Source organism: Electrophorus electricus, chromosome 1, assembly GCF_013358815.1.
Source record: "Electrophorus electricus isolate fEleEle1 chromosome 1, fEleEle1.pri, whole genome shotgun sequence".
Taxonomy (NCBI): domain Eukaryota; kingdom Metazoa; phylum Chordata; class Actinopteri; order Gymnotiformes; family Gymnotidae; genus Electrophorus; species Electrophorus electricus.
Genome location: NC_049535.1, coordinates 29,622,612 through 29,762,498, shown reverse-complemented (window position 1 = coordinate 29,762,498; position 139,887 = coordinate 29,622,612). Strand labels below are relative to the sequence as shown.

General features: G+C 39.4%; 10 protein-coding genes and 2 long non-coding RNA genes across 23 annotated transcripts; 10 read left to right on the top strand and 2 right to left on the bottom strand.

Moving 5' to 3' along the window:
- Positions 1-19,499: 19,499 nt before the first annotated feature.
- hoxb10a (homeobox B10a) lies at positions 19,500-22,111 on the top strand. Its single transcript, XM_026997825.2, has 2 exons — positions 19,500-20,111; positions 21,481-22,111. The coding sequence occupies exons 1-2, from the start codon at positions 19,517-19,519 to the stop codon at positions 21,756-21,758; spliced, it is 873 nt and encodes a 290-aa protein (XP_026853626.2). The 5' UTR covers positions 19,500-19,516; the 3' UTR covers positions 21,759-22,111.
- Positions 22,112-26,722: 4,611 nt separating this feature from the next.
- On the top strand, positions 26,723-32,422 carry hoxb9a (homeobox B9a). Its single transcript, XM_026998038.2, has 2 exons — positions 26,723-27,617; positions 30,249-32,422. The coding sequence occupies exons 1-2, from the start codon at positions 27,104-27,106 to the stop codon at positions 30,482-30,484; spliced, it is 750 nt and encodes a 249-aa protein (XP_026853839.1). The 5' UTR covers positions 26,723-27,103; the 3' UTR covers positions 30,485-32,422.
- A 4,936-nt stretch (positions 32,423-37,358) lies between these two features.
- On the top strand, positions 37,359-40,158 carry hoxb8a (homeobox B8a). 2 transcript variants are annotated; one of them, XM_026998057.2, is made up of 2 exons: positions 37,359-38,252; positions 39,074-40,158. In XM_026998057.2, the coding sequence occupies exons 1-2, from the start codon at positions 37,829-37,831 to the stop codon at positions 39,385-39,387; spliced, it is 738 nt and encodes a 245-aa protein (XP_026853858.2). In that variant the 5' UTR covers positions 37,359-37,828; the 3' UTR covers positions 39,388-40,158. The 2 variants fall into 2 exon arrangements, with proteins under 2 accessions (XP_026853858.2, XP_026853857.2); XM_026998056.2 differs by having other exon boundaries at positions 39,071-40,158.
- A 1,181-nt stretch (positions 40,159-41,339) lies between these two features.
- Positions 41,340-45,912, top strand: hoxb7a (homeobox B7a). Its single transcript, XM_026998059.2, has 2 exons — positions 41,340-41,872; positions 45,209-45,912. The coding sequence occupies exons 1-2, from the start codon at positions 41,440-41,442 to the stop codon at positions 45,481-45,483; spliced, it is 708 nt and encodes a 235-aa protein (XP_026853860.2). The 5' UTR covers positions 41,340-41,439; the 3' UTR covers positions 45,484-45,912.
- Positions 45,913-47,571: 1,659 nt separating this feature from the next.
- Positions 47,572-99,977, top strand: hoxb3a (homeobox B3a). Of its 11 annotated transcripts, none has more exons than XM_035524550.1 (5): positions 47,572-48,005; positions 76,431-76,629; positions 91,378-91,441; positions 97,179-97,776; positions 98,404-99,977. In XM_035524550.1, the coding sequence occupies exons 4-5, from the start codon at positions 97,287-97,289 to the stop codon at positions 99,162-99,164; spliced, it is 1,251 nt and encodes a 416-aa protein (XP_035380443.1). In that variant the 5' UTR covers positions 47,572-48,005; positions 76,431-76,629; positions 91,378-91,441; positions 97,179-97,286; the 3' UTR covers positions 99,165-99,977. The 11 variants fall into 11 exon arrangements, with proteins under 11 accessions (XP_035380443.1, XP_035380430.1, XP_035380459.1 ...); XM_035524537.1 differs by having other exon boundaries at positions 76,428-76,629; XM_035524560.1 differs by lacking the exon at positions 47,572-48,005 and adding an exon at positions 60,958-61,097.
- LOC113569941 lies at positions 51,364-53,329 on the bottom strand. The gene is made up of 2 exons (XR_003409851.2): positions 53,127-53,329; positions 51,364-52,044 (listed from the first exon to the last, which is right to left on the bottom strand). It is a non-coding gene; the product is annotated as an uncharacterized LOC113569941 (long non-coding RNA).
- Positions 53,481-55,896, top strand: hoxb6a (homeobox B6a). Its single transcript, XM_026998060.2, has 2 exons — positions 53,481-53,995; positions 55,093-55,896. Exons 1-2 carry the CDS (start codon positions 53,566-53,568, stop codon positions 55,347-55,349), a joined length of 687 nt encoding a protein of 228 aa, XP_026853861.1. The 5' UTR covers positions 53,481-53,565; the 3' UTR covers positions 55,350-55,896.
- On the top strand, positions 57,211-60,145 carry hoxb5a (homeobox B5a). The gene is made up of 2 exons (XM_026998055.2): positions 57,211-58,366; positions 59,025-60,145. The coding sequence occupies exons 1-2, from the start codon at positions 57,787-57,789 to the stop codon at positions 59,270-59,272; spliced, it is 828 nt and encodes a 275-aa protein (XP_026853856.1). The 5' UTR covers positions 57,211-57,786; the 3' UTR covers positions 59,273-60,145.
- On the top strand, positions 70,895-75,018 carry hoxb4a (homeobox B4a). The gene is made up of 2 exons (XM_026998058.2): positions 70,895-72,391; positions 73,336-75,018. Exons 1-2 carry the CDS (start codon positions 71,968-71,970, stop codon positions 73,650-73,652), a joined length of 741 nt encoding a protein of 246 aa, XP_026853859.1. The 5' UTR covers positions 70,895-71,967; the 3' UTR covers positions 73,653-75,018.
- Positions 91,462-93,267, bottom strand: LOC113569942. Its single transcript, XR_003409852.2, has 3 exons — positions 93,210-93,267; positions 92,965-93,048; positions 91,462-92,107 (listed from the first exon to the last, which is right to left on the bottom strand). It is a non-coding gene; the product is annotated as an uncharacterized LOC113569942 (long non-coding RNA).
- A 3,424-nt stretch (positions 99,978-103,401) lies between the features above and the next one.
- hoxb2a (homeobox B2a) lies at positions 103,402-106,033 on the top strand. Its single transcript, XM_026997826.2, has 2 exons — positions 103,402-103,939; positions 104,805-106,033. The coding sequence occupies exons 1-2, from the start codon at positions 103,492-103,494 to the stop codon at positions 105,485-105,487; spliced, it is 1,131 nt and encodes a 376-aa protein (XP_026853627.2). The 5' UTR covers positions 103,402-103,491; the 3' UTR covers positions 105,488-106,033.
- A 10,636-nt stretch (positions 106,034-116,669) lies between these two features.
- hoxb1a (homeobox B1a) lies at positions 116,670-119,057 on the top strand. Its single transcript, XM_026998009.2, has 2 exons — positions 116,670-117,297; positions 118,110-119,057. The coding sequence occupies exons 1-2, from the start codon at positions 116,670-116,672 to the stop codon at positions 118,424-118,426; spliced, it is 945 nt and encodes a 314-aa protein (XP_026853810.1). The 3' UTR covers positions 118,427-119,057.
- The last annotated feature ends 20,830 nt before the right edge of the window (positions 119,058-139,887 follow it).

Genomic DNA, 139,887 nt, shown 5'->3' with positions numbered 1-139,887 from the left:
TAGAACATTCAACGAAAACAAAGCTACTGTGAGTGGCTTAGAATTTTTAAAAAGATTTTCATGCCCTTAGAATGCACTTCCTTGAAGCTTGAAATAAGGGTATACACATATATAAGATAGTTTTCCTGTTGTTAAGGACATGAAGCATAAATATTTCTGCTCAATCGATGCCACTCCGAATCGACAAAGCTCACTTTTGAAATGAAAGAAAATAATACTGCAAGTGAATTTAAAAAAAATTAAATAAATGCAAAATTGCAACGGACATAATATTTAATATATACTCCTTTTAATGCCGTATAAAATCTACTTACAATTACGTTATAGTTCACGCACGCCCCTTCTACAACTAAAAAACACTGCATTTCTAACATATTCTATATATTGTTTTTGTCTTGATAATTCTAAAACACAAACAATGTTTGTGTATGACCAACAATTCTTTGTATGACCAAATATATATATATATATATATATATATATATATATATATATATATATATATATATAAATATGTGTGTGTATAGTATTCCACACTGCAGTTACTCACACACACACGCACACGCACACACACACACACACACACACACACACACACACACACACACACACACACACAACACACACACGCGTGTGTGTGTGTGTGTGTGTGTGTGTGTTGAGATTGCTATCCAATGACTGTAACGTGTTGGTCCTTGTATTGGTTGATATTGATCTGCTGCATCCAAGGAAGAAAGAATGGAACATATTACTGCTTAAGTACTTATTATTATTTTAGTAATACTCTGACAACATATGCAAGTCCAAATTTGAGTGCTCAAATTCGATTGAACAAAATATTCTTAAGGTTATTCATGTGGCTATTCACACACGCCAATTACAAAATGTTCACTGTTGAATCTGTGGTGTCAACAGAGAACTATTTACAAGCCTCATTTTATATTCTTTCGGCATGAATGTAATATGATGTACATTCAATCAATTAAGGTTAAGAGCATCTTAAACACATTACCTTAGAGCAGCTTGCCTTTGAATTTAATTAAAAGCTATACTTTCAAATGTAGGACAATTTTGTGCATTTGTGCACAGTACATTTTAATCATTCCTAAGATGCTGATTTTCGAGAGAAAATCTAAAATATGGCCGCGTTTTCTATGGCCGTCGTTTTTCTAGTAATTCATATTCCGGTGACAAGAACTAATTGTAAGTGATTTAGAATGCAATTAGATTAAAAGTATGATGTATAGCCTAATTCCATTCTTCTAATTTCATATCCTGGCATAATACTTCAGAAGAAGCATACTTCCGAATTCAGAATGTAATTAAAAAACAAACAATTGCAAATATTTTGATAAAGGGTGGGTTGTAAAATATATAGCAAAAATATGTACTAAAATAGAAACGAAATTAAAGCGATATGTATCAAATTTCTCCCTTTGTCGTACAGGATTGTTTCTCTCTATTACTGTCTGTCAGTGCACTGTATATTTACCATCCACATTATGGACACACTATCAACTCCAACAAAAGTGTTCTTCATTGCTTAGTGTCGTTTATGGTCACTGTAACATGACAAGTGTCAAAAGCTGAACGACAGTCTCAACTCTTGTTTTATTCTCGTGTTACAGTCTGCAGGTATAGACTAACGTATTGAACCGAAGGTGATCAGCACATTTATTGTCTCGGTTGCATAGAAAAACAGCTCAAAACTGACTCGTGAATATAAGTGATAAAAGCCCGTGAGTGATATCACGCAATGACCTTTCTTCCGTTGCAGACTTAATGCAAGCCTGTTTCAAACGAGATCAACATAACTTTAAGGCAATGTAATAAAAACCAAATTCATTGCCATACCGAACACAACTCATGCATGAAATTTTACAGGGCGATACAATTATGCTGACCTTATAAAGACAAGTTGTTTTTGGAATGAATTGGGGTTCTGCGATATGTTGACTCATGTGTTCCTTTATTTCCTGTGTAACTGAGCTCATGTACTCGCTGAAATCAGTAGGGCTAATAATTGTGGATGTTATAATTACGTTTTATAGATGTGTTAATTTTTTCACTGATACACACTTACTGTGGCAGGAGTATGGCGATTGGATCCCCATAGTTGTTTTTTTATTCATTTGGTTTTTCTCACTGAAATGAACTGATGACTGAATTGTTCACTGCAACGGATTCAGTAAACCGGATGACATCAATGTAAGTATTTTACGTTATAACTAAATAAATCAAATAATTAGAAGCTTCGTGTGTCATGAAAGTAGCCAATATTTGGCTATCAAATCTAAAAATGTTGAAAAAAACGCTGCAGAGGTTTAGAGCAGCTGCTCTAACCCGCTCTAGCGCTTGGTGGATTCAGTCCAGATGTGGGCTACTGGATGCACGTTAACGTGCAGAGCTGCTCTCCCCAGTTCTATCGCGGTAAAACGCATTGCCCACGTGATGGCACCTCGATGGCGTACACTGTTACGAAGATACACCTACCCACCTACCAAAGCATAAATAAAGTAAAAAGTAAAAACCCCATGCCAGCAGTAGTTATTAGAATGTATCTTTTGTAAATGTTCGGGAAAGTTGTGAACAGTTACATTTATAATTTGTTTAAAATTATTTCACAAGTGTCGCATATTAAGACACACTACAGTGTGACAAAAATGTTATCTTATTAAAACCACATTGTAAATGACTTAGTGATGTGCTTGTCATTTCATTCACTCTTCCTTTTTATACTGTTGCTATTACTATGATGACTGCTAATAATACTTCTGCTAGTGCTACTACTACTGCTACCTGACTACAGTTCCTGCTGCTACTGCTGTTACTATTACTACTACTCCCACTGCCACTGCCGCTACTGCTACTACTACCACAAGTGCTGGTATTATTGTAACTGCTACTACTATTACTACTACTAATACTACTGCTAGTACCAATACCACTACTGTTACTACTACTAATACTACTGCTACTACCAATACCACTACTGTTACTACTACTAGTGCTAGAGTTACTATACTACTACTATTACTGCAACTGCTGCTACCACCACTGTAACTACTAATACTGCTAGTTACTACTTTTACTGCAACTGCCACTGCCATTACTACCATTTCTACTGCTACTGCAATTGTTACTGCTACGGCTGCTTTTACTACTGTTACTTTGGCCACTGCAGCTCCTACTGCTCCTACTAACACCTCTGCTACTTCTACTATGACTGCAATTACTTCTGCTACTATTACTGCTACTACTTTGACTAGGATACTACTACTACTGCTACTAACACTACTACTATTGTTACTACTATCAGGGTTATTATTGTTAACAACAAATACTTAAGAAGAGAAAATGAGCAGTGGAAAAATTTACTTGTTAACCAAAATGTAAAAAAATGAAAATGTTAAAAAATATATGAAAACTAAATCAAAACTATAGTGTTTAATAAAACAAGAAGGAAACTGAAATAACTGAAAAAACTTTTGTGTTTATATTTTATGTAAGGCCATTATGATGACTTTATAGATGTGGATTCCTTATGTCACAAACAAAAATGCCCAGAAGATGGAAATGTTGATAAGTATCCTTTAGACAGTATGCACTGACATTATTGACATCACTGTCATTACTGTTGGACTGACTGACCATTCTGTAACATTGCTGTGTATATTGGGGGAACCATAGACTATATACACAAGTGGACTGGAAGACAGCAGGTGAAAAGTGTGTTTGATGACTTAACCTTATTGTTTGTAAAGAGGCCTTGGTGGTTGCATATGAATTTCATATTCATTGCCTTTATGGCAGATGTAGTTCAAAAGGCTGGGAGTGTGTGTGGGGATTAGTGTGCTGTCGACTGCACCAACAGTTTCAGGAATGTTTCCAATTACATGAAAACCTATTTTGATTTTGTGCAATGCATTCCTAGTGTGTCAAAATGTTATATATGTTCGTGCATGGCACAGCAGTGCTTTAATGATAGCACGCACATATTAGGATTTAGCAGTTTTGCTTAGCCTGAGCATCCCAAGAGTCTGCAGAAATCCAACACATCCATCCACTAGGTTACATATTTGTGTTTATGATTAATCAGTTAATTTGATTAAGTAATATCAGGCTTAGTAGGCCATTTATTACTCATTTCTTTGCAAAGAATAGGTTACTTTTATTAATTTACTAGCAGCCTACTACTACTGCTACTACTACTATTACTACTACTACTACTACTACTACTACTACTACACTGGAAAATGCATTTAATTTAAATAATTTCATTTAAATGTGTACATCAACAAATACTCTAATGTACTTCAATCATGTTGTATTGTTTCACGTGAATGAAATGATTTATATCCTGGAATACAATGAAACAATATGTATTTATGCTAGAAATGAACTAAAAGACCTTTATAGTGGGAGGTTGTGATGCTATCCACTAAAACACGATACATACAGCCAAACCTAATTTAATACTAGGAATATACTAACATAATTCAAGCTAGCAGCATTAATTTTTGGATGTAGTGTAAGCCATTTACGTTTTCAAAAATTAAAATAAATATTAATTTTCAAGATTTCATGTTTTTATATGTGACATTTCACGGTAAGAAGTACTTAGTGAGTTACTCATGAGATTAACTACTACGTCAGTAATAAAGGTTTCTGGGAAATGCTTGCAAATTTAAGAACGTTCTTAAGAATGTCATGTAGTACTTAGCATAACAAATGTTTTGGGAGACCTTTATTAGTAAAATTGCAGTGACAAGGAAATAAATGGATATCTTGATTGAATAATTGAATAATTGTATTTTATTACTTTCTACTTTAATTAAAAAAAAAAGATAGCTAGGCATAATTTTATTGTTGCTAACACTGCTACTCAGTAAAGAAACACTAAATGATTCATAGCTTATATAGGCTAACAAGCATTTTGATTTTTTATCATAAACTTGCCAGAGATTTCTTATCACAACTTGCATAATAAATATTAAAAACAACAACAACAAAAAAGAACTAGTCTTCCACAGAAAATGAAAGAACAAAACTACACACTTACACTAAAATAAACAACCTAAAAAAACCTAATGAAACTTTCAAATCTAATATTACTAATCAGTAGGCTGCTACTACTCCTCATTAATAACAGCAACAAAGGCAACAATAATAATCTGACCATTTAGGCTTGATGTCATGCATTTACCACTACTTTTACAATATCAAATATTAGTATCTTCTTGGGGTAAATATGATAAACCTAGTTAAAATATTTTAATTAAAATCTTTAGGTTTTCTTATCTTTCTCTTGCCTTTCCTTTATATTGAGATTTATAAGTAATGGAGTTTCTGTACCCTGCTTCATTACTATTCTTGATCTACATAATTTAAAAAGTTATTGTTATAGGCTACTTTCTGTGTGAAGTGCGGAGCAGGATGCGGGGACGAGCCATGTCTAACACAACGAACGTTTATTTTATACAAAAACGACAACGCGGTTAGCGAGCTAGCCTAATTCAAACATCGACAACACCTATACTCAGACACAAGATTTCTATACATGCACACTAACGACGCACAATAAAGAGCAGGTGTGAAACACAGGGAGGGCGTAGCCATACAGACGAACACACACACACACACACACACACACACACACACACACACACACACACACACACACACACACACACACACACACACACACACACACACACACACACACACAGGGAGACGTTTGGGGGGAGGGGTCGTACCGTGACATTCTGAGACTTGATCAATTTATATTTGTATGTCAATGGTGAAAGAAACTTGCAATGTTTGGGATTTAATTACAAACAACTGATATTTTAGCTTTAATATGAATTAGTATAGATTCAGTAAGTGACCACAACAACACTGGAATTATCCTTTTTACTGTATGGAACCACCTTCTGTTCTGCCCATGAACAAAAAACACGCCTCTTAGACCTACTGTTTGGAGCCGAGTTCGATAACAGTTTACCATAAGTGTCATAACTTCACTTTTGAGCAGTGAGGTAGGCTGTTTATTAATATTACCATTAGTTAGCAAGTTGTTAGCAAAAGTGAACTGCATGGTAGCTATTATCTCAGGCTGGGAGTTCTTGTATATATAAATTAGAAGCATTAGCCCCAACAAATAATACATTTACTCTACTTGGCAAATGATGATACTATCACCTTTATTTTTTGAGAGAGTTAATCATGTTACCCAATCCTCCACAAATGTTTTTTTGATATAGCAGTTGTGGGGCTTGATGGTGTTAACATATTACTCTGCTATGTGGTGTTGCCAAATATGAAATTTAACCAAGCTTGTTGATAGCGAAATTATAAACTTAGAAACCCTAATAATTCGGTTCATAATGATTTGCTGCTGTGATAGTCCAAGAGTCGAATGTTTTTGCTGTACAATGTTGCTTAATAATGAGCTCCCATGAGTATTAGTCACTATCTGTTATCTAGTCAGAATCGTTAGACATCAGAGAGTTTGATGCAGTTGAACAGCATTACATTTACTTCTCTGAAGGTGATTCACCCAAAGCATTACTTTACTTTATCTTCTCGATTTGTTATGTATAAATAACATAAATACGTCTGTCACTCAAACATTTCGATGTATTCTACAGATAATGTTTAACATAGTTAGTTACTTTTCCAGGAGGAACATCGCTACCTCTGCATCTAACCCCATCCCTTCACATGTGATAATTCTATTTTTGAAAGGCACATTCAGTGTTAACATATGTTTTATTACACACTTACTCAAACAGACAGAGATGGAGATAGAGTAATGCAGCGTTGAGGAGTGTCTCATAAAGTGACTGACTGGAGTTCAGTGTTAACACAAAACAGGATCCCATCCTGGGACACAGTTTCTAAGACAGGTTTTCTCAACCACCATATATACATGTGCTGATGCAATTGCTAAAATAATATTTTGTTCTACATATTTCTCAGTTTATTTGAATTTGTAAAAACGTCAGTAGAGTACAATTCAATTATTTCTGCTGTTTTCTGAGAGAAGGATTTGGAAGGCTACTCCTTTCTCTTATATGGTAAACATAGATTATAAATGCTGGATCGAAAAAAGGGGATGGATGAGTTTAAAACAAAAAAAGGTTTTCGGTAAACCTCAGTAATGAACCTCACCTAGCTGTGTTCCAGAAAAAGAATGCAATAACCAAATAGCCTACTGATGTTTGTGGCATAGCCTACTGATAGGATTTTAATTGAATGGATCAAGGTGTGAAAAATGTTCAGAATTGTCAGGGCCAGTGCTTTTTTACTTGGTTCCTGCTTTCTTATGACTTGCTTCATATGATGTCTGACCTGGAAGGCACCCTGGAAGATTTGGCCTTTTGCTTTGTTGTCCTTTTCCTGTGATATTTACCAACAAATAAAATGTGGTCTAGATTTACTGCTCAGTGAACATGTATTTCTGCACTTCACACTTTTGTGAACCAGTAAGATTAAAGTTTAATAACACTACTGACTCATACTTTGAATTACACTACATGCTTTAGATGCAGTTAATTTCATCACACAAACCTCTATGTGATCCAGTCCTGTGATTAGAACACTCTTGTGCTGTGCATTTATCACTCATATATTGTTATTTTTTGGTATTTAATTCTGCATGTTCAAAGTAGCAAACTGTAGCAAATAGCAAATATGTAGCAAATATGTAGCAAACTGAGAGGCATTACATGTTATAGTTTAAATAAGGACCCCAGTCCTATGGTGTGAGCTTGTTTCACCGTGCCGTCACTGTATAGAATTTTTGTATGATATCCGAGTATTGGGACAACATTTTCCATTTTACTGTAGAGTGTGTGAATAATTACACTGAACATGAATTGAACATAAACAAGTTTCAATGTAGCCTGTAAGCAGGTCAGCCTTGGCAATAACAATCCACCCTTTGGTAAGACCTTGAGGAATTAGTCATCATTTTAAGTGAAACACGTGTAATATTGCCTACCAGACCTCTCCTTTCTACTTATATTGTTTCTTTGATCTTACAATATTGTTGACTCTTTATCATTAGTGGGATGAAGCTATTCAAGCACTTTGCTTGAAAAAACATAATTTACAACATGATTCTTAACATTTTGTAAGAACCTAGACCTAGTTATTTTAACACAGATGTATGGGTTGAGGAAGAGAAAGCCACAAAAGCATGTTGACCAACCTCAGTACAGTATAAAAGTCCTGGATAAAGGACACAGGCTATGAGCTACATAAAATACTGGGAAATAGAGGGGGGGTACATCAAATATTTTTACATATGCTGCTGTGTTTTCCAATTAGGACTTCAATCATGTTTATAATCATGTGACATGCTTATTAATTGCTAGCCTGTTTTCTAGCTTTAGTGAACAACATTCAGTGCTAGTTAAATTAAACTGTACCTTGATGATCACTTGATCTTCCAAAGGATCAAAGCTCAACAATAGCATAAAAAACAGCTCATTCATATATAGCATTGCAAATTGTTTTCATGAAAAGTAATGTCTGTCTGTAAGGTCACTGATTGATTGATATGATTGACAACAACAGCAATCAATGATAAATCCATTAGACAGTTTGAACTGAAGTATTGTCCTTTAAACTGCTTTTTAAAAACTCAGTAGACAAAAAAAAGTCCAAATCAACACACTAGCTTTAGTAGTGCAATATTAATCTGTTACACACACACACACACACACACACACACACACACACACACACACACACACACACACACACACATCCACACCCACACAAAAATAAATTGAGGTTGGTATATTTTTAAATGTTTATATGCATTATACTTTAAACATTGCAATTAGTTTCTTTGTATCGGTATTTCCCAATATATTTTATACATCAGTTTGTAATTGCAAAATTGTCAACAGCTTTAACACTGTCACATGGGTATTTTGTATGATGTATTGCAGCATTAAAAGTTGTTAACAACAACAACAACATCACTTTACAGTAATGATTTAACAATAATAATTAAAACTGTACAAAAGGAAAAATTATTGAAGAAATATATGCATGCTCAACTATTTCTTTAAAGTAATGATTATAAAAGCAATTAAAAATATTTACTCAGCTTTTATAAATAAGTTGCTTGAGGTATTTAATAGTCCCTGCTCTATTAGACGCGAGATTCTGGAAGCCTTCACGGCTGTGTGTTCCAGCAAGAATTTGATCTAGTCTAGTCTTTCTGCTTCCACAAAGTATCCACTTTCTTGTATGGAACTCACTGAACTAAGTACTACTACACCCACTGCAGGTGATGACATCTAGTCAATGATATGAGTAACCTTTGTCTTCCTCACCTGGGGAGAGAGATACACACAATATTAATTCTTCTTTCAGTTATTGTGATTGTGCAAGCTCTAAATGTTTTAGACTGAGCAACGTAAAAACATGTTCAGTTTAACTGATGAAATTAGCTAATGGAACAGAAATCTGATTTAATATTTTAGTTAAACACAATAAAATGCACAATTATCAAATTACCTTATCTCTGTAACAATGACAACAACTAATAATACATCTTAACATGCTTTGTTAGCCTAACAGGAAAGTGACAAAGGAGTCCAAAGATATTACAAATACAAAAAATATTATAATCAGTATAATTACTGATATTATTCTTTAAAATAGGAATATACTTCCAGTACTCTTTCATGACAAGATGTTAGTGATTACTGCTCTGTGGTCTGTATTAGATATACAAAGATGGAAAAATCTAGTTCTCATCTTATTACAAGTATTTAATTGATCAGGCTTCCTTTTCTGTTGTAAGGCACATAAGTGGTGTTTTCTTTCATCCTGATCCCAAGTCTTCACTGATAGACAACGCAGGTATAAATTAAGTTGTTTTAATTAATCATGATCCAGAGTTTTCACTGATTGACAACACAAGACTAAATCATGTCTGATGGTTAAAACTGCCTGAAGAAGGTGGAAGCACCACAGCAGGTGTAAAAATTAGACCTTTCTGTACAAACCGATTACATTTTTTTTTTTTTTCGCCATCAACTAACACCATCAGTAAACTTAACTCCTCAGAGGTCATGTCCAGACAGCTTCTTAATTAAAAGGAAATAAACTAATATTTCCTCTGTCTTATCAGTTTATACACTTTCCACTGAACTATGGAGCACATGTACAAGTCATAAATCCAGGAAAATTCCACAGAGTCACAAATATATTTGCAAATATAAAATTAACAGCAAGCTTCACCACAAGTAACTGCACACACACACACACACACACACACACACACACACACACACACACACACACACACACACACACACACGCACACACATTTATGCTCCATAAGACACACAAAAAAGAGTAAAGAAAAAAAATACAGATATGCTGGAAACTATAGGCTTGCTGTGTATTGGCTTTTTAAAATGATGACCAACAGTAATTACTTGTTCTTGGTATTCAATCAGACATCTTTTCTTTTGACATTCAGAATTACAGTGGATCATAAATGCTGGAATAGCACTCAAAAGTAAAAAAAAAAAAAAAAAGAAAGAAAAGCAAAGGAGACAATTTTACTTCAAAATCTTTTTTAAGAGTAATAGTTTAATAAGAATGTTAGCTATGAGCAGGAGGCTAGCACTGAAACTATCCGAAGTTGTCTGGACGTGACCTTTGAGAAAGAAACAAGTTTACTGATGATGCTACTCAATGGTGACAACAAACACCCACCAGCGTGGAGCAGGTACATCAGATGGACTGCCTGCCAGTACCAAAAGAAATGACCTATCCCCAGGTTGCTTTGAAGTCAACAACTGGACAGTTCAGATGTTCAAAGAGACCAAAGCCAGGAAAATCAAAATTCTAATATAATATAATATAATGTAATATAATATAATATAATAATGCTCATGGAATGCTGTTGTTAGCATTCCATAATGATATTTTGGACAACATAAGATTATGGAATTGGCTTTATGCATAGTCTGTCCTCACACAATGTGCACCAAATATGTATGTATATGTGGGTGGGGTCTCCTAAGTTGTGCCCTGGGGCCTTGCAAGATCATGCCATGATCCATCCCTTAGACTGAAGTGTACAATCAGCATAGACTCTGATGTAGTTCAGGTTGCACCCTTTTGAGAAGGTTAACCTGTATATGCTTGTTTCTTTGGATGTCATAGACACATTAGATGCAGTACTGACATCAAACAATTATTGATGTGTGGATAAATGAAACCCATCTTTATTTAAGCTTGTAACTTTTCTTAGTTTATGATTTTACTGCTCATATCTATACTAATATAGGTATTTTCCCCAACTCTTTAAAAAAGAGGCTCACATTACTACACTGTTCAACATTAATATTGCATATTATTTAAGTACTAGCCAGTTTCTTGTCTTAATGAAATATTATCATGTGAGATCAATAATTAGCTGCATTGCTAATTGTGCATTTCGGTTTTATTTTAGATCTAGTTACATTAAAATAAGTGCCATGCATCTCATGATAAATGGTATTATGCACAGCCTTGAGAAAAGAATCTACATGAAAGGCTTATCAAAAGGCCCTGATACAGAGGGTAACAGTTAGCAATTCTGACTGTTTATCAGTGCTTGGTTTTGGACACATGTTCATTCAGATCTGATATCTTAGACTTTTATACCATAAATCCATAATCCATAGTTTTAGATTATTGGTGATAGAATTCTAAGACCTCAGTTGTACATTAAAGTGGGCTGGTTATTACTGACCATTAGAAGAACATGGAGTGTTTGGATTTTTATTACAAAGCTTTTTTTTTTTTTTTTTTTTTTTTTTTTTTCCTTCTGAAGCTGCACTTTGTATTATGCATCTTCATAGCTTTACAATATGTAAATAAAAAGTCTATAAATTGGTCTCAGTGGGCTTCTTCCTTATAAATAAATATTAATTAAGATAAAACTAAACCGTTCCCAGATGGATGGGTGTGAAAACTAGATTAGAGCTACATGAAAATAACCGGAGCTAACTCATCTAATACCTAAAACTGGTACAGCAGAAGCAGGGAGATGATGGAACTTAGCTCTGACTATCTACCGTCACATTTTAAAGTTTTGCTTTTCTTTCTAATACAGGCTCATTTTCATTTTCGGACAGAGCTCTGAATAACATTGTTTACTTTATGAAGGTTGTGAAAATTAGCAGACCAGATGAAGGACAGAAGGAAGATGACTAAACTGTGGAGAGCTATGGCTCTGAAGGAAAGGCATTCACTGGATGTACAGTTGTGGCCAAAGGTTTTGAGACTAGCACAAATTTTGGTTTTCACAAAGTTTGCTGCTTCAGTTTTTATGGTGGCAATTTGCATTAACTCTAGATTTTGAAGAGAGATCAGATGAATTGCAATTAATTGCAAAGTCATTCCTTTCCATGAAAATTAACTTAATCACAGAAAGTAATGCATTCCAGCCACTGCATTTCAGACCTGCCACAAAATGGCCTGCTAACATCACGTCAGTGATCTTCTCGTTAGCTTAGGAGAAACTGTTAACAAGGACAAGACAGCTGATTTCACTCTGTCATGCCGATTAGAAGAACAGACTGGTTGCTTTAAAAGGGTCTTGGTGCTTGAAGGGTCTTGGTGCTTCTGTTAACCATGGTTACCTCCAAGGAAACACATGCAGTCATCATTGCATTGCATTGCATTGCATTGCATTGCATTGCATTGCATCAAAAGGGCTTCACATGCAAGCACATTGCTGCTTGTAAAATAGCACCTAAATCAACCATTTATCAAGTCATCAATAACTTCAAGGAGAGAGGGTCAGTTGCAGTGAAGAAGGCTTCAGGGTGCCCAAGAAAGTGCCAAGCCCATATCCTAAAGAGGATGCAGCTATGGGATTGGATCACCACCAGTGCAGAGTTTGCTCAGGAATGGCAGAAGGTAGGTGTGAGTGCATCTGCACACAGTGAGGCGAAGGCTTTTGAAGGATGGCTTGGTGTCAAGAAGGGCAGCAAAGAAGCCACTTCTCTCCAAAAAACCATCAAGGACAGACTGATATTCTGCAGGAAGTATAAGGATTGGACTGCAGAGGACTGGAGTAAAATGATTTTCTCTGGTGAAGCCCCCTTCAGACTGTTTGGGACATCTGGACAAATGATAGTTCTCACCTTTTCTTCTCTGGAAAATCATGAGTCCTGTGTCATGCCAACAGTGAGGCATCCTGAGACCATTCATGTGTGGGGTTGCTTTTCATCCAAGGGAGTGGGTTTGCTCAATTTTACTTAAGAACACTGCCATGAATAAGGAATGGTATCAAAAAATAATCCAAGAGCAACTTCTCCCAACGATCCAGGAGCAATTTGGTGATGAACAATGCTTTTTCCAGCATGACCGAGCACCATGTCACAAGGCAAAAGTGATAGCCAAGTGGCTCGGTGAACAAAACATTGAAATTTTGGGTCCATGGCCAGGAAACTCCCCAGATCTCAATCCCACTGAGAACCTGTGGTCAATTCTCAAAAAAAAGGGGTGGACAAACACAGAAACTGTGATCAGCTCAAGCACTGATTAGGTAAGAATGGGTTGCCATCAGTCAAGATTTTTGTCCAGAAGCTAATATCCAATATGCCAAGACACACTGTAGAAGTCTTAAAAAAAAAAAAAAAAGAAGGGTCAACACTATAAATTAAGTCTGCTTAAACTGGATGTATTTGTCAATAAAACGTATTTAAAAAAACTTATGAAATGCTTATAATTGTACCTCACTATACCATAGACATCTGGCAAAAGGATCTTAAAAAAACAAACAAAAAAAAACAACTGTAGTAAAACAATTTTTGGCCACAACTGTAGACATGTAAGCTACTTGTATGACAGGATAACTATACAATCATTTGGTGCATAGGAATTAAATTGAATATCACACATACCCTGTAACCATATTTCCTTTGAAGGAAAATCGTTATTTGCTTTAGATATAAACAGAGTATCAAGTGAACATTTAAAGTTATCAAAGGTTATTGCATGGTTGCATTCATTTTGAGTGCGTTTCTTTTCTGCCACCTTCTGGCCAAATACTATCATTACAAGACATCAGCAGAGGTCTCGATGGATTTTTTTTTTTCCTTTTGATTGAAGTGAAACTGCTTTTTGAATTGAATGATACGCAACGATAATAGGCATCGGGCATTAAAGCGATCATTTTTTTGTGTTCGTCCTTCACACAAAAACAAGGTCAGATCGGACTTAATTTGTAAATCTCTGATTTGAAGGCTACTTGGAATTTTACGATCCTGAAAAACAATGGTTACCCTCCCTTAGTGTGGACACCGACTGGAAGGTTTACAGGAAGTCTCTTTATTGAATTGTTTTCGCTTTGATAACCACCCGGTACATTGCGCGTTTGACTTAATTGTCTGTTGGCGGCTGTAAAGAGTCACTGAAATACACAATAAAATAATTCCCCCATGTCTAGTGCTAAATGCTGTCTGTCCATTATGCCTAAAATGAAATATAGGTTTGAAGGTATTTTTAAAATTCGTTTTCGTATTATTTCTGACCTCTCTAGTTCGTACTTTGGGCAAGAATCGAGAGACAGTTCTGAGACAGCAAGACGGCCACTGAAGTATGAAACGACAAATTCTATATTTTAAATTGGCTTTTCCCGTGCATATCTCTCTCTCTCTCTCTCTCTCTCTCTCTCTCTCTCTCTCTCTCTCTCTCTCTCTCTCGCGCGCGCGCGCGCGCAAACACTTCCTGACATACACAAAGAAAACGCCTCCCTAAAACCAGAGATTGTGCAATATCGTCATCGTGTGGTCATTTTGATGCATGGCAGTTGAAGAATTATGCACTTTTCATCTCAACAATAACGATTTTACTGGCGTCTGATATTGTAACAACTTTAAATGTAGCTGGTGTTCTCATTTTGCTACAGTTTTCTTGGTTTGTGAGATACAGAAGGTTTCCAAAGAAACGGGACATTTAGGCAGCTGTGCAATCAAAGTGATTTTGAATTTCTAAGAGGAGGAACCAGTTCAGAAGCACTTTGCATACTCAGCTGATGAGGGACCTCTGTCTGAAATGCGCGCGCGCTCTCTCATTCTCATTATAATCTCAGCTACTGTTTTATTTGTAGGATGATAAGTCAGTCCCAAGGGAATTCTCTGTGAAGGTATCAACACATTTCCATGTGTATCTCTTCAGGTGGGCAGCCAGAACTATTAATCTTTGTTTGGAAGTCTTCAAGGCCTCGTCACACCTTTCCGCAGTTCTGATAGCTGACTGACTTAGATGGCTTGATAGTCTGTTTATTTTAGCCATGATCTTCAATCTCAAGTCAGCAGCTCTGGTGCTGAGCTTGGTGCATGGACTCATTGTGCTTGATGCATACTCATACTTCCTAAGTTGATGCATACTCATACTTCCTAAGTATTATACTTAGGGATGATATCTCCCCTCTGAAATGTCCTCCTGGTTTCCTCTTGCTGTAGCATTTGTGTTGCACCTCACTGATCTCTAGTTTTGACAGCAGTAGCCACTTACAGATGTTGGAACATGGAGATACTAGTTGTTTTCAGTGTTAGTCTAGATGATGGATTTTGAAGATGATGATAAAGGTTTATATGGGAAAACTTAATATTACCAGAATTACTAACAGTAAAAACAAAGGTTCAATATTGTGTGACAAAGGATCCTTTATTTCATTTACTCATTATATACTAACAGAATATTACATTTAAAAGTCGTTTACACAGGGACGTGAATTAAATCACAGTTTTGACTCTTGCATAGTATATATAACAGCATGTATATTGGAAAATGAATTTCAAACACACAAAGGACAGATTTCTATATATCCACAACACATTTATAAATGCCCAGATCCCATTCTGGGTTGAGTGCAAGAAACGTCTTATAAAGATTCCTAATAAAATCTTACAAAACTAATTCCACTAATTATTTTTAAGGAATTACAGTTAATATAATTTAAGGAATCATGTCTCAACCAGTTCTTGCCAAATCATTGCTTGATATCTCACACAGGAGAGACAAGGGTCCACGGCTCCTATTGCCTGCGTTGGCATGCGTAATAGGTGCTACCCAGAGCTTGTCTGTATGGGTTACAGATGGTTCTTGAGTAGAGAGGTGGTTAGCAATACCTTAAATAATTTTATTGGAAATCTGGATATATTAGCTTCAATTATTATTTTTTGTCTTAAATCAGACACGTGTTTTAATATCGTTTCTGTTTTTCAGACTCATTTCGTCAAATCCTTATAAAAGCCGATAATGATCAAAATATCCAAATCATCAGTTATTCGACTTATAAAACAACGTGATCTCACAACTGAATTCGTAAAACTTTAAACGATTCAATTCTTATTAAACGTTGCGAGTTTAGGTTGGGATTAGTGTAAACGTTTTTACTACATCTTAATTCAAGTACATCTATTGCTCGTACTAATTTATATGAAATTTTTGTCGTCACATTCGCCAAAATAAATGTGTCTCTTTAAATTTGAGATTGAACATAACCTTACTTAACCTTAGGGCTATACAACCCAGGGCGCTCATAAGTGTTATCACTTACATGAGCTCTATCCTAAAAGTTCACGTTGGTTGTTTGAAACTTCATTTGTATAACAGGGTTGTGCGAATCGCTGACATTATTTCCATTTAATCGGTTCATAGACATATTTTACTTTTAACCAGTCATTAGGGCCAAAGCGCCTGACTTCAGCTTTCTACGTATCATACGCTGAGTTTCCGCTCTAATTTTATAGCCCATTTATTTCATTAGGAATTATGAAGGACAGTTTTAGGAATCCATGCAGATGTTGACTACTTAATACTACTTAATATACTTAATATAAAACTACGTATATGGATTGCAGTTCTTTAAAGGAAACCATTGCCAGTTAGTATTTGTAACCTTGTTTTGCATATGAACACCTACTGTATTCCTTTAAAAACCTACTTGACAGTACGTTTGGGTTGTCTCACGCGTTCATTTAGCAGCTGTCTATGTGCCTTCTGTACACTTTATACGTTTGGTTTGCTTTGTCTTGATCTCTGAACATTATTCACATAGGCCTGATGTGTAATTCAAACGAGGATAATTAGATGCGGTAGCTATTTGGAGATAAGATGCAAGGACATCGTCTATGCATGGATCTGGAGTTCCTTATTTTATGAGATCCTGCAGTCCCATAAACGAGCGCGCATAGTAAGCAAAATCAAATGCACGAGGCTCCTTTCCCGTGCAAATACAAAAGCCCATAGAAGATGGCGTGTCCTTTCAAAAGGAACTGAGCTCATAGGGCTCAAGTGAAAAAAGGAACACAGCCTAAATAACATTGATCTCGTCTCCTGTCCACACCAAGCACATGCTGTTTAGTGTCTGGCAGTAAAACTTTATAGCAAATGGAGGGTTCAGTTGTCATGGTTACAGTTAGCCTGTATGAGTTCGGCCAAGGATTGTCTCGCCATTTGGGTGGGTCTTGGGGTTCTGTTAAGGAATAAAAACTGGAATGTAAAGAATGCAAAAACAGGGCTCCATTTTAATTCATTTTGCTTTCTCTCTATATAAAACAGAAGGTGTCCAAGAGTCGCCATAGGTCACATTCTGGCTAGGTTTACTGCAGCTGGCCAGACAAAAGCTAAACATCCGTTGCACAGCGTCTTGGGTTGTCAACGTCAAAGCTTTTCTTTAGGCTGGGAGACGCAAATAGCGAAGCACACAAGAATCTGGATGTTCCGAACTTTTAGAGTGACGACAGTTTGATTTAAACTAAGAAATATCAAGATTAGAATGTAACTGTTAGACGGCTTTATTTTTTAGGTTTGAGTAATTCGTGGCAAAGGCTTAAACCGGTGCACCGGTGCACCCATAGCGTTTTTTTTTTTTGTTTTGTTTTTTTTTTTAAATTTTAGCCGAAGTTTGTCTAAACGTATGCAAGTTGTATGTGAGTTTAGCAAATACGTGTTAATATCTCATTTATTGGCAATATCCTGTTGCATTCTCTTGGTATTCACCATCATGGCCTCTGTAATTCAATTCAAAAGAAGAGCTAAACCCAAGTCATTTAATCTTTGTTGATTTTACCTACAAGATGATGACTGCAAAAATGTTGCAGAAGACAAGAGTAATTATAATACAGAGAAAATGTCAACGTTAACTAATTTATAAAATATCAGCATGTGTTTGGACAGTCGGTTGGCACAGAAACACTGAATAATTTAAATGTGAACCGGAAGATACCGGTACTTTATTCGCGTTTTGATGAGAATGAACGCAGACCCTGTACATTCAGTATGGACTTAGTTTATGCGATTTTAATGGTATAGCGACCTCTAGAGGTAAAAATGTTTGCCATCGAGCAGGTACCAGAACTAGGTATTTTTTAAAATTAATATTTGGTTTTATTTCTAGAAAACGTAGCCATGAAATAATATATAATAATTTTATTTACTGGACATTTGTCAGCAGAAAACGCTCATGGCCTAGATCATTTGAAACTAGGCTTTTATCTCAACAAATCAAAAATCACATTTGTTTTGAGAAGACATGTAGTTTTCTAATCAGGAATTCAGCAAACAATATCTAGTAATACAGATAATATTTACAATACTATCAGATAATACTGATACATTGACCATAAGATAAATGTTTATTTTGTCAGTTAAAAAAGACTTTGCGGAGTAAGGACGTAGGCCAGGTATGTAGACTGATGTTATATTTAGCAATTTGGGTACTACTACTACTACTAATAATAATAATAATAATAAGTAGTAGTAGTAGTAGTAGTAGTAGTAGTAGCAGTAGCAGCAGTAATCTGTATCTGTACTTTTCTTTAATGATCGTAAACATCGTCCACACAAATCGCATTGTATCTCTTCCTGCTACATTATGTCGGGCAATAACAAATGTGTAAGCCAGAAAAATATTGAAGTCTATGCTTCTGCACTGTTATCACAAAATTCTGATTAATGTATATTTTGATTTGGCAACTGGTGTAAGGCTATGCCTGTTTCTGTGAGTTAGAAAATTTAATTAGGATAAATATTCAGGGTTAGGGTTTGAAAGCGCATAGATTAAGGATACCTTTATGAAATATTTAAAACATGTAACTGTATTAAAGTCAATTAAAGTGCAACCTGGATGGTGAAGCATTTCTGCAAGGGGAGGAGCTTGCCCCTGAACCACAGTCGCGGTTACGCGCAGCGCAAGGGGAAGGTTCTGAGCGCCTGTGACTGAAGAACGAATCGGTAGCGACCCTTGCACCTTTTGAAGAAAACAAAAATCCATAGCAACATCGTGCTCTGAAAGGTCCATTTTCGCGCCCACCTTGGTTAACTCTCTCTTTTAGAAAAAACCCAAAGGAACCCTTTAACGTGGCACAACAAGAATTCTATCTTAATTCGGACTGTCAATTGCAGAATAACTGGACCATCATGTCAGAGATTCCAGACAATAAAACAGCATCATCCGTCAGCAGTTTAGGAAGCTATGGCTCTTTCGCGGGACCAAATTCACCATGGAGGTACCTGGGAAGAGTCGCATTTGAGTTCAGATCGGGTTCCACAAGCCAGTTCATGTCCCTTTAGCGCCGTAGGTCGACAAAACGACAACATATATCTTACCCTGGATTCGCATAGACACATTTTTCAGCCTCCAGACGTCCCAGCTTTCAGTCGAGTCCTGACAGAGATTGGCTCCATGAACGGCATGGTTCCACTTTCGGGCTCTTTTCATCCGGAACCTTCCTGTTACCCCGGACACAAACTGCTCACGACGCGCAGCACTGCAGACGCTCAGCCGCGCGTATCGCCTCCACACTCCCACCAGTTGTGCAACCTGAACCTACCCCGGCTTCCTTGCTCGGAGTTTGTCAGCAAACCTATTAGGCATAAGTTTGCATTAGACTACAAAAAATGTCCAACTCAACGGAGCGAAAACAGTGGCAATAGAAGCACCATCCCCACCACAATGTTACATGTCACTCCAAGCAACGCAGACAGCACAGAGACGCCTTGCTTATCTCAAGAGAAACGTTTTACAGAATTTCCAGAGGATGATAAAACTCCTACAGACAAGACGCGAGGTGGGTAAACAGCACTGAAAACGGTCTTATTGTGAATGTTTCCTATTTAACAAACGATTTTGAAGTTAGTCTAAAAGTAACGGTTGTTAGAGCAAAAAAAAAAAAAAAGAAACTCCACTAAAAACCTACTGCTTGAGACAACCCCAGCCTGACTAAATTGCCCTTTATATAACGCTGCTGAGACATAAAACAGCGGAAGGCTCCACTGTCAACTGGGAGTCGAGTGGGCCAGGTGTGTTATTGCTTTAGGGCACGAGAATGGGAAGGAAGTAGACTGTAATCAACACAGGATTGATCAAAAGACGTTACTTATTCTGGATTTGATTACTATTTTCATGTCAAGTGGGTATTAAGATAAACTTAATTTAAGCGATAACTTTACCACCAAACCAAAAAATGTTAGCAAATCACGTCAACTAAATGTATTTTTAGAAATCCTTTGTGAATAATAAAAATATCTAGATACAGTTGAGGAAAAACCTCTCATTTCATTTAAGTTAAATTTAATTACACACTTTAAGAGCAGAATTTCTTTAGCACATTTTTTTCTGAGTTCAGATTTGAAAGTAGTGCTTACATAAATATATGCGTTGTTAATGTTATTTAAAAAAAGCAAGAGACTAACAAATGTGACATGGGATTGTAAATTTATGGGGAAAATATGTATTTGCTTCCTTAGATTAACTCAATCTTACAGTTTTAAAAATAAATATTCTAATAAATAACTATTTCATAATCTTTCCTGCTCCTCGAGCTAGCTAGCTTTAAAGACAATGACAGTTATTCAAGGCCCATGTTCTGTTTTTCTTTCTATTATAGGGCAAAATATGTATTACGATAAAGTCGAGTGGTAGATATAAAGTTATATCATTGTGATATTTTGAAACTAAACCACGCTATTTAAATTCAGAAATAAATCCTTGTTTTGTCAGTGTATCTGGTTTAGTTTTCAAGTCAGCGGTGATATATAAAACGGGTATGCTGTTAAACCTGTTAGTTTGCTATTTGGGGGAGTTTTGAGAGTTTTTAAATGTAGTAAATAAACATCATACTTATTTTATAAAAGTTTTATAAAAGTTCGAGTTCATGTGTAGTTCAAGACTCCCTTATCGAAGATTCTGTGGGTACCTTTAATTTAACCTGTAATCGTCTGTACGGTTCTGTTCAGTAATAACTACTGTACTCATCTTTTTTTTTTTCATTCTAGCATTATGAGAATCACTGACTCAGCCACACACATATATGTTCAATACTGATAGGCTAATGAATTTACTATACTGTCATAAAATGTCTGTTACAGCCAAATTGCCTTCTGGTGCATATTGCACTTCTCGAAAGAATAAAAAACTGGCTTATTCTCTTGTTTCAGCTAAAGACTTGACCACCGAGAACGCTAAAGGGACCTGGTTATTGACAAAGACAGGGAGGAAGAAGCGATGCCCTTACTCCAAACACCAAATCCTGGAACTGGATAAAGAATTCTTTTTCAATATGTACCTGACTCGAGAGCGCCGCCTGGAGATAAGACGAAGTGTCAGTCTTAGTGACCGCCAAGTTAAAATCTGGTTTAAAAATCAAAGGATGAAACTAAAGAAAATAACTGGGAAATATAGGACGAAGGACATAGTAACTCATATGATTTGTTAGTGAAGGCGATTGAACATGCTACTAAGATTGCGGCCATTATAACAACACCTCTAATGGAATATTGTTAACACTTGTTGGAATACCTTAGAAATGACGGATAAATTGTAAAGCAGTCGCGATGATGAGAGCTTTTTCTCGGTGTGGCCAAAAGAACGCTTGTTCTTAAATATTTGATATTGGCTTTCAGTGCACTCGCATTGTTCGCTTTATTGGTTACACCTTTTCCTCTTTCAGAATTGGCTATTTTAACTTACTCAGCAAAGACTATTGTTTACAGTTTAAGAATGTAGAACAGGAGGAACAAAATGATCAAAACCTATTTATTATGGACATCAAGAGCAACAAAATTTGGATGGGGGGGGGGGGGGAAAGGTAGCACAAAGAATGTATCCCCCTTTTGTAAGAAATAAAAATAAGTTGTATTCAAATAGACACGCTTTACAAATCTGAACGATCATTATAGTCAATTTATCTTTGTCAAGTGGTATGTTTTTATAGTCAAGTGCAACTGGAATTTTAAAAACGTGGCGTTCCGAAATAGTATCCACATCGTTGTTGTCAGTAGGCCACTTTATGGATTTGGATATGAGTTTGCAAGGGATTTGGTCTGTAATTTTGTGTTGATACTGATAAACTGGCCAGATAGTTCAGCTTTCTAATTCTGATTTACCAAAGTGTACTTTAAATAATGTAAGGGATATTTCGTTATCAGGTTTTGAAAAGACTGATAACTGTAATGACATTTAACACTCATGCTTTACATATCTGTTCGTTGCTGTACTTACAAGTTGTTTATGGAGTTTAGCCTACCGGATAACCGAAAAGAGAGGAAGTTGATCTACACTTAAACTGAAAACTGTCATGATCCAGTGCTGTTGATAAAATGGAGATCATAATATAACTTTTTTGGCATAAGTGTGTCGAAGTTGAAAAGTGAAGTTGCAAACAGCATTATGTTTAAGGATCCAGTAATTCTGCTTGTACAACCCAAAGCAATATGTTATATGATTTGATGAATATGGTCGACCAACAGAAACGTTAATGTTATGTTGTGCACTACCCTTTTCTATATTAGACAGGATGAAGAGATTTATCTTGTTCTGCATTTGGAGTTGAATCTATTAGGTTTGCACAGTATGACGTTGTACAATATCACTCCGAGATATTATCGTCTTCAATCTTCTGTTATACCTTACGTTAGGCTACTTTTTGAATCAAATTTGAAATGCGTTCTGTTATTATGCATGTTTTACATTTTTTCTTTGCTGTGGAGTTCGCGTTTAATGTTTCGAGAGTTAAGAAGAAATAATTCAAAACATATGCGGATACTGCACACAAAATACAGCTGCTTTCCTTTTGTCTGAGTGAGAGTCTACGTCGTCTGTGCTTTTGGTAACCGCCATGTTTAGAGGCCATAATGTCCAACGTCATTGGCTAGGCAAGCCCCTTGTTTTAACAGAGGGCCATAGAGTCGATTTTTATTACCAGGCTAGGCGGTTGTAGTCAAAAGACAGGATGTGCTTGTGAACTTAAATTACTTTATGCCGCTTACCTGCTTTGAACAATAGCTCATAATCTAGGCATCGTAAATTAAACACGACAATGTGTACCTTTTAACATCTCCCATATATTTAAAATCATTTTTCGATATAATTCATGTATGTTACTTTGACTCTTCACTTATAACGCGATTCTCTACACTGAAATCTGAGTTGGCAGCTCATTGCCGCTCTCCGTCTGCTGGCATGCGTCCAGGGCTTCAACTTTGAACGCAGAGAAGGTCAAGCTGGTCTGTGATTTAGGTAGTTTCACGTTGTTGGGGCTCGACGTTTAATAACACAGGAACCTGAAACTGCCTGAATTACTCCAGTTGATACACATCAATGCACTGGCATAACGAATGACATTTACAAGTCTTTTCTCTGGTGATGGACTTTTCCAAAGCTATATTTTTATATATAGCTAAGCTGTTGCGCGCAAAGGATTGAGTTGAGTCTCTAGTCCCTTCCTTTGCGATCATTAATTAATGTGCAAGCAAAATACGAATTGGGAGCGTTTCAGCGAGCAGCAGTTGTAAATCTGACCACCTAAAACACGAGATTGGACTTTTCTTCATATTCACACAGGGTTATTTTTACTCCTCGCTGGGGAGTTGGCGAAAATATGTCGAGCAGAATATGTTCAGCAGTTTCAATAAACTTATATATTTCCAGCTATGATATAATTAATTGTCAGTTGAAATATGACAAACTGTTGAACTTTCATATCACATAGTTCAATAAGCCTTTTATACAAAACATTTTGAATTCTGTGACTATTAACAGCATAAATCATATTAAATAAAAACAATAATTTCAATCGCTGAATCCAGTCTGCCACTGATAAGGCACGAACTAATCCTTCTTATTCTTCTTCACTTTATCTTTATCATCTCTAGAACACGTTCATCAGCGTGTGCTGGTTTGTCTATCATTCGCTTATGCGAATAAGCGTCTGTTTTCACCGGCTCTTATAGATTAGCGAAATCTTATAGATCTCGTCACAGTTAAACTGATCCTGCGCAATGTTTCTCTTAGTTAGTTTTAGTCTCTTCTCTTAGTTAGTTTTTTTAAAAAAAAGTAAACATTAAGAAAATTAAATAGGCACGGAATTGTGAAACAACTTCTCCATCAGGGAAGCTGACTCACTTTACCTCCCTTCCCGAATCAATCGGGTTCAGATTCCACAGGTCATTATTAAAATTATTGTGATTATTGTTGTTGCGTCTGCTGTTGTTGTTTTATATTATGTAATTATATTCCTGTGTTCCCACTGAAAATGGCATAATAAGCAGGGCATACATTTGTGGTCACTAATTTCTACCTACAGTCAGTGTTGCACAAAGATGAATAATTCATGCAACTTCTCAGTAATACCAAATCTTAAACATCCCAGCCTTTTGTTAACTACATTTATCTTTACACATACGGATAGTGGACATGTTTGATAATAAAATAAAACACATTTGGCCTGTTCTTATTACCGTTGTCCCAGACGTGACGCAAGCACATTAGTAGGTAGGACAGTATAATGAACGAACGAACCGACAAAAAACAAACAAACTAGCCTTGTTGCTTTTACTGTAGAGCAGTGATAACCCTTCTAACGAGTCGTACAAAAGATTTTACATCGCTACGTTGTAAACTTCACCCTTTCATATCGTTGACAGCTTCTCGGCGAAGCAAGGGTATGATATTCTCGTAGTGGTTAAGGCTTTATAGATGTGAACATGTTGCAGAAAATGGCCCACGGAAGCAATGCATTCTAACATGTATGAAAAAGATGCAGAACAATGGAATGATCGCTGCGGAAGAATATGTGATCACAAAAATGTATTTAAAAAAAACCCCGTACAAATCTAAACACGTCACTGTTGCTGCACCAGGCTTCAAACCTACTGTTCAAGAGAAATCCCCTGCAACGTACTAAAACGCAACTTTACGTTAGGATGCATAAAAAAACTACACGGGTCGGAGTGAAGTCATGAGCTCGCATGCAACTTAAGACGTTCTATGGAAAGATTTGTTTGGGAGACAATTTGGTTTTGTTATGTTACAAGGGTTCGAGTCATCATCGAACTATTCTACTGTAAATCTATAGTTGGCATATATATAATCCACATATTTCTAAGAATGGAAATCTGTTTACCTTAACGGAAAATTATTATGCATTTGACTATCTTTATACAAGGTTTCATACACAACAAAGAGCCAATATATTGATTATCATTCACTTTCACAGGCTTCCAATATTTTCGTTTTCTTCGGACCTTATATGCCTTTAAGATTAGTAAAATGTAAATGTGCAATTGTGCAAATTACTAGACTTAATTTAAGATTAGGTTAAAATTTAATTAGACATTTAAAAAAGTGAGGTATTCATTTGGCCTTAGGTACTTCGTATTTTCTCTCATTAATTAGCCATGCTTGTGGGTTGTTACTGTGTGTGTATAAATTTAGCTCAGTATAAATTGCAAAGCGCTAATTGCAAAGTTATTCCAAAATTGTGTTCAGTTTTTAAATAGAATCATAATTAGTATAATGTTAAACATTCAGAAAATTATCCATTCAATAATAGGTATACCATGGGCAAATAAATCGCCTACTGTTGCCAAGTTATTTGCTCACCTTTATTCTGCGGTCTTTCAAGAAATATTTAGAACTGGAAATACCTGATTAAAGCTGCACGTGTGTGTAGGTAATACTGTATATATGCTCGTCGTCATTTGTCCGTGGAGGCCAAAGCTTTGCTCTGATAAGCCAATTAATTCAGAAAACGTTTGACGATATACTTGACTACAGTGTTTGTACAATTCGATGTACGACGTTCACAAAATGCCTTTAAATGTGTCATAATAAAGTGCGTGAGTCTAAACCGTTCATACGTTTTCTCGCTAGCGCGTGCATGGAATGCTGCGGCAGACTAGTTTAAGGTCCTCGCCACAGGCAGTATATCAGGTCTATAAAAATCAAACCTTCCTGATGTAGTATTTTATTGTGGTATTAAACAACCAAAAAGTTCAAGTAGTTTCTTCCATAAATACAAGAGGACTGTCGCTTGGTACTGTTTAACACACTCGTTAAGAAAAAATACTGTTAATTTCCCAATAAAACTCAATATTATCTCCACACGCCCTGAATTAGACTAGTCTAGTTAAAGAGCGTAGGCAAAGACTATAAACTGTTTCTAAAAATGTTATGACCGAGAAAGCTCTTGTTAAAGGTATATGAACTTGAGAAAATTGTTATTTTGTCTTCGTTTAGGCTCCTTAATGCCTTTTGCCTCTTGATACATTTACAGTATGCAAGTTGAGATTAATAATACAAAACCTCTGTTTAGCATTAGGAATGCTCTTGAACATTCAAATCTGCACCCTTTCAGAAAGAAAAAAAAGCACCGTTTTCTCACTTCTTTGTAGTATACATTTTTATTCATATTGTCAAAACGTTTCAAAATTTAAGTGGGTATTTCCCCGACGGATTGTAGATATCTTAGGATATATGGACACACTCCCATTTTGCATATTACATAAACAAGACAGTTTATTTAGAGAGGAAAATATGTATAGCGCAAGAGGTGGAGAGCTCCGCGCAGCCCCTTGGCGGATTGATTTACGCCCCATTGACTCTTTATCAGCCTCGCGAAAAAAGACTGACCAATCATTTCGCTCGAAGCGCACAACATAGCAGCCCGGCTCTACTTTGTTGGCGAACGCTTAGAGACAGCGTCGTGGAAAGGGGGGGAAAGCCCAGTTCTTTGGTACATGTTTTCCCTTCAATGAACCGTACGTTGTATAATGTCCGAGAATGTCCATTTCTGGAACTCTAAGCAACTACTATGTCGATTCCATCATAAGTCATGAGGGGGAAGATCCGAGCGCTGCCCGATTTTCCAGTGTACAGTATTCCAGTTCTAGGCAGCCGGGAACCGGGGAGCATCCCGAATTCCCCTCGTGTAGCTTTCAGCCCAAGCCTCCTGTGTTTAGTTCATCATGGAGTCCTTTCAGTCCCCACGCGTCCAACGGCTTACCAGCGGTCTACCATCCCTATATTCCAACGCAGCCCGTGCCTTCGTCGGACACCCGGTACCTCCGTACATGGCTCGACTGTGCTCCGAGAGCGGAGTCACTGCCAGGCCAGAGCCAGGTCAAGATGGAGCCACTTCTGGGACACCTCGGGGAACCCCCTAAACTCGGAGGACAACATGAATATGTTTTGGAATCCTCTTCTGCTCGGGAGATGAATTCCAGCCACGGCTCTGGATTTGAAGACAGTAAGGACATTTGCGACGGTAGCGAGGACAAAGAAGGACCAGATCAAAGTAAGTTATAAAACGAGGAAGTGAACCGTCTGTAAACCTTTTAATGCTGTCATAAAATACGAACAAAGCAGCTGAGACACATTGCCTCCACCCAGCCAAGTTTGATCATATGGCCAGCAGTGTTCGACAGCTAGTTTTATGCTAATATCAAATCTTGTATTATTTATTGCATGCCATTGGATTTAAAATCGCTATCCACTGGCATTGTTTCTTTTGTGTTACATGTAATCCACGTACGTAACTGCGACACTATTCTTCCTCGCATTTGGGTCTTGGATTGTGAGTGTGTCGGTCTGTATGTGTGTATGTGAATGTGTGTGTTTTTGTGTGTGACAACGCCTGTTATTCGCGCTTGAGCACACCTCAGCTTTAAGCAGCCTGCACACCAGTATATTGTTCCTTCAAATTCTAAACAGTATCGGAGTTTATTGAAACAGGTTTTTTTTTTTCTCTAAGATGTAAACATAACATTCGAACTTTTAAAATAAGATTATATGCTGCACTTTGTGATCGCTAAAATATATATTTAATCAGCAACCTCCGTCGAGTGTGGATGCTAGTCTTTGGGATTTGATAGGCGATATCTCGGTACCACTCCACAGACAAGCGAGAATAGGCTTGAGTCAGTCAATAAACGACAGCTCTCTATCCCCGAACCAACGGCATAGCATAGTCGTCTCTATTGTATACAGTATAGTTACAGCAGGGCTTATTCTTCAAGATGTGCCATACTGACACTTATTTATAGTAGCTCTCCCACAGGAGGGACAATCGAGAGAAATACATAGTCCCCTGTTCTACTGAGATCCCACACGCCTAAAATTAACTTTAATTCGTAACCGAGTGAGGCATGTATCTTGACAAACGGTTCTTTTCGATTTAGGAGGACTGACGTGGGACGAACATTGATTTTAATTCATGAAGTAGGCTCGATCAACACAAACACGAATGGAACGGTGTGCAACAGAAATCCCTATTGTGCTGCCCTGGGCTGCGTTCCAGTATAAACTGTAGGAAAAAAGCAATGAAGTTGGGAATTACATGCCCCACTTTGTGCTCGCCGCTGCCACGAGAGGCAAAGAAAGTTATTGCCCCCAAGTTTATTAAGTTACAAGAAGAGTCAACATACCCATTAATTGTTGTGTGTGGCCTCTCTGGGACACACGGTGCAAAAAGTTCTAGATGAAATACGACGCAATCAAAACGCAAGGGAATGTAATATCATGATTCGTAATATGAAAACCCCATTTTCTACTAAGACAGTACAACGGTATTGTCAAGAGACACTGCCATAAATGAGGCAGTAAACTTTCAGCGTGTTGTTGCTTTCTCTAATAGACATCGTGAACCTTCTTATTGTTTATTGTTGGAGATCATGTATTTTCTAAATAACAGTGTAGTGCGTTGCACACCTTTAAACGCATACTTCTCTCGAGGCCGTGAGGCCTAACTGATTGACACTTGAATTAATCATTCCTGATAGGGAAATATTCCTTTTCTTATGATGGAATAAACAAAATTGCGCCGCACGATTTAGGATATCCGAGAGAGCTTATGAAGTACTGGATTGTGCGTTTCGAAATGTGAGACGATAGAGTTTACAAGAGTGAAAGAAGAATGACTGAATCCAGGGAAGCTGGTTAGGAATTCCCAACACACTAACGTTCATCGGACAGTGGTCATGACCATTAAGACCGAGTTATGTGCCCGTCGTATGCTAGTTTGTCACGCCAAGACAAGTTCTCTGGTTGTGCGGGATGGATAGCACAAAAGAATTCAGTGTTTGGGAAGAATGAGAATCTCTTTAGCATGGGTCATGTCGCCCTTTAACCTCGCCGTCCCAATTTCGCTGCCATAAATTCCCAGGTGGTATCAATATTCAACGTGTTTTAAACCCCGATAACAGGGAATATCTGTAGCACGAGACGCAGTCTCCAAATATCTAATCCCAAAGGCAATTCAGTGGAAACATTTTTGAACTCCCATCTGCATTCCCGAGAAAGCCACAAAGGAATAAGTCGTCTCATTAGAGAAACTCTTCCGTCTCAATTCTTTCTCCCTAAAAGGAGATATTATAATGTCACAAGCGACAGCGGTTTGGAACGCATTCCGGTATGGTTAAGATGTTATGGGGTGAGGCAAAACGGTGGCTAAGACATAATTGGATCGTCTCGGCAGATCTGAAATTCATAGATTGTATCTTATATGATACTTTGTTCAGTGTCATTGCACAGGTTCGTGACACCAGTCGTGTTCTTGGAATCACCAAGGCCAATCCGATGGGACCTGACACCTTGCCGTGAGGGCACGAGGCTATCTGTGACCTATTACGAATCTTTAGTAAACATGAAATGCTTCCAGGCCCTCTGTGGAATCGCGTGTGTGCATTTCATGCTAGACTGTAATAATACATGGACATATCCAGTCTGTTTTTTTTTCCCAAGTAGGCCCTCTGTTTTGGTATAATGTGATATTTTAGTAGTGCTGGCTGTGAACTCCCAAGACAAATTTCAATACGTAGGTTATATACTTAAATATACATGTTTCGGTAGTTTTGAACTGGATGAGTTCTCGTATTCTCTCTTTAGCAGCATATTTTGTTTTAAACACTGATTGTGTTGTCATTTGCAGACGATCCATCGGCCAACTGGTTACATGCTCGCTCGTCCCGGAAGAAGCGATGTCCTTACACTAAATATCAAACCTTAGAGCTCGAAAAGGAATTTCTCTTCAATATGTACCTCACCCGGGACCGGCGACACGAGGTAGCTCGTCTGCTGAACTTGACAGAGCGGCAAGTGAAAATTTGGTTCCAAAACCGAAGGATGAAAATGAAGAAAATGAATAAGGACCAGTCCAAGGAATAAAGGGGAACAGCTCGGTTCCCAGTCTTTTCCCCCGTGATATCAACACAGTGCTTACCTATGGAGGGTGATACAAGAAGTGTTTTATAGCGTACGTTTAACTTTGCATTAAAAAAGAACTCATTTCGGAGATGCAGATAAACAGAGTACTTAAACATAAGTATTCTTACTATGCTACATAGCGCATGACAAAAACACTAGACATTAACATATTATACAATGACATCATGTAATACATGCCTTCTCATTTTTTTGTTTTTAATTGTGTTACCATCATTCCCTATTCATGGAAATATATCCATAGCTACTTATACGGTTATAAAGTTTGTTAAAATAAATTCAGAGTTACCTAGACCTAATATTATTGCTAGGAAGTGTTTTTTTTTGTGATTGGGTGTTTACAACTTACACCCTTAGAGAAATGGATAGTTATTATTATTATTATTATTATTATTATTATTATTATTATTATTATTATTAACAACAACAACAACAACAACAACAACAACAACAATAATCTTATTCTTAAGAATTGCACATTTTTTGTGCGATTTATTGAACAAATATTCAGGTAGCCAATTGTTACTTTTGACTTTACCTTTTACTTTTTAGCCTTGTTATGGTCTTAATACTGGAAAACGTAAGTCCTCTCCTCCTTAGCATCAATTTGATTATGCTTAAATCCATATAGCAATCTCTTATTTGGTCGAATGCACTAACGTTTCTGTTTTGTTTATTCTTTATGTAATTCTTCCGAGTTCAAGTTTGATATCCATATTCCTACGCAGCTTTACCTCATGAGTTTGACGTGGATATAAAACACACCCTGGAGGATATGAGGGGAAACTGTGCTGCACATCCTGCATAGAAGTACTTGTAGTCTGCATGACACAGTTATAACCCAGATCTCCCGCGTTATGGTTCTCAAGCAAAACGTTGTGTAAAAGCAGGATGCAAAACGTTTAGGTATAAATTGTACAGCCATTTACCCCAGTATATTTTCAATGTTGCCCCAGTTATGAAGTGAAGGAACGAATTAACTTATAGACTATATTTGCTGGATGTGTGTAAATGTGTAGCTAGCTTGTCAGTAACAAAATAATTCGTCCATAAATAAATGGAGCATAACCTCAGCTGAATACAAATTCAGTCGCGTTTATGTGTATAAATGTTTACATACATTAACGCATGCCTTGTATAGATTTAGTTATTCTCTTCTGTGATTTATAAAATTAGATAGTAGAATTCAAAGTTATTTTATGTGTGAAATTGGATTACAATTCTAATTTATTGTAAATACGTTTAATGGATTTCTTTTCAGTGGCATGCCCTTTACATTGTGTGAAAAGAGGCTTTGAAGAGATCTTATACTTGAATAAGCAGGTCGACGTTCTATGTAATTTCAGATATTGTTTACATGTTGTTGTTCAAAATGCGTTGAGATTTGTGTTGTCAAAGGTAACTATTATGTTATAATGTATTTGTTCGCTTGACATTGTATTGCTTTGCTTGTGCTGAAAATTCATGATTAGACCTCCCAACACGTTTGCATTTTCCTACTTTTCTCACCCAAATGCGTGAGTTTTTCTGGAATATCATTCGCGTCTGTCTGCAACTTTCAAGCCTCCTTCCAGTGCAAGACGCCATTAACCTATTCCAAACTGTATCACAGTGACTAACAGACAGACTCACGGACACACAGACAGACGCGTGCACGCGCGCACACACCTAGAGCATCCTTTGGCATACTCTAATTATTCTTTTTTTCCTTCAATGTATTTGATCATTTATAATATAACATAGGAAATTGCCTAGATTTTGAAACGTGCTATGAAACTTTTAGAAACAGAAACTCAAAAGTCGTTTTGTACTGCTCCCTTTTTCCTCCGTGCAACTGCACGGCAGATGCTGGACTCGCATTAAAAGTTTACAGAGAACAGAGTCGGTCTTGTTGTCTATTTATAACTAATGCATAATTTTAGCTTTGGTCAAACTATATATATATATATGTATATATATATATATATATATATATATATATATATATATATATATATATATATATATATATATATATATATATATATAAGTTTTCCCGTGTATTTCTTCCTGGAGATATTCTTTGTTCTTCCAAACGAGGTACATTTTAATAAGCATGCAAGAGCATGCTTATAAACACAAAACACTATTTACAGTGTAAACGTGAAGGCAATGTAAATGTGTTATTGCCCCTATCCTCATATGACCTTATCCAAAGAAAAATGCTCTATCGTTTTCAGTACCACATTTATTTTTGTCTGTAATGAGGGGCACGTGTTGGAAATATGTTATCGTGCGTCGAAACATTTGTCTCGAATTGCGCTGAGGAAACGTGCGAATCATATGTGGACAGCTGAAGGGATCTTGAATGAGTTCTTCCTGACTTTTGCTTAACGGTTTTATTTAATAACGTTGTCAAACTCCGAACGGTGGTGTTTTAGACAAGAACGGGTTATCTTTGTTGGGAAAATGTAATTCGAGATCTATTAGGGAAGAGACGTGTCTGTGTTCGTAAGACCGTAAAAATCTTTTTTTTAATTTTTATTTTATTTGAGCACGATTATAGTTAGTCACACTAAAAGCCACACTAAAAGACACACTTATGCTTATTTTACTACTATGTCGCCTGAAAAATAGTACTTTGTTCTTGTCTGTAAAGCAATTGTAATAGAGAAAAGGACAGATTTTCACATTTATACATGTTTACATTCTATTCGTGAATATTATTTTCAATGTTAACAAAACAAAGTTCTTTTCAGTCTGTATAGCCTACGGGATACTACAGGCGTTATCAAAAACAAAAGTATCAAATAAAGCTCCTAACCAAACATGCTGCACGCTACAACATACTGTTATAATTACATATTTCGTTGAAGAGAGAGCCAATAGTCCTGGTCCACACATGTGTTTTTACTTCAATATTCTTTATCATTTAACTTACTAACCTGTCATATTACGGCCATACATTTTTACTATCGCAAATCGATATTCTGATATTCGGGCGCTCCATCTGAGTATTTTCAAAAGGAAACAAACTGCTAGAAAGGATGCGCACTCGTACATTGGAGGAGGGAATAGGACGTCGACCGTCATAAAGAAAAAGAAAGAAAATTCAATTCAGTGTGCCGCAATAAAAGAATATGACTGCAATAAAACTTTATAGGGTATACATTTCTGAAGGTTAAGAACTAAATGGCTGTAAAGCAAACACTGCGCGGGAAAACGGAGAAAAAAGCTTTCGAATACCCTGTAATGGTTTGGCAGGGCAATTCGAAGAGGCATGGACAGGGAAACCCGTTGCTTGTTTTACTTTTACTCTTTCTTGCATTTGTCGTTTTATTGTTTGCAGCGTTTGTTGTTTAGGCCTCCAGATTCCTCGCGGAGTAGGGGGCCTCGAGCTGTGTGATCTGGACTTCCAGATGAGAGCCCGCAGTCCAGCTCTCTCGACGCCCACCCTTTGTTCCATTTCCGAGCGCGCCACAGCCGCCTTATAGTGAGGGCCATAAAATGACACAAAAAGGATTTCTGGCGAGACGTCTGGGATGACCAGGTTTAATTTGTTTACAGCCCTTGCGACCAAGCTGGACTCCTCCATTTTGTTGCCTCACATCCGATTGTGCCATGGTGGGACCTGATACAATGGACGGTTGCTAAAGAACAGCCTTTCTCTCTCTCAAAATGCACGTCCTATCGAGTTCACGCCGCCTTTGCGCTCCTTGTAGAAACTGAAAGAGATGCAGTTCTGTTTTCAGTAGTATCAGAGACGGTAAAATGAAACTGAATTTTAGGTCTAGGTAAATCATGTATCACGTATTTAACGAAAATTTATCGACACGCATGAAAAGCTACAATTCTGAATTTGTACCCTACATTACACGATAAACCTGATAATAATGACAATTTCGCACAACCTTTTTATGTAAACTAACACTCTAGAACCCAGTTTTACATATATTTTTCTTTTTTTAAAGAAACCGAAGTCACAAGTAAATTTTAGTTATTTTAGTTCATTTATCAAATGTTTGTTTATTTGAATTCTTGCAATTAGAAATCATATGAGAATTAAAGATAATTTATTCAGCTGATTTTATCAATAGTTATCCATAACGTTAGCTGTCAATAGCTGTCCTAGACCTACAGGAAGGAATATGGCCTACTTTCATGCATTATGTAAAAACAAAGGCCTGTGTGGAAAAAAAAGACATGACGGGCAGCGCATTTATTTTTAACAAGTAACTATAGCTGGCCACTGTCCAGATATAGTTGCTTTTGCACATTGTATGTATATCATATAATGCCCATATTCTACGTTATGCAACAGCAATAGCTTGATCTGCAGGTTTTGCATGCTAGGATGTAAATAGGTCTACCGACATCGTTTTTGGGGCTGCTTTTTGGGAACAAGTTTTTGTAAATATAACACATTAAAATTCGAAACTTTACAATTCACAGATTAAGCTGTTTCCAAAATATATATTTTAGAGACTGATTCTTTCATTGACTAGTATGCCTAATTGTTTTAACAGGACCCAGGAAAGATAACCTACAGTTTATATCGAATTCCTTGTTATGGTGAATTAAAAATAATTACTCAGCCCGCTTACATCAGTGAATTTGCACTTCTGGAGCCGTTAATACGCTCATTTCGGGTTTATGCCTGTTGTTTATAGAACCATTAGGTCTCCCACCGAGGCTAAGTTTCCTTTAGTATAACGCGAAATGGCCACATGATGGCAATGTTGTTCTACCAAAAACAGTTAGAAAGCTTTTCTTCCCCCCACAACAGGAATTCACTGAAGCCATAGAAAGTGTGTTTTACACTTGACTAAAATTAGAGCCACAGAAAGACGAATGTCTTCACCTTCTTTTTTCCTTTTTTTCATTTAGAGTAGAAATGTGTAAGCTACGTGGGGCAGAAGTGCCGTTTATGTGAAGTACTACGAAATTAAGTATGTAGGCTAAGGGATGTTGCTACAAATATGGTGAATGTGAATGTGGTAATTGGGTTTTATTTTATATGTGATATATATGTATATATATCAGGGAGTAACTCTGGTTAAAGATATAGAAGTAATAAAAATTGCAGTGATATACACAAGGTTTCCAGAGAAACAGGTCGATTAGTACCGAGTTACTTCATCAGCTGTGCACTTAAATAATAGCAGTAATAATGGGAATGATTAGACTAAAAAAGACTAAAACAAGAAACATTTCATATTTCTTTGTTTTATTGATGTCATAAACAAATGTTCATTGTACAGCAGGTCAATTAACACATTAAAATATTGTCTGCAAATACAAAAAACCTTAACAAAAACAACATTTCAGGATTTGAACAATAGTCCAACGTGGGGAATTTATGCGATATTACAGTCGTCGTGAAATGACTGAAAATGAGTCTTTAGATTAGGCTTTTAACAAGCTGTAACTAACAATACACTATGATCTTTATTATTAATATTAAGACCACGTTTCAGCAACACAGTTTATTCTGATTTTACAGAAGAACGCTGTGAGAAAAACATCCAGCGTCTTAGCTTTTGCCATATCATCATTTTTGAACACTGAGGCTATATTTTTATGACAGTTATAAAATATTGTGTCACATCGTTAACAGTATGGTAATCCACGCAAATTACAAAATACACGATGTATAGGCTACATGAGACTTATACAACAGTGACACTCTAACACTGGAAAGAGTCTTCTTTTTATTCTCTTTTGTCTTGTTTTCTTAATTTATTTTACTTTGTATGGCCAGATATATCTTAAAATATTTCAGAACATATGAATTGTTGCACAAATAGCTACATAAAATCATCTAGTCTGAGAAAGTTCTTCCAAAACGAACGTAAACTTTTCCTCTTTTTTTGAACGATCACTCATTACAAATTACTTTAAAAGAAAAAAAAGCGCAATCATTCTTTTATCTTCATGCATACATCTGACAGGCGCTATATTTTCACTTTCTCTCCTTTTAAAGGTCATCAGCATGTAAACCTGTCCACACTTATGTTATCATTCTGCAGGTCTTTTATTCAGTACAACCTTGTGACTGAATGTAAGGGGTTCTACTGATAGACATAGCTTGAGCGTATGGAACTAAGCAAAAACGACAATTAAAAGCTTTAACATTTCTGTTCTCATGAAATTGCACCGAGAGAAGCATTTACTGCCCTGTTCGTGGGACCTCATAAAACCCTAACAGCTTTTTTGATGCACGATGTAAACAATAAACAGGCGAGGCGTTTATTGCGTTGTATAGTTTGTCCAACCATTTACAGACACATTCTCCATTACGCCTCCTGTGCATTTCATTTTGCCGTCTTAACACATTTGTTTATATATATATATATATATATATATATATATATATATATATATATATATATATATAAAGGATACAAACTAGGTTATCAAAATCTTTCACATGACTACATCGTTTATTTTCAATATGCGCTTCAGCTGTCGGAGATGCTTTGACTAGATATTTAAGAAAGCAGTACTTGTTCAAACCGATACCAATTAAACCGTGTACTTCTATTCGCCGCGAGGCCCTGACATTTTCAAAGGAAGGGACACTACCTCGTTAGAGTCTTGGGTATTAATGATTAAATTTGTAGCCCTTTTGGTTGTCTGTGATCAGCATCCAAAAATCAATCTTTCAATCGGAGCTTTAGAGTGGCTGAGTTGGGTAGGGGAGGGGTGAAGGCTATGTATTTGATCTGATGCAAAGCGGCAGATTTCTCATTAACTTACCCGCTTGAATATATTAATGGGCATATTCTCCCCTCCTCTCTCCCACAGCCCCCCTCCTCCTCTCTCCCTGCTCCCTCTCGCCCCACCGTACCCTTTCTCTTTAACTCTCTTTTTCATTCTCTCGCTCCCTCCATATCAGAAGCTCGCAGAGCTGTGGTCGTGTGGGGACGCAGGAAGCCAATGGGATGAGGACTCGATAATAGATGCAAATTATCATGAAAGGACGCAGCAAAATATGAAACAACTTATTTGCAGCGGAGTAAATCACAGTAAACTGTTTGGGAACTGGCACCCTGCACCGGAATTGTGATGCTGGATCTCCTGAGCGGCGCGTATCAGTGGAAGCTGAATAGCTGTGGCTTTAAAGGGGCTGTTTAAAAAGGTATACAAACACAAGTCATCCACTGCTGGAAATCAACGTCTGTTGTGGCATTTGTGTCTTTTGATTCAAAATAATCGGCTCTGACCAGTGTATCCCTGGCTAACACGTTGACACAATACAATCAAAAGCAACCCCCACATCAAAAACAACATCGACTGCAGCAAAAGATGAGCTCCTATTTTGTCAACTCACTCTTCTCCAAATACAAAAGTGGAGACTCGTTACGCCCTAATTATTATGAGTGCGGTTTTGCGCAGGACTTGGGGACTAGACCCACCGTCGTGTACGGTCCAGGCACCGGGGCAACTTTCCAGCATGCCCCACAGATTCAGGAGTTTTACCATCACGGTGCGTCAACGCTATCTGCTGCTCCTTACCAGCAAAGTCCATGTGCTGTAACTTGTCATGGCGAGCCAGGCAATTTCTATGGTTACGATGCTCTCCAAAGGCAAACTCTCTTCGGTGCCCAGGACGCCGACTTGGTCCAGTATAGTGACTGCAAACTCGCCGCGGGAGGCATCGGCGACGAGACGGACAACACGGAACAGAGTCCGTCCCCTACGCAGCTGTTCCCCTGGATGCGACCGCAAGGTGAGTCTCGGCACACAGACTGCCCTGCCGGCTCTCCTAGCTCGTTTGTTTGTGTTGGTGGGAGTGAGATAAAACTTAGTAAGCCGCTCGAAAAATCTCAGGGCAATTTAGTCTGAGAGCAACATTTCCTGTGTGAGCGCGAGAGAGGAACAATAGCGGGTTTTATTGTTTTATGGTGTCCAAAACTTGTGAATCACTTTACAGTTTAATGACCCTGCTATAGAAAGAGGAGAGAAGGGAAGAAGGAGAGAGAGAGAGGGAGAGACACAGAGAGAGGGAGAGACACAGAGGAAAGTCCCATTCTTTTCCTTCTGTCCTTATGTGTGAGACTGGCCCATAGCTGATCTTTCACTTCTCACTCCAGTCAAAGTTTTACTGCAGCTTCTTTACGACTTACAGTGATGTTGGGTCTTATTTCGCATCGAGGCGGCCATTTCACACAGGTTCGATCTTTTATGACACTGCACATATGAAAAGACCTAAGATCTCTTTTGACAGTTCTGATATAGGCTTTGATGTCCATATTAATTGATAATCGTATGTACTTGTGTGTTTGTGATTTTTTGTGGACCTGTTATTTCAGAACTGCGTTATACGTTGGAGAGGTCTCCGGGGTACACCATAAGGCTAACCATAACTGATAATATGCCTGTACTTCTAGTAGATTAGCAAAATATTTGAATAAAATTTAAACCAAGGAGATTTTTTAAACAAGATTATTATAAATAATCAAGTAAATGTTTCCTCTAATGTTCTAATGTACAGATTTAGTGAACATTTTGAACTCTTTCTAATATGTTTGACCTTGTTTTTGCCAGTAGCTGCTGGACGCAGGCGAGGACGCCAGACCTACAGCCGCTACCAGACACTCGAGCTCGAGAAGGAGTTTCTCTTCAACCCCTACCTGACGCGCAAGCGGCGCATTGAGGTGTCGCACGCCTTGGGACTGACCGAACGGCAGGTCAAAATTTGGTTTCAAAACCGCCGTATGAAATGGAAAAAGGAAAACAACAAGGACAAGTTTCCCAGCAGTAAGTCAGAACAGGAAGCGATTGAGAAGGAGAAGCGGGAGAAGGAACAGGCCGCCGGATCACAGTCGGCAAGTGAAGACTGCCAGAAAGCGAAGCAAATATAGAGGCAGACAGCAATCAGGAGCGCAAAAGTTAAATATATATATACACATATATAAAAAGGACATCGAGACAGCGGAGAGAGAGTAGCGTGAAAGGTTTGTCGAATAGACATTTCAGTCTACGACGGGTCAATACCTATCTCAGTCGATGGGGAAATAGATGACCGATGGTGGCGAAAAAGGACCCCAAATCAATGTGTGACCACCGAACTTTATGATGACGAACGAAAAGAAGCATTTTTACTTTTTTCCCTAATGTTCAGAGAGTAGGCCAAGTAGCGTCTAAACTAGCCTCCTTTCTTCGTGGAATAATTATTGTGAAAACTCGGTTTCTATTGTTAGGATTTTGACATTAACAATTACCTTGGCAGCTGTATAGTTCTTAAGTTAAATGGTGCACTTTTAACTGTTCTCACTTATATGTTATGATGACGTAGCGATTAATGACTTCCAACAACATGAAACTGCCTATTTATGCCGTAGAATGTCTTTTTACACCTCTTTAGTTTTCTCAGATTTGATGGTATTTTGTTGTCTTCCTTTATTGGGTTAAGCATGCGCACAGTGGATAAAATAAATAAAAATAAATTAAAAAGGATGTCATGTGACCCATTGTTTACTGTGAAACAGATTTTTGTACTGTATTCGTGAATTAGTTCTTGGGAACTTGACGATATGCTTTCATTGTTCTTCATCACTTTGTTCTATTGTCTAAACCTGGAAGAAGACGAAAAACTGGGCACAATAAAGTTTACAAGCGAGAATCCATGTCAACACTGATGTTCTCTGCTTCATTTACCTTTAAGGTGTACATATCGTGTCCTATCTCCAACACTGAACAGTACCTCTAGGCCACGAAATATTTTACTGTATTACTTTAAAACACACGTGCGATACTCAGAACTGGGCTACAAAGTTACATTAGTGTTGTTTGATTAATGGTTACGAACATGTGAGTCTCATGCACAAGTCACAAAGTGTGGTTCACATTTGGATTTACAGCGCTATTTATTTAGCGGTGAAATGTCATGTTAAACCACAAATCAAATGTCTCACAAATATTTTGACTGACTAATAATGTAACTCGATAACACTACGAACTGGAATCAGATACGCCTATTCACTACCTAGAATCTACATTTAGTTACCGGCATTAACCCAGATTTGCAGAGAATTGCTTGAGCTTATGTTTTGTGAAGACATGCTGTCTTGAATCAGGTGAACTGGTCTCGTCGACGTTTAGAAACGTGCTGGGAGTACTGTTCATATTTACACAGACACAGGCACGCAGACAACATAAAGACAAAAAGGCCCCCTCCTTCCTCACACACAAACAATTCTGAAGTTGAGGTAAAGGTGTGAGCTGTGAAAAAGGTACTTGCAATGCACCGAGCAATCCGTCGCCGTGGAGATGGCTGGTTGGTGGTGATAGCTCCAGCTATAGGGATGCTTTGAAGCAGAAATATCCTTCAAGTAAAGACCTGAACCATTATGCCTTATAGGGGTTCTTGAACAGACACAGCCGAAAGTACACACATAGCACAGATTTCAGTGATGACGTTCGGAGATTTGCTGAGGAATTTCGGGAGATAGCTACAATGTCTAAAATCGATACTAAAATAAATAGGTTTTTTATTATTTGTATGGTGTCCAACAAGACACGAGACACAGTCCTAAATCTGGGGAGCTAAATGCCATATATTTATGCTGTTCAAGGTAGTTTATCGCTAGACATGGCGTGAGGTGATCACGGAAACCTAGGATACTCCATAGTCCATCGATTTTTATGTTATACACTGCCTTTCTGTTGACTGTGGTTATCCTTGTCCGTAAGTGAATAATTTAACGTACTTTACGTGTATGGTCAGTAGTGTACAGTTTTTTTTCACATCAAACAGAGCTCTGGGAAGTCTGGAGTTCATTGGATGACTCGTCATCACGTGCCCGCCGTCACGTGGTCTCTTTGGAAAAAGGGGTGATTTTTGGTGTAAATCTAAACTGTAATTCCATAATATATCATTGGACCTCGTAAAACAGACACTAAACCCTCAAATTATGAGTTCACTATATTATGCTAACGCGTTTTTTTCCCAATACCAAGCAGCGAATTCGGTCTTTCCTGCGGGCGTGTTTCCCGAGCAAACTTCTTGCGCCTTTGCGTCCACTTCACAGCGGGTCAGCGCCTATGGCTCAGGAGCTACCGGTTCGACGTTCTCTACCTCCACCCCCTCGTCTTCCGCCTCTCTACCGAGCTTGTACGCTAACAGTGCAAGTCTTTCCACCCGGAATCAAGGCATGTATCCCGCAGCATATGGGCTGGGGGCCGGCTCTTTGAACATGCGCTGCACGGCTTCTGAGCACCCGAGTCTGACCATGATGTGCGCCACTGACCCTTCCAAGGCGGTCAGCAGTGGCAAGGCAGACCAGCGAAGCTGTCATCAACACCACGAGGACAACCTCAGGATATATCCATGGATGAGAAGCACAGGTCTGTGAGAACTTCTGTTTCTAAAGGATAGGTTTACGTGTGTCTGCGTCAAAGGGAGGGGGTGAATGATTACAAAGAGCCTTCTTTAACTGTGGCATGGCGAAGTGGCCAGGGGAACGTCCTGGACTCAGTCTAACAGCCAAGCGCGCGCGCGCGCGCGCGCGCGTGTGTGTGTTGGGGCTGTTAAACTGCTGTTTTAGCATTCGGAAATACCATGGCTGACTAACTAGTTCGTGGTGTTTACAATTTAGTCCCTTAAACAGCCAGAGAATTTCCAGAAGAACTAGGCAGTATTTTCTTCACCCACAAATCTAATGCATTATTGTGGCATTAAAACATGTACATTTATAATATAACTTTGTTGCTTCTTAGTTTTTACATTTAATGTATTTTTTAAATGTTGGTAAAAGGTTGATAAATAATAACAGTGTCAGAGACATGTAGGGAGGATCTTATGACTTCGATGTGTACTTAAGTTGGATGAGGCAGACCTGTTATATCTACTACATTTGTTACATTTTGTTAAATTAGCAATATTTGTTTCATGGAAGGTCAGTAGGGCTATATACGTACTGTGTGTATATACTAGTGTGTGTGTGTGTGTGTGTGTGTGTGTGTGTGTGTGTGTATTTGACAAGCATACTCAGATTTGATGCTCAAATCTTTGCCACATAAAATATTGTTCAATTCATATGTATGGCTTTTGGTTACATAGTTTCATTTGTGTGCAATTTCAAATAAATACGGTGGGTGTAGACTGCCTCCATGAAAACTAAAAAAGTGTCTGACATGTTTTCGCCTAATTATTTTTCTAAGTACTCAATACGCACTCAGTGAACACCAAAGTTCGTATCAATCAATTGTCAAACTTAAGCGTTCCTCCTCTTGTCAGCCTCCGGCGTAAAAAGACAACAGCATAAATGATTTTCAGATAGATACTTTCTCTTTAGCAAGTCCCCATGACATTTACTAGCAGGTAGACATGTTCGTTGTTAGATTTAATAACATAAATTCCTCATGTCCTTTAGGTAGTGTCTGAACTGTTAACATGCATGATGTGCATACCTCAAATTGTGTTCTATGCAAAATGAATGCATATTTTACATTGCTTTGCAGATAGGCCGTTTGCAAAGTTGGTAATATAAGCAACTCTTTTACTTCATAAATCGGCATTCAATTTCAAGCATAATTTCGTCTAGACTCTGGTCCATAAAATGGAAGCTCAGATGTGTTAAACTCTGTCGCACACTGAGACAAACAAATATTTGATGGTTCTTTTTTCAGCTAATTAGATTATTCAAGATAAGACAAATGTTTATGTCCCTGTTAAACTGCATCTAGAGTGAACTAGACATATCCATCCATTCAACGACAGACGGTTACAATACAGTGGGGAAGGGGGAGGAGTGGCATTTATGTTAGGCTGCATAGCGTACGGTACATTTGTATTATTTGATTTCAAATATTGCTAATATTGTAGTGATTGCGAGAATTAAAAAGTAAAACCGAAATCTTTCACTTGAAACCTCCAAATGTTACAGATGAAATATTAATGAAGCCGAGTTGCAGTGCTTATATAAATGCAGTTGCTGCACACACTCTCTCTCTCTCTCTCTCTCACACACACACACACACACACACACACACACACACACACACACACACACACACACACACACACACACCGAGAGAGAGAGAGAGAGAGAGACACAGACACGCACACACGCAGTACATTTTGAAGAGTAAATTTTGGTCAGAAATGTGTGGGTATTAATTTCTAATTAATTTCCAACTAATTTCCAAATTATCTTTAAAACTACATGGGATGTGTACAGCCCCTTTTACTTATTATTTATAGTCAAAATCACCATTGTTTAGAATTTTATGTAGCTAGTTACACACCAGTAGGCTAATCACACAGAAAGTGACACGTCGCCAGAGACGGAAATAAGAACCACACTGACCGAGGAGAGCAATAAAAAAAGTTCAAAAAGCACACAAACGTAAAGCAGACTCCATTTGTTGACGGTCTGCTCAAAACGGAAACGGGAGCAAAGCAGTCTGGTTCTAATCGGCTGGGACAATATACCACACCAGGAAGGTTTTTTCTCTCCTCTAATTCTCTCAAAGTAGCGCCTTACCAAGATGGATACTTTAACGCTTCACCGCCTCTGCGTAAAGGGAGAAGACCGTATTGTTGACTTTGGTCTTATTTAGGAGGAAGTCCAAACGCCCGGTTTTGCTGGGGAATGTGGCTTCCATGTGCGTGCAAGACAAAAATGCACTCACGATTCAAGGGTATTTGCAAGCTTTGTCTCTGTATTCCTTTCCCAATTACGATTTAGGTCTACATTTCAAATCACAGTAACTATCCAAATATGTGTCTGTAAGCGTGTCTATAATCTATTGATCTGTGCAACAATTGGCTAATATAATAATGCATCATATTAAAAACCATTAGCCTTACTAATACGCATCATCTAGTATCGCTAGTCGCAATAGTATTTTAACGATTATGTATTCTTGGGCAAGAATATATCATCACACAGTGGCTTGAGCAATGTACATACAAAAATGCAGAAATCAGCGAACATCCATCAAAATTAACTTTTAGATTTAACTTTCGAAGTGTCTAATAGGTTTTATTTCATAATCAGTCTGACCTCTATCTCTCCATTCACGTCTCCTTTAGGCCGCATGTTGAGGTAATGTAGCTCAGAATCAGGAAACTAAAAGGCCAAAATTAATTTGTAGGTCTAAACCCTGATACCGCATATTACAAATACATTACAAAAGGATGGCCATCCATAGTTGTTAAAAATATATTTACGAAACACACACGCACACACCACCACACACAAAGGGAAGAGTACATTTTGGTTAAAAAAGTGTTGGTACTGGATATGAATATTTGTACATCTTGGAAATGAACTAATTTCGAACTCATTTCCAAAATATTTAATTCTACATTATTTAATTTCCAGATTATAATTTCTAAATTATTTAAACATACATGGGCTGTATATTGCACTCTTTTACTTATTATTCAGACAAAATGACCATTCTCTAGTGCCTTCTATTTATTTTATATTTTACCAGGTAAAAAGACAAGTCAGGGCCGAGTTGTATCTCGATATTCCTATATTTGAGCCTATATGAGATACCTTCTTCTTATTTGTTATTGATTAGTTTTTTAACATAGCATAAGATATGATTTATTATTGTATCTGCTTGTCAATCATATTCCCTGATATCCCATATGCATATGATGTGATCTTTTATTCAACGATGATTTTATGTCTATCCCTAACATTTCCTGCCTTGTGTTCCTCACAGGTGTCGACAGAAAGAGAGGCCGTCAGACCTACACGCGCTATCAGACACTGGAACTGGAGAAGGAATTCCATTTCAACCGCTATCTTACCCGGCGGCGGCGCGTGGAGATCGCACACGCCCTTTGCCTAACTGAACGACAGATCAAAATTTGGTTCCAAAACCGACGGATGAAGTGGAAAAAAGAAAACAAGACAACAAGCCCTAATTCTCCTGCTGCGGAAAAAAATGGAGGGGATGAGGAAGAAGAAGAAGAAGATGAGGAGGAGGAGGAGTAGCGCTAGAAGAGAGAGAAAATCCCAGACTCCGAAAGAGACAAAGAAGCAGCGCAATCTTCTTAATCTCGTGATACACTGAGTAAAACAAACTACCTACCAGTTTAAAGCGCTTTAAATGTACCATACCTACCTGTGTATTATCTTAGACTTCTAGAAGCACTAAACAAGTATGCTTTTGTTCTTTAAATCATGCATAATTTCGTTGGTTACAGTATAAATAAATAGATAAGTTGTTATTACTTAAAAAGGGAGATCTTGAACGGCATTTTATTATTTTAGTTATTTTATTACAATATTTGCTTACTGTGTTTTAAGCGTGTATCTTCTTATTTGCACCATATATGCATTTTGAATTACATGAACTTTGGACCATAAAATATATGAATATTCGTGTCACGAGAACGGTGTCAATAAAGACGAAAATATAAAGATTTCAGTGTTATCTTTTTTGCACACTGCACTATTTTTTCATTTTGCTATTCTCTTTCAGTTTTTTAGTTCTTTTTTCGCATACTTTCGTATTCTTCACAAAGGTATCATTAATAATAATAATAATAATAATAATAAGAGTTTCAGCCTATTGATATGTGTTATGGTCAGCACAGGGTAAAAGACGATTGTATGATTGCAAAGCATGTTACGGAATTTAGCGTGAGTAAACCACGATTTCCCTCAGAACAAATAGGCTACTTACTGTTGTCTTCTGTAATAGTTTACCATGAATTTAGATCAATTATAGCGTACTACTATTATATCAATGTCATTTGTGTTTTCTTACTTTAGACGCTCCTTATGTCAGGGCCGGAAGTAACATGTGAGCCTATGTGAGACCAAAAGAGTGAAGTTGCGTTAGGGGCTGTAAACTAATGTGTTTAGTGCATCAATAAACAGGCTGGAAAACGCCATAAAAAGAACAAAAAGGAGTCAACAGAATGGGAAATGGGACTTGCTTTTCCGGGGTCAGTCCGTATGGCATTACTGGACGTTTAATTAAGGCTAAAATAAAGTTTTCCGTTTTTTATTTAAATTCAAACTTGTTACACTTCCTAAAATGTAATCATAGTCTAACTCAGTTGAATGGTTGTACTATATTTTGTTCCTTAACAATGAGATTTTTGTTGTAGATCTACAGTGAAATAACACATAAGAATTTGCCTAATTCACATCAGCAATGATATTTGTTCACTGGACTATAATGAATGACAAATTTAAAAGCATTTTGTTATTGTTGTTTAATAAAATATTCACATGAATACAATAGAAAACAACATTATCTAATAATCTATGTTTCATTTTTTGGTACTTGGTTATTAGCCCATTGCCTACAGTAGATCAGGTTTCATTCGTCGGTAAGGAGGTGCATAGCGCAAAGGATGAACCTGCTTAGATTTCTTGATGATTAAATTCTGTTTTGTGTATGTGGTTTCTCGCTATGTAAACCCATAACATTTTCTATTGCACCAATTGCTTATTAAGTATAACCCAGAAGAGTCTAACAAAGCGGCCTAGTAGGCAATTAGCTAACCACAAATAGCAGATCTGCTTAGGAAGTTACATACCAGTCATTTATAGCGTACTTGGAGTCATTACGTTAAAGGACTAGTCTAACTGCGTGTTACTCTAAACTGCTTTATGACATTTGCCTAAACATTTGTGGATGATACACCATCATTCTGCCAATCCGAATGTTCTGAAATCGGAGCACAATGTATATGCTCACATACAGCTATCGTTTGCATTAAATAATGCTGGCATTTTATGGACAAATCACACTAGAAATGCAAATCACTTTTAATCAGTCGAACAAATGTCTAATCACTGCAAAGCATTGTTGAGGAAATAAACTCCAAAATGTCCTACTTTATTTTCCAAGCTTTTGTAAAAGGAAAAGATGGCGACTGCAAAAGCACGGCTCCTAAAGCAGTCATGAAGAAATGCAATAAATTCCTTGTTGTTTTATGAAAATTTACAACTTTGTGATAGAACTTTATGAGTGCTTGGGTCCTGGGATTGGCCGAGGATGGTCATGTGGATGGGTAACCGTGAACATGAACTTTTTATGATTTCCCAAGTGGTTATATTGCAGCATTCTTTTGGCCGCTGCACCTTATGAAGCGTCTCTGTGTCCTTTAAGGGTCCGGGCTCTACTTAATAGTATATAATAGCAAAAATTGTAGATACGCTTAAGCTGGTCGCTCTGTTTCCATGCAACAAAACATGGAGACCAGCCACCGTTACGCTACGCTATGCTAATGTGGCCGCCTGTGATTGGGATTTCCGCTGCGATGGAGAGTCTGACTGAGATCAGGACACGCAGTAGGGTCTCATCTAATTTTTCATACAGGGATCCGACTCCCGTTGACAAATGTTATCGAAACGGATTGAAGCGATGGCGATGCTGTCATCGTTCGAGCTTAGCACAAACGGCGGGACCGAGCTGGGCACCAGGACTTCCCCAGCGCGAACAACGGCGAATGGCTCTCCTTACTTTCCCGGCTCTGGGTGACGAATTATCAACAAAGGTAGGGCATGCTGTCATTCCCCTACAACCGGTCCTTTTTATGAGATCAAAACTAATTTAACTAATAGCCATGCACACTCATGTTAGCAGTATATTAAACAAAACAAAACAAAACAGAAAAACAACACTAGCCTATAGCGGACGCGTGGTTGATAAACTGAGACTCCAAATCTAGTTATTTATTTGAGTCAAAGTGCAGCAGTCGGGTTTTAGACGTATTTAGTCGTGTTTTTAAGCCTTATTCTGATATTTCGATGCATAACAGAAATAAAAGACTTGCTTGTATTTAACTGGTATGTGCAATTTTTGTAGTACAGAGAGAAAAAACGGTCGAAGATACATTGAGAGGGTTTGATGGACCGGCTTTTTGCCAGTCATGTCATAGCTCTGTTTTCCTGGGTCACTTACGTGGAATGCTTAATCAAAGCAATGCACGAGGCAATGCGACATTCCTATACGCACCAGTTAAGGGGCTGACACACTGTGAAAGGGTAAAACATCATCGGTATTAACCCAAAAGACATAAACAGGAAACCAATGATAAAGTTTATAGTGAAAAGTAAGGAGATTGTTGATTATTTATTTATTTATTTATTTATTTATTTATTTATTTATTTATTTATTTATTTATTTTTACAGTCGTTCATATAATATACCCAAGGTCACTTCCGTTATGCTGTATCCAAACATTTCCAGATCAAATATTCATATCTTCCAGGTTATTTGATTTTAATTTAGAAATGCACTGATTCGTCTAGAACTTTCTGTCCTGTTTCCTTCACCCAGTCCGCCGCTGTTCCATCCAGGACGCTTACAAGTGGTCTGCATTCTTAGTTTGCCGTTTGTTCAGTTTATTTTATTGTGTGTTTAACATAAAAAATGAGGGACTGGATATTTTTAACGCAGTCCATGAGCTATAGGCAGCTCTCTTCTAATTTCCTTAACATTTCTGCCTCTTTGCGACTAATCAAAAATCAATCAGTGCATCTATCTGTATGTGCACGGAATGAATCAAACCAATTTTGGTCACAGCAGACACAGACACACAAAATGGCGAATGCACACATTTTCTTAGATGAACCATTGTTACTTAAGATCTACAGTACATGTCAAACATGTTGCAAGATGTTGGACTCTTTGGCCATTTTCTGCCCGTTGTTGCTGAGATCTTCAATTCCATTGACGCAGGCTTCGTAGGCTTCGACCTTTTTCCTCGCTATTTGGTGCCATCTAGCGTTCTGTTTCGCACAGTGTAAGCATGCCTGGTCATGTTCGCAGAAAGGAGAGACGGCTTGTTATTGCCATACGTGCGCGCGCGCGCGCTCGTGTGTGTGTCTTCTGCTGAAAGGGGAGGGTGAGGTTTACAACTGCATAAATGCGTATGTGTGAGTTTGAGTGAGATCGAGAGAGAGAGAGATAGAGAGAGAGAGAGAGAGAGTGAGAGAGAGAGAGAGAGAGAGAGATAGAGTGAGAAGGAGAGTGAGAGAGAGAGAGAGAGAGAAAGACCGAGAAAGATTTTATGGCAGTGCGCATTTGTTTGCCGCACTGTGTATGTGTGCTTGGTTCCTTGAGTTAGTGTGACCTGACATTTTATAGCAATGTGAGAACGTGTACACCCCCACCGTCCTGTGCGTGTATTTATGTGATTTCCATCATGGTTGTGGGTGCGTTGGTATATGCATTATCTGAATCGTTCAGATAATCTTACTTTTTATCTTTTCTTACGTTTGGCAAACATATAGGTAATATTTGAATGATGACAAAACATCTGTGCAATAAATAATAAAGCACACGGTACCATATCCGTAGATAGCAGGAAAAGCTGGGAGGGCTACTAAGCCCGATGGCAGTGGAACGTAAAAGAATGCAGAGGCTGTAAATTCCCGAGGCTGTTGTTGCCGCCCTTTGAAGTGTCTGCATTCGGAGGAGATTTGTGGCACTCGCTCAGAAAAGCCAAGCCTTAAGGCCTGATATCCTTTCATATCCACTCTCCTGCCTCTTGAACCCCTTGTACACGTCAGGATGACCGTTCCAAGGTTATTGCATTCAGCGGTGAATGAAGCGCGTCGAGGCCCGACTGCTGTCTGACCTGGCTGCTTGCTCACTCACCGGAACTTTAACCCCCCTATCCCACCCTACCCCACCCCAAAGCGCAAACACTCTCTCTCACACACACACAAACACACACTCTCTCACACACACACACACACACACACACACACACACACACACACACACACACACACACACACACACACACACACACTCACTTTCTCACACACACTCTTACACTTACTTTTGTCTTTATTTTTTGCAGCGTTCTGAGTAGTTCACAGTAAATTTTGAGAAGAAATTATTTGGAGAGGTGCTCGAACTAAAAGTAAAAGAGGTTTGAATGATTGACTGAGAAAAAGGAAGGAACACATGGAGTGTACACGAGGACCACAGTAAAATGGAGTGTACTATTTTCCTACTAAGACGGTATATATTTGTTTTGCTGGGCTTGCATACTCAAGGTAATCGCTAGCAAACATTCAGCCTTTTCCAAAGAACAGGCTGTGTTTTCTGGATATCAAAGGCAGACAGTATTTGCTTAATTTTTATATTAAAAAAATCATTTTATTCAGTTTGACAAGAACAAAAAGAAAGAAAAAGAAAACACGACCACAGTGTATTATTATGCAGAGCCGTAATATGTGATTAATTATTAACAATTTTAATGTAACTCTACCTCATTGGAAAATGTTACAAACATGTTCAACCACCTTAAAGAAAATAGTATGGTATTTTAAGCAATTATTTGAATGCAGGATTCCAAAAAAAAGAAGTAGTGGTCATTCAACAATAGATCTTAAAAGCCATTAATCTTATGTGATCCAAAATTTGACTCCTCGCAAGCGCATTCGTGTTTTTAATTTCCCAACCTTGTATTACGGTAGGCGTTCCTTTTTGCCTTAACCAAACAGCCTCGTTTATCCGTTTTTGAATCCTCAAACTTGAATTTATTATTAAGTTTTGTCTTTAGTTCTTGTAGAATTCACTTCAGATTGTAATACCAAATCACGTGTCTATTAGGAAAATAAACAAGTATTTAAAAGTTACGAGAAAATGTAACTATAAACAACTATTTAACTATTTTATGTTATGATTGCTTTTTGTATACATGAATAAAAATAATTCTAAAGTAGTGTTCAACACAATATGTTAAATCACGTGAATAATGAAAACGTGATTGTTACAACAAGAACTGTCGTTTTAAAGATTTACTGAATTAAATGTACTGATTCTCATCTTATAAAACAATACATCTTTTCAAATAAGTAATTCACAAAGGAAAATGAGCACCGACTGCACGGATATGTCGTTTGAAATGTTTACTGTACCCTGAATTTGAAACATTCGTGATCATTTTACAGTTATGTTAGATTCATTATAACTTCATAGCTTTATCGCCCAGGATAATCACACATCCTAGCTTAAAAAAATAATTTAATAAAAGATAAATGGTCCAATCTCCAAACGCAGAAAATGATGTACATAATTAAAAGAAATATGTATATCACGAAAAGGTTTTGTGGTATCATTTGAAAAAGCGACATAAACAGTATTAGAAAATACGTTCAAGTAAAGAGAATAACGAAACACACGACTAACACAATGCAGAAAAATATCACAATATTGCGTGAAATAGCGCACAGAAGTTCCCAGCAAATGTGTATGTCATGGTCATGAAAGCATTACATACTTACAATATAGATAATGCTACGGCTTAGGCTACTCATGGAACTTTGGAGGAAGTTACGGCACACTTGACAAAGTGAATGACAGCGTGTGTCGCTTCTTGTCCGAGCCGGTGTGAAAAGATGGAAACTTCTCTTCCTTATCAGTACATATTGGAAATGATTTCCTTCGTCCAAAGTAGAGATATGATTTGTGGACATGAAGCAGCGAATTCTTAAGTGTTCCCTCTCGTCTAGCGCGCTGCATTGCGTTCTGCCATGACGAGTTGACGTCAGCTCCTCTACCTCTCCAGCCCATGTCTGTAGGAAAAATATAAAACATTAAATTGTGTTTTAAAAAGCCCTGCTTTTAAAACTAAATAACAGTACTTGCTTCCAGACTACAAACGTTATGCCGTTGTAAGTCGTCCTGGTAAAGGATTTATAAAATCACTAACGGTTAGCATTCATTAATAACGCAGAGAGACTTTGCCCGAGCACTGTTTCCTCTTGATCTCTCATACAAGTGGATACACAATAGATGCTTTCCGTTCACAGAAGACCAAGCAATGCTAAAGGAAGCGCAGTATCCTCGTCATGCTGAAAGGAAATTGAAACGTAAGTAAAAGGCACGCAAGACCACCTTCCCCCTTCAGCCACCTTTAAAAATATCCACTTGTTGGTGCACAAATGGTTTATTGGTCGTATAGCTACAGGACCCCGGCCACTATAACTGTGCTCTTGGTTAATGAAAAACACACGCACGCTCGACTAGAGTGGTGAAATCTCGACAAAAGCAGAACCAGTACTGACTTATTAGCTGTTTACAGGTCATAATTTTAAAGAAAAGTTAGAACACATTTGTATTAAATGCGGTCAGAAAGCATGTCATATTCATGTTCAGAAAAGACAGATGTTGAAATAAACTGATTTATTATGCTACAATAAAGGTTAGAGATCTAAGAAATGCAAAATATAATTATACTCCAGTGCATCGATAAATAGAATACATCGCAACTGCACATTCCGGGGCAATGATACTGCACGGGCTAATCAGAGCCATGCGAAAATAAATCAAGAATAGTAGCCTACTGAAACCTGTTGCGAGTAAGTTGGTTTGCGAGAGAAATGAACCTATTTGTCCTGTGCTCACTGGCTAGGCTGAACTTTTTATGTTCGTTGTTTATTAGTAGCAAATCTTTATGGATAACAGTGATGACAAAAACGACGAAATCATGGCTATTAATATACCCGCTTCCCCAAGGTCTCCTATTTTACGATAAGGCACAATCATATCTCTTGAAGCACTAACACAAATGTAAGGTTGACGAAATCATTGAATGTAAAAAAATATTTAAATTATATCTGCTGAAAATCCGATCGCTTTGGTGCCTTTTTGGTACCTCCTTTATCTTCTGCGAGTGGATCAGTCCATAACGTACTGTATATGGGCGCACCTCAGTCAAAACAGAGGAGGGGGGAAAGTGTCGATGTATTCAATTTAGCGATTTAAAATTCTTATGTGATTCGCATTGAGCAATCTCATTGGAAGGAAAAGGAGAAGAGAAGGGTTGAAAAAATACGGCTCTCTGCTTTGCTCCGGGGTCCCCTGGCGCATGCAATCACAGCCCCCCTCAAGGGTGCTATTTTGCAGGCACGGCCGCTTGCGATTGGTCAGTGGCTGGTCAGATGGTACGGTTTCCCTCTGTCCCGCACTGGCACATAGCCACCCAGCACCCCCCTCAACTAAAGCCCAATCTCCGATAAACTACTAATAGCTAAACCACTTGGACTATAAAACACAACAAATCATAAACCAAGGAAAAGAGCGGTGCCCTTCCAATGAGTTCCTATTTTGTAAACTCAACTTTCCCAGTGACTCTGCCCGGAGGACAAGAGTCGTTCTTGGGACAGATACCCTTATACTCCTCCGGATACACAGACCCTTTACGACATTATCCCGGTGCTGCTTATGGAGCTAGCAGTGTTCAGGAGAAGGCATACACCTCCTCCTTTTACCAGCAGGCGAACGGTGCCTACGGCAGGGCGACTGCCGCCGGTGCCTGCGATTACGCGACCGCTAGCTTCTACAGGGAAAAGGATGCCGCTTGTGCCCTTTCTAGCATAGAAGAACACTCTCTCGTCCTCAGTCAGGATCACCGTAAAACAGACTGCACAGGGACGACAGGGAAAAGCATCTATACCGAAGGCGACGAACAGAAGCCGACGGCACCGGTTTACCCGTGGATGCAACGAATGAACTCGTGCAACGGTAAGTTTACATTGTCATGTCTTGTCTACAGCTCTTCATTATTTTGGGTCATAGTTACATAGCGCTGAAGCTCTTTACCTGACTTACTGCCCAACTGTGCGATGCCTGAAGATCATACAGTGTAAATACTCTCACCATTCTATTCGTCCTTACCATAGTGTCACACTGAAACCGGAGAACACACACGCCATCCTTGTAATCTATTGTACACGCTATTATTTTTATATTTGTATCCTACCGGTAACAAAGCTTAATATTGTTTGACTGTCATTTGATTCATATTTGAATTGTAGATTTAAAGACAAGTGCCCTGCGAGAACATGGGAGCTGGTTTATCAGTGTGTGCTTCTTATCATAAAATGGCTCGTGTTGTTGTTTTGACAAGGTCCCTCTCTGTTTGCAAGCTCTTGCGCACAGTGGCAAAAGACAAACAGGATTACAAGGCAAATTGAAATTACTCCAGCAAAATGGCAGGGAAATAGATATTCCAAGAATAAAGAATTATATTATTGTAAAAGATTATATGAAATAGATTATTTTACCAAACCGTGTGTGAAACACAAACATACGGTTCACATGTACTTGGATGGCTGATATTCTAATAAATAATTCCTCCAAGTGCCCCATAACCCTTGACGGTGTAATTGTCTCACTGTTTTTATTTGCATTATTTTAAAAGCAGTCTGTTTGTCGTTGCTTTTTGAATGATGATCATTTGTGATGTGAACTGAAACTACAGCATAGTTCAGTGTAATTATGGGAAGGCATTAAGTTTTATATTGAAAAAGAAAATATGGCTCTTCCTCAGTTTTCCTCTGTGAATGTAATTTATTTCTGATGTGTACACTACGTTAACCTTGATTGACAATTACCGTGAATAACTATGTATTCTCTCCAAAGTAGTTGGAGTAGGTCGATAGTTTCTTGAAAACTCAGAAATTCGGAGGCATACGTATCGCAAGTCATGCTGTTGACCCCCCCCCCCCCCCCCCCCCCCAAGCTTATTTTCCTCGGACACATTTGTCATTGTAATATGCACGCTTTCGGTGTTAATGTTTGACTATCTCTTCCCCCCCTTTCTTCCATTTTATGGACAGGGACCTTCGGTAACCCCGGTCGGAGGGGTCGCCAGACGTACACCCGTTACCAGACGCTAGAATTGGAGAAAGAGTTCCATTTTAACAGGTATCTGACCCGGAGGCGTCGCATCGAGATTGCGCACGCATTGTGCCTGACGGAACGCCAGATCAAGATTTGGTTCCAAAACAGACGCATGAAGTGGAAAAAAGAGAACAAACTTATCAACTCGTCACAAACCAGTGGCGAAGAAGAAGATGAGAAGAGGACAGAATGAAATCATAAAAATGAAACGCAAGAAATAGGAAAAAGCAGAGAGGGCATCAAATACCACAATTTATCATCGGAAATGAAGATCCCCCATGTCCAAAAATCGCGCCGGTGAAGTTGTGTTGGTAAATTCGTTGTAGCATTCCACTTATCTATTTCTATTGCCATTTTTCATATTTTTTTACATGATGTCTCTAATTAATGTGTTTTGTGAGCATATTCTGACTTAGGATTTCGTCTTTTACCCAAGACGACCATGTTTAACGAAGCTATTTGAAATGTTATATTCGTGTTCATATTTAAGCTGTGTAAAATAAAATTTAATTCTCATTGTTCGAAATAAAGTTTTTCCTTTCAAAGTTAAGATGATTTAGATACCATATTGTCTGAGAGGTTTAATGGGTTTACGGAGAAATTAGTACTGGAACTCTCTTCAATAGTTCCAAACTAGTGAGGCAGGACAGAGTTTACAATCGGACGAATTTTGTACGTGGTTTTTGTCTGTTGTTAAACCTATCAGGAAAATCCATTTAATAAACTAACAAAACATTTCACCTGCCATGTCCTGACAGTTCAGTTATTTTATAAGTAAAAAAACATAATTGAGCTATATAGTTAACAAGAAGCCAAGAAGTATATTTCCATAGAAAGATATTCCCATTGAAAATTAGGAAACAAGTACAATGAACCATTCAATTATCTGTAGTGAAATTCAGGCATATCTCTTATTACGGGACAGCACAACGTGAAGGCACTTTTAACCTCTATAAAATGACTTAAAAATCAACAGCTATAAAGTACCACATTACATTTATGCTAAAGTAGGTGTTACTTCCAACTCAAACGTTGCCATGTGTTCTCATTGCTTCAGTGCTATACTAGGCAGCGGCTGGCTTGTAGGGAACAGGTACGCGCACTCAAACAACCCGTCAATCAAGGAGCTGGTTTCACTTTCCAAGACTGAAAGGCAAAAGCACCAAGAGGTCGAAAATGCTCCTTACAAAGTGAAAAGAAGGGTTCAGTGGGCATTAATAGATGGCCGAAGGAGAAAGCTGACCTGTCCGTGCCGTGCACTCACCCAGAGCCACTCAAAAGTCTCGGAGCCTGAGCTTTTCAGTAGCCAGTTGTCTGTTCAGGATAAGGCGCGCAATTGAATATGCAAAGGCGCACCAGGCCCAGTCACTCCAATAATATAAAGAAATATAATAATCTGGATACTGTATGCATTTAAGTGTACTTATATCTATATGAAACCCATGCGAATACATATCTGCACAAACTGTGATTTCTTTGTGAATTTACATATAAACGTTCGCAAGATATGCGTTCCTCATATGCACATTTGAATTGTAGCCCAATATTTATATTTGTTATAGTCTTTTCTATTCTTGCTTATTGTAGAATGCGTATGTGTCTGCGACCATTATCTGGGATATTTCAGCTGTAGTTATTCAGTTTAAATGTAAGCACAAACGTATGGAATAATGATGGATTGCATATCGTAATACATATACATGAAATAACTTGTGCCTTTTTGTCAACAAACCATATGTCATCTTCGGCCATCAATCACGGGCCGGCATTCCTTATGTGCTGTTCAGTCCATAAATTTTGCAAAATACTCTCTTTGGTTCGCATATGCACATAAGGTGCTAAAATGTTTCTCCTATTTTAACTAAGTAGAGAAATTCATGCAACATCAATGGTACACATAGCAACATAAAACTAGCTCTAAACGAATGATGATTTTGCCTTTATGACGTGTCCACCCAGAATCACGTTAGTATTATTATTATTATTATTATTATTATTATTATTATAAACAAACATAAACACACACAATTTTATAAATGTAATGTGGTAGCTATATAAAATACATTAGAATGTATAACTTACTACAATGTTATATTTAAACTTTTCATCAATGTTTAGTTAATAGCGTTAGATTATAGATATTGAGACATATTATTGAATAAAATATGAATAAATACTTTTGGCGTTGTCTTGATTCCAGCAAGAGAAAGAAGATAATGACAGATACAAATATTTTTTTATACTAGCTGAAAACAGAATAAAAGGGGAAAGAATTCAGAAAATGTCTTCCCGTTGCTTTAAATTACTTCACCAGTAGGTGACGCTGTCTGCTTACATGCAGCATATCCATGCCATGTGAGGCACACGTTGACTGGAGCCTAACGACTCCCCGTCTCGTCATCATTTGTAACCATAGAGCATGAATTACCTCTTGAAGTCATCAGTGAGAATTTACGACTGGTCAACAAAAGCACGTGATTCCCAAACGCACCCCCACCCCCATATTTGGCCGCATACATAGCAAAAACGAAGTACAGTGCATTGCTATAATTCATTAATACATCATAAATCGTGAAGCACAGCGTTATAACGACCAAGATCTACAAATCAAGCCCTCTAAAACAACCTAAATGAGCTCTTACTTTGTAAACTCGTTCTCAGGGCGCTACCCAAATGGCCCCGACTATCAGTTACTAAATTATGGAACTAGCAGCAGCGCTATGAACGCCTCGTACAGGGACTCCGGCACCATGCATTCAGGCTCTTACGGCTACAACTACAATGGGATGGACCTAAGCGTCAATCGTTCAACCAACACTGGCCACTTTGGGGCGGTTGGGGACAACTCCCGGGGCTTCCAGTCTCCAGCCCCGGAGACGCGATTCCGGCAGCCGTCAAGCTGCTCACTCGCGTCCCCGGAGCCGCTGCCCTGCTCTAACAGCGAGAGCCTGGGACCCAAATGCTCTTCGCCCCCTTCCGACCAAAGCGCCTCCACCGCGAATACTAACCTCACCAACAGTACACATTTCACAGAAATCGACGAGACCAGCGTTTCATCCGAGACCGAGGAAGGCTCCCACAGAGCGGCTAACCCAGCTCCCCGGACGCAGCAGAAGCAGGAGACCACGGCAACCTCTACCACCTCGGCGACTACCGATGGCCAAGCGCCACAAATATTCCCTTGGATGCGGAAACTACATATTAGCCATGGTACTCTCGTATTATTTTTACGCCTCTTTACAGATAGCAAATGAGCATTGTCTGATTTGAGTTAAATGCGTCTGCAACGTAACTGTGGAGCCAAAATTAGCCTTTATTTTAGATTTCCGCGAAAGTGTCATAAATCTTTCAAGCCTGGAGCCTCGCAAACTGTAGGAGAGAAAGGGAGCGAGGTGGAGGAGAGGGCAGCAAAGCACGGAGGCTTAGAAGTTGTTGTTTCTTTGAAAAGTTCTGCTTTATGGCGTGTGGGAATGTGATTACTTTGGGGGGAGAAGACAGGCAATAAAACCGTAAAGGCGAGAAGGAGAATATGTGGGAAAGGTTGGAATAAACGCTGGAAAACAGGACTGTTGGTCAAAACCGAAATAATATGTTAAACAATTACGTGTGCTTGATAACGTATGATATATTCTAGTGAATACTGTACTTTGAAAAACAGTAGAAACACAAGGCTGTTTGCGAGGATTTATGTGCTCTGTAGCATTTGGTGACCGCACTGTACGCATTCAGTCCAAAACGTAAGTTAGCCGTCTATATTTGAGTTTTCAGATTGCAAAACACTGTCGGGAATCCAATGTTCTAATGTAATGTTGCGCCGTTGTGCTCGCTAACATTTTAATCACCCTTGCATTTTATCCATGCCATTCAGATATGACTGGACCAGACGGCAAAAGGGCCCGAACTGCCTATACCCGCTATCAGACGCTAGAGCTGGAAAAAGAGTTCCATTTCAATAGGTATCTCACCCGGAGGAGGAGGATAGAGATAGCGCACGCTCTATGCCTATCAGAACGACAAATTAAGATCTGGTTCCAAAATCGGCGGATGAAATGGAAAAAGGACAATAAATTGAAGAGCATGAGCCTGGCTACCGCAGGTAGCGCTTTCCAGCCATAGTGGTATCGTATATCATGCTACAAGTGTTGTGCAAATGAAATCAGGAGGAAAAACCAGATGAAAATAGGTTTCATTACACTATTACCGAGTACTGTAAAAGCGGCACCTTTCGGCATGTTGTTGGATGTTTAGGCAACTTAAAATTCTACTGTGGTACTGCTAAAATTACAAGAAAGTTAGTGTTCATATGCTGTTCCTTTAATACTTATTTCGAGCGGGAGATTATAAAAGAGGGGTTTGGGGGGTTTAGAACGCCGCCCGTTGTCCTTGTTATGAATATTGTTTGTGTCAAGTGCTATGTTAATGCTTTCTTGAGAGTTAGCATGTGAGCTCTTAAATGTTATAACTTATTTACTGCCTATAAACGTGTATACCATTGAGTTTACAGCTTAGAGATGCCTCTGCCCAAATATGAAGTGAAGCTCTAGCTTAGTGATGACTGCATTAAGTCCAGCAGGAGCCTTTATGTGTTATATGTTTCTATATGTTTTGAAGTCATTGTCTAGATAATCTCATTGGACTTTTGTCATGTGTTAAAATTCTTCAATTATTTTTAAAAAAGGGGAATTCTGTAAATAGTCATCGCTAGATTCCTGTATCCGGTCAAACGTGTGTATAGTTATATTCAAAGTATGTAATTGTATATTATTGGATCATGTTTATGTTCCCAAAAAATATGTACATATTGAACATTTTTATTGTGACCAGTTGGCTTTTTGTAGTAGGCAGAGTGAATGGCAAACGTGTGTGGAAAGCGGAAAAAACCTAATGTCATGTCAAACTGCCTGTAAGCATTTTGCCAATAAGCTTTTTGTATTTGTTTGTAGCTTAACTTGGAGTAAAAAATAAAGTTCCTCATATTCAGACCCAAAACATCAAGAACGCTGTTTGTATATCTCTAAGATGTTCGCCGTTATCTTGGTCTCAAACTGAGATTTCTTGGAGCGTTATAATTCACGTTTACAAAAATGCGTCATATTGACCACAGTTCATATGTAGTCCATTATAACAAACTTCTTAAAACTCAGTTCTTAGTAGAACTCAAGGCCTTCTGTAGATCAATCTTGCTGAGACTTAGCTGCAACGCCACGCCAAACTATCATAGCCTATTACTCTAAACTTTGCATGAGATGTGGTCATTCAATATTAGCGAATATTACTCTCAAAGCCAAATACAAACAACGTAAAAAACAAATCCAAGTACTGTTTCAGAAGTGTTCAAAATCACTCCATAAGAAAAAGCCTCAGAAATCTTTCTATCTATGACATTTACAAGATCACCAGTTTGTAATATACCACCTCGGATTATACTCTGCCACTCAATAAACAAGCACTGAACTTTTAAACTTACCACCAGTGCCCCACCGTTTTGCTACCTCTAAGGCGACTTTTGAGAGCGGAGTGGACGTCATATAAGGGAACCAGCTGCCCGCACTGCCTTTTGCGATTTAGCTTTTGCCTTTGACCAAACTATACCAAAAGTAGCTATGACATTTACATGTCAAACGGATGAGCGTTTTATCTTGAAGTTAGATCGTAAAAATCGCCCTGGCCACAGACAGATACCCCTTACTGGCTCTCAAAAGTCACGTGGGGTCCATAAAGTTAGTTTTATGGTTTTGGGGAGTTGACAATGTACTATATATTTCACATTCTAGAATGCAAGTGACGGTTTAACTGCTTCGAAAGGATTCTAAAGGGTCAGTAGTGAGGGAAAGAGCGTACTAGCAGGCCACTGCACTGGCCGTGTCTGGCCCATGCGCTCTCTCTCTGGTTCTACCCCTTTGGAGGCGGATATAAGGATAGTGGACCGTGCGCACTCAAAGTAAGTTGAGTTTAAGTCTACATTGGTAGATGATCTGACGAGAGGTGGGAAATAGAGGAGGGGACCGTCTCTACTGGTTGTGTCAATCATTTTGTTTCTCTGTCACTGAGGAGTAGAGTTCGATGCTAAGTTTTTTTTGGAATCTTGTCCATAAGAAATATTGCCGAAAGGAGGACGTGCTGATAGTGTGAAATGCTTCGTTCTCAAGGCAGAATTTAATCCACAAACTATAACAAATTGTTATGATTTCAGTGTTGTTCACTATTGTAATTACTGTGCAAAATCTACCGGCCATTTAAATACAAATCTCGTAATCACACTAGGCCTACGTCTAATCTTGTGGTCTGATATTCACATATATTCAGATATTCTAATTTTCCTCTGTAAGCACGGAATGGTCATGAACTATGGATACACTTACCACATTGCCAAACTGTCGATATTATGAATATGAATTCACGATGTCTTTACCTCTTAAAGCTCACATTATTAATGATATAATGATATGAAGTCGATAGTTATAGGCTAAGAGTTCACTATAAATACGTTAAGTATTAGTATGTATACGTTAAGGTTTGGCTAATTTTTAACAGTTACTTTCACTTTTTACATTTATGGTTAGCAGTTAGTGAACGGTAGGTGTGTGTGTGTGTGCGTGTGTGTGAGTATCCATGTGTGTATGAAGTCTTTCTTTGCCTATATATTGTCTATATATTGCTCTCTCTCTCTACGGCTCTCTCTTACATACAAACACAGGCGCGCGCAACATGACAACATGCCTCCCCCAATTCTACAAGTAAATCTTTGTTCCTTCCCCGCCCATGCATTTTCCAAAAAGGAAACGTGTGAATAACACACAGCAGTCGACAATTTTCTGGAGAATAAAACTACGGAAAGTACAGCACAATGTCGTGGTATGAAACAGACGCATCGCTAATAATTAAGTTTATGAACAGTTATTGCAGGAAGATAATAAAAATGTAAAAGAATTGCAAAGTGTACTTAACCAATTCTGCATTATATATTTCCATGTCTCATCCTCTTACACGTACCTCTATCAGCTCGGGTCAACTCGAGTTCAACTCTAGTGTACATTTTGTGACTGTCTATCATTAAGTTATATTGAGTGCGCCGCGACCCCCCCCCCCCCCCCCCCCCCCCCCCCCCCCAAACTATTCTCTCAGCAGCAATGAAGGGGATACTAAGAGGATACTACTGTCATCAATTGTCATAAGCGCTAAATGCCACCCAGGTTTAGGGCTTTCTACGAGAAGAACGCCATGGTCTCCTAACCAAGTGTGGTTAAAGGGAAATGTTGTTGTTCAGAAGTCCAGCGTTATCTCATGAATTCTCGGAACACGTCAAAAATATTCTTTACATATTACCCAATATTACAATGAGCTGCATAACTAATCAAGCTCTCACGTCCTATAATACGTCGTTATGCAATATCTTTTTTGTTTTTCCTTTCTCTCTTTTGTAATTTTTTTTTATTTTTTTTTTACAAAATTAGGGCTTAGTATACCTAACTATAAGACATCTATAACAGCCTACAAGAAAACCTTTCAATGCCATATCTGGTTTGATTAAGTGCGTTTTACTCTGGTTTGATAGAAATAATTTGTTTTTTCATACATTGTGAAGCTGTCTGCGTATACATAGCATGTTTTTATACTGTCGAATAATTTGACAATTTTTCTAAGTCAAAATAACGCTTGTCATTAAAATGAATAGCTTTACCCATTAGGTATACCTTTTATTTTTTATTTTTTGCACAGACACAGCACAAAAGTTCTCATTTATATCATAAATACATAAATATTCATTCTACTCATACTTTTCCTCTCAGAATCAGACATTAAATTGCTATGCATTGGAGTGTTTTACAAGCTGTCTGTCTGTTTTCAATTTGTGTTAGAGGTTTTATAGCTCTCCATTTGTTCTTTGGTGTGTGTGTGTGTGTGTGTGTGTGTGTGTGTGTGTGAGAGAGAGAGAGAGAGAGAGAGAGAGAGAGAGAGAGAGAGAGAGAGAGAAAGGAGAGAGACGGAGAGACTGACAGAGGAAGTCTAAGGTCGTAAACAGGAAGGCAAAACTCTGGTCGCAAGGGTTTCTATTTCATTTTTATCTGCTTCCTTTTATGTAATGATATATAACTTTGGGCTACACATAGAAATATAAACATGAATTTAAAACGTTAGGCAAGGTTCATTTTAATCATAGGCCAAAACTGAATTTTCTAAGCCTGTCAGTCATGTTTTAGATTACGTAAAGAGAAGAATTAACAGGACTCTAACGTGTTTTTATGTTTGGTGTGTAACCAGGCGACTGGGCCTTAGTTCAAGGTGTGTGCATGTGTACGTCAGCGAAATGGGGTGTGTGAAACACGTTCTGACAAAAGATCTGAAGTTCAAAATAGGTTAACATAGGCTACTGTGAACGGCTTTAAGGATCGAAAACGAAAATATGAAGCTCGTTGTCAAGTGGTTAAAACTGCTATTTATGCTTATTTTAATCACTCGCATTCTACTGTATCGTATGGCGTATAGATTCATAATGTTTGGGAACTTTAAAGTGGAAGAGAAACAACGTATTAACCGACGTTTTACTCTCCATAGAAACCACACTGTTTGATAGCTGAATTATCATATAAGTTCAGTAATTAGAAATAATTTTAAAGCAGATTTTTAAAGTGTAAGTAGGTGATACATGCACTTTATTTTCACGTAGGGAACGAAAAGCGGTTTTTGGATATAGTTCTGGTGTTTTTGTGTGTAAATCTAGTCTATATCAACACAGCGATTTGGAACGTTTAAATAGCAATTTTAGCTGCCTAATGGGTTTTGCATATTGATAGGGACAATCTAGTAGCATATCTCATCCATAATGCATAGAGAGGGGATCATCTGGAGGTCAGCAGACGAACGGTACTGCGAGGGCGCAGGCGCGAAACAATACAGCTTGTCCATCACACACAATTATAGTATGTTTGTCCTCGAAAAGGGGGGAAAGGTTGATGGAATGTTTTTATTTATCTATGTTTTTCTTCCTTCTCCTTCACTGCATCCGATTTGTGATGGGATAAAGAAGTCTGCACGCCTAACGACAACATCCCAGAATTAAATGTGACGATTAGCTGCGCGTGCCGTTATTTGTTTCAATTAATTAAATCTTTCTTAATGTTTACTACTACAACTAAACCTAAATAAAGAATTGCGACCTAAATTAACCTAAATAAATAACAATTTTGAATGTTATATATATATATATATATATATACACACACACACATACACACACACACACACACACGTTGGATCCTCCTCCTACAAATTTAGAAGTACTTCTGCTTGCACAGCTGATGACGGACCTCTGTCTGAAACTTCCTATTTTTTTGGAAACTCTGAACATCTCTCTGGAAAATCTATCTATCTATCTATCTATCTATCTATCTATCTATCTATCTATCTATCTATCTATCTATCTATCTATCTATCTATCTATCTATCTATCTATCTATCTATCTATCTATCTATGTGTTTGTAAAACGTAAAATGGCTTAAATAGTTTTGTAATATAATGAAATTATTCATTTTATTACATAATTTATTAAATGAATAAACTTGATTTAAAATAGAAGATTTGAGACAAGTGTTAAATTTGCGATTTCGAGGCCTGCACGAAATGTGGCTTGTTTGGATAGCATTAAACACTATTTGAATCTGAGAAAAATTGTTACCAAACACAAAATTAAAAATACAGAAATATTTATTTAAAAAGCAAATAGAATGTAACAATTGCAATATAAAATGTAATACATGAACAAGTGTTTATTTAACTTATTAGATTATTAAAGGTGATTGAAATTCAGTTGTATGAGCTCTTCATCCCTAAGTTTTCCCCTGTTTTGTGTTTCACCTCTGTAAAGATTTCTGTAACTTAATGCAACGCCCTTCTATCGCCAGCAGAGCCCGCTTTAGACCTACTTCACAACGGCTGGATCAGCTAGTTTATGCTCTGTCCACATGGGAATTTGGAAACAACTGTTTTAAAATGATCAAAAATATTAATGTACCATAACCCATTTTTCATCGAACCTAGCTGGTTTATAAATGGAAATATACAATTTAGACTGTCGATAAATTATAGGTGTAAAATGGCGATGAGAATTTCGTACACGCTACAACGCAAGTCCATAGGTTGTTTATCCTTTTGTCGAAAACCAGGAAGCGCGAAAACGTCGACACCCAACAATATAACTTATATAACATTTCTTTCACTGTTTAGGTTTAATTCCATGGAGCAAGTGAAGGTGAATCTAATGTCTTTAGACTGCCGCGAGGGGTGCGTGGGGTCAAAAAGTTGAAAGGTGAAAAGTTTACGCGGTGCGTGACTCGACTGTCGGTTGTCGACTGTGCACTAGACCAATTGCTGGATGTCAATGGCAAAGTGGGAGAGCGAGAGGAGCTGGAATAGGAGGGGGATGCGGGGGCGGTCGCAGGAGTGAGGGGCTACAGATGAGAAAAACGATATCAGGAGCGGTGTGGGTTCAGGGGCCGACCTTCGTTGTGTAACAAAGCAAACCCCAAGAAAGAGTGAGAAAGAGCAACAGACAAACAAACAAACAAAAGCGTCTAAATGCGCAGGATAAAAGAATCATATCACCGAATGTTCGTTCGTTTACATCATGTTAAGGAACACAAGAAGAAGAAGAAGTACAACAACAATAATTACCATATTATTGATTTTATAATAATGGAAATTTTTAAAATGCTTGCTGTTTAACCTAGTTTTAAAGTAGGCATCTGCAACGCTGTATTGTTATCTGCAATTCTACAGTCGTTAGTTATTATTATTATTATTATTATTATTATTATTATTATTATTATTATTATTGTTGTTGTTGTTGTTGTCGCTATTTTGGTTCCTGTTGTTATATCTGAACTTGGTAGTAACAATTTTTAGTGGTATATAGAACACGAGGAGTATGGGTCTCTTTGCTTCTTTGGCCTAATATCATCAGCATAACGCTGTTACAATGATTCCCTTTCTACACATAGGAATCCTTCCAGACAGTATTTGACTAACCCCCTCTTTAAAAAAAATTATAGCCTAGCTTTTAAACGAATAGAATCATAACAATAATCAGTTCCATCATTTATTATAAAAAAAACAAACAAATGAAACTATTCGAATTTCAAACAATTATCTAAGCGTTTATATATTAGTATAGTATAAAATACCGAACACAGTTTCAAGCGGAAGAATCCCTGGGACATTCTGTTTACATGCTTAAAAAGTCGACAAATCGCTGTTCCCACCTACCACTGCGATAAGCAAAGCAGACTTAATAAGACGCCCACTTCCCCTTGCTGCGGAAACAATTGGATTACCCGTAGTCTGATTTGATGGGACCTCAAAATACTTAAAGTAAAACTCTAAAGACGTTCACAGAATAATTGCACAAATTGCTTTAATTTGAAAAATCACTGTTATTCGGTGTTACACCAAGTCTATACCATTTAACTACGTTTACAACCTGACAGTTAATTTGTACCAAACATGAAAGTATGCTAAAAATGAATACACTGAAACCTGTGCATCTGCGAAGGTCACTGTCTTGTGTAATAACAGCAAGCATTTCATGTAAGGGATGGGTAGAGTGAAATCCGAACGGTAGAAGTGGGTTATTCCTTAAAAAACAAATAATTGTTGTATTGGAATAAATTGGGCTAGTTCGGGATGTTTCTGAACGGATTTCTAAACGGATCGGTATTTTGAAAAACAGAGTGGGTAAGTGGTGAATAATCGTATTAGCAAACGCGACCCTATCGGAGTTCACGCAGAGTTCATCGGATTAATTTCCATTCCATTGTAACATTTGCCGTTGCCTGGTGGGGATGTGAGTTGCATTATAATTTTTTGGAGCTCGCACGTTGACACAACACAGTTTAGAGGGAACTTGAAACTTTTCTTTGATTTTGCAGAGTGTTATAATGGTAAAGAGAAGGGATGTGATAAGAAGATGCTATTTTCAATTTTTACTGAAACTGATAATTTTGTAGTCTACAGATATGCAGTAACAGAGAGGTTACTAGGTTCCAGAGTCTGGATTTGGGTTATTTTTCCTGCAGTATAAAAGTGAATCTAAATATGAAATATGAATTTAAATATGAAATATTTTATCTTCTAAAGCTTAGACATAGACGACCCACTGCGTTTTCCCACCATATCTTATTACTGCTAATGGTTCTCCTTTTATGTTGTCACAGTGATTGAACTAGCTTACTTCATTATGATCTAGTAAAGTATGTTTTAGGTAGTACTACATTATAAAAATATAAAAAATAAGCAAAAGTGCAGTTTTCTGTGATTTGTTCGCAGGTTAAGGCGCTCCTTTTTATGATGGCAAGTAAGAAAATAAAGAAATGCTCTATGGTTGGACTGATTTGCGGGTTTCAAAAGGCTTTTAGAATGACCCCCCTCCCAAACCCAAGCCATTTTTCTTCAAAGTAATGACCTGGGCACAATTCAATATGAGCGCGCAAACTGTGCATGCATTACTATAGAACTTGCGAGTGGGAGAGACCCGGAGAAGGGGTGAACTACAGGTCAGCGCGTCTAACAAATATTAAAATGTACTGGGACTTGTGACACGCCTCGCTGTTTAACAAAGACTGCCAAAGTGCGAGATTAATACGAAAACTTGAGAGTCCACAACAAAATGCCTTAAAGCGTCCAATGGTATTGTAGTGCTCACAACCGCGCAAGGATAACGTTCATTTTATTTTTAGCTGTTTTACTAGGCAGTAGGCTTGCGTTGTGCGGGGAAACCCCCCTTCTTGTCGTTGACAAGAAGGGTTAAAGAGACACTGGGGAACGGACGGACCAATCTTTTCAACGTACGAAACTGGTAGCTCGATGTTTTATTTCATAATTGCTTGTGCTCCTTGTGGTTAAGATTGTGTTGTTTGAAAATTGTGTCGAGGAGCTGGGGGAAAAGCTCCAGGGACCGCGGAAATGAGAGGGAGTTGCACATGCAGAGGTATCACGGCGAGGTCACGGGCTTAAACCTGTGGCGTTAGAGAAAGGAAGGGGGGGGTAGACGGAGGGGCTCGCGGTACCGTCGTAACAGAAAAGAAAGGCTTTGGAGTGGCGACACTGTCCGGTCTCGTTTGCGTTCGGCATACGGCGAAGGCGACAGGACTCGTGGGGAAAGAAGTCGGGGAAACAAGACGCAACAGCCGGAGGTGCAAAGTAAGTAAAGAAATCGGCCCTTCATTTACATATTGCGCGCTCTCTTCTGCAGGTGCTTTGCCTGGGCGGACCACGTGCTTTTGCGCACAGTGGCGAGTGTGCCCCCCCCCCTTTCATAACGGAGTTATGAGTTTCTATTCGAGTCCCACGGAGTAGCACTGTTGCGTGTGTGGGTTTTATATGGTGAATATTTACCTTGGCTATAGTGACTGAGTCTAGGCTTTGAATGCCTGTGGGTGTACACATTAACCCCATAATGAGGCAGATGGCTCTAGGTCCCTACGCCTTTTAGGGGAGATGGGGGTGAAGGCGAGGTCGGGGATTTCGGGGGTGCAAGGGTTAGAGTGGACAGCAAAGATGAACTTTCTCCTTTTCTGCTATACGGCCATTTTGTTTTTACAGTATGGATTGCAATGTCGGATCTATGGTGTTCATTATTTTAAAATTTTTTCTTTACCATGAGTCATTTCATAATAAAGTTTCTTTATGTTTTTTTTTCAGTTGATAAATTAGCGCAGAGTGCTCATTTTAGTCACTGTACCATAGTAGAATGTCAATCAACGTGGACTGGGGAAGAAAAAAGAAAAAGAAATCTCAGATGAGATGAATAAAAGAGCATGGAAAGGCAAGGAGGCCCATCTGAGAGAAAAGGCAGATGAGTCTTTACCAAACGCTAGGGGTGCTGCAGATTTCTTGGATAACGTGCATTTTGGTTTATTTAAACATGAAATAGACTGCAAATTAAATTTCAGTTTTATTAAAAACGAACAATTCGATTTTGTAATATTTGTTTTATATATACGACGTTACTTTGGGATTGCTATAATCTTAACGATTTGCCCTTTTCAAAAAAATCTTCAACAAAGGGGATTCAGTAACTCAGGACAAAGAGTCTGGTGCTGTTATTGTCATCACAATGACAATCAAATATAGTGTAATATTTCTCTTGTTAATTTTGACAAAAATAAAATGATAACAGTTTGATAAAAAGTTTACTAAACGAAATCTTTTGATGGAATACCTTGCTTACTATGCTCTAAATGAAAAATAATTTGTCAATTTAGTTATAATTTCTCACATCTACCGAGATTTGGCAAGAAGGATTCACATTGTCACACAAACGTCTTAACATTTCGGAATAACAGTTAACGATTTAACTAATTAATTAATTGATATAGAACATAATTATATATATATATATATATATATATATATATATATATATATATATATATATATATATATATATATATAATTAACGGATATAGAACATACTAGAACACGGCAGTAAACAATAAACAATAGGCACCAAAATTATTACGATTCCTGAAATTACATGTGTGATGTATTATGCTATGCATTACCACAAGGTTCTCAAAGGATCTGATAAAAGTCTCCTAGGCTCTGACATGTATACACATTTATGCTCATAGATCTAGCCTGGTGCTGCGTATCTTTTTGCAGACTGAATTTCAGTTTAAGGTTAAATACAATGTCTGCCGTACTTTACTTGTTATTTGGCTTTAGTTTCTCCTGTCGAATTTAATTGAACTTTCTACACAATATTATAGAATTTTCCTCAATATACACCTCGCCGTATCCGTTATGTGTAATCATGTGCTTTTAGATTGGTCTTACCTCTTCTTCATCCCAACCGAAATCGAGTTTTGCTTTGTTTTCTTGGAATTAGGAAAGGCATTCGCGCAGTGAATTGAGAACCCTTGATTTAGTGGCTTTTTCAAACGAAATGAGAATCCAAGTAATGTAAGCAAAAACTTGTTAAAAGGGTCATAAAATGTTTGCTATATGTAGATTTTGGCTTGGTTTGGATTGGTTTGGATTGGTGTGGATGTGGCATTTTCCTCTGTGCATATTTTATTGTTTTATACCCCTCATCTCCGGACACGTTCTCCGTTTGACTGTTTGCAGTGTGTAAACAGTTGACCTGCCATAAAATCACATTTTATTTTAGTTCATGCTTTTTTTAACCTTTAGAGACCTCTTTCTCTCGTCCCAAATACTCGTCGCTTTGCCTGCTTGCTCCTTGTGCATTGGGATTTTATGAAGAATCGTTGTGAGATTTGTAATTTCGTGAGTTTTCGGCCTAAGATTTTTTCGTATTTTTATATCTCTATAGAAATTAGACTTCTTTATGAGTGGAAAAATCACAAAGAGATTAATTAATTGGCACGTCTGAGTTTTGTAATTATATATTGCGATTTTTCATATTTTTATTCAAGTAAGAAATTGTCGATTTTTTTTTTCGTCAGACCATTAGCAATGTTTGTAAATGAGGACCAATCCATTACGTTGCTAGACAGATTGCTGATACACTTGAAGGCAGTCTGCTTCAGGTGTTGCACCTTGACATGTAGGAGGAGCTGTCAAGGTGAGCAACTCCATTCAATATCTGTCAAGAAGATACCTGTCATCTATATATACCCTGTAGATCCGGATTTGTGTGAACAGACAGACAGTCACAAATTCGTATCTAGGGGAGTATGTAGTTGATTTATAGACTACACTCCAACATCATCGGAAGATGAAGATGCCGATGCATATTTTTTAGGTTTCATTTTCTCATCAAATTATCAGAAGGTTTTTCCTTTTCATTTCATTTCTATTTAATTTGTCTTTTCTTTGTGATTTTAGCGGCAGCTTCTTTACCCTAGACAATTTATTTTATTGTTTAGCACGTTTGTGATGTCATCCGTGTTTAGGTTACTATATTACAAGATTTTATTTGAATCAAAAGAATTTGCAGTTTTAACTCTAAATACAAGATTGTATTAGAAAACTTCCATCGTTGGAACAATAAAGATGTATGCCAATATAGAGACAATGTTAATGGTAATGTGCATTTCAATTATCATGCACGGTGTGTAAATAGGAGTGCAGGATAAACGTGCTGTTTGGAGGAGAATGACTGCAGACTGCGCTTAAATGCAGAAGGTCTTGGTTTTGATTTAGGAGCCTTTGTAACCTGAATTAGTTGATGAATTTTCTATCGATCCTAAACAAGCCCAGATTCATCTCTGACACGCTGATCACGCCACCTCCATATTCTTTCACTGTTATTAGCGAGTGCATTTAAGAGCTTGCCCAGAGCCATCCGCTTACACTTTCCACTGGTACGGCTTTTCATGAGGACTGCCTACAATTTAGGAGCGTTTAAGTTCAAAACATTTAAACTATGCTTTAGAACGAAGTATCAATGTGCTCATTACAACGAGGACCTGAAAGGGAAAGGGGTGGGGGAGCCGTTTACGCTCGGAAGTCCTTTGGTTTATAAGAAGTCCGGTCTGCCTTTTCGACCCGTGGCCATTCGCTTATGAATGTTGTGATTCTCTCAGCACTTTATTAAGCCCATACCAACGCATAAAAATGAAACATTTGTCTGTCCCGATCTGCACGTTGACGTTGAGCGCCGTCTGAACTGCCTATTCGCATTTCCTTATCCGGGAATCGCGAGGATCCACGCCATTGGCTACTCATGTCACATGGACTCTTAACTTTGTTCACTTGACAGAAAGTAGGAGGGTTCTACGAAACAGGAAAACGAGTAAAGGGATAGATATAAATTTTAGTATATTTTGTGTGCAATTCAAAGAAATTAATGGCCATGAGTTCCTATTTGATCAACTCCAACTATGTGGACCCCAAGTTTCCACCCTGCGAGGAATACTCCCAGAGCGACTACCTACCCAGTCACTCGCCGGACTACTATAGCGCCCAGAGGCAAGAACCATCGTTCCAACATGAGTCGATCTACCACCAGCGGTCGGGCTGCGCCGACCCACCCTACTCGTCGTGCCAGGGTACAGGGCAGCCTGCCGCGGTGATGTCTCCTCGGGGTCACGTACTAAGCCCGGCTGCACTCTCGACCCCTCTACCAGAACCAAGCCATCACTGCGACTCGGTAACTCCGAGCCCTCCGCCCGCTTGCGGTCAGACTCCCATCAACCAAAGCACTCCTTCGGCCACTTCACGAAAGGATCCCGTGGTTTACCCCTGGATGAAAAAAGTCCACGTAAACATCGGTAGGTGCAACGAAACTTCGATTACTTATGCGTCGCAAACAGTTCACCCACTCTAGAGCGTGCTAAATCTATTGCTCCCCTTGTGAAGTAGCCCTTGCTCGAGATTTACGATCGGCTGTTTGCAGGGCAATATAATTACACCCTCCATAAATTTTTATTGCACTTCTTCTCAAAGCACCTTTGAAGTCTCTGCGACCTCGTCGTTCTAATTTCTTCCCAGGAAGCTTTTATGAGTCCTCTAGTAAGCCATAAGTTATGTTTTATGTTTTGGTAATTTGATTTTAAGTGGTTGAATGTATAAACGTATACGTTTCTCTGTCACTTCAGTACTGTTCGTAAAAAGTTTTATGACAGATAAAATATTCCTATTTATGAAGATAATAATAAAATACTAATGGAAATACAAATAGAACTCTTTCAGGGACCTGTACTATTATTCTACAATAATTAGTAGGTTTTTTAAAGCTCTCATAAACTGCGTTGTAACAGGGGCAAATGAGCCTTGTGCAATGTAATTGTTTAACATTCGCTTCCAGTACCCAACTATTTTAAACTGTCACCAATCCTTTCTCTAAAACATACTGGAGACGTGTATCTCATGCGATTTTGCACATGGAAATACTGTGATGTTTTTGATGCAGCTGGTTTATTTATTTATTTTATTTTATTTCGTGGATTTTGTGAAATCGTCGTGCTATTCCAAGCAGTTGGACATTGTAGTAGCTTAGTTTACTGCATAGATAAGTACTGCACTTTTTACCTTTTAAAATTTGTAACTACGTAACACTACAGCGAATCATGTATTCAGGTTTCAGAAGTCTACATAGTCTCCTCTGTGTTCGGGTGATGATAGGACGTAAGGTATATTAATTAGTTCTCATAGGTTATGTCTTCAGTGCGTTATTTTGTGACTTTTGGTAATGTGTCGCTCTATTTCCCCACAGTGAGCCCGAACTATTCGGGGGGAGAGCCCAAGCGCTCACGCACAGCTTACACGCGACAGCAAGTTCTCGAGCTGGAGAAAGAGTTTCACTACAATCGCTATCTTACTCGCAGGCGAAGGGTGGAGATTGCCCACACCCTTTGCCTTTCCGAACGACAGATAAAGATCTGGTTCCAGAACCGGCGTATGAAGTGGAAGAAAGACCACAAGCTGCCCAACACGAAGATACGTTCCAGCAACTCTACCACCTCGAATTCAAGTGGCGGACCGTTGGGCAGTAATCAAACCCGAGCTAGCGGACCTCCACCGAGTCTATAGCTTCCTTGCACTTACAAATACGCACATTTTTAAAACCTCAGTTTCAGGAGTGAAGCCCGAGATTTTCAGCCACACTGTCTCATACTATCTCCCCCTCAACGTTCTTAAAGACAGATATATAACATGAGGCGAGATGATGAGAAGGTGGGAAAGAGAAAAGAAAATGTCTTTTTAACACAAATGGGGTGAAGACTCGAACTGAAACATTTCCACAGATGGGCCCTCTCCTAGTCCAGTTCTCATTTTTATCCTATGCTCCTTTCCTTCTCCTGTTCCCTCACCCCGTCAATAACAGAAGGCAGCAGATAGTTTTCAGATTTGGCGAAGATGGATCCGTGTTTCATCTTTAATCATGCCAAACTCGGCCCCATTTGTCATGTTTACTCTGTGGTACAAAGGATGAACCGTAGGCCTGCCCATTACCTCGACGTCTAGCGTTGTGCTTAATAAATGAGTCGCCTTATTTTGTCAAGAGCCATTTTCTAACTCCCTTTTCTTTGCTGACTTACAACCTACAAAACTAGCTGGACGTTACTCTCGTAATATGAAGTTTTTTCTTTTAACGTTAATCTCACATTTAATGTTTTAATTTGTCATTGGGACTGATAAAGATTGTGTCAGGTTTTGTTGTTTATTAGACATTCGGGGACTTCGACTCTTTTTGATGTCTGATTGTTTAGCGCATTTCAAATTGAGGATAGGAAAATCAGGCGCACTGTAACATATCTAGTTTAGGCGTCATTCAAATTCAGTGGAAGGTTAGAGCAGTTTAATTAAGCTGGGAATATACGTAACCAAAACGGATACAATGCAAAGCATTTTAAAGAGAGCACTGCTAAGTACTATATGAATTACCTCAGTTGCAATTTTGTTGATGTTTTTGTTGTCTAGTTTTATGAAGTGATAAGTTTGAACTCATTTGATTGAAATGCATATATCTTCAAAAATATCTGCATTTGTTTGTACGTTGCAATGTAATTTAAAACTATATGTGGCCAGGGTTGTATAGAGAAAAGTGCGTATATTGCATGAATGAATACACTTTATTTTTCGTTTTTCCCGTTTCTTCGTCTTTACGTTTTTGTGTGTCTCACATAAGTATATGCACAAGCTATTTCTTTCTTTCTTTCTTTCTGTCAGTCTGTCTATCTTTCCGTCCTGTCTTTCTCACCTGTGCCATGTGTGGGTATTTTAATTTTTATAAGCTACATTTTACATTCCAAAGATCCGTCTTCCCTGTAATAATGTATTTTCCCTTCGTTATTATTTGTATGTCGCCCCCTTTCTGCTTAGGCTATGCCTTCCACTGTCTCTTTGTTATTTGTAAATAGCTATAGAAATTTAATAAATCACAAAAATCTGTCTTTCTTTCTGTGTCCTGTTCTATTATGGAGTTTTGAAACCAGTTTTACACCATGCAGGCTATTAGGTTGAATTCTAATATAAAGTGATAAATGCTAAAAACAAACATTTTAATTGAATTTGGGCCCGCTACAGCCGTTTTCGTTAGCCTTTTAGTGCTGGCCTGTCTTGAATATCACTGAATCTCCTCCTTGATTTATATCGCTGGGTTGCAAGTAATCCTGGTACATTACGCCTTGTAATCTCGTTCTAAATCACAAAACCCTTCGTTTCAGTCTCCTTTCTCGTTAATTTAACGGTGAGCACACTCGGTGCACTGAAGCTGAGAATTCTCCTTGAAATATACACCCTTATTCGAAAATAAAGCCAAAATGTTTTTCGGCTGGAAGGTTTTTAATGCTTTAATGAGTATAATTTTTGCTCAACAGTTTCGAGTGTATTTGCCAACGCAAGCTGTGTGTTTTTTATATTACAAAGGAGCGGGCCAGTGCCATAGCTCAAACGCTGACAACCAAATAGATAATCAAGAAGACAAATGGCTTCTTTTGGATGGCGCAGCCCTTGTATTAATTTTCATTTTCTTTTCTTAGAGCAGGTATCGAAAATATAGAGCCGAAGAAAATAACATTCCGTTTGCAGGGTTGAACTTTAAACAAAAGTGTGGCCTTAAATTGGTCTGCTAGCATTCCGTGGCCCCCAGAAAATTTTCTATTACTTGCTCGTTGATATCAGCGGGTCTTTTCGCCACATATCCCGCTCAAGCCATTTGTCTATTTTCTACTCTTTATTTATGAAACACTCTCTTGAAATTGCCAACGTCACAAACTTCAACCCGCTAAAATGTGCGTAGTCAATGAAAGCACACCAGTAATGCAAATTATACAAACTCTTTATGTACAGCCCATTTATATAGGCAAAATAATTTGCATTTTGTTGGGAATATGTACGCTTATGTGTAGGCCAAAATAAACCTCGAAGAGCACAAAGTAAATCAAAATAGCATAAATGGTGTATATGATAAATGTATCCGAAGCTTCGCACATTAACATGTGGAAAAGAAAGGTTTATGCTTAAAAGTAACGTAGAAATGATCTTTGTTAGAACAGGCTGCGCATCCCTTCACCATTTGTTCCCCAAAGAAAAGCCTGCGTAGAAATGAATGTATTTGTGTGGCATCTTATACAATGTGCATCTTGGAATTCTATTCTTGACCAAACCTCCGCCATATTTTTTAGAGAAAAAGGCACTTCTGCCACAGAGGTCTACAAAGGGCGAACAGATTTCTTTTAAGGGTTTCAAAAGTTCATCGCTATTATTTGCAGACAGAGGCCTTAAGAAAAATGTGCGAATTATACAGAAAAATCATTAATCACCGCTTCTCTTTAAACAAGTCTTCTCTCTATTGTCATTCAGCAGCACAACTGCACGGACCTTCTGCTAAGAGGGCAGTGGAGTCTTGGAGGACACTTGAAGACACCCCCTCCCTTCTCTACCATCTTCTATTCACCAAGTCATGCCACAAGAAAACTTTTTGGGCGAGGGATGTCCCATAAACTAAAATCCTCGAGAGATACCAGCGAAAATCATCGTAGGGCCAGAGATGTCAGCAATAAAGGTAAAGTTTTATTGTTTTATGACCCTGTCCTCACAGTAGGATAGCAACGGCACAAATGTCGTAGTGTGTTGTAGTTGTTTTATGGCCCCTTTGCCAGAAAACGTGACTTTTGGGGACCGTCTGTTGTGTGTTTGCAAGTTAGGTTTCGATGTGAATATTGGATGTGAAAGTAGCTGTGTTTCATTGAGGGACGGTGCAACTGTTTGGTCTTGACACCTGGTAGCACCTCTGCAATGAGATCGAAAAGCATCTTTGTGTGTTGTTGTGGACGAATGCGGGTGGCTACAAAGAGAAAGAGAGAGAGAGAGAGAGAGAGAGAGAGAGAGAGAGAGAGAGAGAGAGAGAGAGAGAGAGAGAGAGAGAGCGGGAGCGAGCGAGCGAGCGAGAGCACGAGCGTGTGTATGTGTGTATTTGGACCAGTGTTATATGCATGAATTCGAATCTATTATATGCACGTGAGCAAACAAATGGCAAATAGAATACTGGGCAAATTACTTTTTCGTTTGCTTTAAATACAGTTTGACGATTATTGGGGCTCATATGGTTAAATATGGTAATTTCTAGTTTATGGCTGTTTATTTGTTTTGCAAATCATATTGTTTTTTGCCCTACGTTGCATTTTTTTTCCTTCAAAGCGACTGAATGGCACACAGGTGCAAAAACTGCCAGCTAGGAGAATGAATAGTTCAGTGCCCTATTGGTCAGAGAGGAATTAAAAGGGCAGCGGACAGTGTTTCGAAAGCAAAAAAAAAATTTGCCTAAAACAAACGACATGTAGCAAATTGCTTCAATGCTCTTGTATGTTGCTATGTGCTTAGATGAGCACGACTGCCTCTGATCTGCAGTCACCGGCATTTAACCCCACCAAATCAATCTTTAATGTGTATTGGAAAAGGACCGCGGTTCTGGCTTACGGCATTCACATCCCTTGATGGACTTGCGTAGCATGAAGCGTGTTAAAGTAACAGAAACAAATGGTAAAAATATAGGAGTTCGTATCGGGAAAAGTTGAGGGATGAGGGAAAAAAATCAATTCTTGTAGTGGGCAGCAGAATGGCTGCGTTGGGTTCAACCAGGGGACACGTTTTTCTGACCGATTAGGTCTGATGGGAAGGCACAGACTGACCCTTTGAAACCCTTGACCCGGCGCAGGCTGGACTATGCTCTATGTTACATGGTCAAGAAAGCCCCGGAGCGAGTTTGTCATAACAGCGCGGTCGGGGCACTGTAACCTGAGGGCAATGTGCTATCTCTTCCCTCAGACAGTCATGTAAACCAACGGGGTCCTTAAAACAACAGGAGTCGCGGCCTTGCCAAGACCTTTTCTTCCACATGTCTTCCTTGTTTCAGCTTCAGGCCGCTTATATAGCCTAAGTATCCTCCACATGTATAATGTATTCTCACAGGTCTTGTGTCCAATTGGTTATTTCGGAAGTAGTGTGAGAGAAACTAAGAGGACCTTCCGTTTTAGAAATATGATGGCTATTTTATGTGACAACGTCTCGTATTGTATCATGTAAGCCCCCTCCCTCCGCTTCCCCTTATTCTGGTCTCCACTCCCCTCTTTAAAGCCCTCCAAGATTTGTTGGAAAGCTTGGTCACTTGGCCCTGTAGCACTGTTGTGGTGGTGTGGTGCCTGTTTTAGCTCATGCCGCTAATTGCGAAACAAATAGCCCTCGCGCATTGCTGAATTATTATTCTGAAAAGCCGCAGAGCGGAGGTCAGCGCCGCGTAGTCACAGAGATATATGGCCCGCGCGCGCCAGCTTTGTACGCTTGTGTGTGTGTGTGTGTGTGTGTGTGTGTGTGTGTGCGTGCGTGTGTGCGTGCGTGCACGTGTGTGTGTGCGGGTGTGTGCGTGTGTGAGTTTAAAAAAGAGACACATATTAAGTAAGGCAAATCGCCATTCTTAACAATGCCAGCAAAGCGCAAACCCTGTTCCCTACTGCTTTTGTAGCATCAATATTATATTGTGGTATTACTTCTATCTATCTTCACATAGCTTAACAGAACTATTTAGTAAATATGTATATTCTTTTATTTTAAGACACGCAGTGCAATGTGTACATTAATTTTATTGTACCCGCCTATCCCCCCCCAACTGAGTGCTCTTCATTTGATATTAATATTTAACTAACTCAGTGGTTGCTGTGATACAGATTGCATTAGGGCCCCGGATAGCGAAGAGTAATGATTGCGCTTACAAAAGAGGAATATTCTGGATTCCTAAGAATCTTTATTTTTATTCCCGAGATTCTAAAAGAGGGGAGGCCCTTACAATATGAAACCACCAACGTACACATCACAGCTACTGCTAACCACGATAAAATTATGAAATGAAGATTGACTAATGACAATACCAGTTATATTGCAGACTGCTGTCTCTTCTTGAAGGCTATTATTAGAATGCTATTAATTGTCATAATAACCTTAACAACAACAACAACAACAACAACAAAACAACGACAACGACGACAACCACAACAACAATAACAACAACAACAACAACAAATCATTATCATCAGCGTCAGCAGCAGCAACATAGTCATAAAAACGTGCTCTCAGTCTGACGTCTACCTTTATAAATGCTACTGTTGCTGCATTTCAGTGTTCTACATTACAAGATCTGACCATAATTCTCCCCTGGTTAAAACGTGTTAAACCAATGTTAGATAACGGTACACTTTCACCACAACATGGTGCTTTCCCGCGGTGACTCCCGCACATAAGAATATATTTTAAATAGTCACTGTGCATTCCACGGCTCTTGACAGATTTACGGTCCGCAATAAAAGAAGGGCTGTTCGACGCCGTAAATCAATCTCAACCGTTCTGTATAAACCTTGCCTTTAGTTAAATGTTCTGTTTACATATGCATACTTCGGCTTCAATTTTGATATATACGTTTGAAATCTGACTTTTTCTAAAGAAAATAATGTATATGACACTTCTTTGTATTATAATTATGATTATGATTATGATTATTATTATTGTTGTTGTTGTTGTTGTTACAGTTGTTTTGTTGTTGTTAAAGACGCATTTTGTTACGCAATTTTATTAACCATGGTGTTGGCATAATGTTAATTTATTGGTTTATACTAAGTGTATGGACAACCAAAATAGTCCGTAATTTTGTATGCTTTTAATTTAGGTGAAGTTGTCAGAATAATAACAACAACAAAACATGCAGTCGTATTCTGATTAGATTTTTTTGTCCTGGTTTTTATTTCTTTTAAGAGGCATTTTAAAGACATGTTATTGAATGTGCTCGCCAAATGCGAATTTACTTTAGTTTTGTTCGAATTTTCATTATTTCCTCATCAATTTATGTTCTGTTTAAAAAATACATAAGAAAAAATTATTAAAGATAGAAGAATAAATGAAGAATGAAAGCTAAGAAGCGCTCCCCGTAGTCCCAGTATTCCAAGGGACATGCAGAGTTGTGGTACCTTCCAAAAGCATGTGGTTCTCTATCCCACAGATCATATACATTTTGACGTTATCCGGTTTTTGGAGTCATGCAGTTTCTTCATTACATTTCTACATACGGGTATACAACCTTACGTGCGCTATAATCTGATAAACAGCAGTGTTGACGTTACAGTTTATGGCATTCGCGTATCTTTCATTGTGATTGTTCTTCACATATTTTCGTGCGCACAAATATTCCGACGTGAACAGCATTGCATTTTCTCCTGTACATATCGTTGTCGGATTAGCTTCTTTATCAAATCGTCTTTGGCTAATTGAATGTGATAAAGATTGGACTACTTTCCCAACAAAAGAGTATGCCACACTTTGTGGTGCTTTTTTCGTTCCTCCGAGCTGTTTTGACTGCTGTTATAATGAACATGAAACGGTACTGCTCCTTTAGTGGACTTCTCGATACACACAGCAAGTATTTCCATTGTTTGACCTTCAAGAGTCGCCGAATGACTCCGTTCCTTTTGACTAAGCCCCATGCCTATTGTTTTGGTCTTGGGTTAGCACTATGCAGAAAGGGGAATCGGTGCCATTGTTTCTGCTACTGGTCTTCATGGGAGATCCTCTCTGCTGCGTAATACCTGTCTTTAATCCGCATAACTGCGCTAGTCAAAAAAGTTTGCACGATGAAATTAGATGTTAAATTTGCTTTAATAAAACACTCCGCAATCTTGCTCACTGACAGGCAATTATACTCCGAACTCGGTATATACGCATGATTCCATAAAACCTGATTGCTTTTTAAAATTTGCTGGCACGATACTACTAGTGAAAACTTGGAATGTGATATCAATTCTAATTTCAGCAGTCATTCATCAGAGAGCTTGTTATCCTGAAAATTTACGTCGAAGAGAAAAGCCAAAAATTCTTATCATTTTAATGCATGTACAGAATACAATTAGCCTACTATATGAGACATATTCGATAACAAAAATACAGGCCATATTACTTTCACAACAAAAACAAAACAATAGAAGTGCACAAATTCACATAATGTATTGTATTAAATCTCAGGCTGTCCTTATGTCGTTAGAAGGATATTAAGCATAAACTGAAAACATTGCACACTAAGCATAGTTATAAATGCATTAATGTAGCAGTCGATGATGAAAGACAATTATGTACAGTTTAGACTTTCACATCACAATTCTTGCTATGTATAGCTCTATTAGTCATATCATGATCACTTACCATTTTACCTTTTAAACATAGAAAATACATATCTGTACAGTCTGGCGTATATTTAATTCTATACCGAAAAAGAAATGCAACTTAGAGAATTGCTGTGGAGTGTTGGGTCATAGTGGTCCCGCGAGCGTGCAAGCCGAGGTACCCCATCCCCCTCCTAGTCACGTGATTCATTAAATAATTAATGCAGTGGTTGCAGAATAGATATGTATTCGTCAGGAATATCGCAGACATGGTCTCCTAGTGTCTGACGTGAAATTCAACTGTCCTTTTAAAAACAAGCCCTATAGCAGAGCGAAAAAAAGCGAAGGCAGAGACCCTCACGGAGGCTGCAATAAAACAAATTTGGACGGAAGCATCTCACCGTCTGGAGCTTGTGAGTATAGCGGAAAACGGGGAACCACGCGAGTGCCACCGCCGACACTATTCCGGGCTTACTCCTCTCCCTGCATTTATTTGCTGTTTATGGTGTTGTGGTAAATATCGAATATCGTCCGGAAATATTCATCCTCACCATTCCTTGTCATCCTGCATGTATGCCTCACAAGCCCATTCCATCGTATGAATTCAACTGGCAACAGGATGTCATTGCATTGCACTGTACTCCATTCAAATCAAAGTACATATTTTTTAAAGTGCCTGGTTAGTCTTCTTTTGCTCACAGCCACCATAACCCATCCTTCTCCCTTGCTCTGCATGTCCCGCTCTCCCTGTCTCTCCCCTCTTTTCAGCCAGCTACTTCGCTTGATTTATAGTGATATGTGTGTCAGCGGCAGCGGGGCTGCCATTGTGTATTTGTGAGGGAGTTGTGTTGTTTATGGCCGTCTTCGCGATAAATCATCCCTCTTGGAAAATGATAGGCGAGCGATGATACGCGGGAATGAGGAACAGAATCCTGGATTCACGTTTAGCTCGCCGGCTTTTTCGTTCTCAAACGGCACGGTGCAGTTCTCGCTTTCCCCTTCTCGCTCTATCCCCCCCAAGTTGATTATCGCGAGCGATATACGGCAATGGATCAGGAACTAATATGAGGGCTAAGTAGCTGCAGGTCTTGAGTTACTGCATATGCGATTACCAATTAAGGGAAGATTTGTTTAAAGTTGGCAAAAGGGAAACGCCTCGTCGCTATGTAAATCTCATAAAAGCATTCGCGCCCGCCTGTAAATTCATAGCCAGAGGTCTTGTACTTGGGCTGCAACCGTCTTTCGTTAGAACACTGAAAAACTTAATTGGAATGCAAACTTATTATAGGTGGATTAGTGCAGCCTGGCAAAAACGAGTCAGGCGACACTATTTGACAAGCTAAGTCACTCACAAACTAGCTTTACTGGCTCGAAGATGATTTTTCCCTTGTATTCTGACACACTTTTTTTGTTTGAACTGGAACAGCTACAGGCTCGTGACATCGCTGGTGCTTTCCACTAACCATAAATGCAGTGAGATGGCCTTCCCGCTTTAAGCACCAAGAGAATTCGGGGCCTTTTAAAAATCCTTTTTGTCCTCTCATTGATTCGAATGTTTTTGTTGAATTTCAGTATGAGGGAGCACAGTATAAGAAACGCAAGAGAACTTCCACACTGGTTAGAAGAACCAGAGTAGTGCTCTCACGCACTTGCACGAAGGCGAGGTTGGTTGCTCTACCCTGAATAAACCTAGTTTATGACGTGTACTTTTTCGTTGAGATTGTAATAATTTTGCGGTGCACATGCGCTGCAGAGCACGGGGACTTAAAACAAAGAACTCAGTTTTTCCTTTTCATTTTCAGCCAACTTTACAAAAGAATCCTTAAGAACACATACAATTCTAATATACATACAACAGACATGAAACAATGAAAATCCGTCAGACTGCGGAAACACTACACACAGAAATATAAATAGTATATAAATATAATAGTATTTACTAACCATACAACTACAACAACAGTAATAATAATAATAATATTAATAATAATAATAATAATAATAATAATAATAATAATGGTGATGCTGATTATCATGACTATATCAGCAGTGGTAGAAATGAGTGAGTTATAACAGAAAAACAATACCATTCTTTTCGTATTGTTACTCATACTTGTCTATCTCTCTTCTTCCTCTGGGTCTTATAAACCTTTTCGGACCAAAATTACAAGAAGTCGGTGACTTCTATCAAATTTTAATGGACGCAGCTGTATGGGGTGAACACGTTCAAAATGTATAATTCCAGCGGCGCTCGCTGTTGCCGGTGACAGTGTCAAAAACAATTTCCAGTCTCATTTTCGAGGACGCGTAGGGGCGAAAGGATGGGACACTTTTAGTGCAGGGACTTACCAAACGCATATCTCATATCAGTGACAGCTGGGTAGAGGCTGAGAAAAGGATTCAAAATACCAGTCAGTTTGGGTCGACATTTAAATTCACCATATTTGTGTAAAACTGCAGTTGCCGTTGTCAGACGCAGACTGTCAATAGTCTGTAAAAACATCATGATGACAATGATTGTCGTTATTATTTGCAACCGCAGCAGCAGTAGTCGTAGCAATGGCCTGTGTCCTTTGTTTGAGGGAATCTGATCACACTACAAGTTAACCGTCCTTCTTAGCATAACATGCCCTAAGAGAAAACAACATCTAGGTGCCAAGATTCAGGACTATAAAAGCAAAATAAACACACCTTACAGACATCCATTTGGCTCATGGTATGTGTAGCTTTGCGTATTCTGTAGATGGAAAATATTTAGCTATTTATTTTGTACCATGTATTACAATCAACATTGCAATACAGTTATAGTAGTAAGCCATCCCACCCCTTGAAATAATACACCCAAAGGTAGCGGCCATATTGTGTTCCAGATTTGGCGACTTCAGAATAAAACACAATAACGTTCTCTAATTACTTATGTTGTTTTTAAAATTTTCTACTTATTATAACAATTATTAAAACATGAATAGTTTAGGTTTTTGAAAATTCAAAGAACAATTGCTGTAGAAATAAATTGTAATATGGAATGCATTTAGCTTGTCAAAACTAGCACGATCAGCGCGATTACTCTAGATATTATAGTCTACATGTTCAAATTAGTAAACGAGAATATTGAAAATCCAGTTTGAAGTGTAAAAGACACTGCGGTGTTCGGTCCATGTATATATATGCCTTTTGTCAAAGGAAAACTAAAAATGAAACAGTCATCTTTAGTCTTACTAGAGATGGACAGCGCAAATAGATTTGGAAATTGCATTTATTTCTAGTATATTGTGGGCACTTACTGAGGCTCATGACCTGAAAGATACGTTCTAAAATGCCACGGCGAAATCAACAAAAATACAGCCCCAGCGTCTGATCTGGCAGAAGAACAGCGGCCAATCTAACAAAATGATTCATTTCTTCCGCTTTTTTGCCTAATTTTATACCAGCATATATGTGCGCATTTATATATTTCAAACAATTTCCGTGCAGGTATTTTTTTTAAACATCTACACTGAAGGTTCTCGTAATTGGAGATAGGCGATAGTCTGTTATTGGGACCGAAAACGTACATAGGCCTGGGGACGGAGTTTTACGCACTATCCTCTGAGCATTATCTCATTTTAGCTTCGCCAGGTGTTTCCCTGGCCTCATAATCCCGGAATGATTACCCGTCTGGAAATAAATCAATATCAAACCTCACGCTAATTCATAACGGTCTGTACCGAGCAGCGATTGAAAGCGCATGAAAAATGACCGCAGAAACGATATCCAGAGGCAACGCGGAGGATTTTCACCCAGTCGAGGATCATGGGGGAGAGCGATAAGAGAATGTAACCAGGAATGGCCATCTTCTTATGCAGCGTCTAAGAATAGCATGGATACTATAATCACACTTTTAAATCGCTATAATTGAGTTCTCTTTCTGCCTCTACTCTCACACTGTGTGTGTGTGTGTGTACATGCGCGCGCACGTGTGCTTAGAGATAGAGCAAGAGAGAAAGAGAGAAAGTGTGTGTGTGTGTGTGTGTGTGTGTGTGTGTGTGTGTGTGTGTGTGTGTGTGTGTGTGTGTGTGTGTGTGTGTGTGAGCGACCGAACGCGCGTGGGTGTTTTCTCGTATCTGCGCGTGGGTAGTGTACAACACAACTCACAAAAGCTTCAAAGAAACAAGGCCAAGTACATATACTTAACTTCCGAAGTTTTTAAATATAATTTAAAAAATACTCCGTTAAATAAGTAGCAAAACACAATGAACAAATCAAGTCTACACTATATCTTCTAGTGATTTTGTCAAATATCAATAAATATAAAAATACGATTGCCCTATTTATGGACGTGCAATGAGTAATCCATTTCCTTCAAAACGTCGGGAGTCGACCAAACTAGCCGTGTTCGCCCTTTCTGAAGCCCCCAGGTTGCAATGACCATATGGCCCATGTGCTGGCTCTGCAACCGTGCAGCTCCCTATTGGACAGAGGAATCCCGATGCCTTCTCCACCCTGTGTGTCCTGTCAGTCCACTGGTTCACTAGTTCACCGTGTCAATCCACGCTGCTTCGCAAGCAACGAGAGACGGAAAGACAGCTAGAGGGTAGAGGTGGAATCTTTCGCCTGTTGGTGACTGCTGCGTCTGAGGAGTCCAGAATTCTGCAAAAAAAAAAAAAAAAAACCCGCTGCACTCGAACGTGGTGCGCGCGTATTATAAACTTTTCTGCACCAACACTCCTGCGATTTTTAAACTGTCAACAGTCGATTTGATTTACATATCTCTATGACTTTTACTATAGTAAGAGAGTTAAGATATTTTTCCGGGGCCTTATAGTTTCTCAAAATAGTTAGGGATAATCTTGATCCGTGGCTTGTCCATCTATTCCATGGGCGTCTTGAACAAATATTCCCAAACCCAGGGCCCTTCTTCGTTGAAGAAACCGAAGGAATGCTGGAAGTCAGGTAAGGTTTGCAAGCTCCAACTAACGCCGCATGCCTGGAATCTTCCTAGTGTCCTGAGCTTCTCTGCCGACAAGTCATTAATTATCCGTCGTGTGACCCAGGCTAGAGCCATCCCTGGGTGTGCCCAGGCTCGAAAACCTTTTGTTTTCAAACGACTGAGGACAGATGCCTTCAAATAGGTAAATGAGTAGGGCTAAAGGTTGCTTCATTCCGTACTCAAGGTCTTTCTTTACCTCTGCCCGTATCCGAACCTTTGGTAAAGTTTCTAGGGTCCTCGTGCAGGATCTTATAAAATATTTCTCATCAGAAAAGACGGTGGCTCATCACAGGTTAAGCGAGTGTTTAGACTGGCCGAGAGCGTTGAGAATGAATGCTGAAGGTTTTGTATAAAAAGAAGACGCAAGTGTTGGTGATTTATGACCCGAAGAAAGGATTGCTTACTCAGACAGCTCCCAGTTTAGCCCCATGGTTCGCCCCCCACCCCCCTCATTTACGCTGCAGGAATCCCAAAATGCACACCTTATGATCACTATGGACTCTCTTTGTTATTATGCTTCCGTATTGCTAAATGTGAAACATCTAGCACTCCTGAAATTTACAGCAGGCGCAAGCTGTCTGAGTTATCGTAGGGGCGGCTAATAATTCAAATGTGGCCTCAAGGTTGATGGTTATATTGAAACTTAATGTCTCCTCAGAGCTTTCCCGCTCCTTAAGTGCGTAAACACAGGCTCTTTAAAGAAATAAAACAATACAGTTTTGCATAGCCTTCGAGTCTCTAGCCCATCAGGCGTTCATTAATAGTCGTTTTAAAGTGTGTGCATTTCATGATTTCACACTTTGTACACTTCCTCATGTCTGCGTCGCTCCGTTATTTCTGACGATACGAAAACCATCAATCTTGTATTCCTAATCTTATGGTGGTCCAGCGTGAACGTGATTGTAAGATATCTGAAGGAACATGTAAAACCTTTGTTAGTATTTTTAAGAGAACATAAAAGTATCATTTGAGTGCTTTTATAAATACAGGATATTCTCAAGTAGACTGTCATTTGTCAGGATGGTCAAGACATTGGATTGTATGTAATCAGATCACAGTAATTGCAATCAGAGCAGCTGCAAAAGTTGAATTAATGAAGAGATGTTTATTTTTGATACTATTTCCAATTATCTCAATGGAATGAAGAGATCATATAAAATGTTTAAACACTTGGGGTTAATTTCTAACCTGACAGAGGAAAACCGAGAGCCCGTGATAGGTGCACATACGTTTACTAGTATCTGACACTAATAGGTTTGCTGTTGGTATCATTACGATAAAATACATCTATGGTGTACATTCGGATATATTCCAGCTCTTGAACTGGATTCTGTTTTGTCGTGCTACGCTTAGTTGTTAGCCCAGCAGGAAAAGGGCACTGTGACCCAGCGGTTTACGTTATGAATTACGGGTCCAGTTAAAACCACAGAACTGCATGTGACTATGATTTAATTGATTTTATCATAAATCACTGACAGTTAAGAGAGACACCAGAGGCATAGAGAAAGTTAGGGTAGCTTATAGTGCAATAGGCTATCTGTCATGTCTCGTAATATTTTAAATGTTTTAGATATTGTAGGCTATAGACGCATTCACTGAGTTTCTGTAGCCTTTGCTATACATTTTCATTGATTACATTAGGTTTTATTGCAACGATATTGTCATGGCGCATGCCATTAATACGCATTCAACAGATGCTACTACAATGATTTTAAATAAGTTAATCCAAATACAATTTAGATTTCTTTAATAGTTACAAATACTATTCAGTGAGGTATACATTGATACTCCTTTATTTTCAATAATACAGAATTACAGTACAATAGCCAATAACAATAGCTGTTATTACGGCAAGCAGTACACCAGAGTCGTGGTCTACTGGGTCGTTTGTCATGTTGGGTGAAGTTGGCACTTTTCAGACTCAGAGGTTATACGGCTACGCTGACACAGATCACCCCGCTCGTCCTCAATGTATGTCTGCATTCAGTCCAAGTTAAAAATTACCCATTCTGGGCCTTTATAGTTTTTAAAAATTAACTTTGTCCACAAGAAAAGCCGATGCGTGAATTTTATTGTTAGCGTAAACTAAGCGACTTACTATCTGAAAATGAGGAAATTTCAGACTAGTTAGAATTTCAGTACTAATCACTAGATTTCCCCATCGCAATTAATACATCGGGTATGTTATTTGTGTTTGTTTGTTAGTGTTCGTTTGTTTACTTTCAATGTAATAAATGCTCAAACACATAAGGGGAGGTTATACTGGCCCCTACAGAAATATTCCAAAACTATAAATTGGGGCAAAGAGTGAGAGAAAAGTATTTTTAAATGAAAAGGTTATATTACACGCAAGCAGAAATTTCCCGAACTCTCCTACGAAAACATACATGACATGTCAGTTCCGTGGGGATCAATAAGAGCATATTGGGAAGGTTTCTGAGACAGGAATGAGAGTTAATTGTAATGCAGGCATGTTTACTATGGGGCTGTATGCGTGGGTGTCAAAAACCAAACCCACTGCTCGCTCACTCTCTTGTTGCAGAAACCCCCTTTAACGTTTCAAGTCTGGACGCTTGCAAGTTCGGGGTGTTGAAAGCTCCGTGTCGTCCACCAGAATGCCAAAGAAAAGAAGATATATCCCAAATTTCCTCGCCTAAAACAACCTTGTCGCGTGTATTTGGTTGTTCCAAGCGTTTGCGCTGATTTCATCTTAAGGTTTCAGAATCCAAGGAGTGGACCCGATGAAAACACATTTTGGAGGCTAGACAGGTCTCTCTGAGAATATGGAGCAGAGCTCGAGACTTCCTAGCCGTAGTGGACATTAGATTAAAATCATACAAGCCTTCTTTTGTGGATACATGAATCTACTAGTCTGATTTAGTTTTTACAGAGTCGACATTTGACGCATGCGTGTCACGTGAACGGAGGAATCTGGACAATATTTTGGATTTGTATACAGGGCCTGGATGGTTTCTCATGTCACTAACTCTGCTGTTCACAACTGCCTGAGAAGTTGCGAGAAATGTGATGATGTCGGCGTTGAGCTGATTTCCAGAACGTGCCATACGGTGTCTTTGAGAGCCCTTGGATGTACATATTGGGAATTAATACATATATATTTATAAGACATCACAAGGAGATTCCAAAGTACTCGATTGATCATTAATCTGGTGAGTTATCACGTCTCCACTCAAAGGTCACATTGGGAACGCAATGGCAATCTGTCAAAGACACATCGTGCCTCTACGTTACTTTCGCTCATATATAGCTTTTCTCATGTTTAAGTGTTGCATGCATGACACATAGAGCTGTTTTCGGACGTGATGAACTGCATTAGGCATGGCCTTCGACCATACGAGCCCGGGAGTGATGCAATTTCAGAGAGAGAGAGAGAGAGAGAGAGAGAGAGAGAGAGAGAGAGAGAGAGAGAGAGAGAGAGAGAGCATGCTAATAAAGTTAAATGTTTAAATGTTTACTATGTGAGCTGTTCTGAATGTTTGTACTGTGGGATTTGGCCAAGGCACTGTTTTTATTGAAAGCCTTTGCCTAGAAAACAGACCACAGCTCCCCAACGCCTGTTCGTCCAGTTAATATGCATTTTGATAAATTATGCACGCGCCCTTTGTTGCAAAGCCTGCAGAAACGAACCCAAGGCGAATCCCGCTGTTGATTTTCTACATTCTGTCTACATACCCTACACAATAATCAAGTATTTCTGGAGGTTTTCGTTCTGCTGAGTAGAATCTGGTTCTGGTTCGGCTAGAATTTCGTTGCTCGTTGGTTTCTTTCTTTCCCATTTCCCCCACTAAAAATTGGCTCATCAGCTCTTCTGGCTGGAAGCTGCCTCCTCCCTTTGTTCTGAGCGCAGCAGCGTTCCTGCTTGCGGGGGCAGGAGCACCCTTCACTTTGTAGGTAACTTTAGGTTAGTCCAGTAAGACTGCGGGTCGCTGGCGTGTTAGCAGGGACGAAAAACCACCAAAAACTGCCCGTTTAGCGCTTGAAAGTGGCCCGGGCGCCGGGGATGGACGGGAGCCAACGGCGTGCGTGAGTGCGGGGATGCAATAAATAACTTTATAGCGCTATAGGCCGCAGAGTCGGGGAGGTCGGGGGAATCCTCGTTTTGATTTATGTGTTTGGGGTAGCTGTCAGGAGCCGGCGAACGGGAGCGTCCAACGTTTTTATTCCACTTTTAATAAGCGCTACTATGCAGACCAGCAAGGCCATTTCATTCCATTTCTACCCAGGCCCTCACCTACTGTATATATCCATTTTCGGTTCTCCAAGGCTCCCGTTTGGATTAAGAACTGTGTTTACCAAGTTTATGGGCGGATTCTTGACCAGAATGGTGGGGCTTATGCTTTATGTTTTTTTTGTTTGTTTGTTTTGTTTCGTTTTTTTTTCTGTGGTCGCCGCACCTAGCTTGATACTTTAGACTGTATTAATTACGTTGAACTGCATTTTTTCGGTGACTGTTGCAGTTTATTATTATTATTATTATTATTATTATTATTATTATTATTATTATTATTATTATTATTATTATTATTATTGTTATTGTTGTTGTTGTTGTTATGGAATATTTTGTAGCTGATTTACTTGGCTGTTAACAGCTGCAACCCTGCACCAGTGTTTGGTCTCTAATGATAGTAAATAAGGGGCTTGCTTATTCGAGACTAAATACTATATGGTTTAGTCTTATTTTTGCAAGTAAATACGCATATTCGCATATATCATCAGATGAAAATTCAGTTATTTTTATCCTTTTTTTGGATTTATATCCGTCTACTAGTTCTTTCAGTAGGACTGTGGGAAAGAAAATTTTGTAACGAAATTACATTAAATAAAATAAGTACGAAATAAAGTACAAAAAGAGTGATTGAAATCAATTGAAATTGATTACTTGGTGGTGCATCTTGTATATTTTCGATATCATCGAATTTCTCCCTGAATTCCAAAACATAATTTGAAGTTTACGACAGTCAGCCACCGGTGACCAACTTTCAAACAGCTTCCGATGTAGATTTGTGTATATAGTACATGAGGTCATAAATTCTGTATTGGAATTTTTTGTCGACCCTTTTTTTTTTATTGCATATTTGTGTGTGTTTTGGTGTGTGTGTGTGTGTGTGTGTGTGTCTACTTTTAGTTCCTTCGGGTTATCAGGAAGCTGTATCCTTGTATAAAATCTAGAAGTGAAAGACGTTATCTCGGTAAGTGATCCAATCTTTCCTTAATCTGCAAGGTGTGACCATAATTCATATCGTCGGATTATGTGCTTGTGGAGGAAATGTTGCTTCCTGTGCTTGTGTTTTGCAGTGACAGTCTGTTATGTGAATTATTGATTTGTATTCATAACCAATATGAAATAATGCTCAGCCATAAATTAAAAAGAAAGACACATTTAATTCAATCATGTGTTAATAACAGAGAAGGAAAATGCCAATTCTGTCTAAAAATGTCCTTTAAATTCTAAAATTGAAACCGGAATTAACATTCGTATATATTTGATTTTTTTATCAGCATGGACTGTACGTGTTGAGATAAAACAAGAAGAAATTATTTTACCATTAACAATAAGTCCCACTAGTGTGTATAGGATGACCCGTCAATGTTAATCTTTTGTGTGTATGTCCTTGGCATTGTAGCAATGGATATATGTCAAAGGATATTTATTTTTGCAATGTGGGATTTAAATGTACATTTCAACAACATGATACTGCATTCTACTAAGAAAACCTTTGACAGAAGAACACAGCATGAGCTCACAATATAATGGAATGTTGGCACTGGGTCTTCTGTGCAAGTTAGAGGAATCAAATGACGAACAATCGCGTAGCAAAAGGTGAATAGCCAAGTCCCATGCAGTTCGCTCCACACTGTAATAACACACACAACCTGTTTTCTTACGTGTAAATAAACACACAAACAAGACCAACAAAAACAACGACAACAAATCAGTCATTATTTTGCCATTGAAAGACTGGTGGCTGTTGCAGTGTTACAGTGACAAGGCAAATGAGAAAAACAGTAAAACGAGGTTGTTATTTCACTGCTATTCTTGTGCTGATTACAAAAAAATCCCTTATCATAAGATATTATATAACTGGTTCACGGGTATTTAAATTAGATATTTTCTATTTGAAGTTACTTTTATATTATTGCTATCCGGAAGAATGGCATGTAGAATTTCACGAAAAATGAAAAATCTTACATAAAGAAAAATCGTAAGGATCAGTAAAGAAGACTTTACTGTTTTCATCGATATCATTTTTGGCCTATACCCAGCGCAATAGTGCAGTGGTGTTCCAGGAATAATTCTGCTATTCCATCGTTCGAAAGAAAATATCACTAAATAGTCAGGTCGAATGTCTTGCTCTTTTCAGACGTTGAAAACTTAAAAATGGGCTGTAGCTAGTTGTCCTCCGTATAAAAAATAAAATAATCCAAAGTGCGAAGTACTCTCTCAGTATGTACGTTATTTAAAGATGATTGCTGTAGGCCTCTAGGGTAAAGGGTATAGGATGAACAGAAAAAACATAATAGTTCCTTCAGTTCCTTCCTTCATCCCACGTGCTAGTTAATTAGTAATCTTTTAAGTTGTTCCCTGCCTCATCCTTTTAGCAGTACTTGCAAAATGAGAAACAATAGTGTTTAAGAAAAAAAGATGCAGACATGTACATTTTTGCATCCTGCCTTCCTCCCACAACGTTGGTGATGATCTCTATTCAAGTACCTTTTTAAAGTTGCGTGTTTACAGCTGCCTGTGTGCGGCAGAAGTCATAAATCTTACGTATCCATAAACGACGAGGGTGGTGTCCTGAATAATAAAAATATGGAGAAGGAAAGTTAGAGAGAGAGCGAGAGAGAGAGAGAGAGAGAGAGAGAGAGAGAGAGAGAGAATGAGAGGGAGAGGGAGATTTTCAGGGAGAGAGAGATGACTATTGGCGGTGAAGAGAGAAAGTAATATTTCTAAAACACCTTGTTTTCGTTTCCATTTTGTTTTCGCATAGGCTTTCTTCCTCGTTTTCTTCTCGCATTTTTCTTCTTTCTTGTTCTTCTCCCGTATTGATTTAGTTTTTAAAATCAGTCTTGTGTCAAAGTCCCACTTAGCATACAGAAGAAAAAAAACGTCACCCGGGAAACCCTCTTGTGTATCTTTAATGCTTGCTCGTTAGCCAACTTAGACTTGTGTGATCATGACTGGTTGGAGCGGTTAAATATCAAAAATTATCTTTGCTTTTTTTTATTTGGTGCTTTGTTTTCACACTCCTCCCTCGCTTTCCAGTCCGCCTGTTGTCTGTTCTCTTGTTCTCTCGCCCCCTCCCCACCTGTTTTCATGTTTTGCGCATAAGTTATACTAGTTGGGTGTGATGACAGAGATATAATGCAACATTAACAATACAGACAGAGTGCTGTTTCTGCCAGGAGCTAACAGAAAGCCAGGATTGAGAATGCACTTCCTACTTTATTTTAACATGCTTCGATGTAATAAGTGAGAGAAACAGATGCCTTTCCCTCATTCTTCACTAAACAGCATTAGCATAGCCTACGACCTGAACTAGTGGAAAAGTGGGCTGAAAAAACTGCATGGATCTCGGCATGTAGGCCCTTATCCTGTGCTGCGCGCTTGCAATTAGCATAATTTTTCACTGGTGACGCTGTTTGATGGGAATTAACGCTCGCGCCTGGCGCATCCGAAGCCTGCTCCGTTATTTCCAAATTGCTGGAAAGGCCTGTGTTGACAACACAATAACCCGCCAAAAGAAGAGCAAAAGGGTGAAAATAACGCGAGCGAACGCTGGGGCCCGATATGCAACGAAGAAACGTGACGACGGCGAGTCGGGAGCCCTGTTCGGATTATGATGTTCAGGTTTGCACCGTGAGCGAGAGAAGAGAGGAGAAAGGAAGCGAAATCTGAGGCCATTGTTATCAGCGCGCAGGGCGTACCAGTCGACAGGGCGGCCAGGAGCAGCGCTGCCTGTCCATTTGCAGTCCCCCTCGCATACCTCAGATCTTTCATGCTAGACCGTCTGCCCCCTTTCGTGAGCCGAGGGGATCCGTCCAGGAGCGCCCGCACTCTGGCGCGGGGCAGCCGTGCTCGAGATACCCGGCGTCTGACACTCGCTGGCTGGCTGAAATATCGAAACGGGAACGAGCTTTGGGCTTTTTTATTGATTGCACAGTGGCCGCATGTGAAAAATATGATGCCTGCTCGGACGTCGCTCGTCAGAGGCTAAGGTAAGCTGGTTTGAAATAGGCTATCAGTTTGTGAATGGCGGTATGTGTGTCCTAGTGATTTATGACCGTATGACTCCAAACGCGGTTCAAGAAGAGTTCACAAGGCTTTAAGCTTCCTTCCACGCTGGAGCCTCCTTTCCCCCCTCAGAATTGTTCCATAGCCTCTAACGAATTCATTTTGCCAATCTCATATTTTTGTTCAGTATCAGAGAGAACCATTTCAGTGGGTTGTAGGCTATATTCTCCTATTGCCTTTAATGCAAAAGGATATGTTAATTTGAGCGCAGTAGTAGATGGATATTTCATGTGTGATTTAATGATCTAGACCAACAGACCGAAATATTCGCCGATTTTCGAGATTTCCACAAACAATTGGCACCACAGTGCTATTTTGTTTAATATAGAAATACAGTGTCCTGGGCCTCCTTTGCCACAGGCACCACGAACCGTGTTAACTAATATTAAAGGTAGCAGTCTAGTAAGCGCAGATGTAAAATATTAAGAAATGATGATTATTAAGTGCATTCATTTGAACCCCCCCCCCCCCACTCCCCAGTTGAAATTAGCTTATTTCTGTACCCCCTTGTCCGATAGCTAAGGGGCGCCCGAGCAATGTTCTCCCCTTGTTGTTTTGTTGACGTTTCACGGGTTGGTCTCTTTCCCCCAACCACGTCCGCTCTCGACTCTATAATTGTGTTAAGGTTGAATCTACAGAAAAGTTGGTTATTGTGTTACCGTAACAAGAGGGCCAGGACATTACGTGTTCCTTTTAATGGTTTGATATGATTTGATATCTATAATGCTTCTTGTTTTTTCTCTATTCCCCTCCCCCGCCCCTGAACAATTCCTTGGAGTAAATGATTAGGATTCCGTCCGTCCTCTTAGAAGATAAATGAGCTACATTTGTGACGTGGTGAGAGTTGATGTCCAAAAGCTGTAGCTCAGGTTTTCGGTTATATAAACAGACACGTGCAGTTGTCCACTCATTTTGTGTATAGCATTTCACCACGTGAAATAATTGTTTTCTTCATATTTTCTGTAAGTCCTTTGTGGTTAGTAAAATTCGTTTCACTGACAGACACAAATGGGTGTTTTCAAGGTTTTCGTTTTCAAGAAAGTATTCATTAGCTTTTTTTCGTGAAGACAGTCAATATCTGTTATTACTGACAACTGATAAAATAAATATCTTCATATTTATTTTGTTTTGCACTTTTAGTACAAGACTGGAGTATTTCGTTCTGGATTCAGTTTACATATTTATTGGCAGTGCTTCTACAAGGATTTAATAAAAAATTGTGTGCTGGATTTTCTGTCAAATTTGACTGCATGCATTAGGCTATGCTTGATGTTTATAAACTATGGGTACAGTTGTACCCATACGCACCTTATATAGGCCCTTATATAAGTTGTATTTATTTAAGGTAAACAGCCTAGTTCGGGTTATTCTAAAATGTTATATTATATATTATATTTGCAGCCAAAACATTTTTAATTAAGGTATAATAAAATAAGGTGTGTAAAATTATGTTGAATATTATTGTTCAATTTTTATTTGACAATGTTATATTGAACTTGCTGTTATTCTATCAGCTGGCGAATACCAAATCCTCTGTAAATATCTGGACAATGGCGTTGTAGCAAGTTTTCATATTTTTATCATTCTCTCTTTACTAACCGTAAATTAATGCCAGGTGTCTGTAAGTGTTTGACTGATTACCCTCGCCCCGTCCTTTCAACCACACCAGCACCAAGCGAAGAGGTCTTGTGCTCTTTCCGGGATTAGATTTGTCTATTTCGGTTCAGCGAACATCATGAATCATATCTAGCCATGGCTTCCGGGGACCTCTTTCCACGCCACGCTCATAGAGTCCACAACTAAGTTCATCACATTGGTCTTGGAACACAATGCCGTTTTTTCAGGTTTTTAGTGTTGACCAAATACATTTGTGTGTAACAAGAGAAAGCCTTCTGGAGAGAGCCGCTGTACGTAACGCATATTTATTGATTTGTCTGTGCTGCTAATGCTTTTGAAGACCCGAGGTTTTTCATTAGCTTATGATGCTTCCTTATGAATAAGAAAACAATTCTGCATTAAATGTCATTTACTTTATTATCATTGCTTATTTTCTTTCTTTTCTTTTTCTTTTGGTCAAAATTAAATAAGAAATTTACGTGATACGTATCTAGCAATAACTAAACATAGCCTGTTAGGATGTTAGGATGACTGGACGAAACATCGGAGGTTTATATATATATATATATATACACATATACCATTACGCGTTGGTTAATAACTCGTTTAAAAGGGGCCGACAAGAACAACAAGAAGAATAGATTTTATTAGGAAAAAAAAAAACGTAGAATAAAACATTTTATAATGGCAGATACAAAAATATGAAAGAAAAATATGAAAGCATAGGCATTCGAAACATTTCATACTCGTTTTCAGAGTCGGAAAATCACGACGTTCGTTTTACGGAAAAGTTTTTGAGACGTGAGCAGTTGGGTTCTTTATACATATGCGTGTATATAGTGAGAGGGAGAGCCAGATAACGAGCGAGAAAGAGAGAAAACGCAGCCAGCGTTCCCTGACATAGCATCTGCAAGCCGCGTTGTGGGAACGTGCTATTCATGTCATGGCGCCTTTCAGCGCAGTAAGATGGATTTACCTCGCGCCCCTCTTATTATGTGCCTCTTATAACCTTTCAGGTCAGCTTCCAAGAGGCCGTTGGAAAAAGACCGTCACGTGACATCTGGTGCCAATGTTCTTCCAGAAGGTCGTCAGGACCCTGGTAGCCAGTAACGCGACTTTTGGAAATGCAGAAAACGACCTACTACGACAACTCAACGCTATTCGGAGGTTACTCGTATCAGGGGGCCAATGGCTTCGGCTATGAGGCTCAGCCAGCGGCCTTCCAGAGCTCGGCACACCTGGAGAGCGATTATCAGAGGTCGGCCTGCTCCTTGCAGTCGTTGGGCTCCAGCGCGCCCACACAGCCACAGCATGCCAAAACAAAAGAGCTCAACGGCAGTTGTATGCGGCCCAGTCTGCCATCTGAACACCACCCACCTCCCCAAGTCTCCCCTCCTCAAAACCCAGTGAACCCAACAGGGTCTAGTGTGGCCCAGCAACCAGGGGGTAGTAGCAGCGGTGGGGCTGGCACTGGAGGTACGACCAAATCCTCTTCAAAGTCATCCACGCTTGCCCCGAATCCTACCATCACCAAGCAGATCTTCCCCTGGATGAAAGAGTCACGTCAGAACACCAAGCAAAAAAACAGCTCCCCCAGCGCAAGCTCAGCTAATGGTGTGTGTGCCAACCCCTCCCTATCCTTTAATGATCACCCACTGCCTCCCCAACCCCACCTGCTCCTGTTTTCCTAGGACAGATGTTGGCCTGCATATAGGTTTAAAGTAGAATTAAAAGCAATGTATTCCTTTTTTTTGGGGGGGGGGGGGGGGGGGTGCTATGGCATACAGAAATAGCAACAATTATGCAAAGAGCCCATCATTTTTATATTCAAATATTCAAATTATATTCAAATATTTAAATAAATGTATTCAGATATATGTGAGAGAAATATTTGTTTACAGAGGAAAAAAAAATGAAGCCTACTTGTTCCCAAATACACGCATAGATTTTTAAAAAATTATCTTCATAGGGAAAGCGAGCCATTCAAAGACAATCAGCGTGTGGATAGCAAATATGCTCTAGCTTACTGCACAGTACGATCTTGGCCGTGGGCTTTGGTTGTAACACAATTTACATATACCCGGTCAATGTTAGGGCGCACATCTCTTAATAAATGCCAGTTATGAAGTGTTGACAACCAATATCAGGGGGTATGTTTTTTTCGTGGACAGCTTTATTAAGAGGAACGATGCATTCAATTGCCGCATGTAGTAATTATGTTTTATTTCATTCCCACCCCAGCGGAGAGCAGTGGCGGAGAAAAAAGCCCTCCGGGTTCTGCAGCTTCCAAGAGAGCGCGCACAGCCTACACGAGCGCGCAGCTTGTGGAGCTTGAGAAAGAGTTCCATTTCAATCGGTACCTGTGCCGGCCTCGTCGTGTAGAGATGGCTAATCTTCTCAACCTTAGCGAAAGGCAGATCAAGATCTGGTTTCAGAACCGCCGCATGAAGTACAAGAAGGATCAGAAGTCGAAAGGTATGGGTTCTTCCTCAGGAGGGCCATCCCCGACCGGAAGCCCGCCTCTTCCAATGCAGTCCTCCGCCAGTTTTATGAACTCCATGCACTCAATGAGCAGCTATGATGCGCCGTCTCCGCCGTCGTTCAACAAGCCTCATCAAAACGCGTATGCCATGTCAACAGCCTATCAGAATACCATGAAAGGTTGCCCCTCGCAACAGAAGTATGGTAACACAGCACCAGAATATGACCCACACGGGCTGCAGGGTAACAGTGGCAACTACGGGACGCCTAATATGCAAGGTAGCCCCGTGTATGTGGGAGGCAACTATGTGGATGCCATGCCCGCTACTGGGCCATCTATGTACGGCCTCAATCATCTTCCGCACCACCAGTCTGCCAACATGGACTATAACGGTGCAACGCAGATGTCGGCTAGCCAACACCATGGACCGTGCGATACACATCCGACATACACGGATCTGTCCGCGCACCATCCTTCTCAGGGTAGAATCCAAGAAGCACCCAAGTTGACTCATCTGTAGCAGGTTTGGACAAAACGAAAAAAAGACGAAACAAACAAACACAAACCCATGGGACGATGCAATGGGGTTGAAAAGATGATCCAGTGGTTTCTTCCCGTGTGTAGAACTGCAGTTGGTGTCGATGTTGTCCTTCCATTCGCCTGTGAGCACGTTTGTTTATTCAGATGATATCTTCCAATCAATTCAGTATTCAGAGCCCTAAAAACCCTTTAAGGACGAAACTCATAAATATTGGGTAAGCGTGGCTAGTGTATGCCAAGGAATAGGGTATTTTACCGTATGACCCTGTGTGACTCTCGTTTACATCATCGTTACCATTCTTAGACTTTGTCAGCATACCACCCACGTCTTCACGCGTAGGGCTGCTTGAGAGCAGAGTTGTAGTGAAGTCTTGAAACCGACATTAGGAAACCACTGGATTGTTTTCGTTCACTTCCCTTCTTCCACATACCTCTTTTTAAACGACTCACAAAGCTGCCATTTGCTCGATTATTTTTATTTAACCGCCCCCATAAAACATCACACGTAACACATACTTGCGCACTGTCTTTGGTAACACAAGGTAGATCTCAACACTCTGATGAGTTTAGGTCCGTTTTCAAACTACACTACCTGCGGCTTACTCCCATTAACTGACTAAAATTAGATGATTGTTATAATATTGATACAGGGTAAAGAAAAGAAGATTTGATAATTTAGTCCATACGTGGTCACCCCTACCTTTCTCAACTTGTTGTGCCCCTCCCTCACCCTCCCACTACTTCCTTCCTCCTGAGAGAGAAAGAGAATGGGATCCCCTCCTCTTTCTCTCGCTCTCTCTCTCTCTCTCTCACTCACTCACTCACTCTCTCTCTCTCTCTCTCTCTCTCTCTCTCTCTCTCTCTCTCTCTCTCTCTCTCTCTCTCTCTTTGTCTACTTTGGGTTTGCTTACATTAGCCCAAACTAATGCGAATGGTCCATTTTCTCATGTCTTGACTTAACGTGGAAACAGGGTATAATTGAACAAAATGCATGTCCAGGATACCAGGCAGTGGTGTAGACGTTTCGGTTTACGCCTAATGCTTTCTCGTCTGGGCATCATTGTTGCACTTAGAGTTTACATTTTGATGGGTAAGGAAAAAGTAAATCTTATTTTGAAGCGAAAGGCCTTCAATCAGCGTCTTTCGGTATGTGTGTTCAAATGAACATTCATAAATATATATTTATTTGTTATAGCCAGTTTAAATACTTTCTTTTTGTATTATTTATCCCCCATGTATTTATATCGAGAAAGTGTACTTTTTTAGTATTTACCTGTTATAAAAAGAAGACATTGTGTTCTTGTCATTGTAACTAATTTTAGTTATTGTATTTTAGAGATACGTAGGTTTATGTTACCCTTGTACATAAACAATGATTCGACCTGTACAGGGGGAAGAGAACGGAATCAAACCGTTCCTTCATAGTTGGAAATTAGAAAGTATAGCAAACCTTTTTTTTAAACATCAGTTGTTCTTTGTAGCTACTTTGATTTTCTTGTTAATAAGAGTTGTCTGTTGAACAATTCTTTAATAAAATGTTATGTTATTCATTTCCATTCTAGTCTTGTATATCCTTAGTATTTTAGGCTATTGGATTTCTTTCGCGCGCACGCCCGCTCACTATCTCTCTCTCACTCACGCACGCGCGCACACACAAACACACGCACACACACACACACACACACACACACACGCACACACACACGCACACACACACGCACACACACACGCACACACACACGCACACACGTGGTACATCTGTCCTCATGGCTTCTCAAAGAGCCCTCGAGGCCGTGCTTGCAAGGCAGTGGTCACGTGAGGCGAGGTCAACCCAGTCCTTACTCTCAGTTTGAAAGAAACAGGTTAATTATAAAGTTGTCTACTTTAAGAAGTCAGAAGTTTTAAAACTCAGTTGCATTAAAAACATGATTCATAATTACTAATGTTTTTATTGAATATAGTTTTACCTTAACACTGAATCAAAACAATCTCGTATTAAATATTACCTTTTGAGTGAAATACAACCTCTTTATCTTCATGGAAACATAATTACACTGTAGTGCACAACAATAAGGTAATTTTAGAATCATTAGTTCTGAAACATAACCACTGGTATGCTTTAAGAACAAAAATATGTGTACCAAAATAACTGGATTTGCTTGGTGTTTATATAAATCTATCGCCTTCAATAATATCTTACACTGCAATAAGATTCCATAGCAAAGTAAAAGCAGAGTAATCCGAAATAAATATTTTCAGATACATTCAGGGAAACTTAATTAAAACTCGTAATAAAAAGGGATACAAATAATCTAAATAAGATGAATCATACCTAACAGTAGAATGAAAAATATACATTCATTCACAATCTACACGTCAAACAGACATTCATGGTAGATAAACGGTGCATATCTTTGATCAGTTTTTCCTAACACTATGGATCAAAATGTACAATAGCAAAACGTCTTTCCTTCTAAAGTAAACTAGATAGATAGATAGATAGATAGATAGATAGATAGATAGATAGATAGATAGATAGATAGATAGATAGATAGATAGATAGATAGATAGATAGATAGATAGATATTTACGAGGCCAAGATGAATTGGTAACCTTTCAAAAACTGTCCGCCGAGGTTAGGAAAATCCTTTTGTACTGAAACTTCATATAATACTTTTCGTAAAACAGCGTATCTTTCTTTGTTCAAATAAAACTGTAAAGAGACATCCGTGTAACCCGCGGTAAACTCCATTTTGGTTGTGGCCTTCTTGAACTGACCTCCTCTTATTTGAGTGTCCACTGCCCATAGCATGCTTTGTATACCCATTTAATACCTAAACACCCACACACATTTTATGTTTTCGTTTGCTTCTTCCAGCGAAGAAAATGGCGAAAATAATGCAAGAACCCCGAGACATATTTAGCCTGGGAATCCATGTAAGGCCATTTTGTATTCCCGGTTTTACTTCCTGGATAATTCTTTACGCCATATTAAATCGGAAACAAATAAATCTTTGCATCAAAAAGACTAATTTAGAGAAGGTATACGCAAGACTATGTGGGAGTAAAGGGGGTTTCTTTGTTGTGATCGTGGAGGGAAGAGGCGAATTCTTGAGGGTGGTTCCTGTCAAGCGCTTTGCCGGCGAAAAGATTGATCACCGCGGCTACTTTACTACTTGGATTCTAAAAATATCTACCCCATATATCAGGGCTTTTTTTCTTAAAAACATTGCTGTTCTCTGTGTCATCATGTAAACGTGCATTATTGCTTTCTTCTTCCACTCTGCAAAATAAATGAATTTCAAATCTATTTCAAACAAAAACGAAAGGAAAAAAGGGATTTTAAAAGCGACCTCTCAGTGAACTTTCAGTAATCTATGCTGTGAAACTATGCTTTTTGAACAAACTAAATTCAAATAGACATTCAGAAAAAAACAACTACATTTTACATCCAACCAAATTCCAATACCAAGCTTGTTATCAGCACTCCAACAAAATATATGCATGCGTTTTTCAACGAATTTATTATAGACAAAACTTAGCTGCAAACTTACGCGCACACAGGTCCCCAAATATTAGGAGTCCCACGGAAGTTTCAATTAATAGCAACCATATATGCTAACTTCCTTCGCGGTCTGCGTGATGAGGAGTTCCTCAGTCCGACAGATAGAACTTACAATCTTAAAATGTCTCCTATCTCTATTTATTTAGACAATACATGGGAAATTTTATATATAGGCCATATATAGCTACCTTCCTTGTCTGTTACTCTTGTCAAAACTTTTAAGATTAATGACCCTCGCTAAAATACGCAGTAAGACCATATTGTAGATGTGCTTTTAACAGTCACTTAAGGCCTGAGGATTACATCACCAGGAGCTCTGTATTCGGATGGCCATTGTCTAAATAAGGGCTTACTTAACCACGCACAGTGAAAGGCACTGGTCAAGCACCTGGCAACCGTGCACTTTTTAATTTTGTATATATGAGCCCTCTGCTAACACCAGAATTATATGATCCTCGTGAATATTTGATCAATTCAGAAAAATTATGCTTTCTTTTGCTACAAGGCCCCGCATTTCCATTGGCTGACACTAGTCATGTGACCAGGAATTGGCTGCAATTTCGCCCATAGTCTTCAGTTTAGTAGACCCTGGTCCCCATACGCTAGTAATATCACCAATATACACAATTATTAAAGCCCGCAAATGCAGCCATAGTGGGAGCGCAAAATAAAACCGCACCATTTGGATGCTATTTTTGCGCATTTTGGTGTCGCTAACCGCCCTTCTTGCCTAGGCGAAGCGATGAATTTTGAATTTGAGAGGGAGATTGGGTTCATCAACAGCCAGCCTTCCCTTGCTGAGTGCCTGACGTCTTTCCCCGCTGTCCTGGAGTCATTTCAAACTTCATCAATCAAGGACTCGACAGTAATTCCACCTCCTTTCGAGCACACCATCCCCAGCCTGAGTCCTTGCACAGGCAACCAGGCGCGACCGAGGAGCCAAAAGCGAACCGCCTCCAATGGCCTCCAGCTCCGGACGCAAGCACCACCGGCAGCGCAGCAGCACCAGCAGCAGGGCCCGGCTCCTCTGACGGGCGGCGGCCCCCTGGCTCACGAGTTCCCATGGATGAAGGAAAAGAAATCGTCGAAGAAGTGCCCGAAGCCCGGAACAGCATCGGCAGCCACTGCAGCTGCCTCTCCCTCTCCAGCATCCTCTGGCTACGCCACCGCCGGACTCGAGTCCCCGACAGGTCAGTATGTCAATACAACTATTATGGCTTTATTTCTTTGGTTTTCCTTTTTGCAAAGCATACCTTCCGCGTGAAGACAAAGCTGTTCGGCGTTAAAGTGGCTTATGCTTTATGAAACGCTTCAGCTGACGTCCATTCTGACCGATGCAGAACAATTATGGAATTCTATCCATCCTGTTTACATTTTTTTTTTGCATATTGTTTCACCATAAAATTGTCTCTGACTGAACCATTGTTCAATATATGTGCTTCACCTATCGGCAGCATTGACTCATGTTTATTTGCTTGAGCAATGTTCACCTTATGCTTAATATTAATCATCTAAATTCAGCACTGTGCTCAGTGCTTAGTAATATTTTATCCGCCGACAAATCAATAACATCCCCATACTACATTATTATATGTTACCATTTTTATCAGTTAGCAAACAAAAATATGTAAGTAAAATAGCAATTACCCCTCCCCCATTTTTTGGCGTAATATGTGAATGCGTGTGTGTTCTGACTGATAAAGTTGTAGTTCCTTTGATACAGATAGTAAATCTTGCTCTAGAATAACGATTTAATCGCAGTTGATGTCAGCGCTGTCTTAATGATATATATTCATAACCATGTCTCATGGCTTGGGGTAGCCATTTTGGTTGTCAGTATGTAATGTGAATACTGTGCAACAAAACAAAATATGGGTGCTTGCTGGAATAACGCACATACCCCGCTGTTCCACTGGCTGTGAACGGATTTCTGCAATCTTTACTGCACGCTAAAACATAACGTTATTAAATACATTTTGAGACCTTCTTTGTATTTGATAGACGATTATTTAGGAATTTATGGTCCACATAGTCATTTGTGTCGTGATTTTACAGAGGTGCAAGGCGGGTTGGACAATAGCGGCGGTTCACGGCGATTGAGGACTGCTTATACCAACACGCAGCTACTTGAGTTGGAAAAGGAGTTCCACTTCAACAAATACCTCTGTCGACCCAGGAGAGTAGAAATCGCAGCACTTTTGGATCTAACTGAGCGACAAGTCAAAGTGTGGTTTCAAAACAGGCGCATGAAGCACAAACGACAAACTACACACCATCGAGACGGACAAGAGGGCGAGCCTAGCGGTTTCGAACCACTTGAAGGCGCAGATGCTTCCTCGCCTTACTCGAACCAAGCGCTTGAGTCGTCTGGTCCTGGTTCCAGCTCAGGATCGGCAGCAGCTTCGGAGGGTGAGACGTGCCCCACGGCCGCCTGCTATACGAACAGTGTTGACAACAACCAGCCCACGCCCGAGGAAGGTCAGGCGGTCCAGGCAAAGTCGGCATCTGTTCCTGACACGGCGGTTCACTCTCCACCCGTACCCACGCCCACTGCAGATAACCCTTCCACAATGGGCGAGGGCCGCGCAGCAGGGCCGGACCATTCGTTCACGGAGCCGCAGGATTCCTCTTCGCTTGCCGACTTGAATTTCTTTTCGACTGACTCCTGCCTACACATTTTCGGACGCTTTATCACCAAGTCTACAGAGCTCACTGATAGTCCCGTAGGACTTCTCTGAAGAGGATTTTGACTTGTTTACGAGTACTCTTTGTACCATAGATTTACAACATTTGCAGTTTTGATTGACTCTAAATTAAAAAAAGAACAATCGAAGTGCATCCCATCACAGTATTACGAATGCTTTCCGTCTACAACATTCCTGAAAGGAAAGACAAAAAAAACCTTCTGGGTTATATTCAGACATAGTTGTGAGACGAAGCCGTAGCGGACACAAATTATTAATTATTTTGACAGTATTACGATGTTCTGTTCTAGCGAATCCACATCGGGATTGCCCCTGTCGAGATTCAGGTATTTTATTGCCTTTTGTTTATCTGGATTTAAGTTCGTGCTGACTTGCAGATAAAGGTGCGGGGACTTTTTCAATGAAACTCAATCGTTGAATTCTCAGGAAATGTATCAGACATAAGGTTAGATGAACTGCTTTTAGAAATTCTCCGGAGACGGGCATTGCCCCTGATGATGAATTTTAGAACTAGTTTATTTATTGAGATTCTTTAATAGTAAATTTCAAATTATTTATTGTACATTATTTTCATAGTTGAAAATAAAACATTTATAAGCCGGAATAAGTGTGAATGATTTACAGGCTCAAACTGCAAGCAATTATCGAACAGGCAGTTATGTGTTAGAATGTGTTTTTCTAGAGTCCTCTCGTGGTAATGCTTTTATATTTAATGCCTTATAAAGCTCTGATGTTATTTCAACTGATTTTTTAAAACTGTAACATTTTTAAAACTATAACATTTGGCAAGTAATAATGTATTATGCACTAAAGAATGCATAACCATTTTTATGATTGAGTCGCACATATCAATGCTAACAATAATGATTATTATTATTATTATTATTATTATTATTATTATTATTATTATTATTATTATTATTATTATTATTAATACAGGAGAAGTACGACACGTAATAATAATCTAGGCTACTTTGTAAACAATGCATTTATCTTAGATAAATGTTTAAAACGCAAAAAAAAAAAAAAAAATAGAAAGGCAGCCTTATTTCTTCGCACGTAATTATAATAAATATAGAAACAGAAAGTGTATAATCGCAACTGTTTAAATACAAATGTACTAGCATATATATATTCAGAATAAATATAAGGTAGCAATTTTACTTACTCTGGGGTCTATAAAAACATTTAAAAACACATTAACAATAATAGCTTTGTGTATTCCCCATTTTAATATGACTCATAGTTATTATTATTATTATTATTATTATTATTATTATTATTATTATTATTATTATGCATTTCAAAGGATTGTGAACAACATGCCCTTTGTGCAACGTTCAGTCTTGCTGAGGTAGGCGCTTATGGTTGCATACGCTGAGATGTAGCCCAAAATGGCGCTGGAAACACAATGAAGGATATGAACAATAAAGCGGCGGCCATTATCGAACGTTTTGGTTGAAGCTGAGAACAAGGGACGTTGAATTGGTTGGTCCATAGTTGTATGTATCATTTTAAAATGAACATTTTAACACAAACGAACGTATTTAATTATTATTTTGACGTGATAATCAACACAAGACCCCTTATGAAATAGCTTCATCCAATGCAGTATATATTAATCTCACATGTAGGCTGTAGACTAACAAAACAAGAATGTATTAACAACACCCTAACAGCAATGATCAGCAATACTACTACTACTACTACTACTACTACTAATAATAATAATTGTTTTATATATATATATATATATATATAATACACACACACACACACACACACACACACACACACACACACACACACACACACACACATATATATATATATATATATATATATATATATATATATATATATATATATATATATATATATATATATATATACACTATACTATACTATACTATAGTATAATATAGGTACTGGAAAATGTACCATGAGTATAAATCTTCTTTTAAGGTAGAATGGATCTATGGGTTCAATAATAGCACGAAGTATTAAACATATTAGTTGCAGGTCTGCAAGGTTGTACTTCTATGTGTAGATGTATTTGAGTGAGTATTTGTTTGTGTGTATGTAATGCATGTTTGTGTCCCTGCAGAAGGGATGAGCTCAGGATACCAGCTGTTTGGTCATCCTACAATCAACCCTTAGCTATCAAATTGAGGCTCAGTATGAAAGTCAGACAATTCATCGATCTCATATCTCTGCCTGCCCAGACAATTAGAAACAAATGCAGGCACAAACATGTGCAGGAACAGTTTGCTGACAGATATGAATCACTTGAACAGTGAGAAAATAATGAGACACAATAACTTCGATCTCCTGTGATGTTTCAAATGAAACAGTTGTGTAAAGCTGAGGTGAAGAGAATGATGATCACATTTACCTGCCCACAACAGAACACCATGGCAGAGATAGGGAGAAAGACATCCAGACAGACAAACAGACAACCACATAGATAAATAAATTAAATATTATTTTGTAAATAGTTATGGTCTTTTTTAAAACAAATTAAGCCATTCACAATCTAGCCTCATTTTGCCAGCTCTCCCACCGCACCCCCCCCACCAGCTCCCTGTCTGGGCCGAGCTGTACAGATCTTTTAGCTGATACTGAACCCCCACACAGTTTCCTGAGGCCAATGGGAGGGCTTTTTCTCTTTCTCTTTCAGTCCAAACATCAACTGCATATCTATTTTTGTAGACCTGAGATGCGGAAGACACAGACTTCCCATATTATCATCTGAAAATAAGATCAACAATTTCCAGCTTGCTCTGAGACCTTTCATGTCTGATTAATATTTAAATGTCTACAGGGCACATTTTCCTCTCTACCGTGGTAATCTGAGGTGTGGTGCCACACTGATTTTTATCTCTCTTTCTGAGCTCCGCTTGGTGCACTGCCAGCTCATAGTGAAATGCTTTCACAGTCTCACTTTGCCATAATAAGGGGCCGGTTTATTTATTTTCTGTTTTTGTTTCCCCTTCTGGAAGGTGCAGGTCTAAAATAAGCAACCATTTAGTGGGATGGGGCTTTAATCATGAGAGAAAAATGTTACTATTCACTAAAGTGCATCCTTTATAATGACTGAACCCGGAAAAGTAGACACAGTTAGAATTTACCAAAATAAAAGAATTAAAATGCAAAGACCTAGTTAACTTCAGTTAACTGCTCTGAAAAAGAACAACTCTAAAAAAAAACAACATTATACCAATATTGCACAAAAATCTTATGCAGCATTTTGCATGTAATACAACCTATAGCTAACAAAGTCTGCACTGAGCTTTTGCAAATGAAGGTTAAACAATAGATTTTATTCAAGAACATATTTGAATATATGTACACTCACTACCCACTTTATTACAAAAACTTATTTTTTTTTCAGTACAGCAGGTGTTTCCAGATGCACACTTTGTACTTTTAGAGAATGTAGCTCCTCTCTGACTGGTTGTTTTAACCATCCCTCAGCTACTTACCAGTGGTAGCTTTCTGACCATGAGACTGCTGTTAAGTGGATATTTTTGCTGGCTGACCACTCTTAGTGCAGTAGTGACACTGATGCATGTAAGAATAGTGCTGTGTGTGACACACTCAGACCAGCACAACACCCACAATCACATCAGTGTCACTGCTGTGTTAAGAAGTCTCCAGCATTACAGACAGTAACTGGACAGCAGTGCTCCTGTGGCCAGAACCTGTCCAGTGATGAACAGAGTAGAGGGTGGCTGACAGTGCATGGCAGCATACACGCTACAGTCAGTAACCGCACACCTGTGAATGCACCTAATCGAGAGGTGTTCATAATAAAGGGAGGAGGAACTGTAAGTACAAAGTAGGAATTTACTGTCAAGGAAGTGGTGAGTGTAGTGGTGAATGTTAGGTTCTTGAGCATTAGATTGACCTGAAGTACCATGGATAGCCACTTAGACAGTTATCAGTTGTGGGTAATCATAGATGTCACATTGTTCCCACATAACAGTAGAGTCAGTCAGTATGCTGTCTGAACTATAATGGCTGCCAAAGCAGTGAGCTGCACTCTCAGGCCCAGACCAGATTCTCTATACCCTGAATGTATCTGGAGTCCATTACAAGCAAGAAATGCAAAAGAAATATTAAGACCAACTGAAAGCTTAAATACATATTTTAATCATTTATGTTAAGTACTGACACACTGACAAAGCTAGATAGATCAGATAGTTTAATACATCTGGATCATTGTTAAATAATGACATTTATTAAGCCAGTGTTAAGTAGTTTTAGGCGATTTTAGTGAATCAATAAACATGACTGCATGTAGTTAATAATCACAAATGTAGTGACAAAGACATTCTGATTAATGTCTTTGCAAACCCTAGTGGTTATTGTTTATGGCACTTATCATTGTTTAAGATAGACCTTATGTATTTTGTACTTCTAGGCATCAGCAGTGATCCCTGTATTTCTACAGTATTCTAGATCATTGCTATATTGGACTGTAACCTACTGTACTGGCTAGGATGTATTCTATGAGTATATGACAAAGCACTTTTGTAAGTCACACTGGATAAGTGTCTGCTAAATGCCGTAAATGTAAATGTAAACGTAAATGTAAATGTAAAACAGTAGAATGTACAGCTCCCACTTGTTGTTAGTGCGAAGGCCTTTGTGCAGTAGAACAGTAACCCTCACAGATCAGGCAAGTAAGTAAAATACAAAATCAATAAAACCTTGCTAGCCTCAAAAGTAAGTAATGTAACACAATACCTGTTGCATCCTACATGCTAATGTACGCTGCTGCTGTGAGGGATTAACAATATGTACAGAGAAACAAATCAAGGTGCACCACATAGTCAACTGAAAATGGATGGGAAAGATGGGACCCACCAATTGGAGACCCACCAAAACACAGGCAGAGCAAACATGTCTATCACCCAAGTTAGTGTTTGCTGTGTACACACGAATTTGACATCTTGCAGCCATTTTTGAAGCTGTACACGCTCTATTGTTGGTAAATGTTGATTGAGCAAAGATATCATTCTTAAGTTACCACTTAATTAATATTGCAGTTTACATAGTAAGGCCAAAATGCTTGAAAACACTCGGAAAGCTTTCAGTCCCTTATATTAATTGCCTTTAGCGCATCTTTAGAGTTTGTCCTTATCTTATGTCATTAATGAAAATTTAATGTATGATCTTCATTTATACTGTGTTCCTATCTGAATCACAGTATTAACCATTATATGGAAAATGGCAGTATAGTTTGAAAACAGCTGAAGACAAAACAGTACAAAGAGTTAGTAATTCTTCCTTCACCTGGAATTCACCCTCTAACGGGAAGTATATCACACAGTTCAAAGGTGACTGTAACACAGAATTTTGGGGTCGTGCTGGATCTCCGTGTTGTATCCTGGCCACTGGAGTTCCCTCTGACCCACCATTTTGCAGTCCTTTCTATTCCAAACTGATACTACAGTACAAGACCTGCATTTCTAACCAGTCCACACTGTTCAAGCCTTCACAGTCAACACTTTCACAATCAATAGCCAAGACATTCATGAACTTTCATATCGTGAGGTAGGCACATATATTTAAATTATCTTTATACAGTATATATTTACATGTTGTTCACGTTACACATAGCTAATAGAAATCATGGATTTTCAACAATTACATTTTTGCCTTTTCTGGTAGGTAAGGCAAATGTGTCTGTGTTCATGTATGCGTATGCATGCATCCTTTACTTTGAAGGGAAAACTCTAGGCACTAGCTTAATGCAATTGTCAGTCCACTAAAAACGAGAACAGAAGATCATCTACTCAGAGAAGACCTATCACGTTCCACTTTCCTGTAAGACTGCCCCCATATACGGTAAAGTGGTAATGCCATACAGTATATCATGTGACCTGCTGAAAGCAAGGAACAGGGTCAGTGAGGCAAGTGAATGAGTAAAATATCAAAGTCCAGTAAGATAACTTCAACAATTAAATATAGCTTGCAAATTTATTTAAAGAGTATAATCTAAATATACTTTGTACAACATTTTGAGATCAATATATTTTGTATGAATGTATACTAAGAGCCCCTCTTGATGTGTTTGCTGTTATCAGTTTTAACATCAGTATTAAAATTGGTCTGACTTAGGTTTTCTATATAATGCAATAACATATTTAACCACAGTGATCGTATTCTATATGTTAGGAGTGTTCCAAAATGAACCTAAAACATCATTAATATTTATTTATAAAGTTATAATTTTGGTCAGGAATGTGATAGGGTAACTAAAAAAATAGACATATCTTTATATTAAGCACTGACTGAAGAGATTCAAGACCGACCCATTACTGGCCGTCTAACAGTGTCAATATAGCCCACACAGCTTTGCTGTGCTGTTAAAGTTTAAGCAAATTAGATATTTAAAGCAAAACCATAAAGCATGTGAAGTGAGGAGGTTTAAGTACATAATCTGCCCAGTGAAAACAAACTGAAGTTTATCAGATAAAATATTTACTTTTGGTTGTAACAGTCTATCCCACCATAATAACACCATCATAATATGGCAATAGGTAAATAAGAACACAGATGTCTATGATAAGTGAAATTTGTTCTTTGCACAGTTTTTGCAAACTCATCCTTGAAAGAAAAAACATGGGCCTAAACTCAGCTCTATCTGCTTGAGCAGCAAATCTAGACAAAAGCATAGGATGGTGAAGAGAGAAAGCTCTATCTAAGGAGGCATTGATGCCTGAGTTCTCTACACCTTGGCTGAGATTTATCTGAAAAACAATCTGAGCTTTTTATGATATTGGCACTGAGGACACAAGAAATCCAGACTAAGAAACTGATGAGGAGTTTTTTCCACATATGAAGAGCATACACAGGAAGTGCTGTGGTTCCATGCTCTTTCTGCATGACTGAGAAAGCTTTGTTTGTATGGAAATGTGGGTGTCCATATCTGGCTAAAGCACTCCAGATTCAGTCATGCATGGCCCGCCACCACTTCGCTGCTCACCCACCTGAAACGACAGCACCTTTGCACAACATTTGCATCTAATTTGCATATAAGTGACTGGCAAGTATATCAATCTGTACAGGTGACTAGATGAGGTGAGGGCAAGACTGTTCAGTTTTCAGCATATATAGTGATCATTGGGAGACATTATTGATTAGTTGCAGTGATAAATTACAAGGAGGTTGATTTGTTGGTTGGCAATATTGATTATCAAAGGTTCTAATGTATGGCAAATGTGAACTTGATTTGTGGGTGAACAATAAATGTGGATGTCATATGGACAGTCAGTGGGCATAAGCTGAAGTAAGTTGAGTAAGCCACCATACTCAACCATCAAGAATGTCTAAAGACATCCTAACTAGAAATTATTGTATGTGTTAAAGCACTTTTCTTAAATCATCTTATAGCATCTCAGGATACATTTTGAAAGCAAATCTTATTAAAACATTCTGAAACATGCATACATGGTACTTGGTACTTATAGTAACTATTACAATGACATGTATTTGACATGCATTTTGAAGGCAAAACTGCTTTTTAAATGATCTGTATTCATGTCAGTAAAGGCAAATATTACCATTGCGTGTGGAATTGCAGAGGTTGAATGATTTTACTTCATTTTTAAGTTGATGACAGAATGGCAGGGGTTAGCGTAGGAGGATTAGGCTTTAGTAGAAAGCTTCCACTGGCACGGCTACTGAGAGGGAATTGCCTTCTAGCAAGCTGAGACATTACAGTCAACACACAAGTCATACAGATATGATGGCTAGTGAGGTGATGTGAGATGGCCTGAATCTGCTTCAAGTGGACAGGCAAAACTGTTATGCTGTTCTAAAAATGTCTGCATTATGTTGGTGAGAAGTGTTGTCACTGGGTTAATGATTGTCAGTTGAAAGACAGAAAGAGATAAGCAAAGAGAAACAAGGCTTGGATTTAATGCTAGATTGTTATTAACCTGAAACAAACTGGACATGGCTGAACACTTGCCCACAAGCTGTGAGCTGAACACCCCCCCCCCCCCCACACACACACACATCTGTCTGTCTCCTTCCTAGACAGCCTTGACTGTTGTGCTAGAATAAATAAACAGTGTGAGTGTATTCAAGAGCTAACCATGAAGTGATTTCATTATGAGTTCCATCATGTGTCCTGTCAACTAGTTCTTACAGAATGTTTCTGAAAAAAAAAATTCTTGTGAAATAATAGGGAAATTTATCATGTAAAAAGTACATTTTAAGTGCACTTTTCTGAATGTCTTGCCTGGTATTTCTATATTAGGTTTCCCTATTAGGTTCTCTGTTAAATACCATCTCATTTCTGGACCAAAGTTGGCTGAATTGAGGAACTTGCTGAGCTCTTACCATTACTGGCCTTTATTTGATCACCGGGATCTGATATGAAACTGATATTTACAGGACAAGGACTAAGTTAAAGTTTTTTCTCCTTGAGATGTGACTTTATATACCAAGGCTACATTAACTGTATGAAAAAGTATGAGTATGCACATTCAAACTTGCATGACATGACATGACCTTTTATATATATATATATATATATATATATATATATATATATATATATATATATATATATATATATATATATATATATATATAAACATCCCTACAGTTCAAGCATGTATCTACAGTATATATTTGTTTATTGCGGTTTCTGTTAACAGGCTCAGAGCCAATGCCATCGCTATTTCAACTATTTCCATTGTACACAACTGGACAGGGTGCAGTTTGACAGAGAGCATGTTATATGCCATGTCTTACCAAATTCCATCTTGTAATGCTGTTGTCAATAAGACATTGATAGCAAAAATCAGTTGCAGAAACTCCTGACTGGGAATTTTTACAGGACATATATTAAGATTGTAAATAAATGTTTGTTTTTTTTGCATCCATCAGTTGGACAGGTCTCAAATAAAAATTAAAATTAAAATTAAACATTACAATGCATATTTTCTGTTATGCCATATTCAGACTATATTGTACTTTACATGCCATATTCACTCTTGTTTTCTGACAAAAGAAAATACAACACAAATAAAAAACCCAACACTGTTCCAGTAAATTTCAGCAAATAAACCTATTTGCCAGTTTGGTCACTACACCATACTCTATAGTGCATAAAAATAAGAAATGAAAACTACACCATTGTACCTGTTCTGGCTTATGAAGGAATCTTCTGTAAGGCTGACTGGCAAAATATGTCTTTGAAACAGTTTTAATCTAATGACTCTAGACAGTAAGCATTTATGACATCGATCACGTTGCGTATATGTTAGGAGTGAACAAGATGTACTTCGCGCAGAAAATCCTGCGCTATGGCCTGATGAAGAATGGCAGGAGAAGCGTTATAATCCAAGTATTAAGACAATCAGTTAAAGTGTATGCAGATACATTCTAGTTTAAAGTCCTTGCGCTCTATAGCACAAGGCTAACTAAAGCTAGCAGTCAAATGTGAAAAGAAACCGCAAGAGTGCGCAACACATGAATGCATGTTCTTCGCTGAGAAGGGCTTAACGTTTTTGCTCCTCTAATTTGCACCACTAGGTGGATAAAAATGCGTAACATCGTGTAGCTAACAGGTTGCAGACTAGCTATCTCCGATAGGTCTATTATAGTTAGTTTAAAAACTGCTACAGTGATCCAGTTCATCATGTTGCCGATATTAAAGAAATCCCACATAAACTTTTTAAATAAACCTTGTTTTTTTAATGCAATATGTTTCATAATATGGTGTAGTTTTATTTTTATTATTAATTTATTAATGTCATGGACAACCACTAACTTATAGTGGCAGAAAGGTAACTATGAAGAAAGTTTGGGGAGCTAGTATTGTCTTAGTTATTTACCGGTGCGCAAATGCCCACTGACATGCTTGTAGCCGATGGGTCAGTGTGAGGGGAGTTGGCTAAAACCTTAAAGCACTCAAGAGAAAAAGGAGATAGCAGCAGTTCAAGTAGAAAGCCTAACAAGCTCTGAACTTTTGCCCGCACGACCATCCCTTCTCCAGAGATGCGAGACGACAGTAAACATCCTGACAAGTAACAAATTACTGTGGGCGTCATATTGTTACTTACTCTTGTCTTTCCGTGTACAAGTGAACAAATATATTCGAGATCCTTCTGCCCCCTTCTTTGCGCGTGGGCCCTTTATGAACAGGAAGATTTGCTAGACTATTGTCATCCCCATTAATAATTAGCCGCAGCCCTAACGTTCTTTCCGTGTCTTCCGCCAACGCCTGTCGGGTAATCCGAAGTGGGCATGAGTGCATCGAACTGTGAAGGACGAATAGATACATCGGGTTGATTTATCTGTTGAAAACGTGCAACAGTCAGTCGTTTCAGGATATGTCAACTAAATAAAGGATTTTCAGTTAATTGACCAGACATCATCCTCATTTTTGCATCATATAAAAATGAACTCATAGTTAGGGTGACTCCACGTGTGAGAAAGCCGTTGACGTTCCTTTCCTGTTGGGTCCGGATTCAGCAGAAGGCTTGCTGTCGGCCTAACCTAGTTTTGGTAACAGATCAGTCCACTGATTAAATTAAGTGGGTCCAAATAAGACCCAGAACCGTTCTGAAACGATGGCGTCACTTCCAATTCAAGTGTTAAACGAATTTGAAACCAGAAGATACTAAACTATGTATTAACCGTATGTGCAGGCAAGAGAAAAAAAATACATAAGGCACTGTGCGTTGTTTATCTTACATAGAATTCAGTAAAATTAACAACTTAAAACCGTAACTGATCTATTATAAGTAACACATTTAAATACATCTTTACTCTGGTAAGGAGAACTAAACGAAAACAGGGGAAAAGAAGGGTTAAAAGCTCAAAAGAACATTTGTAACTCCCCTTCTTCATTTCTTTTTCTCGCTTTCGGGAGAGCCTTTCATGCAAGGTTTGACATATTCGTGCTGTTATCAGATTGATGGGCCAGTTTGATTGAAGTGGCTTTGTCATGCAAATGTCAAGCGCGTGATGGATGGTCGCGGTGCGCTGACAAACTTCTGGAGGTCCCCTCACCATTGGCGCCGTGAACGACTCACGTGACCAGCAGCTGAGGTAAAGATGTGTTATAGGGAAGAACGGGCAAATACTCTGGAGGTAAGCATTTTCCTTTTCTTCATGACATACTGCTGCGAGGTTGCACGACTCGCAATCCCAAATTCACAGGTTTCCCCTTTAAAATCAACTGCGCATGGACAATTCCAGAATGAACTCTTTTTTGGAGTACACAATTTGTAATCGGGGAACGAACACATACTCGCCTAAGTCTGGATACCATCATTTGGATCAGGCTTTCTCGGGCCCCTTCCAGTCCGGTCAAGCAAGTGACAGCTATAACGGTGATGGACGACTTTACGTAGGTGGGAGTGCATCGCCGGCGACGGCACAACATCAGCACCAGAGCGGAGGCTATGCGCATCACCAACACCAAACGCATCATAGTGGCATGGGCCTTTCTTACGGTGGCACCGGAACCACGGGCTATGGAACGCAGGCCACTGCCAACCCGGACTATGCTCATCACCAATATTTTATGAACCATGATCAAGATGGAATGTATTATCAATCTGCTGGCTTTGGTACGCCAAATGTGGGGCCTAATTATGGTTCCATGGCCGGTGCGTACTGTGGAGCGCAAAGTGCAGTTCCGGCGGCGCCATATCAACATCACGGTTGCGAGGGCCAGGACCACCAGCGACTCTACACGCAGGGCACATACGCCGACCTATCATCCTGCCAAGAGAAGGAGACTGGCTCTGATCAAATCCCAGGGAAGACCTTCGACTGGATGAAAGTCAAAAGGAACCCTCCTAAAACAGGTAGGCTTAACTTTAATTTGTTCCCCTATGATAACACACAGATCGCAATCGCTAAAATTAATTAACTCCGAGTTTACTTTGAACTCCTCATCATGCAACCCATATTGCACATAGTTAATATCTCGAATTTGTTGACTCTCGGCCATCAAAATGGAAGGGAAAAGAGAACGAGAAAGCTTTTTTCTTTCCCTATCTTTGATCCATATATGGGCTGCTCTGGGTCGGAGCGCTATCTCAGACCAGACGCGATTTGTGGGAAGCTTGGCCTGTGTGCCTCCCCTACATTTTCTGGCCCTCAACCCGCTAATGCATCGAACAGACATGCTTTCCTACACCATAGGAAATGTCCCAACTTTGTTATCTTTAGCTTGTCCCGGCTCACGCTGTGCTACATTCGTTTATGTTGGCCTCCACTGTATTCTTAGACTTTCCTGCTCAACCAAAGCTGTCTAACAACGATTTAAAACACCACCTCTAAAGTACAGGGATCACCATTTTTATTTACTGTACAAATAGGGTAGTCATAAAATAATCTTTTGGGAATACTGAATTACATACGTCAAGCGCAAGGATGTTCACTGATGTGAATAACATAAGTAAACATGGAAACCATCGAGATCTTATCAAGACTTTCTCAGCACGAATAATTTACGTCAGTTTTTTTACGTACCCACGCGTGTGCTTGTATGTGTCTGTGCGTGAACCTTTTAAGATACTAAAGAGGAACATATATTGATTATTATTTACAGCCTAAATGCTATTGTAATTAATTTGTTTACCTGTTATAACTCTTTTCTATTTATTTCACACAGCAAAAGTGGCCGAGTTCGGCCTGGGTCCACAAAACACAATACGTACAAACTTCACCACTAAACAGCTTACTGAGCTCGAAAAGGAGTTTCACTTCAGCAAATACCTTACACGAGCACGGCGGGTAGAAATTGCCGCCACGCTGGAACTGAACGAGACACAAGTGAAGATTTGGTTCCAGAACCGCCGAATGAAACAGAAGAAGCGTGAAAAAGAGGGACTCGCGCCTGCCTCCAGCACCACATTTAAAGACTCTGAGGAGAATTCGGATCATTCCACATCAACTTCCCCAGGAGCGTCCCCAAGCCCTGAGCCTTGACGAATTAAACAATTAGAAATAAAGGCACTAAATCAATTAATTTTAATTTAAAATAATTTTCAATGAGCATTTCAAAATGTGTCCAAGCATACCTTTTCTGTAATGCAATAATGGTACTTGTATGTTTTATAAAGTTAAGCTGTGGGAAAGTTAATCGGCTATTCTACAGCAAGGACCGTTGCATAAATATTTAGATCATTTTTGAGGTAAACTTGCAATACCGCTTCTCCAATGCAGAATGCTAATAAAGTAATTCAGGGTTTCTTACATGGATGCCTATATTGGCAATGCACTTTTAGAATGTTTACCAATCTATAAATGGACCTTTCAGATGCAGGGAGCCTCTTAGGCAAATTGATTAATTTTGCAGTGCTAATATAATGTTATGCTATTTAGATGTAAGTTTGAGAATTGTTTGAGAAAAGTAGGCCAGCTATGTCATAATGGGTAATCTCACCGTTTGCACTATGCGGTTACAGGGTCGGCCTTCATGCCTGCAGTACAACTCGTATTAGTAATGTAGTCTGTGAATGATTTCCCCTCCAAGTTGTTCTTCTAACGTTTCAGTGTTTAATTTGCAATGTTATTCAGAAAGTAAAGTGTCATGTAGCAACGATTAAGGATTTTTTAAAATATAACTTAGGGTACTGTATTCAGTAAGCCTTGTCATGGATAAACATATTTTGAAAGTTGTAGTGTTCGTTTGTTTAGGAAAAATACAGGGTTATAATGTACTTTTTAAGATCAAAATATTTTTAGAAAGTGATATATTTTTATTTTACAGTGCAAAAACAGGCTGACTGAGTTTTATTAGTTTATGTCTGTATGACTCCACAAAATCTTATTTCAACTGTGTATCTACCTCAGATAATAATAATAATAATAATAATAATAATAATAATAATAAACATATTTTACTAAGTTGGTAAAACAAGTTTTGGAGGGCTCCCATGTTTTTCCATTTTATTTTACCTTTATCTAAACGCTTAAAGATAATTATGTTTTAAAGATTTAGCAATAAATGTTTGTACCGCATATTCACTTGTGTCCAGGGCATCTGCTTTCATATTGTGAAAAACGCAAATTGGCTGTTATAAATCTCATTTTACCTGTAAGAATTGAGAACGCGACCACCAGTTTATACAGAGGCACAAAGAATGTTGCTACGCGTCCTGGGTGGCTCGTGCTGACCTTTTTACCTCAGGACGCCTCTGGGATCTCTAAACATGTAAACAAACTCACACAAGTTGGTTCATAGACACTAACTGCAGAAATTCTGTCCTGATTTAAAGCAATGCACATAAAGAGCACACTGCTAAACAACATTTTAAAAGTACGGCAACAACCAGTAATTGGGTCTATGTTATTAATCATAAATATGGTATGGTATAGATTTTAGAAATAATCTACTAAATATCATATAATTAAGTTGCAAGATAAGGCAATAGTTGTCAATAACAACTCGTAAAATACGCAAGGCATCACTGGACCAAATATAGGTGATGTATTAATAATTAGCCTTATTGTTGAATAACAAGTGATCCCACCCAAGATTTTATATATATTTCAAGTCAATGCCATATATATTTATTATTAGAGCTTGTATACATTATGGGTGTCCACAGCCAACATAAAGTGGCCTAAATCACTGAATCATAACTCTGGGATTTCAGAATTCTCCAGAAAAGACCTTCTTGACCATCTGCTAGCGCAGTTGGTGTGGATTTCAGTCACGCTGTTTAGGGCGTTTGTCCTGTACCCCCCAAAACGAGCTTTGATCAAACCGCCATTCCCAGCGGACAACATCCCTTGACTACATTTAAACGCAAAGTAGCCTATGCATACAGTTGTGGGTTTAAACAAAGGTCACTGTTAACTTCAGGTTAACTCCTTCTGTCCACGTTTAGCAATACATTCGTATTCCTTTATTCTAAAGTGTCATACTAACTATTGAAATACGGCGATGGTGACGTTTTTGGATATCAATAAAATACAAAACTCTTTTGACAGTGGATAAAGGTATTCGGATGACTTAATAGCAAACATTTTAAGATACTAAAGTCTTAAAAAAGTCTATTGGACTATGATTCCTTATATTATTGCACATTTACGGCCAACAGACTAAACGGTTGGAATAACGGGCCTGTTTATGATATTGATATATGCAACTCAGCAATACTCAGGGTGGACACTTTAGAACAGGCACGGGCTCATTGTCCCGTTATTAATGGGTACCATATAATTGGGTGTCACTGATATACTCGTAGTCTAATTCGATGCTCGCGGTCACGCCTTCATATCTCACCGAATCCAAATCCTCCATCAACACAAAAGAAATCGCGTCTTCTTGTGCTCGGAGTGAGTTATGTGAGGAAAAATAGAAGTCAGGGGGTTACCCGATGAGTTCAGCCTAAAAGAATCTCAGACAGCGAGTATACACATGCGCACAAAGACGCGTACGCGCAAAGGCCTCTTGAGAGACGATTTTAAAAAAATTAGACATCAATTTAAAGCCTCGCGGACCCTTCTTTCGCGTCACATCCGAAACACATGTGGCGCGGGCCAGGTGAGCGCGCGATCGTAAGCGCCGGTGAAAGATTGGAAGAACGAGTTGGAAGGTGTTGACAAGAAGTGTGGAGAAAGAGCGGAGGGGGTCGGTCAGATTCGGGTTTTTTTTTCCTTGAGCACTGAGGAAACGAGTTTGCCAAACATTTTTTTTTCTCGTGCTCTCTCTCGTGGCCTCACCTCTTCCCCAAAGTTTACGCGGACTTGACAGTTCTATTTCATCCCCCGACCCTCTGACGGACTGCCTCAATATTTGCACAGGAGGATAGGTTTGCCCTGGGCCCTGCTTCGAACAGCTTCGCCCTGCCAACCCGCTCTCCCTGGCCTCGGTTCACGTAGAGTTCAGGCCCAAATTAATTCTCGAAAGGCGTGGGTCAGCCTGTCAGGAGCTACGGAGCTTCCATCTCACCGAGGTCAAACGTAGGTCTCTCCCTTTAGCTTGCGCCCGGAGCACGACTCCTGGGGCTTTGCTTTGTCCCGCTCAGCTTCGAAGGCCACTCACTCACCTTTGTTATCTCTCTTTTTTACCTTCATTCATTTTACCTTCATTCTGGTCTTTGATTTCCTCTGCTTGTAAACGTGCTGTAAATATCGATGTTTTCTAATTAAAATCTTAAACCATTCAAACAACAGAGTCGATTTGCCATACAGACACAGACTTTCCTTTGGTCTTTAATATCGAGTAGTCTGCAGATCAGAGTTCATACTGTTTGTAGGCTAGTTGATTGCTCACTAGATTGTGATCATATAGTATTTTTGAGTTAAAATGTCATTATGCAACATAAATCACAGAATATTTTAAAAATAATTTTAATACTGTATTTTGAAGTAGACTAGTTTAAAGAACCGATTGCAAGCGACATTATTTTGTACAGTCTATTAGGTCAGTTTGTTCGATGTTCCATATGCATTGTGAATCTCTCTGGTACTTGGGCACTACTGCTACCAACATAATTGTTATGCATTAGAAATTTGGGTGAGACAGATAAGACTATACAAAATACCACACATAACGGATGGCAAGTTATACATTACAGAAAAACAGCCTACTGTTAGAAAAACTCTCAGTACTCTCAAACAAATATCAATCGAATCATCATAACATTTATGACCAAAATCAATGTCTTAGTTTATATATTTCAATAATCTTTGGTCCTCTCGTTAGCAGTAGTTGAAATGATATAACTGGTGCTGGCACATTAAACAGGAACCATTTAAACGCATTTTAAATGAAAGTTTTAAATTAGGCAATTATCAATAATGTAATGTACGCCCATTTGCTTTGTGTATCCACAGATAAATCAGGAAAGCATCGTACAGTCCGATTATTTTTCGATATGTTTTTCAACAAGTCGTTTTTTTCTCTTTTGGAGAATATGTTTTTGGCGTTTTTAACTATTCATGGCTATTCAAGGCTCAGAAAATACTGAGCAGAAATACTGGCCACAACCCTCACTCATTCTGTTTGGACCGTTTGTTTAGGCTGGAATTTAGGGTGTTCGTCATGATAAATTACACCAATGCTAATATTCGAGGAAAATATTCGGTAAAAGATAAAAATGAATCACGTTTCAAAGAACAAATGACAGCCACAATTTCAAGAAATAGCAATTGTGTGTTACACATTGTCAGTACAAAATAATATATTCTTTTCGATGCATGAAAAGACCTTTTCCCTTTGATAAAGTTCTCCGAAACAAAACTTTCACTAAAATCCTGGCGTGAAAAGAAATCACGAGAGTGTGATTATTACTTTTAAACTCAACCACAATAAGACGAAAACAATATATTATAAAACAACATAGAATTACCAATTACTTATTGCAAACAACAACAACAAAATAGCAATAACGATAATTATACCACCACCACCACCACCACCACCACCACCACCACCACCACACAACAACCAACAACAATAATAATCGTCATCAATGCTGAAATGCTGAGGAGATAGCGTTAGTGAACTCTATCGTGAGAGATGTATTCACAATCCCTCATCGAGCGCAATCCAATCAGAGGGCCTTTATGGTTCATACAAATGGATGTGTTAAAATGCCGCTGAACTCACCATGACCCTACACTGACCAGCCACGTGGAATATTATCTTGTAATACTGTCTGAAAGTCAGAGCTGTTGAAAAAAATGACAGAAAACAACAGTAGTAATATAGGGAATTTATTTGAAAAAAGGAATTGCTAAATTTGACGAAAACAATTACCTGGCTAATTACCTGTATAAAGGCCTATATCCAGTTAACAGTATCGATTCTTTCGAAAACAAATACTTTTTGCGTAATGTAATTAACTTTATTATCTTTATTTAACCACCAAACTTATTTAACTTGGAGGCATAATTACATTTACGTTACATTATATTGCTTCGAACAATGACTGCGGATTAAAAAGATATTTACTTTGCTAAACGTGATATGTTGTCTGTGCGTATCTAAAAACGCCTTCTTGTTCATTTAAGGTTGACGAGACGGTTGCAAGAATTTCTGCGATTTCTCACATTCTTGGGTGAATTCAGAGCAAAAGGTTATCTGGCAAAAGTCTTTCATTCTTCAACGCGTGAGAAACACCAGAGAAAAAGTCAGCCTCTCACGTGCCCAGACTGGTGCAGATACATATAAGACAACACACAAATGCAAGTAATGTAAACACATATAAGCTATAGAATAAGTCGAATTGGCCTTACATGAAGGGCATATCATTGAAAACGCAAATGAATCTAACCTTTGTGTAAAGCAACCACATTTTTTTTACAAGATTTCACAATTCTAGCACCTAGTGTAGAAAGGCAAAATCATGAATGAACACATGTGGTCTAACGTCAGTGAGCCAAGCAAACTCTGCTGTCAGCACTGTTTCTACAGAGCTAGCAAGTTGCCAGTAAGCTTCAGCACTGTTCAATAGGTAGGATGTTATGTTAACTGATCCCTTGTCTTGGTTCCAGGTGGATTTAAAAAGGAGTTGAGCTTCACTCTATGAGTAGCTCATGCAGCAACACACACACACACACACATACACACACACACACACACACACACACACACAGGGAGCAAGAGAGAGAGAGAGAGAGAGAGAGAGAGAGAGAGAGAGAGAGAGAGAGAGAGAGAGAGAGAAACACACACATCACTGCCAAGTAAAGCACAATAGCCTTATTTACATAGCATCTTGTCACATGCTCCTCATATTTCTGAAGTAATGCAGACGCTGAGAACATCAGGAAGCAGTAGGAAACACAAGCCTTGGTGAGCTGGATTATGCTATATGCTTCTGGTATCTGGGACAAACCCCCGTGTCCCCCTGCATGTCATGGAGGAGAGTCTGCCACCTTAGACTGCACTGCACACCTGCTCCTTGCAGAAGAAATGGATTTACTTTTTGTTATACTCAATGTTTTCAGTATCTTGCCTAATGTAACAATTAAAAAATTCCAAATTGATTTTTAAAGAGTAAAAATAGGTAGAACTGTAAATTAATTTCTATTAATTATAAAATGATGAGTATTATTGAGAAATTTAAAGTGGCAAGCTTAAGATGTATATGGTTGCATACTGTGTGTATTGAATAATATTGAAACGAATGCAATAAGGTGAGAAGAATATCAAAGTTGATAAATCATCAACTCATTTGAATGATGAATATCTTGAAAAGTCCTTTTTAAGATAAAATGTGCTTTCAGGTAAGTGTGACTCTTGTAATTCAATGGATGAGAATGTAATATCTATTGCTGAGTCTGAGGATGCATTCCCTGTGCTCGTGTAGAAACATAGACATGCAGAGTTGATGGGAGGTAGGACCTTCCATTAAGTAGGTTCACATCTGGAAAATGAATTAGAAACAGTACAACAACCAGTCATACAAAAATAGAAAAGAGAAATGCTGAGAAAGGCATGCAAAGCAACGATGTTGGATAAGGCAGAGGCTCATAAAGAGGTGGAAAAGAAGTAGGAAAAAGAGAGAGGGAGAGTGAGAGAGAGAGGGAGGGATACCAAAAAAGAGAGGGAGAGAGAGGAGAGAAAGAGAGGGCAGCCCAGAGGTTTGAAGTGGAGGACTGAACGAGGGCCACGTTTTCCCCCTGTAGAGTGTTTCGTTGGTATCTGTGACGACCCCTCCTTCCTCTCCTCTTCTGCACTTCGCTCTTGTCCTGTCTTCTTGCCAAGACTACCATGCAAAGCTGTTTGCTGCTCTCTCTCCATCTTCCCTCACTGTCCCACTGCCTTCACAGCTACTCATCTTTAATGGTCAGGCCACAGTTAGAGGCCTTGGCCATGTGTTCAGCGGTGAGCCTGATCACATCAATTGGCACCATTTTTAGAGCATCTGGGCAACATCAGACCAAAGCCCTGCAGCCTTTGAACTAGCTTTCCAAACTGTATTTGATATTAGTGAGAGTGGGGCTTTAGATTTAAGTGTTTTCTAGTTTTCTGTATTTTTAAGTGCTTTCTAGTCATAGATGGACACAGATGAATGAAGCATATAGACATGTAACTTACATTTGACTAGATAAAATAAGTATGTTTACTTTGTCTTCAAATAAACAGAATGTACATTATCACACACTAATTTGATTTTGAACAATTCAGAGTTTATAAAAATACCCTTGTATCGATTCCTCCCCTCTCTCATATGTTTTTCAGTACAGTGGCCGTTTGGACCTTAGCCCTGGTACCACTTTCAAAACACAGGTCTTCTCTGGCCCAATAAGGTATACCATTCAAAATAGCTGCCTATATGTTGACTGTATTAAGCATTTAAAGCAATATTTTATTTCAACATAATAAGTCAAAGTTTGTGGAACTTCTGTATGTGCGTGTGTGTGTGTGTGTGTATGTGTGTGTGCAGGGTGAGATTCCAGGACAGAAAGGACTCAGCAGTAGGATCCCCCTCCCTGGGTCACAGTGTATGTGACCCTTCAGGACTGTCAGGAACCTCAGCAGGGTGTGTGCATGTGTGTGTGTGTGTGTGTAGGGGTGCAATATTTAGATATCCTGATGAGATGCTGAACACAGGATGGACAGGAGAACTGAAGCACATCTACACAGAGTTGACAAAGTGAAATGGATATGTGTGTGGACAGCATGCTGGAAACCTCAGTCAAAAGTTACCAGCAATCGTGTCTGAATTTGGTCTCCTTCCATTTTCCAGTATTGTTTTTGGGGTTCTCCCCTCCATGACTATTTCTCTGATAAAACAGGCCTAGGAGTCCATATTTCGACAAAAAACAGCACACACTTCATCGCCTGCTCATCAACAAAGTTCACAGCCAGGCCATGCTAGCACCCTTTGACCTCTTACACACACACACACACACACACACACACACACACACACACACACACACACACACATCATGTATTTGTCTTTCATTCACCTATTTTATGACCTTAGACTGAACTGCAGCCCAGTTCTCATGAGAGAGCTGAAGCTGTGCTCTCTGAATGCCGGCCACGGCCCAGTACGGCTGGCCTCAGCTCTAGTGATCACAGTACTGGTACGGTTCATCTGAAGCCAGCTTGCTGTTAAAAGGTAATTAGAGACGCAACGTTACATCGACACCTCCCTGACAGCTTAAAAGGAGGTTCCATATGACACCGAAGGTCAGGCCCCTACCCCCTATCTCGCTGTGCCCAAAAAACTCCCTGCCCTTGCCTTTAACATGTCCATACTGAGGCAAGCCCCAATGGGGACTAAAGGGAAACGTTTGTGTGCATGTGAGGACAAACACGAGGTGGGCTGGAGGTGTGAAGGAGTGGATCTAGAGTGCAGCTGTTGCCTTTCTCATCTGCGCTCTCATTCACTTTCTCCGCAGATTATTTCTTTGATTTACTTTGCACACCTCACTACTTTTGTTCCTAAAACGCCCACTTCATTCTTTGGAATGCAAAATTAGATCTGCTCTATAAGGAATATTTACTCAAAATATCTCATATGAACGTTATTACTGATTTACTGTGTAATGTGCAATCCATTTTAACTGCTCCAGTCACCCCTATCTCCCCATCACCCTCTGTACTTCATTTTGGTCATTATTACATATTTTCTATTGTGTTCCCTCTCTCCCCTTTCCCCATAGAGCCGCCGTATCTCTCCTGCTCTGGCTGCTCCTGCTTGTGAGATTGGGAAGTGCGGGAGCGTGGACTCAAGTAAGGGGGTGGGGAACCATAGCCCCTACAGCTAACTCCATACGAATCAAACCTATAATGAGCACTCCGATGGATCTGGCCTGAGTGTGCGTGTCTGTGTCTGTCTGTGTATGTGTGCGTGCACGTCTCCTACTAGCCCCCTCACTCTCTAACTCCCTCTGCCCCCTTCGTCTGTCATAGTTGCCAACGGGCTGCAGAACGGAACTGCTAATCAAATCAAATCCAATTTAGAGCCTGTAAATCGGGGCATTAAAAATTTACATGGAAAAAGAAAAAGGGGATGAACATTAGGAAGGAAAGAAATTGGTGGGAAGGGGAGAGGAAATGAGGAAATAGTTGGTCAAACCTGGCAAGTGGGATAAATTTGCATACTAAAGCCATTGATATGCTTTGTATTGCTGCAACTGTAAATTGCTGGAATTGTAAACTGATTTAAGAGCAACACCATATAACAGAGTAGAATTTATTACTTTGCTATGAATATTTTGTAATTCAAAAGCCTATTTCAAAAGCCTTGATATTTTTGATATCTGCTAGGTTTGTGTGAAGTGTATTGTACTGGGATGATCTTAAATGTATGGTTCTCTGTTATTGCTGCTATTGACTGATGGGATCTGGGAGGTTCCAGTAGGGAGAGTTTGATTTACTATTAACTATACTTAGTCTGTTTCTGTATGACAGCCAACCGCCAGTTGAACTCTTTACATACACGCACCCCCCCCACACACCCCTATACCCCCCACTCCCCACACCTCCATACCCACACACACACCTCGACCCATGCACCTATGTCCCCCCCCCCCCCAACACACACACCCCCACACCCACTCACGCACACATGCACACAGTTTTGTAGAGAGGTGCATCCCCAGGCTCTCTCACTGTCTATAATTTCTTCTGGCTTTTTTCCCTTTCTGGCCTTTGACAGCTTCCTGCAATAACATGAAATTACTTCTTAATTCACCGAACTCTCCTGTACAGATATAGAGCCCTGGGGTACAGCAGATGATCTGAACTCAGAGGCACAACCTGTGACTAAACCCCGGCAAACCACGAAACTCTCTGTACTTCAGTGGCCAGTTCTTCTCAAGCCCACCTACCCATCCACAAAGAGGGCGCATGGCCCTGATCTGCTGCCTTTCCTCTCTCCCTGGTCCTGATCCAGCTCCCTCTCTGAGCCATGACCCGACATGCGTCCTGAGGCCCTCAGCAGTGCCTGTCTCAGCAGTGACCAACCCACACAGGTGAGCCCCACCGTGCAGCTCTGCCCTGGGGACTCTCTAATCACCATTAATCAAGCATGGGGACACAGCACAGCCAGTGGCATAACGAACCTACTGCTTATGAAAGAACACTAGACACTACTAGGTGAACAGTCCCTTTTGTAGTGTAGACAAAGCCAATGATTTTTAAACAAACAAACAACAAACAGGCAGGCAGACAGACAGGCAGGGTCTAAAAGGCTGTATAAAAATCACAAATTCAACTCCAATATTGTAATTCCTAAGCATGTATACTAATTACCTTTTTAGTACAAGAGAATGCACTGGAGTAGTCCTGATTTTAGTCGTGACTAGGCACGATTAAGCCTGTGTTACCCCTCAGTACTGTCTCTCTGTGCAGGACAGGATACATTAACAGTGGTTGCATTCAGCAGCTCCTGTCAGACAGCAGGCAGTGAACAGATGACCTACAATAGATGGAAAGGCATCAAAATTTGATATCTGAGGTCAGGACTACATTTCCACAAAGCCTAGCTTCACTACATAACAGAAGGATGTTCAGTTGTAGTCCATTCCCCTAGTACCGATGACCTCTGTTGTGTAGCACTTCTCTGAGTGTAAGTACTGGCTAGTGTCTGGACAGCTCTTGGGGAGACAGTTCAGACTGGATTTCTTTGATGGTGCAGGCCTGCAAAGTCTTCTTCTTCAGCCGTAATGAGCAACAGCTGCAACAATGGTCTCTGTGTGTGTGTGTGTGTGTGTGTGTGTGTGTGTGTGTGTGTGTGTGTGTGTGTGTGTGTGTGTGTGTGTGTGTGTGTGTGCACAAATTTGTGTGTGTGACGAGGTGACAGAGAAGGAAGAAACATTTAGACTAAAACATTTTAGTGGTAGTTTCTATTTGGTAGGGTCATTAGCAGCAACACTTGTTAAGGTATGCAGAATGATCTAGTCAATTATCTAGTCAGTTTCCGGTAACATGACAAACAAACAAACACACACACACACACACACACACACACACACACACACACACACACACACACACACACTCTTATCAATCAGGCATATATACAGAAATGTTACAAAATTATATCTCCCCACCTATACAGCTGGAAAGAAAGGGTGTACTTCTACAGGCATGACGAAACTCCTGTGATGTGGTCTTTTGTTTAGATCACTTGTATTGAAGACTGATGGACTAAACCTGATATATTACAATGCTGATATCCTAAACAATAACCAGATCAGCCAAAAGGGATGCTGATCAAAGGGTCCCAACTAACCAGTACAGGCAATTCTCAATATATTTGCTAATGAATATGTGGTTGTATTTCATTTCAACATTTTTTGTGGTCAAACGAGTGTATTTTGGCGAGCGTGTGCATTTGTGTGCGTGTATGCGCACGTGTGTGTGTGTGTGTAAGTGCAGCCTGATTTCCAGATGTTGCCTGGTGAGAGAGAAAAGCATGTCTGCCCTCAGAAGATGAACCAGACCTGCCTCTAAGCTCTCCTGCCTCTGGAGCAGGAGACGAGGCAAGAGAAGCACAACAGAAAAGAGGGAGAGAGAGAGAGAGAGAGAGAGAGAGAGAGAGAGAGGAAAAGGGAAGGAAGAGTGACAGAGATGCAGAGAGGATAAGAGGGAGAGAATAGGAGAGCGAGGGAGAGGTATTAATTACAAATATTGCTTAGAAGAAAACTTGGAACAAAGAAATGACATGCTCATGTGTGTGGTTTATGAGGTCAGTGCAACTTCAGCAACAAATCTGAACCTTTAATTAAGCTACACATGTTTTAACTAACTAATACTAAGACCATTTGACAGTGTCCAGACAAGTGCAAATTCCAAAATGTGCCATTATTATATTATTATATTATATATATATTATATTAATGCAATGTCAGTAATGCTAATTTAATGCTACCCTTTACATCATGCTTGTGCATATTGGGACAGAGGCATAAACCAGGATTTAAACTTTCTGTGTTAGATCAAGTAGTCATAAACTTAAACTAGCCTGGTGGCTGTACGTAGTGTTGTCATCGTGGTCAGATGTCCAACATGCCAGATTGCTCCCCTCATCCCCCAACCCCTCAAACAGTGACATACAAAGTGGAATTGTGGTTCTGTGTGAGGCGAATGAGTGACTGATGACCGGGAGATGGCTGTCTTTGGGTGGGGGGTTTAGGTGCTACTATGCAGGCCAGGTTGAGTAGGCTTGGGATGCTTTGTGGCCTGACACAGTGAACAGGCCTGGTGTGTGTGTGTGTGTGTGTCCCCTGTGCACAGGCCTCAGGCCAGAGGGACTGTCCCCTTGCCCCCAGCCAGACCACTCTGCTGTCAGCGTGTTGTTATTGATGGGACAGGCAGGCAATGGGGACTCCCTCCCTCCCGGAAACAATGAATATGACACAGCTGGAGCTGGAGGGACTGTCCAGTGCTGGGCTGAGAGCAAATGGTGTGTGCCAGGGTATGGTGTTTATGTGTGTGTGTGTGTGTGTGTGTGTGTGTTTGTGTATGTATTTGTGTGATTGTTTCACACATATATTTCCAATAACACACAGATGCAAAGTATGTACATGCATGACAATGTACATGATCGTCCATGATGAGTGTGTGAGGTGTTATTGGTTGGATGTGTGGTATCTGTATATAGGAGAACTGGAGAATTCCAAAGCCTTTTCTTATTCATGAAGAGTCTGCAACTGTCAGGGGAGAAAAACAGGGACAAGCCTGTCATTTGATGCTGCTAGCAGTCCCACGAGTGCACCCTACAAATCACCAAAACATTGACTCCTCCAGACAAATGTTAGGCACAAAAATGTTACTGGAAATGAGGCTGTAATAGCATGTTAGTGTCTGGTAATGTCAGGTAAGAGAACCAGTGGCGTTGCGCTCTTTTAGCATGTGACATTCACAAAAATAAGCAGGAGGAAGATGGTGCCTCTCCATCAGTGCAGAGCTACTGTGTCCCAGTTAAGGGTTTGAAATGAAGAAACCGATTTATGGTACAGGACTAAATAAAGCCTGTAGGCTCTGGGGAGAAGGCCAAAACAGTTGTACAAACTTGCGCTTGACTGTAGAGGACAACTGGAGAAATCACCGTATCTCACCCAAGTCCAAAAATACTGGGCTGACTTCACTGAGGTCTCAGCCAGGAAGGTCTTGTTAGAAAATATCAGAATTTTAGATCAAAGGTGAAACTATTCCTGTTAAACAGACAGGACAGGATTTGTTCTATATCACATCAGTATTTTGGAGGTATAAAATCTGTTGGAAAAAAAGATGAAGGCGACATTCTGATGTACTATGGATTTTATTTATTGTTCCCAAAAACAGCTTGTAGCTGAAGCCTCAACATAGATGTACAAGAGGGATGACCATCAAGACTATCTTAATATGTTACTTAATATGTTACACAAGAATATGTGACATGACAGAACCATTTCCTATAATCTACAAATTACTAGACTGAAAAATCTAAGGGAAAGATGCACTGTGATATTAAGCAAATATAAAATTTGAACAAATGCATCCAATTCAGGTACAATGCTTTGCTGCTTTTCATCTACAGTTGGTAGACCATACCCTCGGAACATCACTCCCTACCCCCTGTGGAACTGTGGATACGGGCCCAGCTATTGTCTCACCCAGATAACTCCTGATGAACAGCAACAGCCTGTGCAGAAGGGAACAGTTTTATCCTGTCCAACAGTGACACTTCAGCCTGTTCAACATCAGGCGCTTCAGCTTTTCCAACAGGGGACACCTCAGACTGTCCAACAGGGGACACTTCAGCCTGTTCAACAGAGGACATTTCATTCTGTTCAACAGGGGACCCTTCAGCCTGCTCAACAGGGGACAGTTTCAGCCTGTGTACAGGGAACGGTTTCAGCCACTTCAACAGTGCTGTAAAAGCAGCAGATCAATATGCATGCCAACGGCAGCCAGCTCCTCCCATCCCATCCTCCCGAAGCTTCTACGTCATTGCTAAGGCCACCAGGCCCCAGATCAGAACCTCCTGGTCCGCTGTGGGAGACCTGATGTGATCTGACAGAGCTGCCAGGGACCAGGTGGTGTTCTCACCCTCTTTGTCTCTCTCTCACTGTCTCTTTCTCTCCGTGTCTCTCTTTCACTATCTCTCTCCTTCTTTTATTTTACCTTCTTTCTTGTTCTCCCTTTCCTGTGAGGGCGCATCGCGGAGCATCTTAATTTCCCCCGCGCTCTTCTGCTCGCCGTCCGCTGCATGACAGTGAAAAATGGTTCGTCAGCTCGGATCTCTTCGCCCGGGCGACGCAAGGCCAAAACGACACAACATCTGGCGGCGGTGCGCTGTCTCCGGGGTTTCTTGGCACGCGCCTCTGCTTGCCGCTTCTGCTCTGCTTCTCATATTAGCTCCGCCCTTCCCCTGCCCCCTTCCCCCACCTTTTCTCCACCCACCCCCCCTCACCCACCCCGAGGAGGCACAAGGAAGCAGCAGCAAGTCCAGGTGGACTCTTTTTGGCTCTGCGACTCCTCCACAATGTTGCCTTGGCAACCTAAACGGGATGTCACAAGCCTAAAGCTCTACCCAGTCCTGTCTTGTGGAAGAATTACATCTACACATTTTTATACACAGCGAGTGTGCATTCAGACATGGACAAGCATTCATACAATTAAAATGGCAAAGCAAAGTGCACACAGCGGCACGGGACATTGGGGCTTGGATAGCCTTTGACAAATGGGAATGGCAGGGTAAGAGCCCGCGTGCCCGTTTAAGAGCCCCCGCATCCTGCGGTTTTGCAGAACACTATCCATAATTCATTAGGCGGCACCTAATCGCGGCCAGTTTCTTGGGCGCTGAATGCTGGACCTGCTTTATGCTTGCTTGTGGAGAGTGTTGGCTCTGTGCCTCGTTCAGTCACAGTGGGTTCAAAAACGATTTATCAGCATATGCCTCCATTTTAAACCATATACTTGTGCTGGTCGCTGAACGGTGGAGACTTTTAGTGTGGGCCGGCTACAGGTTTGACAGGGAAATTCAGGCCTGAATTCAGGCCCCTCTTTTTCTTAACTCTTTCAAATATGATGCAAATATGTACTACCCTCATTGGCAATGAACTACATTACAACCCTGCCTGCTTTCGGGCCAGTGACTAACCCATTACATAATACACAGGCTTTCTACCTTGGCTGGTGAGTGAGCCATTAAGGATCAGTGGCAAAGTTTTGTCATTATCTAGACTATTCAAGTCTTTCTTAGACACAGACTCAAACTCAATTTGATCTAAATTTAATTGTGAAACATGAATCTCTATGAATCATGAGTCTCTATGGTTGGATATCACTTTAACTGGTCTTTTAGTTTAACATGGAATGTAAACAGAATCATTATTTTTATATGTAATAAATGCTGTTTGGGTGTTCACTGCACTAATGAACAGTGTTGCTGCATGATTCCTTGCTATTTTGTGAGGGCACTGCTGTAATACTTAAATGCCCATATGATTTAGAGAGCAGGGCAGTGGAGGCAGGAACATGCACTGGCTTGTTCGGGGAGTGAAAGCACACAAGAGGCAGGCAAGCCGTAAGAGTACAGGATTTATGATCAGACACTGGGGGTTTGTGGTGTTGTGCTCGCAAGGCACCGTGCTAACAATTCAGAAACAGAATCACTGCAGTCTCAGTGCCTAATCACATTATTTCTGCCATTCTATATTTCAACATCTACATACATCTGTTCATCTGCCTCTCCATCATACTATAACCTGCATCTGCCTTACTGTTGCCTTAACACCATTCATTTGTTTCCAAACTGCAGTGCACTCTGAACTTGCTCATTCTCTTAGTCCCAGCAAATGTTGTTTGGCTTTGGGAACCTTCCAGAATTTACAGGCCCCACATGGACAATCCATTCATTTCAAATGCTACTGTATGTGAGAAAGAGACAACGGCTGTGTTTTAGTGGTGAAACCGAAGCCAGATGAGCCATTGAGATTAAACGCAGCAATGATTTCAAGCCCCGCTCGCAAATCCTATTTTACGAGGCTACTTCCACTGCACAGTGGGACACTCAGGATACTGGACGCTCCTTCACATTGTATTTATTCCAATGCTTTTTTTGAATCCACTGCTTCTGTTGTGGCAAGGAGAAAGAGAGAAAGAAGATAAATCAAGTTTGTGGTCCCTTTTCAGTACTGTGCTCTTATAACTGGATAGATGATGGCTTTATAAGGGGTCTGTCCTGTGTGGGATGAGGATCAGCCTGGCCTGGGAATGCTGAGCATTTTACAAGACCACGCTGAGAGGATGTGATTGTTCCTCTGAGACTCAGACGCTCAAAGAGCACATGCATGGAGGTGCAGTTAATGCATCCCAGGGGAAGAATGCAACGCAGTAAACCGCACATGCACACGCCACATGCACAGTCCTGCACATAAGGGCTTCAAGAAGACTGAAACTGGCTTTCAATAGGTTTGAATGCCCAGAAACATGTACATGCAACAGGGTTATATACACAAAATCTTATTGACACATGTTCACTGAAGGCAGATGCATTAGATAAACACAAACAGAAACAAGCATGGGACATGGTCCATGGCAAGGCCCACTGGTGCACATATGCGCGCACACACACACTCACATACACACACACACACACACACACCCACCTACCCAACCAACCACACACACACACACACACACACACACACACACACACACACACACACACACACTCACACACACACACACACACACACACACACTCACACTCACACACACACTCACACACACACACACACACCAACCCACACACTCACACACACTCACACACTCACACACACACACACACACACACACACACACACACTATACACACATACTCACCCACTCACACACACACACACACTCACACACACACACACAAACACACACACACTCACACACTCACACACACACACACACACACACACACACACACACACTACTGCTAACCCTATCCTGTCTCCTGTACACAGTAGCAAGGTGGAGCTGAGACAGCAGAAAGAGTTGAGGGGGACAGTGAGAGGACGTTTGAAACACAATGGACTCCATGCTGGGCACAGTTGTCTCAGAGCTCTTTATCAAACACAACTCCTTGGCTACACTTCCTGGGCCTTGTGCAGGAGCCACTGATAGCTCTCTGTAGGGACACCTCCACAAAAATACTAGTGAAATTCAGGCCAAGAACTGAAATGTGAGTGGAAACTTTAATCTTAATAAAGACAGGTCAGTGTCTACTGTACACTGGTCCCCTACGGGAGGACAGCACAGGGAAACTACAATCCATATGCAGAGAAAAGTTTTATATATATCACTGTATTCCAAAGTATATTAATAGAATACATTTTTAATTAATTAATCTATTCCAAGATAATAGCTATTCTAAAACGTGTTCAGATTGTACAAGTGAACAGTAACACGAACATAGAAGCATTTAATGTGCAAGTGATGGACTTTAAGAGATTTTTAAGGCTTAATCCACCAAGATTTTATAGTGTACTTTAACTTGCTTACTATTAGTGAGCATGACATCTGTGGTGCTATGTGAGCTGACTCTAATGTGTTTAACTTTGCAAATTAGTGGCAAAGAGCCCAGTTTTACTTGCAAAGGACATCTCAGTGAGATTTCCCAGGAAAAAAAAAACATGCTAAACAAGCAAAAAAGACTCAGTGTGCTTCAAAATGAAAATTCTGACTTGCAGGTTACATTGAGTCATCTGAAATGGAGGGAACTCCCCACCAGTTATATAGGTCACTCTCTGAGATGAAAACAAACAACTCAGACCTTAATCAAGAAAATCCTCCATCAAGTGGATAGCACAGATTTCCCTCTAATAAACTCACATAAAGTACATGGCATATTAACTTTGGTTATCACAAACATGAAAATAAAATGTTAATTAGTCATTTTACCACTGATAATATTTTAAATAGGGGTTAAATATGAGGATTAAAGTTGTGTGTTTTTCCTGTAATGTGTTAAATGTTCTCTGTCATTAGAGCGGAAACAGATTATACTTAGAGGACCATATAAAATATAATGGAGCGAAAATAACCACTGGTGAGCAGTTAACAGGGTACCGTAACTGTGTTGCAGCAGTTAGAAATGGAGGGTTTCCATGCGAGCACAAACTGCCTCCTACTAAATGTAAATGCTATAAAGATATATGGCCTGGTCCTAAAAGCAATGTTCCTAGTATGTTAACATCTCAGTTGCTGTGAGGACAAGTTGTAGTTAGTCTTTGGAAGCTAGACTTAACTGCCTAAGATGCAACATTGTTTTCTAATCTCCTCATTATTAAGGACAAAAAGCTTTAGCACCCACATGGACACACACACACACACACACACACACACACACACACACACACACACACACACACACACGTGTTGAAATGTTGGGCATGATTTGTTCTTCTGTTCTTAGCCTCAGTATTAGAGCATTAGCACAAAATGCAGCCAGGTAGACTACACATGTATGAGGGTGGGTGTGTGCATAAACCTGGAAGAAATACTATAGACCCCCCTTTGTATTAAAAAAACCTATTTCTAAAGAGATTACAGATAGGCATTGTTCCATGAATATATGCGTGTATGTGTATATGTATACACATAGTGAATGAGCAACCCCTCCCTCTGCAACACAAAAATCCCTCCCCCTTTGTAGTTGTAAATTGATGCACTGAGGCACTAGCTCTGAGGCTGGTGAGAGAATACGCTTGTGAGTGTGAGTGTGTGTGTGGTGTGTGTGTGTGTGTGTGTGTGTGTGTGTGTGTGTGTGTGTGTGTGTGTGTGCACGGGGAAAACAAGACAGCGGAACTCAATCAGGGCTGGGTCATGTGGGTTCAGGGTAGCAATACAGCAGTGGTGCGGTGCTGAAAATCTGAGGTGACAGTTCATTTTCGCTGCTGACAGTATTTGTCGCTCTCACTCGCCTGCTCTCCTGCTGGTCGCCCTGCCAACAGTAACTGCGCCAGCAACCGTTACCCTGACAGCAGAGCGGAGGCGGGACCTTATCTCATGACAGGGCTCTTCAGGGACCAATTGGCTGAGCTGTACTGGTCTGTGCAGGATGGGCTTTAGGAGTGGGAATGACACCAACACCGTTTGAATGTTTGTAACAGGTGAGGCTGACAAGGCCGAGCTCTGCTGAGAGCCGGGTACTGTAGCTTTTTCTGTCAGGCTAAATATACTTCTCACCATGTTTATCTGCAACAGTTTTTGATCACTGTGCCAAAGGATTTTGTCTATGATCTGTTGTTAGCTACAAACACAGTAGCTTGTAATAGTCAACAAATAACAATGTATTACATTACCTGTCATTTTCTATGCCCCTATTATACATTCTATGTACAGGGCCTATAGAATGACAGGAGATACAACAGCTCTACTGAGGTTAGTTTTGTGGATTTGCCCCAGTGACTGATAAATGGGCCAGAGGAGTCAGAGCAGGCTCTGAATCAGTGTTTAGTAGTAGAACATGACCAATGCATTCAGACCAATGGGCTGAATTATTTTAAGTCACTGATGACATAGAAACCCAGACTCATGAGTTACAAACGTGAACACGCACACCATGGATGATTGCTTGCTTTCTTCCCCTATTCCTCTGTTTTATTCTCTCCCAATCTCTTTCCCCTCTCCTTTTCCCTCTCTGTCTGTCTATCTCTCCCACTATGTCGCTCTGTCTCTTTCTCTCGTTCATGCGCTACAAAGTCCGTCGGGTGGAGTGACACTTCAGTAAATAAGAGCTGACTCGCATCAGCGTGGCAACGATTGGCCGTTTAATTTGCATGCTAATTGTGCGATGGCTCTTGGATGATTGTTTTGGGCTGAATCAATGCTGAGAAGGAACCTCAGGATTGCACCCAATTACACCAAACACAGTCCCAAGAGTAACACGCCTGCCAGCGTGTTTGCTTATTTGAGCATGTATAGAAAAACATGGGTGTACATATAGGATTGGCCAACAACAGGACTTGCACAACTGGACAAAGCTGATTATGTAATATGAAATCAGACAATCATTTAAGGGCTGTATCTGTATTAGTGCTCCCGTGATGATACGATAGCATGCATGCAAAATCTGAACCCGCCCTGAATGTCTTTCTACAGTAACAAGCCATTTTCAATTTCTGAGTGATTGTGTGACTGAGTGTAATCTTAAATTCATCTGCCTTCGCTTTGATGTCACGGTTCTTCCGTTGCCTCAGCGTCGACATCCACGAGTGCATTTTCTTCCTAGCGGTGGCTCCTGCACTGGAGGCGCATGGTCAAGTCTGAAGACCATTGACCGACCCCTCGCTAAAACATTCCATTCTTTCTTATGGGACTCAATAGCTGGACCATCCATCTGTAGTGCTCAATACATCGTTAGCTGTGTCCTCCATGGCTGTGGTTCAATACAGTGAGTGTGAACTAGAGAAAAACACACCATGATCATGCTTCTGGAAGTCACTGCTCTTCTCTGACCAGTTTGTCCCCTCATGCCATCTTTAATTCGATCCTCATCAAAGCTGACCAAAGCTGTGGAAGCTGTCCATTACCTCAAAGCAGAGGCCTGGCGAGATAAAGGGAACAGGCAGTACTGCAAGGTTCTCAATCATGTATTGATTTAAGAGTGGATTGGTGGAGTCAATTAGAGGTTTTGATTCAGATTCACAAGAGTCATTCCTCTTCAGAGGGCTGGCTGGGATCGTTCCCCTCTTCCTTCGAATTGATTAGGCTTTTGAATCAATGCTTGCATAGTTTTAGCTGTAAGGATGTGTGTTGATTTTGGTGACCAACAAGAATGTAAGGCTGGAAATCAGAATTTAGGAAAAATTGATGGGCTTAGTAATATAACAGTGTTGAAGATTCTTCACTTTATGTGGGTATTAGAATATTCTTTTCTATCTCCCCTTAGATCTGTCTTTTGTGCTTCTCTCTCTCTCTCTCTCTCTCTCTCTCTCTCTCTCTCTCTCTCACATCCACACACACACACACACACACACAAAACAACCTCCCACAGATGCAGTTTGTAGGTGAAGCCTGTCCAGGTCAGGACCTACCACGTGGTTGCTATGGAAACCCCTGTATTGTCGAGAGAGGACTTTTCAAAATCCCTTCATCCTGTCTCGCCTGTTTTCCTCTTCTTCATATCGCTTCATCTCTTACTGCCTCGGCTCCCGTTCTTGTTTTGCCTACCATTCACTTCATTGACTCACCACACTTCACTCACTTACACCAGCTAATTTGACATTTTTAAATAATCCACTCTCTACATCTTCATGCGGATTCACAGCGCTCTACAAGATAATACCAATAATGTCATCTGCAGTATAACAAAAGCAGCCAGCCATTTTGGCTCCATCTTATCCAGAGCTGGCTGCGGCTGTACTTATCACTCCACCATCTTGGCTCAGCACTTCCTTCACTCCAGCCTGGGAGGTGGCCTTCAGCATGTGTGCTGCCACAGTCAGTGGCAGCTTTCTACAGCCCAGCCTCCTGAACCGATGAG

What these genes read in the sequence shown, in the direction of transcription:
- hoxb4a (XM_026998058.2), top strand. Translation starts at nt 71,968, where the DNA reads ATGGCCATGAGTTCCTATTTGATCAACTCCAACTATGTGGACCCCAAG. An exon ending in AAAAGTCCACGTAAACATCG is followed by an intron (nt 72,392 to 73,335) that starts GTAGGTGCAACG and finishes ATTTCCCCACAG; the next exon opens with TGAGCCCGAACTATTCGGGG.
- hoxb7a (XM_026998059.2), top strand. Translation starts at nt 41,440, where the DNA reads ATGAGTTCACTATATTATGCTAACGCGTTTTTTTCCCAATACCAAGCA. An exon ending in TCCATGGATGAGAAGCACAG is followed by an intron (nt 41,873 to 45,208) that starts GTCTGTGAGAAC and finishes TGTTCCTCACAG; the next exon opens with GTGTCGACAGAAAGAGAGGC.
- hoxb1a (XM_026998009.2), top strand. Translation starts at nt 116,670, where the DNA reads ATGGACAATTCCAGAATGAACTCTTTTTTGGAGTACACAATTTGTAAT. An exon ending in AAGGAACCCTCCTAAAACAG is followed by an intron (nt 117,298 to 118,109) that starts GTAGGCTTAACT and finishes TATTTCACACAG; the next exon opens with CAAAAGTGGCCGAGTTCGGC.
- hoxb2a (XM_026997826.2), top strand. Translation starts at nt 103,492, where the DNA reads ATGAATTTTGAATTTGAGAGGGAGATTGGGTTCATCAACAGCCAGCCT. An exon ending in CGGACTCGAGTCCCCGACAG is followed by an intron (nt 103,940 to 104,804) that starts GTCAGTATGTCA and finishes GTGATTTTACAG; the next exon opens with AGGTGCAAGGCGGGTTGGAC.
- hoxb5a (XM_026998055.2), top strand. Translation starts at nt 57,787, where the DNA reads ATGAGCTCTTACTTTGTAAACTCGTTCTCAGGGCGCTACCCAAATGGC. An exon ending in GAAACTACATATTAGCCATG is followed by an intron (nt 58,367 to 59,024) that starts GTACTCTCGTAT and finishes CATGCCATTCAG; the next exon opens with ATATGACTGGACCAGACGGC.
- hoxb9a (XM_026998038.2), top strand. Translation starts at nt 27,104, where the DNA reads ATGTCCATTTCTGGAACTCTAAGCAACTACTATGTCGATTCCATCATA. An exon ending in CAAAGAAGGACCAGATCAAA is followed by an intron (nt 27,618 to 30,248) that starts GTAAGTTATAAA and finishes TGTCATTTGCAG; the next exon opens with ACGATCCATCGGCCAACTGG.
- hoxb10a (XM_026997825.2), top strand. Translation starts at nt 19,517, where the DNA reads ATGGCTCTTTCGCGGGACCAAATTCACCATGGAGGTACCTGGGAAGAG. An exon ending in TCCTACAGACAAGACGCGAG is followed by an intron (nt 20,112 to 21,480) that starts GTGGGTAAACAG and finishes CTCTTGTTTCAG; the next exon opens with CTAAAGACTTGACCACCGAG.
- hoxb8a (XM_026998056.2), top strand. Translation starts at nt 37,829, where the DNA reads ATGAGCTCCTATTTTGTCAACTCACTCTTCTCCAAATACAAAAGTGGA. An exon ending in CCCCTGGATGCGACCGCAAG is followed by an intron (nt 38,253 to 39,070) that starts GTGAGTCTCGGC and finishes TGTTTTTGCCAG; the next exon opens with TAGCTGCTGGACGCAGGCGA.
- hoxb6a (XM_026998060.2), top strand. Translation starts at nt 53,566, where the DNA reads ATGAGTTCCTATTTTGTAAACTCAACTTTCCCAGTGACTCTGCCCGGA. An exon ending in ACGAATGAACTCGTGCAACG is followed by an intron (nt 53,996 to 55,092) that starts GTAAGTTTACAT and finishes TTTTATGGACAG; the next exon opens with GGACCTTCGGTAACCCCGGT.
- hoxb3a (XM_035524550.1), top strand. Translation starts at nt 97,287, where the DNA reads ATGCAGAAAACGACCTACTACGACAACTCAACGCTATTCGGAGGTTAC. An exon ending in CAGCGCAAGCTCAGCTAATG is followed by an intron (nt 97,777 to 98,403) that starts GTGTGTGTGCCA and finishes TTCCCACCCCAG; the next exon opens with CGGAGAGCAGTGGCGGAGAA.